This window comes from Xenopus tropicalis, chromosome 8 (assembly GCF_000004195.4).
Source record: "Xenopus tropicalis strain Nigerian chromosome 8, UCB_Xtro_10.0, whole genome shotgun sequence".
NCBI lineage: Eukaryota > Metazoa > Chordata > Amphibia > Anura > Pipidae > Xenopus > Xenopus tropicalis.
The window spans coordinates 107,997,712-108,119,607 of record NC_030684.2 but is presented as its reverse complement, the minus strand read 5'-3'; the positions used below and the strand labels follow the sequence as shown (position 1 = coordinate 108,119,607).

The following is a 121,896-nucleotide window of genomic DNA, read 5'->3' as shown; positions in this document are numbered from 1 at the left end:
AACAGACAGCTGATAGACACACTCTATGTACAACTTATTTGAGCAACAAATAAGGCCTGTTACAAAGTCTAGTTAATAGGTTTTGTTCATGACAAAAGTTTGTACACAATATTGCACAAGTCAGCACTTGGTGTTGGGGGTTTGCTAAGAACTCTAGTATAAAAGGGAGACTCCACCATGTGTCAGTAGCTTCGCCTAGGACTCCTGAACGAGTGCCGGGACATTTGGATCATCGCTTGAAGGTCTTGCACCAAAGGTTGTGGGGCTCCCCGATTGTGCTGAATTGTGCAGAACTGGCTATGCTTGTAACTATAATCACACAAAGATAAGTAAATCTATTTAATTCTATTATTACTTGTGTGTGTGTAAGTTATTGCTCACTAACAGTCTATCAGGTTTAATCATTGATCCTGCATATGTATTAATATTTGTTATTAATGTCAATTAATACAAATTATTAATATTAATAAAGGTTCACCCCCTTTATTACAGGCGGATATCGGCTACATGTGCCTGCACCCAAGCGTATTCCATTCATTTGGCTGCAGGCACAGGTAGGAGGCGTATAGAGCTATTTTTGGATTGCCGAAAATATACGCCAGTCACTACGTCTGACATTAGCCTTAGTGTGATTTTGCAATTTTGATGCTGCTCATAAAATGAGTTTGATTGTTATATATTATATGCTCAGTCTAATGTGAACCATCTCTGTAAATCACCAAGTGTGGTGGCACGGTATAGCTACTGCATAATAAATAAACCTGTAATCCAGTTGTGCCCAGTTGAGGGCCTAAAGACTGGATGTGGCCTTTTGGCGTATGTTGGGCTTTTTTGTTGCATGCTTATGGACACCAACAACTGAAATGTGGTTATCTTTATACAGCCTGGCTTACAACCACGTCAACTAAATCTGCTCTATATCAGAATACTACTTTTTGCAAGTATTATGAATATCACTGCTTTTTTTATTTAGGACAAATGATAATATACTAATAGTTGGTGTATAATAGCAGTTCCTTTTCAGTGTGCTGACCTACTGACAGTGTTATGTTTGGAAGGTGTTTCATAATAGTTAAATGTTTTAATATTTGGTGATTACTATCTCTAATAAGTCAGATATTAGAATAATTGTATTTAATTCATTATCATGACATCATTATCAATTTAACACTGGTAACTTTTGAAAATTCCTAACTTTTGACATTACTTAGTTCATGCCCTCAACTACCCTTCAGCATTACTAAATGCTTATATTGTTTTTATATTCTTTTTAATTCTGTCCTTTCAGCAGGTGGAATAACCCATGAGTGAATGCTGCCATTGAATTTTCCCTTATCTATGGTCTCCATTTCTTTTGCTGTCTTATAAGTGGTTTACCTAATACATTCCTATCAATGGCTGCACACTCCTTTCTTTGCTAAAAGTCTTACTAGAACTCTCTGTCATAGTTCACAGGCCCCTCCCATGTCCTCCTGTCTAGGCTGTAGGCATCTCTTACATCCTCCTTCTTAAGCCATAGGCTCTGCCCATACCCCCAATCCTTCCAAGCTACAGGGCCATTGCCGATTTGTACATTTTGCTTAGACCCACTAATGTGTTACCAAAACCTGGAAAGGGCAACTCACTTCTCTAGAGTACAAGGTACCTACCTGGGTATTTGTAACTTATCAGCCAGTCAGGTTTTCTTGCTCCATCTGTAGCCGCTCCCCCCCATCCTTGTGTATATTGCTTTCCCCCAGAGCTGGTTATATTAGCAACAGAAATAAAATTATGAATCTCTACCCTACTGTATATTTAGTTCTAAGTAGAAATAGAATAATACCCACAAAATGATCTCACATGCCACAAACTTCTGCCAGTTCACTGACACAGAGCTTGAGCAGCTAAAGATGATCCTGTGATGGTGAACTGACAAAACAGGATCCAAAGAGACAGTGTCTGTGGAGAGGTTTGAGTTCTCCTTTTTTGGACTTTTTGAATTTTCATACATTTTAGTTTAATAGAAACCATTAAGTTAAAAAAAGCTTTGATGGTTGGTAATTAAGAGTAAAAAGATTGATTTACCTATTTTGGATTGTCAGAATGTGTTTCCAGGCTTTTTTGGCTTTGGAATCTAAAGTGTGTTGTGCTGTAGTGCTTTGAAAATTCCATAATGTGCTGCAGGGAGTTTTTGGCATGTTTGAGAGACATGAGGCTTTCCAAATCAGATGGATTTTTGTGCATTAAATATTTTTCTGGTATAAATCTCTATATCATGGAAAATAGCAATTTTTCTAAATCTTGTTCCAGAAGTGGAAATACACAAAATCTCAGATTTTGAAAGCTCTGGTTTGCCTGAAAAAAATTATAGATTTCCTAGATAAACCAAGTCCCTCCCATGAGAGGCCCCTAAAGTAAGGAAGCGCAGAAAAAAAAAGGTGCATGAAGCATAACACAAGCAACACCATTAGGTACCAGTAAAATATGTTTTTATTCTTTGTTATTTTTGTTCAACTCTTGCACTTTAAGTTTTATAACTTGCATTATATTGCAAGCATTTTGATATAAACATGAGTAACAGAGCAAATACACAGAGCACTGATGTGCCAAAACACAGACCATTGGGATTGGAGACAGAATTTTTTAAACATGTCAGTAAAAGACCCCAAACACAGAGGCAAAAACCAATGTATTATTGCCATGAAGAAGAAAAAAACAGGAAGAAATTACTCAACTAAATGACCTGGTTATTTCTTGAAACTATCATGAAATGTTCTGAACATTCTTCCACTGTTTTATTACAACACTAATAGAAATGTTGTCATGGGTATTATAACTGACCAATGGTGGAGGCACCACACAGTTTACTGATGTCCATGTCTATTAAAGTTTAAGAAGAGACAAGTAAGTTCAACAGATGCTGTACTGAAACATAGTAAAACAACAAACCGCACAATGCAGTAGGATAGACAAGCAATGTGACTGAATGTAAGTACAGAGGTAACAGAACCGAAAGGCTAAAATGAAACAGTGTGGAAGCTGAACAAGAGGAGTGTACAGAGTTGCTGCAGCTTTTGTGGAATTATAAAAAAGTACAGTGGAAACTGAATTTGTGCTATGGTTCAATCATTTTAACAGATGCCTCGCACACTGGATAAAAACATAAAACAAAAAACCTTGTAATAAGTCAGATTCTCGCATTTACCAAACACACGCATGTTAGATTCTCAGGCACACACACACATACACTGCTTCAACTGCAGAGAAACTGGCGCTCAAACAGAAGCTGATTTAGTACTTCATGTTCAAACATAGGCAACTCCAACATTTTCTTCCTCATTATTAAAGGGTTTGTTTACCAGATGCAGACAGTGGAATTCTAAGAAAATTTGCAATTGGTCTACATTGTTTGACTTTTTTTGTCCTGCAGCTCCCAGGGTTGGAACTTAAACAGTAATCTGGATATAAGGGCTTAATTTCAATAGCAACCAGACACCACTGAAATCAGAACAGAAGATGAATAGGAGAGGGCTTGAAAAAAAAAAAAAAAAAAAAAGGTAAGCAATTAATCATACAAATGACGCCTAACAGTAAATGTTATTGTTTTTGTGGTCTCTAGCATTTTAAGTTGTAGTCTGTGAAATGGCAGAATAGAAAATAATACATTTAAAACTTTATTAAATAAATAATGAAGACCAGCTGAAAAGTAGCTTAGAACTAAAAGTGAATGTAAAAGGTCATTTTCCCTGTTAGGTTTATTCCTGCTGGGTTATTCCTGTTGTGTTATAAGGCCCTGATAATAAATGCACACTTGCATATATAGGCAGTGAACCAATATAATGACATAAAAAAGCAATATGGTTTCAAAATGAAAAGAAACTGCAGGCAGCTTTCACAATACTGCTTTTCAGATGAATAATAAAGCAAGAATGCCCATCTGATCTGTGCGCCTGAAGACATCTAGCTCTGCTAACACCCGACAGGGCAGAAAGCACACACCGCCTAGAGAAGTGGCAGATCTGTGGCATGCTTAAAGGGCCAGTATGGGAAACAGCTGATCCTTGCAAGGACAGTAACTATTAGGTTAGTGGTTACTTTTTTCATTCGTATTCCCAGTGGCACTGTGTAGAAGTTGTTAAAAAATGCGTAATTGCTCTGAATACATTTCCTGCACACCTGAACAGTTAACACAAATACTCAGCCGTGAATAAATTTCTCTTATTCACTAGAAAAAAAAACACTCTCACGGACCTTTAATGATGAACAATTCTTAAGTGTCACTAAATCGTATTCTCCCTGATAAATGCAATTCCATTTAGATTCATATGCTGCTTGTTCACTTTAACAAACTGAAAGCCCCACCATCACATTTCTTATAGACTGCCTATGATGACTAACAAATACAAAAAGAGGGCAAAAAGACCCGAAGTACTATTCCCTTCAATATCCTTTTGACTGGCAGGAAATCATGTTAAACTACACCGATAACTTGGGTGTGGACTGCCACGTTCCCAAGCAAGGATCACATGTGCATATGGGTGGGAAAATATATATTTCCTGAAAATAGAACACTTCATTAACGCAAATACACAAATTGTGAAATCTGAAATCAAACAAAAAATAAAAATATAAGATGCTCAGTGACAGAGAAACCCATAAAATAATATCAGCACTGAATTTTCCAATAAAAGGACTTTGGATTGTGCTGCTAAAAGATATTTGTGTGGCTCACACCGGCAAAGATTCTCATCTCATTTGGGCCAGGCAGGAAGTACTGCAAATGTAACAGCACAGGGTACTTCCTGTGAGAGCTGAACATTTCCCTGCAATATGGGGTGCTGCTATTTTATTGGTGTCAGTATCACATCCAATTATAGTCATTCATTCCTACATCACATGCTTGGAAAATAAAATGTGTTTTACACACTGAAGCTCAGTGCCAAATGACAACTTGAGCCTAAAAGTTCACACCAGTCATAAGAGAAATCCACTTCAAATCACAAACACAACATAACATGACAAAATGTTTTCTAAATGTTCATGTAACAGCTTTATGTAACTTGCTCACCTTGTGAATACCCAAACACACAATATACTGCAACACTGTAGACTATTGGTAATGCAGCTGGTACAAGACTGTTTATAATGATCTATTTTATTTTCCTGGTAAATTAACAGGTGACCCATTAGACAATATTTATAATAATAAGGAAAGGCTTGCAGGTCCTACTGACAGCTGCCCTCTTAAGAGACACAAGATACCGGTGAGATATTGAGAATAAAAAGGCCACATAGCTATTCTTATATGTACTTGGTGTCAAATTACTTGACTCTGAGGATTTAGAATCCATTTATTATTATAAATTCCAGCAGCATTAATGGGGAGATTTATCAACGTTTAGGTTTTGGGGTTTTTTTTCACTATTTTGAGTTTTTTGCACTAAAAAAATTGAATTTGAATTATGTTTCAAAAAACTTGAATGTCTGGCATTTATTAAGTGCAAAAAACCCTGAAAACTTGAATGTATAAATTTGCCATCTAATGGGAGTTGTGCTAGGCAAAGTCAAGCCATATTTGCAAATTCTAATTTTTAGAGTTTTTCAAGTTTGTAAAATCTGAGGTATTAGAGTTTTTTACTCAAACGTGTTTTCCTTATTAAAGGACAAGGAAAGGCTAAGTCACTTGGAGGTGCCAAAATGTTAGGCACCCCCAAGTGACTTTAATCGCTTACCTTGTACCCCGGGCTGGTGCCCCTGTTAGGAGAAAACAGCACCAGCCCGGGGTACCTGTAGCGAGCGCTTCCTGCTTCATTTTGCCAGCAAATTCCTGGGACTGGCGCATGCGCATTAGAGTGAAAAGCTGACTTCTCTGTTAAAGCTCGGCTTTTTCACTCTACTGCGCATGCGAGCAAAGCAGGAGAGAGGAATCGCTGAAGCTACCCCAGGCTGGTGTTGTTCTCTCCGAACAGGGGCACCAGCCCGGGGTACAAGGTAGGTGATTTAAGTCACCTGGGGGTGCCTAACATTTTGGCACCTCCAAGTGACTTTGCCTTTCCTTCTCCTTTAATAAATGAGCATTCGATATGCGAGTTTATTCAGTTCAGACAAACTCAAAAATTGATAAAGAAGGCCATTAAGGTACATTTTTCCTTGCTATATGACAATAATTATTGGGGTAGATGATGAAATATTACAAGATACTAGAAAAGCTGCTTTAATAAGTTAACTCTTTAGCCCATAACTTTTCTGCAGTGATACTCATTAACTACAGTGTGTCTGAGCTGCACTGAAAAACCCCATGTCCAGTTGGGCCCCATTCAGCAAAACAAAAGCTGCAGTAATTAAATTTTAATTCCCCATGCAAAATTTGAGGGGTATGATAACAGAACAAGTTCAAGAAACTGGACGTGATTCTGGGCGGAAGTAAGTAGGGGGCACCAAGTCAAATTCTTGCAACAAGCCTACGGGTTTGTAGTTATACTACTGAAAAATGCAATTTTCCCAGGTACTGTAGCGAAACCACTGACAGTATGGTCACTAGGTAACTGCACAATTAAAAGGATGCTTAATGCAGACAATTGTTTTCAGCTTTATCTAAATATGAATGTTTGTCTCACAAAATAAGAAAACACAGTATATAGATTAAACACACAAACACATTCCCACACACACACATGAAATGAAACTATTTCAGAACTAGTTGTAACTGACATCAATAGAAGTGCACATCAGTGTCTTTACGTCTCTGCTGAACATGAAGTACCTTCAGCTTCTGAGTGATATCCATCAACAGACTTACATGTTCTAAAAACGATGGCATTCACAGAAAACCTGCCTCAGAGCTAATAAACTGCTCCAAGACAAAGAATGAATAGGTTGGTACTCACCTAAATCTTTTCTCACAAAGTTAGATAGGTACAGTGAATATACTGAGCCCACTGAACTTCTGCTGCTCCCCCCACCCCCCACAAACTGCAGTGGCTAGCACAAACTTCCCAAATAATATTATAAACCTTGTACTTATTCTGTGCACCCAGTGAACTGAAAATAATGCAGAAAAGTAGGGAAGGAAGTGATAAATGAATGTCAATACTGATAATAAAATTAATCCAGTGTCCACTTTAAATTGGCATCTTCGCCTATATAACAATAGATATATTGATTGGCTTACAGTATTAAGGTAACTTAAACTGGCTTACAGTAGCTGTCTAAATGCCAAGCACAGTTTATATTCTAATACCAGAGATGGAATTTAAATACAATGAAAGCTGTGCCATCTGAAGAATCTATGGCCTAACTTACCACACTGAGATCCTGCTAGAGTGCCACACAAAGAGTTAATTTTAAGTTATATCAAACAAAGTTTATATCTTGAATGTGATTCATTACAGATCACATTCATGCAGGTCATTTAAATGAAAAACAATGGCATATGGTCGTAAATGCATAGTGAATTCCTCCTTTACACACTGCTGTTAAAATACAGCATTTTTCTTAAATAACTTGATCCACCCCACCTCCTTGTTTTAATTTTAAAAACAAATAAAAAATGCAGTCTGTATTTTCATCTTCTACTAAATAAATTGACCTATAAATTTTGTGTTGTATAAATTATTAGTTTAATAGTTTTTTTTTTCTGGTAACAAGGACATAAAAGGTTAAAAAAAAAACTCACTGCCAAATGAGAATTCTAAAAAAATATTTTCAATCTTCTCACTGGAAAGAGAAGCATGACCAGTAAACAGATATGTTTCTTTCATGCTGTGCCCATGAAAAAAAAAAAACTTAAAAAAAGATGTTAGCTAGAATTATGGCACAATTCTTCAGAAAACAATCAAGAGAGTAGACACTGGATTACTTAGCGATTAATAAAAAAAACAAGCCTTTATGACTACTGTCTTGTGCTGCAACTTGCATTTAGGGAAGCAGATAGTTCATGAGGCTTCAGAACAGTCTTGTTATGCAGATGTTCTTTATGCTGCTGCTTGTCAAAGACTTCCCAATGTGGGAGGTAATGTGCTTGTTTATGTGTTTATTTGGTTGCATTCCTCTGCATGCTGTTCAATGTGTCCTACAGTGTCCTGAAAAGAGATGAAACACATTCAAATTCAGTAAAGAAGGTGAAAAAAGAAATGCCTTCATTAACAAAAGCAGTTTTAGAACAGCAATGTTCAGCAACTGAATGGGGGGCTTTATTAGGAGCAAACAACTGATGGCTATGGACTATAATGTAAAGATTATGAAGAGATGTGTCTGAAATTTAAACTTTCAGTGGAGTGAAAGTGGACGCTGTCACAAAAATAAAGAAAAAAAGCATTGATATTCTATATAATACAGCAGATTTGAAAGCAGTGCTTCCAGTGATCTGAACTGTCTCAGCATAATGCAAAGAACGCAAAACATGGAGTAGGATGTATTTCTGCAGCACTAAGACACTAAATCAGGTATAGAGTCTGTTATCCAGAAACCCATTAACTAGAAAGTTCAGAATTACAGAAAGGCCATATCCCATAGACTCCATTATAAGCAAATAATCTATTCTATTTTTGTAAAAATCATGTCCTTTTTCTCTCTTAAATTAAAACAGTACCTTGTACTTGATTCTTACTGGCTTTATTTAATGTTTTAAATTAGTTTTGATTAAATTATAAAAGGATTCCTTTTCCAGAAAACCCCATGCCCCAGGACTTCTGTATAACAGGTCCCATATCTGTACTACTTTTTTTTTTTTTGCCTTATTTTAAGGGCAGTCAAGTGCTTGCTTGAGTGCACATTTGATTTAATTTTCACTCCTTGACTAAAATTGGGTTACACACCAAAATCTTATTAAAATGTCCTTTTTTATACTGCATTATTTTCTGGGTTCACCCCAAAAGCTAACATCATACAGCAAGTTATAATGTTTGTTACCTGCTTGGAGCCTCTCCTGGCTATGAAGTCACAGTTTTTCCATCTGCATTTTAGTGTCTGGAAGTTTGGGTTGGTATGGTCAGTAAACAGATGTTGCTTTAGATGGTCCACAACACCAAATGTCAGAGAGCATCCATGCCACTAATCACAAAGGGAAAAAAATAAAGAAAAAGTAGTTTTTCAATGATTTAAAACCGGATACTGCAAAACTATCTTCATCTTAATATAATATTTGTTCATGACTATTTTGTAGGGTAAAAAGCAGAGGAGCTGAAGTAGGAAAGGGGATTTTGGAGGTGAAATCTGGGGTTCTGTTTTAAAGCATCTGAACAGGTACAGATGTTTATATAAGTGCTTCGAACTCCCCTTGCTGGTCTGCCTCATCGTTTTTCTTCAGTTTCAAGTTTATTGTCATATACAAATAACAATGAAGCATCATTACTGTAATGAAATTTTTTTGACCCGTGTTCCTCCCAACTTTACATAGACAAACAAAACAAAAAAATACAAATATTAAATATAATAAAAGTGTGCAATAAAGGTACAAGTATTTACAATAATAAAATGCAATGCAATATTTGAAATTGTGCAGTGAGGATTTAAAGTGGCTTTGCTTAAAGTGACACTGTGAAGAGTCCAGTAGTTATGGGGAGTGTGTGTTGGTTTGGGTAGAATGTCAGCTTTTCTTGTTCCAATTAGTGAAAAAGAAATATTGCACCCCTGGTGAATTAAGGTTTACTTGTCCAATAAATCATGGTAATAAATCACATTCACAAAACACATTCATATTTTTTGTTTTGAATCCTTACCCAGCAGCGAAAACTCTGCAGCAGGTTCAGATGCACAGCTTGGACACTACCATCATAACAACCAGTGTAGATCTGCAGAAAGCCACAAAAAACCTGAAGTTGTGGAAAACCAATATTTATACTAAAATACTCTTTTTAATTGTTTGCAGAAAGATCCTACCATGTTCTTATGAATTGTCATGCACATGATCATGTCTGAGTGTCCTCCGTATACTTGCAAACGATCGTGTGACTTTTGGAGAAAACATCAAAAGTAGACAATGTTATACTTTTTACGTACATTTCTACATCTTTAGCAGGAGAGGTCTATGAAATTCATAAGATTAAACGAAGGTAGCCCAGAAAAAACACTTTCAAGCTATCTTTCTTTGTATCCAAAAACAATCAAAAGGCAGTGCAAATACAGTTATGGGATTTAGTGCGAAAAGACCATGTTCACTTGCTGGTCAGTAGAACATCTGGAAAAATGGTATAGTATACATAAGTCACCTTTGTTAAAAGAATGACCTACAATGAGAAACTATAGCTTGCCACCTTGCAGTGAAGTGGCTGTGTTATGCAACTAAGATAATTTAAAATACTGCAAAAACAATCCTTTTTTTCCAGTGTTTATTTCATGGATGGATGTATAGAATGGCAACCACTTGCCCCCAAATCTAAGGTTTCTAAAAGGGATTACTTACCTGAAGATCATAAACACGGACAAATTTATCTAAGCAGGCTGTTACCATGACTTTTCCCAAGATGTAAACCACTGTCACTGCATGGTTATGTCCTTTGTAAATGCGCACAAGCTCTCCTGTCTATAAAGCAAGATAATAGTTAGATCTGGTAACAATGTACTCTGTGTTCTAAAGTGATTACAGTTTTAAAAGTAATTAACCACAGTGCAGTTGTTAGCTGCCAGTTCCATATTACAATTTTAAACAAATGTCTGAAGTTTCAAGTAATTTAAACTGAGAATAAAAAATCTGTATCAGAGCTAGAGTAGAATGTCTGCTGCAACATGGTGCTTTTTGCCAACTGCTATGCCATTAGTGCAGCTGCCATAGTTTTAGCAGTTATTAAGGAAAGCACATGTGGTCACAACAAGTTTTTTCTAGATGTGTATTTCTAAGTCTAGGGTGATCTGGTTGCTAGGGTCCAATTTACTCTAGTAACTGAGCGCGAATGAGACACAGGCAGATGTTGGGTGCTGTGCTGCACTAACACTTGTACATTAGCTTACTAACAGCAAACCAAGAACAGCAGGCAAGTAATTTATACATACTTATGTACAGGAAGGTAATTGTTTCCTTAAATGAAGAATTATTATTTTCATTAAAAAACGAAAACCCTACCCCATTCCCAGCACCCCCCCCCCCCCAAGCTCCCTCCCCGCAAGAAGCTCCATCTTCTGTCTTCTGGTTCTTTTTTCTCAATTGTCAGTACGGCTTTTGTGAGAGCATGAGCAGTTGAAGTTGATTCAACTTCGCATGTTCCTCCAAAATCCATGTCAGTGCTCTAACAGAAGAGAATTAGAAGACAGGGAAAGATGGCCCCTTTGAGATCAGCTGCGCAGTTCTGCAAATTTATGGCAGGTCAGGACACAGGTAGATTTCTGAAAAGAATTGATGCTGTGAGGAAGGAGCTTGGAGGGAGGGACAAGGGTTTCATCCTCCTTTAAAGATAGCTTTTCATCTTACTAAAATTAGCCAAAACTTACGTGAATATTGTGAGCATGTACAGACTGATCACTGGATCCACTGAAGACGAGATCATTGACAACCTGTTAAAAGTAATCCAAATTTGCAAAAATGAAATTCTAAGGATATAAATAGATCTTAGATAAATAGAACTCTAATGATTTTTACAAATTGTCATTAAACTAAATTCTCTCAAAAGTTAATGAATATTTAGGTGGCTCCACTTCTCTGCATATCGCTCCCTCTTTCCCTAGGGATTTTAGAATTGACAGTCAGAAATTCAATTTGTCAGAAAAAAACTCTACATACCAAACAGACTGTATTATTATTTATGTTGTTTACAATGGCACAAAATGCTTTGTTTCTGATATCCTGCATAAAAGGTCAGTCTTTTTTTCTGAAATCAACTTTGCTGCAGGATTCTCCCTTCTGATTAGAGGGTCCGCCATGATTGAAATAGGGCAACATGCAATAATTGGCACAAGTAAGTCACACGTCAGACCCATAACAAGTGATCTTTGCTTTTTAAGTAATGCTAGTATAATGCTGAAAGATGCGGGGCAAGAAGTAGAAACCACGGTCTAGACATAAATTTACAACTCTCTGTGTTCTAGGCTAAACTCCACCATCCTCCAACACCATTCCTGTGCTGAAAGGCAGTGGAAGTCAGAATGCATGGGCTTGCTTTCACTGCTTCTTGTGTGAGGCAAGCATGAGATAGTAACAGCTGATCTTTCTTTATAAAAATGTTTTATTTAAGTGGAAATTAATATTCAGATGTACTAAAATATGCAATGATGAAATAAAATCCCTTTTAAAGAATAAGGGAAAGGATTTCATATGAATAATTTCAGTGGAGAACAGTCTCCAAAGTACTTGCAATACGCATTTTCTGTTAGTGATAACAGCATAATATAATTATAGCATACTACTGTTTGTTTTATATTTTAGAATCTTAGAACTCACTTTCATGCAAAGGACAGTTTTCGAGTGGCCTTCTAAGGTGCGAAGTAGCAATCCATTACAGGCATCTCTAACACTTATGGTACAGTCATAGGATCCCACAAGAAGTAATTTTCGAGATCCCTCTTGTGCTGTTGCCATGCAGCTCACTGCCCGGGGACCATGGCATTCAAAAACATCAGTCTGCTTCTTACTCTGGAAAATGTAAAAAAAAAAAAAAAAAAAGGTTTTAGAAAAATGTGAATACTAGCAGTACAGAGATGGTAATATACTACATCAACTTTATGCAGATTTCTACCATGTCCATCCTGGTACTGTTCTCTTTTAACATTTTACTATTAGAAAAACAGTAAAATTGTCTCTATGTATTTCATATGAAAGAAAGGCACTAGTAAAAATTACTTGACTCTCACAACTTCTTGTGCTCTTCCATTTAACCTTTAAATGGGACATAACAGAGTTACTAAAACTTAGCACAAACCTTTAGAGAAAATGTGACTACGTTGCCATTTGCAAGACCAGCAAAAAGAATTTTCCATCGTACATGAAAGCATAGGACTCTTTCACCAAGGTTCCACGCTGTCTGAAATTCCCGAGTCTAAAAGAGATGGAAAAAACAAAAAACACATGTAAATAAAGATATGAAGAGCATATTTACCAAAATAGGGGCAAAAGTGCTGTACTTCATCCTGTATGCAGCAGTGCATACAGAAGGGACAAAAAAGGGGGCAGCATATGGGCATTTACTGAAATATACCTAGCTTCCGTGTCATTCACAAGATGTGGCAAACTAGGAAAAACAGGAAATCGGAGAGCTCTATACACAACTTTTCAACAGATTTTTAAAGGGGCTGTCCCACCTTCGCTAACCTCAACTCAAAGTGCTATAAAGTATGCATAGTGCTACATTATTTTGCAGTGCAAAATCATAGCTAATATGTTTAACACACAACTTTAAACCATGTAAGTTGGGACAGGGGCATCTTTACCATTGTGTTGAATCACATCTTCTTTTAACAACACTACGGACCTGTATTATGATTCCCCAAGCCTAAAGGTTCAGGTAATAGCTGTAGTTTTTAAAGTGGACTGTTGTCCCATTCTTGCCTGATACAGGATTACATCTGTTTAACACTGGGTCTCCTTTGTGTTATTTTTTGTTTCTGAATGTGTCAAATGTGTTCCAGTAGGTGACAGGTCTGGACTGCAGGCAGGCCAGTTTAGCACCTTGATCCTTAGACTGCAGAGTCATTCTGCAACAATCAATGTTTTCTCTGTACTATTGCAAATAATATAGGGTTTATTTGATTTGCAAATCACCCCATTCAATTTTTATTAAAATTTTACACAGTGTCTCAATGGGCTTGTAAATCCTAAGCCCACAAAATAATTTAGCACAAATTCTGTTTGTAAAAAGGGAGTACAATATAGGTTACTCAAGTCAAACACAATTTAATAGGTAATTATGTAAGTTCCTGCAAAAGAAACACAGTTTTGTTTTTTAAATGGTCTTTCAAGATATGGACATTATTTTAACCTCAGCCCTTCTGGTGTACCTAAATTACTGTATGAACTGCAGATCATAAAACAATACCTTGACAGAATAGCATCGGATGGTGTGGTCACTGGAACCTGTAAATACTGCTAAACTCTTCTTATATGTACATGTGACAACAAGGCAGTTCACCTTCGATGTGTGTCCTTCAAAGACTGCCACACACTGTCGAGTCTGATAGAAAACCACATAAATGTAAATTTCAGTTATATTTTATAAATATTTGAAGCAGAAATGAAAAATGGTAAACTGTAGCTCACTTTCTAAGCTGAAGAGTAGTGGGGAACATATTTAAAAGAATACTGTAATGGGAAAACATTTTTTTTCAAAACGCATCATCCTGCATTGAAATATGTTTTTCAGATTATTTAAATTTAATTTTAACATTTCACATAGGGCTTGCCATATTCTTCATTTTACATGGTGTCATGTAACTTGTGCCCTGATAAACTTCAGTAACTCTTTACTGGTGTGCTGCAAGTTCCTATGTAAACAGTGTAATTTAGAAATACAAATTACACCATAAAATCTTGACAGAATCCCTTTAAGATTATTACATGGCAGCTTATAGACCAGTGCAATTTGCTTAAGAATTTAATCAAGCAAACCTCTTTTTCTGCTTTCTGCACACTTTATTTGTTGAGTATAAGTCTGCTTTACAGAACTGCTATGTCAAAAACATAAATTTTTTTTGAATAGTTCTATATCTACTTTTTCTAAATTATGGAGTGCTAAAAATGCTTGCTATTTACAAGCAAGCTACTATTTTAGATATGTAGGACACCCTGTGACACTGAATCACACACTCCATGTCATTCAGAATGTTTTTTTCTCTGACAATTAGAGGTAAGCTTTCTATCACATCTAAGGTGGCTGGTGGTTCCATAGGAAAACATAATGTCAAAAAAAAATTATTTTATCAACAAGTACATTAGCCGTTTACAGATGGAAAAGACCCTAAAGAACACCTGAACACTATTCATACAGGAAAAGGTATGTACTTGTTGCGCCACATGCTTCACAGAGGCATATTTTATTTCAAAAACAGAAATACAGTTACTAAATGGAGAATGCAAAATTATAAAAAATTAAAAAGCATGTAGTCTACTACACTCAGACTCCCAAAAATACATTTTATAATTTCACAGAGGCATCCAAGTCCCTTTCATATTAAACTGCCATAAGAAGACCCTTGCTTGCTAATGCAAATTGAGTTTTACAATGCAAGGCAACTTACCGTGAGATTATAAACCCGAACAGTTTTGTCAGCAGAGCAGGTGTAGAGCAGTCCCTGATGTATTTGGACAGTATTTACAGAGGCTGTGTGTCCTTCAAACTTGCCTTCTGTCGGTTCTTCATCTTCCCCAGGTTCAGATGATACCTCTGCTAGAAAATGTGCTTTCATTATTTTATCTGCCAGACTGAATGGTTCATAACAGTCTCTTTGTTTAAAATAATTTAGGAAACAAGAATAATTAGACCAAAATATGAATTAAATACAGACCTGAGGAATTTTTTGATCCTTGGCAGGATAGTCTTCGATATTTAGTTGAGCTAAAATGATAACAAAAGAGTAAGTCGCTATGAAATGCTTGTAGTACAAAGAGTTCACTTTATAATCCAAGTATATACCAAAGTATATACCAAATATTACAACACACTGACAAACCTTGTCAAAGACTCCTCCATGAAGTTGGTCCCAATTTCACTTGTGGAAGTCACTTCATTTGCATCTGAATTGGCTTGTCTTGAGATTACCATGTCCATTTTAGAAGGACTGTCTGGCTTTTCGTCGTCCGAATCGATTGGCACTACCTCAAACTGCCGAAGTGGAATTTCCACCAGCTCAACATTGGAATCACTATCATTGTTGTCTTTTGTTTGCTCAGTTTCCTGAGACGTAGCATCAGGTTCTTGTTCTACAGAAGTAGAGGTGCTGACTACTGTTTCCTTTGAACATCTTCTGCTCCTAACTTTTCGCACTGGCTTGCCAGTGTAGATGTCCTGTTCTGTGTCACTATTATCAGGAACATGTGCAGCACGTAAGGTTTTCTTTTTTCGTAGTTTTTTCTTTTTCTTCCCTGCCCTGGTCTCCATCACAGAAAGGGTTGATTCAACCAGAAGACCTGTTGCTGGACCAGCTGAATTATTGTTTGTTTTTTGAGGACATGCTGGCATAGAAAGTGCTTGAAGCTGACTAGGATTCTCTGTTGTATGGTCTGAACTCTCTCTTTCTTGTTTGCAATTAACTTGTGAGAATTCAAATGATGGAGATGGTGTCTCAGAAATTCTGGGCTTTTGAAAGAATTCATTTTTGACCATGGGTAAATTATTTGCTTGTTCAGAAAGTGATATTGTAGCTGTAATGACAGGATACACAGATGCATTCTGCAGAACATCACCTATAAATAATATAAAAAATAAAAGGAACCCGTCAGTAATCATTTTTTTAGTTAGTATTTGTGATATAAATATGACCAATATGTTTAATAGTGTTTCCTTAGCATAAAACCAACATAAACATAAAAGCATCTATCACCCGTTTCCTTCATTTAGAAGGGTTGTTTACCTATAAATTAACTTTTAGTATGATGTAGAGAGTAATATTTGGAGACACTTTGCAATTGGTCAGTTTTTTATTATGTATGATTTTTTAATTATTTCGCTTTTGTTCAGCAGCTCTTCAGTTTACAATTTTAGCAGCTATCTGGTTGCTAGGGTCCAAACTGCCCTAGCAACCAAGTAGTGGCGTGAGTGAGAAATTGGAATATAAATAGGAGAGGCCTGAATAGAAAATTTTGGCTTTCTGGGGTCATTCCATTTAAAAACTGAAAAGAGTTGAAAGAAGGCAGCAAATAATTTAAAAATGATGACCAGTTGAAAAGTTGCTAAGAATTGCTCATTCAATAATATAGTAGAGGTTAATTTGAAGGTGAACTACCCCTTTAAAGGAGAAGGAAAGGCTAATAAAGAGTTAATCTCAAGCTGCAGGCATACCTTCAGTTGTCTCAATAGTGCCCTTAAGTCTCCCTATATTTCACCTGTTCAGATGGTCAGAAGCCAAACAGGAAGAAAAAATGCTGAGCTGTGTAAAGAATGTTCCCATAATGCCTCACTCCTGCACTGAGACCGAGACCAAGTGAACATGCTCAGTTTGTAAGACTATGAGTCAGCTTCCTGCTTTTGACAGAGAAGTCAGTGCAGCATTTCTGTGAGTGCTTATGGCTGTATTTACATAGACCTTTCTGATAAAGCTTACTTAGATTTTACCATTAAACAGATAATCATCTAATAATAGATATTACAACTGGTAACAATAGATATTATACAACTATATAAGCTACTTATGTTCACTTTTGGTTGCCTCCATATTTATTATAACAATACTTACCACTGGACAAAGGGGATGTCACAGGACAGTCTGCTACTGCGCTTGTGCTTTTTATTTCTCTTTCAGGTGACATTGGCTCCTGTTTAATTACAACCGATGAATCAGGTGTAGCAAAAGAAGGCGGTGTGATGGACTGAACTGGAGAAGGTACTAATGTGCTACTTTCCACACAAGGAGCAACATAAGGAGGAGTCTGCACGACATAATTAAACACACTTCCAGGGGACACAACTGGTGTCTGTGGCCTTGGGCTGGATTCTTTGGCAGTGTCATTTGCTGGTTCATATGACCCTATTGACATAGAAGAAGCACACACAAAAATTTTTTTTATATTTTATATATACAGTGGAGGAAATAATTATTTGACCCCTCACTGATTTTGTAAGTTTGTCCAATGACAAAGAAATGAAAAGTCTCAGAACAGTATCATTTCAATGGTAGGTTTATTTTAACAGTGGCAGATAGCACATCAAAAGGAAAATCGAAAAAATAACTTTAAATAAAAGATAGCAACTGATTTGCATTTCATTGAGTGAAATAAGTTTTTGAACCCCTACCAACCATTAAGAGTTCTGGCTCCCACAGAGTGGTTAGACACTTCTACTCAATTAGTCAACCTCATTAAGGACACCTGTCTTAACTAGTCACCTGTATAAAAGACACCTGTCCACAGAATCAATCAATCAAGCAGACTCCAAACTCTCCAACATGGGAAAGACCAAAGAGCTGTCCAAGGATGTCAGAGACAAAATTGTAGACCTGCACAAGGCTGGAATGGGCTACAAAACCATTAGCAAGAAGCTGGGAGAGAAGGTGACAACTGTTGGTGCGATTGTTCGAAAATGGAAGGAGCACAAAATGACCATCAATCGACCTCGCTCTGGGGCTCCACGCAAGATCTCACCTCGTGGGGTGTCAATGATTCTGAGAAAGGTGAAAAAGCATTCTAGAACTACACGGGAGGAGTTAGTTAATGACCTCAAATTAGCAGGGACCACAGTCACCAAGAAAACCATTGGAAACACATTACACCGCAATGGATTAAAATCCTGCAGGGCTCGCAAGGTCCCCCTGCTCAAGAAGGCACATGTGCAGGCCCGTCTGAAGTTTGCCAATGAACACCTGAATGATTCTGTGAGTGACTGGGAGAAGGTGCTGTGGTCTGATGAGACCAAAATAGAGCTCTTTGGCATTAACTCAACTCGCTGTATTTGGAGGAAGAAAAATGCTGCCTATGACCCCCAAAACACCGTCCCCACCGTCAAGCATGGAAACATTTTGCTTTGGGGGTGTTTTTCTGCTAAGGGCACAGGACAACTTATTTGCATTAACGGGAAAATGGACGGAGCCATGTATCGTGAAATCCTGAACGACAAGAGAAATTGATGTACTAGGGACACACCTATTGTCATGATTGTACTGATAATGCATATATACGGTAACTAATTGTCTGATTACCCCTCCCTTCTTCCCTTCTGTACCCCCATTATTTGTTACAAAATAAAGAATATTTAAAAAAAAAAGAAATCCTGAACGACAACCTCCTTCCCTCTGCCAGGAAACTGAAAATGGGTCGTGGATGGGTGTTCCAGCACGACAATGACCCAAAACATACAGCAAAGGCAACAAAGGAGTGGCTCAAGAAGAAGCACATTAAGGTCATGGAGTGGCCTAGTCAGTCTCCGGACCTTAATCCAATAGAAAACCTATGGAGGGAGCTCAAGCTCAGAGTTGCACAGAGACAGCCTCGAAACCTTAGGGATTTAGAGATGATCTGCAAAGAGGAGTGGACCAACATTCCTCCTAAAATGTGCGCAAACTTGGTCATCAATTACAAGAAACGTTTGACCTCTGTGCTTGCAAACAAGGGTTTTTCCACTAAGTATTAAGTCTTTTTTTGTTAGAGGGTTCAAAAACTTATTTCACTCAATGAAATGCAAATCAGTTGCTATCTTTTATTTAAAGTTATTTTTTCGATTTTCCTTTTGATGTGCTATCTGCCACTGTTAAAATAAACCTACCATTGAAATGATACTGTTCTGAGACTTTTCATTTCTTTGTCATTGGACAAACTTACAAAATCAGTGAGGGGTCAAATAATTATTTCCTCCACTGTACAAAGATATTCAGTATTTTAGACAGTAAAAAATGTTTCTAAATTCCAATTAGCTAGTTTTTGTGAGAACAAAATTCCCCAGCCGTTACAAAAGTGCTTTATTTGTTGGTTCTGTTGCTGGAGAGCCAAATTAGCCCAAACAAATAGCACTCCCTTATCAGTAGGGATAAGCCTCCCTTCAAGTGCAAAAGATGATTAATGAGAACAGTATTTAAAGAGGTAGTGTTAACACAGACCCCACTCCTATCATTTGATTAAAAGGTTACCATAATATTACTGGTAGGTCAGAGATACATTCATATGTACTAATTTGGTAATGCAGTTACCCTGTAGTCCTTGCAGAATGTGAATCCGCTGTGTTCTCATTTTACTCATTTCTAATGTGATCTGTAAAGAAAAAAATAAAGTCATAGTGTTAAATACACCAGAAAACTATGCCACAAACTTGGGCCTATGAGGCTCCAGCTAGGTAGCCCTAGGCTATATCTACAAGAAAAGCAGGATGTGGGAATTGTGTTCTATAATTAGAAGCAATAATAAAAGGCTATTTTTATATATTAGCAGAATTTTAAATGAATGTTTTTGAAATTCTCATCTAAAAAGTTAAATTACATTTATCTGTATGTGCTATGCTACAGATACCCAGAAAAATAAACCTGATATAAACCTGCTGTTTTAGCACCAGTAGACGTTGAACTTCCAAATAAGCAGCCTGAAGTGCAGCTCGTGCTTGATGAAGGTCAGTATCCACATTCAGCAGCGAGTTATTAAGCTCTTCTTCTCTTAAAGAGATGCTTAGAAGTTGATCCACCTGTGAGCGTTCTATCAAAAATAAACAGTGGCTTAGGACTGCTTCACACCATGAGGCCTACAGCACATATAGCACTTTTATATGTTACAAACATCTAAAAACATGGTTTCCATTTTGCAAACACAGCATTTAACACCCCAAAACCTTGAAAGGTATTACAGCAAAAAATGGTAAATTGAAGACACACAAGTAAAACGTCCAAGCCACGAGCCTTACAGTCCAGCCAGCCTCTCATAAAATGCATGCCCAAGAGCTTAAAAACCCATATGATTTAATGATGAAATATTCATTTCTGTACAGAAGAGTTCACATGTTGATAATAATCACTTCAAACTTACCTTTTCTTCCTCTGATTTTTCTTCTTTTAGTTTTTCTTTCTAAACTTGGAATCTCGGGACAGCAAGCATCCTATAAGAAAAGCAAACAAATAAGGAAGGATTTTACTTTTGGGGGTTTAACTACCAATACATCAAAAATGAGGCTGGAATAATCAAAGCGGATCAAGACAGTATAACTGTAGCAGCTGCTATTTAATGTTAAGGTTCAGTTTTGGCCCTCCACAGCACCAACTGGCACAGGCGAGCAAACTTTTAATGACTGAAAAAAAAAAAATACTCTGGTCCTACAGATGAGTATTAATTAAAGAACAGAACTGTGGAGAGAGTCAAATTTTGAAAAAAATATGGCATTGCTAAAAAGCATACCCAAGCCCAAGTTGTGCCATAAGAGAGACCAGAGATTCAATAAAAGACAATTGGTAAACCTTATACATTATCAAAGGGTGAAGTGAAAAGATTGTGTGTTGCCTTTACTAAAGCAAAAATAAAATCTTTCTTTTAAAGATTCAACTCAAGGTTTTAAGTAAACTGTAGACAAAGTAGCATGCTCTGGCTTCAATTTAAAAACATGCACATATTTCATATGATGGAAACAGTACTTTTTGTATGTAAAGTAAAACAAAAATATAACATTCTAAAGAATCTCATTCCTATTTCCATATTGAACCAACACAGAAACATACCCCGGTTGCTCTTCTTTTCTTTCCAGTTCCTTGACCGTCATTCAGTTCTGTGCCAGAAGTACAGCTATCAGTACCAGCATCCATATTTGGGCTGACAGCAGAAGCATCTGCAGCACTTTGATGAACATCCTCATTCGCGCTCTGTAACGTGCATGGACTGTCTGTTATTGCAACATTTTGACTTTGAGATGTTTCAGCTAATAAGAGGTCGGACAGAGCATTAGAATTAGCTGCATATGATATAGGAATATCATCTTCTTCTTCTATCTTAGGTTGAAACATGAATGCAGAACTTGCATTTGGTCCCGATTGTTCCAATGTGCCTTGGATTGAGGGAATGCTTCGTTCTCTACACAATTCAGATTCATGGCCATTAAAGACATCATAAACAGAGGCTTTGTCTACAGCTACACTGCTTTCTGAGAGGCTCCGCTTCCTTGCACAGATGCCCTCCCAAGGGAAGTTTTCAATACTCAGCTCTGTATCCTCATCAAAGTCAAGACCTTCTTGTTCACTTTGAACATGTGCCACCATTTCGATTCCAAACCTTAAAAAGAACATGACAAGATTTTTTTTTTTTTAGAAAAGCAAGTATATTTTTAAATAAATTATTTACATGTCAGTGTATTAAGTATTTTTATTCTTATTTCAGATATAGTCAATCTGATTTATATCTATAGCTTGATTAGAAGTCTGCTGTAAGATGTACAGTAGGAGGTAATCTCATTTTCATCTTCATGCTTTCCAAATCCTACACTTAGAAGCCTGACAGTAGTTTTTAACTTAAAGGAATACTGTCATGGGAAAACACATTTTTTTTTTTTTTTTTAAAACACGTCACTTAATAGAGCTTCTCCATCAGAATCCTGCATTGTAATCTGTTTTTCAAAAACGCAAACAAATTTTTTATATTTAATTTAATATTGAGAATAGCACTCAATAGTAGGAAACCCAAGTCTGGCTTGGGACTCCCCCAGTTACATGGGAGTAGGAGAAACAATAGGTTATCTGAAAACAGTTCCAATGTGTAGCGCTGGCTCCTTCTGAAAGCTCAGAAGGAGCTCAGGCATAATGCCATGAGATGGCTTCCTCCACACCAATATTACAACTAAAAAATAAATTTGTTAATTCAAGAATACACTTTTAAATGGCAGTGAATTATTTTCTAAGTAAACAGTGTAATTTAGAAACAAAGTACACCACAAAAATCACGACAGTATCCCTTTAAAAAGCACTGTCACACTGAAAAGGATACAATACTGTATTCCCAGTGATGTAAGCAAAACAAAAATATAACCTGAAAGTAATATACTAAAGAAGATAAATTAATTAAACCTGCTATTACACTGAATTTCTAGGGGGAAAAAAACTTTCGATTGTGGGCACAAAAAGCTTGCATGCACTTTAAACTTGCATTCATAAATGAGCCCTTAAAACAAATTATTTCATGACCCTACAGATAAATAGTTACAGGACAGAAGAATGGATTGGCTTGCTTGTCAGGCAAAAATGCACTCCTTGCTATATTGGGTGTAGTGTCATAAAAAAAATACTAAAAGAGAAGGAGCCTTGTTCTCGTAAATACCAAGGAAAACAAATTATTTTATTCCATCTCACCTTCTGGTTTAAGGTAAAACGTTTTTCCTCAAGAACCATGGAAGATTATCAATTTTAGTCCATATAAAATCATTATATGAGATTTCATATAAAACACAATAAACAGGCTCTGTATTCAGAGATATTATGCAAACTTTTAAAGAGGGCAAGTACAAACCTTGGCAGACCTTTGCCTAGTTCCTGCCTTTTCTTTGTTATATGTTGCATTATCTGTTCCCAATTTATATTCCTCCTTGATGCATTCAGAATTTGTCTTAGAGTTGGTTTAAGTCCCGAATCTTTGTCTGTCTCATTTTTTCGGTGACCACTCACATTTCTGATCCGACGAGCATTATTAAGATTGGGCTCAGGAAGATGGGATCCTGTTTTGTTTCGGGAACCAATATGTCTAGTAAGATCTCTCTGGAATGAAGCAGGAAGTCCAAGCTTGCTTAACTCAGGTAATCGTGGACCTGATGAATTGCTAGCACCTTTCTGTAGTTCAAGGTCAGAAATAGTTTCAAAAGTTTCAGCATCATTAATATCTTGACATTGATGATTAACGTCGGTGTCTTGGTTTTCTTCCTCAGTGCATAGCTCAGTTTTGAAATGTGGCCTAAAGCTATCAATATTTGGTTCAACAGAAGACGTATCAGGATCTGAATTGGTGCACAAGTCCAAGGATTTTGCTAATTTTTCTAAAGCGTCTTCAGTTTTTTCACTTTTGGCATCATAATCCAGAACACAATCACGTGGATATTCATCGTCTAATATTTTACCTTTATCTGAGGAATTCTGGGTATGACCAACATTTCCAAATGTATCCTTAGAAACATTGATGGTTTTCTGGGGATTATTTAATACATTAGCGGTTATGCTTTGATTTATTAAACCATCCCTGGGAGCAGGACAGTAATGACTACTTTGAACTGCCTGACTATTTTGCAGTATTTCTTTAGCTTTCTGCAAAACTTCAGCAAGTGTTTCAACTGGCTCTTTTTGGCTGCAGTCTTGAGTCTGTTTATGTTTTTTTATGTCCTTAGAACTGCTATGCAGTTTGAAAGTGGGTCTGGTTTCTAAATTTAGTGCGCTCAGCCTGCTCTGTCGCTCTTCAAAAGTCATAGGAAAAAGATGTTTTGCAACTTTCAAAGGATTTTTTCCATCTTTCTTAAAACTAAATTTAAAATCAGGAACAGAGCGTGGTGATTTTAGAGAAAGCATTCTAACACGTTTTAGATCAGCCTGGTCAGCCTTCTTGCTATCACATCCATCAAAATAAGTATCTGGCTCATTTTGATCTTCCTCTGTTTGAGGGTTTGAAAAGTTCTCTGCTTTGTCTGTATCTGCATCTGTGTTACTCATCTCTGAAAACTGAAATGGCAAATTAGTGTCTAAACCTTTTGGTAATGGCTGAAAAGTCTCTGTGCCCTTTTGTGATGGATATGGAGTCCATCTTAATGGTTTGTCTTTACAAACACTATTATTCCTCAAAGAACTAAGTAAGGGCTTTGATTTAGAAGATTTATCAGATACTGTAAACCCAAAAAGATTGTTATCAGGAACTGTATCGCTGGTGAAATCACTGCCATCTTCTGAAGACACTTTATTTGCATTGTGAGGAGGTTGAAAAGCTGGATTAGGAGCTCCATTTTTGTTATCTTTTTGTTTCCAGAGGAATCTTCCTAATTTAAACATGTTGGATGTGCAGTTATTATTCCACCCTAAATCTTTATCTTTAGTGGAATCACAGTTTTCTAAAGGCCTATTCCTCCCATGTGAAAATGGTTCGGTAGCACTCCCAAAGTTCCAGTTCTTGCTACTATAGTGATTATTTGGCCAGTTTCCACCACAGTTTCTAGGATGCTGGTTAGGAAATTTCCCATTCCCTTCTGGGTACCAGTGAAAGTTTCCTCCTGTCCCTCGATGGTGCCATTTAGCTGCTCTCCCTGAATTTGAGTGCCAAGAGCTACCATTCTGACTATGTATCATATGGCGATTCAATGGGCCCTTCATATTCCAACCTGCTTGTCCTCTAGGACCACCAAGATGCATATTAGGATTAACACTCAAGGCAGGATGCAAGAAATTGCCTTGCCTATTATTGGCAAAGCATTCATTTTGCCACTGCCAGCCTCTCCCTGACTGCTCACAGTGATGCCATGCTTGGGCACCCAGATCATTAAATGAGACTCGGTTATCTTGTCTTTGTTGTTTGCCATCAGGTTTCTGTCCTTTAGATAAGCAGGAAACTTCTTCTTGTCTACGAAAAAAGGAATACATATTAGAATATAGATTTTTTTTTTACGTGCATATTAAACCAAAACACCATAGTGTTGAAAGGCATTTATCAACACTCCAGTGTAACTAAAAATTACTTCAGCAGCACTCCTGATGGGACACAAGATCTGTAAAGGTGAAGGTCAATTAACCTGGGCAACCTTTATGGAAAATCAAAGCTACTAACAGAAAAGCTTCTGGAAGGGGTAATAAGGGATAGGATAGTTGAATACATTGCAGTTCACAATACTATTAGTTTGTGCCAGCATGGTTTTATGCGTAACAGATCTTGCCAGACTAATTTAGTTGCCTTTTATGAGGAGGTGAGCAGGAACCTTGATGCTGGAATGGCAGTTGATGTCATCTACTTAGATTTTGCTAAAGCGTTTGATACAGTACCTCACAGAAGGTTAATGATCAAATTGAGGAATATTGGCCTAGAACATAATATTTGTAATTGGATAGAGAACTGGCTGAAGGATAGAGTACAAAGAGTGGTGGTAAATGGAACATTTTCTAATTGGACCAGTGTGGTTAGTGGAGTACCGCAGGGGTCAGTCCTTGGTCCTTTGCTTTTTAACTTGTTTATTAATGACCTGGAGGTGGGCATAGAGAGTACTGTTTCTATTTTTGCTGATGACACTAAATTGTGCAAAACTATAAGTTCCATGCAGGATGCTGCCGCTTTGCAGAGCGATTTGACAAAATTGGAAAACTGGGCAGCAAACTGGAAAATGAGGTTCAATGTTGACAAGTGCAAAGTTATGCACTTTGGTAGAAATAATATAAACGCAAACTATCTACTGAATGGTAGTGTGTTGGGGGTATCCTTAATGGAGAAGGATCTAGGGGTTTTTGTAGATCACAAGTTGTCCAATTCCAGGCAGTGTCATTCTGTGGCTACTACAGCAAATAAAGTGCTGTCTTGTATAAAAAAGGGCATTGACTCAAGGGATGAGAACATATTTTTGCCTCTTTATAGGTCCCTGGTAAGGCCTCACCTTGAGTATGCAGTGCAGTTTTGGGCTCCAGTCCTTAAGAAGGATATTAATGAGCTGGAGAGAGTGCAGAGACATGCAACTAAACTGGTAAAGGGGATGGAAGATTTAAGCTATGAGGTTAGACTGTCGAGGTTGGGGTTGTTTTCTCTGGAAAAGAGGCGCTTGCAAGGGGACATGATTACTCTGTACAAGTACATTAGAGGGGATTATAGGCAGTTGGGGGATGTTCTTTTTTCCCATAAAAACAATCAGCGCACCAGAGGTCACCCCTATAGATTAGAGGAACAGAGCTTCCATTTGAAGCAGCGTAGGTGGTTTTTCACGGTGAGGGCAGTGAGGCTGTGGAATGCCCTTCCTAGTGATGTGGTAATGGCAGACTCTGTTAATGCCTTTAAGAGGGGCCTGGATGAGTTTTTGAACAAGCAGAATATCCAAGGCTATTGTGATACTAATATCTACAGTTAGGGGCTGATTTACTAACCCACGAATCCGACCCGAATTGGAAAAGTTCCGACTTGAAAACGAACATTTTGCGACTTTTTCGTATGTTTTGCGATTTTTTCGGATTCTGTACGAATTTTTCGTTACCAATACGATTTTTGCGTAAAAACGCGAGTTTTTCGTATCCATTACGAAAGTTGCGTAAAAAGTTGCGCATCTTTTGTAGCGTTAAAACTTACGCGAAAAATGCGCAACTTTTCGCGTAAGTTTTAACGCTACGAAAAATGCGCAACTTTTTACGCAACTTTCGTAATGGATAGGAAAACTCGCGTTTTTACGCAAAAATCGTATTGGTAACGAAAAATTCGTAAAGAATCCGAAAAAATCGCAAAACATACGAAAAAATCGCAAAATACCGATCATTACGAAAAAAACGCAATCGGACTCCATTCGACCCGTTCGTGGGTAAGTAAATCAGCCCCTTAGTATTACTGGTTGTATATATATAGTTTATGTATGTGAGTGTATAGATTGGTTAGTATAGGTTGTGTGCTGGGTTTACTCGGATGGGTTGAACTTGATGGACAATGGTCTTTTTTCAACCCTATGTAACTATGTAACTATGGTGCCAAATGCTCAAAAGCCCTCATACTAAGTGTCTTGCCTTTACAGGAAACAAATTAAATTAAAATAACTAAACAGGGACTAAGTTGCAAGTTGTATATGCCTTGGCCCAAATGGTTGTGCCTCTACAGGAAATGGTTTTATTATAGAGTTCTAAGGTAAATTTCATTCAATAAAACATGCACATTAAGAATATCATTATTTGAAATACTGACTCTACCTGCCTTCATAGTTAGGCCTTAATGTAGTGAGATGACTTAAGGACCAAGCATGTTATCTTATCAGCATTTTTGTGTGCCACCCAGAGAAGAAACTCTGGTCAGGGGGAAGTATCACTTTCATTTGGCAGCTATCTCAATCTCTATTCCATCCCCAAATATACCCCTACTGTACCTGACAGCTGTTCTCCAGGCACACAATCTACAAAACCTCAAGAATTAACAGCCACACATACTCAATGCTCAGAATAAAAGAATTTGAAGAAGTGTAGTTCTATAGAAAAAATGCAGTTGTCTTTTGTGGTTATAATATATTTGATTTTTCCACATTGTGCCATTGTAACTATTGATGAAGTAACTTTTTATTAAGCCTTAAACCATCCACTGGCCAGATCAGAGACTATCCAAGATTAAACAATACAATACTGTGTGTACTTAACCTTACAAGGAATCTTTCAGACTACTGGGTTTGAGGTGAATTTGACTCTAGAGAATATAACCTGCTACCATTAACTTCTAATGAACTCTACTGAAATTCCCGAGTATAGCTAGTCATACACATGCTATTAATATCATACACTGTCAGTCAATATATTGTAGCTTGTAGCTCCTTATCACTTCCTGCTGTTTCTATTGTTTGCCCAAACATTCGAAGCAGTAGAAACGAAGATATACTGTGTGTGCTACTTGGCACATTGTCCACATAGCCAGTCAGAGAGCATATCCTATGGGCCTGTGTATGGCTGCCTTATTATTATTGCATTTAAAACAGGCTGCAAATTTAATTTATAGTCCAGGCATAAAATAATTCTCTGATCTTAGACAAGACGTGCTGTATATTAAAAAGTTGGTTGGGCTGAGATTTAGGAAGTTTTCTATCATGGTTTAGCAGAAGCATTATAACAAGGTAACTCAATGTGCACAGATTCTCACCAGTCATAGACCACCAGTCATATACATTTGTTCGGTAGAACAATCACACCTCATATTTGAAGGAACAGTATTCAGAAACACAAAAATATAAAATCAAACAAATACACTTAAGTAAACAACCCATTTTCAATTTAAGGTTATCTGTATTATATTGCCATATGTTGTAACAACATGCCAAATCTGTACCTTTAAACATAGTAGGTTACATAGCAAAATACCAGTGACCACCTGTAACTACCTGGAGAAATATGAAGCAATTCTTAAATCCTACAGATTAACCAGGAAATAGACAGGAGGTATCGGGATGATGAAATGTAAGAATCTTATGGAAAGTCTTATAAAGGGGACAGGCTTTAAAAGAGCACTGTTAACACTGGGCTGTATATTGAAATACAAGCCTATCTGTCTGACACATAAATACACATAAGTGTGTCTGCAGACTTCTGAGCAATTAAGTTTTTACAATGTTTTACCTAACGATTAGGTTCCAGTTTCTTACCACCAAATGTCCTTTATTTAAAACACAGAGTACATCAGGCATTTAAAATAGAAGGCCCTTAATATTAGCTCCAGGAGACCATCACAGCCAAAGATATAAAACTGCTGTAAGCTGATGTTCATGAAAAGCAGGAGTATATCTTGGTATTCTTGAGTATAAAATGTACCACAAATTCTTCCAGTGGCTAAGGTGAGACACACTGCCATACTATTCCCAGAACGATGACCTAACCTTTCATACACATCAAGTATTTACATCCTGAGGACACACTGTTGCCATATTACAGCTCCCGGTCAGTCCCAAAGATCTATGGGTGTCAAACAATTCTAGGAGATGCCAGTCAGAAAAAGCAGGAGAGCATTAGAGACCTGCACGTTTCTATAGAACTACATTAACATACTATGTGAAGCAGCAAAACGTATCCAAAGGTAAATGTATCTACTTTAGTCATTTCCCTACCTAAAATGGGGTCCCTTTATAGACCCAAGTACATTCAGAGCTTATATACTTCAATATCATTTAAGCAGCCATTCTGCTTCTTTCTAAAGAGACCTCCTAGGAACAGATGAGCCAACACCTCCAACAGCATTGTCACGAGAATTCTAACCAGAAGATCACAAAACCAAAATAGTCATAACTTACTTGCATTGCTCTTTCCTTTGGTTTATTAACTGGATAAGTTCCTTGTCAAAATATTCTTCTTCAGCCTCCTCCTTTTCTTCCTCCTTGTCTTGGGCATCAACATTATCCTTGTGTAGCTGGCTAGATATGTGCTTGGCATATGTTGAAAGGCCCACCACTGTTACCTGGCAGACACGGCACTCATGGTTGCAGTCTCTGGGAAAAGAGGCAGAAGGAGGGCACTCAATTCTTCCAACTGGCATTGCTGGCAAAGGCAGACTATGCTGTGTTTCCTCTAAGGGAAGGTCTCCTTAGAAAATATATGTAGTACTGAGAAACTCACGGCACAGAGAGAATTTAGTCAGTAGTCACTTATTAACAAATGTTAAATTCTGAACATGAAGTTCATATATGAATAAATAAAATTTTTAAAAATAAGGATAGATTTTTCTCCAACAATCAAGAGGCAAATAGCTTAAAAAAAAAAACAAAATAACAAAGAAATCTTCTTTAATTGTTGTACTAAAAATCTGTCCCTTAGAGGATATACAGCATAGTGGAGGGGAGGCTGAGGGCTTACAGAGCTAGCTACAGCTCTGAAGCCCATGCATGGTGCCAGTTGCTGTGAGCAGCCTTAGTAACAGTTTCTACTTTTATTCCCTCCATCCAAACACTCCCTACAAGCTCAGAATAAGGCATATGGGGGATGGGACCGCAGCCAATTGTAGGAGAGTAACATGACTCTGGCTGGACAGCTGAGACACGGGTCGAGAATGTAAAAACTGCAGCTTCGCAGGGTATGATGAGAGGAGGGTGCCTACAGCCCTACAAGATATGCATTATACTACAGAAGATCTATTCAGTGGGTGGACATGAGCAGCTGAGCAGAATCACAAATGGTTGCATCTGTGCATAAAATCACAAGTGCTGAAGATTCTGGAATATTACACATCTCTGTGTTGTAAATATGTTGCATGGAATATCTTATGATGACAGACAGTTTGATAAAGTGCACTGGTGCACATTATTATTATAATCCTTCATATGGGGCAGGTCTATTCTGCAGAGCTTTACAGAGGTCATGCATAAACTGACATGATGGAAAAACATAAAAAAACATAAAATGCTGGTTATGATCTTGAATCTTTTGCAAATTACATTAAAGGACAACTATTCTCATTTTCTCATATTTCACCAAGGTGCAAATTAATATTAATGGTAGACCGACATATGGCTGCCACCTAACCAGTATCAGTGATGCTTGATGATGTTATTAATAGAAGATAAAGATAAATATATAGGAAGGCCTGTATTTTTTTCCAGAAAAGGTGGCAACCCCAGACCCACACTGAGCCATAGTAGTTTGTCACATTCAAAATGGTAATTGTCTAATGGGGTTATGTAATAAAAGGCACTATGTTTGCCCACTAGCAGTAACCCATAGCAACCAATCAGGTAGCATTTACTGATCACCTATTTAAAAGCAAATGTACTATTGGTTGGTATGAGTTACTGCTCCTGGGCAAACTTATTGCTTTTTATTACATATGAGGTTGAGACACTTGAGTTTTCATTGGCTTCTATGCAGTAATGTTGATGTGTAGGTTTAGCACTACAACACATAACCAGGAGCCATTCTGAGACATTAACTGAATATGGCTTGCAGCCTATGGGTATGTAAACCATATATCTATTTGTGTGCTATGGAAATACCCAGTCTATAACTAATCAGCATGAGCTGACAAATAAGCCTTATGGAAAAACCTAAAATGCCTTTTCAAAGAGTCTGTACATTCACCAAAGCAGGAGGACCCAGAATCCATCACTTGGAACAAGGTGAAGAAGTAGCTGAATGAAATGGTCCTCAGAGACAAGCATGGGCAAAAAAAGGAAGGTATTTTTCCCTTTATAAGCGGTTTATTTGTGCATTAAATTTGGTCTTGATTATATATATATATATTTTTTTTAAATAACTTGACATCACACACACATCTCATTAGAGGTCCAGAGGTCAAGAGAAATGGAGAATGTAAAGCAATTTAATATCAAGGATTAAAATGAAGTTTTTTTTTTTGTTTTTTTTTTTACTATATGAAGTATCTAAAGAAACAGAGAAACACGATCAGTTGCTCAGGATATGCAGCTGTTGTATAACTGTAGCCAGTTGCTCTGTACATGCTAAAACATATAGACAGCCCACCACTCTGTCCCGCTTTGTACAAGTCTGCACAAAGCTTTGAAACCGACCTACGTGAAACAGGAGTGCTCCAGTAAATATTCTCCCCAAAGCAGCATGTATGTGCATACTAAATTTAACTTACCTGCCCCTTATGTTCTCCAGCTCCCGGTGATGCAACATGCTCCGCATGTGCTCGTCCATTTCCTAAAATAACATAAGTCTGATAAAGTGGCTTCCCTTATATTCAAATATACTGACTTACACCTAGATCATGCCTTTGTCAAGATAAACCAGTACTGACTTTACCTACAAACTACAGTAAGCACCTAGGTTTTCTTTTTTAAATCACTTTGGATCCATGGAAGGCCTGTAACTTACTTTGTTTTGTGCATAAGTGAACTTAGCTGGCTTGTTGGGTTAACTTTCTCAAAAAATGAATTATTTTTTGCTTTCACATTTTGTCTCTGGAAGAGATTTCTAGAAATGAATGGAACTGGCTATCACATACTATAGAATTTACTGTAAGGTGCTTGTACATACCCCAGCAAATATATAATTGAAGGGCAAGAAAAAGGGGGCACACAAAGCTAACCTGACTTCCTGAATATACATTACCTTTTTGGAACTGTAAACTATGTGGCACAAGATGCATTTTCGTTCCCGCACCATTGTGTCTACTCAGAAGAAACTCAAGCCATAACTGTGAATAGAAAAAAATACATTGCTTTATAAATAGCAGCTACCAAGGACGGATGCTGAAGGTTGTACTTGAACAGCATTTCTCGGGCCCACCCCTGTCATTTATGAAAAAGTCCAGCATTTTTTTTTTTTTTTTACATCTGATCATGATTTGCACACTCTAAATGCACTTTTCAATGGTGCAGTATGATGGGAATTTAAATCTTATTTATGAAAAGAACATACTGCACACAAACATGTCCCTGTTTGCAAGGGCAGCTGCTGTATGGGTGAGCTAGCTCTCATTTATATATAGTTTTTATATAGCAAGAAGGTCAAATTCAGTACAAGTTGAATTAGGCTGCAAAAGCCCTGACTATAAGAAGAAACTATAATATTAAATACATACACAATCGTTCATCTTTATGTACCGGAACATTCCTGAAACATTTAGAATAACTTTTGCCACTAGTATGTAAAACTATATTTTTATAGTGCCAATGATACACAATATTCAGGAAGAGCGGGACACTTAAACAGCTCAGTAAACACAGAGCTGCTTGGGAACAAGCACTAAAAATACACAGGAAGCCACCCTTCGTATCAAAGGGAGCATTAAGGACAAGAGCTTTAGCCAATTATGTAAATCCTACTGAAAAGCATGCACCAATATTTTATATATGGAGTCAACTAATAAAAATACCAATATGCAAACTAAGGAACATAATTTAGCTGGTAGCATATCCTTTGCCAGGGGGCCAGGCAAGATTTAAATAAGCTCTTACTGAAACAGTTAGAGATTAACAATCTTAAAAGCAAAATAAAACACAGGTATAGGATCTATTATTCAGAATGCTTGCAACCTGGGTTTTTCTGGGTAATGGATCTTTTTGTAATTTGGACAAAGTACTGTTTTATCATTACAGGTATGGGATCCGTTATCCGGAAACCCATTATCCAGAGAGCTCCGAATTATGCAAAGGCTTTCTCACATAGACTCCATTATATGCAAATAATTCTAATATTTAAAATTGATTTCCTTTTTCTCTGTAATAATAAAACAGTACTTTGCACTTGATCCCAACTAAAATATAATTAATCCTTATTGGAGGCAAAACAATCCTATTGGGTCTATTCAATATTTAAATTATTTTTATCAGACTTAAGTTATGGAGATCCAAATTACGGAGAGATCCCTTATACAGAAAACCCCAGGTCCCGAGAATTCTGGATAACAGGTCCCATACCTGTACAGAGAAAAGAGAAATCATTTGTAACATGTGAATTATTTGATTAAAATGGAGTCTATGGGACATCACCTTCCGTAATTTATGTTTTCTGGGTAATGGGTTTATGCAAAACAGATCCCATACTTTTCCAATCAGTCAATAGTGCAATGTTGCTTGCAAAGAAATATATGTTGCAACTTAACAAAACAACCTTTTATATTATGCAAACATTTGATCTCAATGTGATTGTATTAAATCAAATATATCTGAAACAGTGGTCAAGAATATGAAGGAGAATGTGTTATTTGTCAAGGCCTGCTTTATCCCACAACTTTCAAGAAGTAATGTCAATTTTATTGACATGCCCATATTGGAGAGGTCACAGATAGAGAAGAAAGCATACGTCAGTCCAGCTATTTCACAGGCAGATCATTGACTGACACATTCCTACTATATAAAGCAGCAGCTGAAGGGAACAAAGTTGTGGGCTAGGCATAACATACACGTTGCTTCTCAAAATCTCACTCATTTGCGTGGTCAGAGAATTCCCTGGCATGAAAACTTGATAATGAACTTTCAAGACAGAACTGTGGGAAAACATAACGGACTTTCTAGGAATTTATAAGAGTGTGGGGTATCTGCAACTACATGCAGAGATGTAAGTAAATGTCTGCCACTGGTCCAAAATTGTAAAAAGTCACACGTACAATCTGTTGATATTGGCAAGAAAACAAGTTTCCAAACAACAGCAATGAGAAATTGAGTTGGATTCTATATTGGCATTATTTTCAGAATTAGCCTGGTATAAACAAACATAACATATTTTTAGATCTTAAGCTTTTTTGGGCAGGGCCCTCTTAACCTCTACTATCAGTTATTGGTTGTTTCTGTATGTAAATATGTTATATTCAATGTATACACCCATTCATTGTAGAGTGCTGTGGATTACCATGACGCTTTATAAATACGTGCTGTCATTATTCATGATAATAAAACTATTATTAAGGATCATGTCCATGATGGCAATGTATGGTATTAGTTCATGTCTATTATCTACAGCAGAGCTTTATAAGTATTCATACAATATGGAAAGACAGCCCTCCCTATTTCATTCTCAGTTCTTTGGTCGCCTGTTTGCCAGTGTTCTCATGCATCAAGATCCATATAACAGCACTCCAGTAAATAAAATGCCTTTCTTTAGCAGTTTAGGGTACACCGTAGCAACATTTCTAGCCATTAAAGTGCATATATATGGATTAGCATTTGAAAGTATAACATGTATTTTACACGATTTTGACATAAAATATGCCTCAGAATCTGCCTTATTCTAATTTTAGGCTAGGGCCACACAGGGATCATTCTTGACCCTCACATAATGCAGGATAAGAACTCGCCCCTACTCTCCTAACAGCCTTTTTATGTGCCTGCACCTTTAGCTACTGCACTAGGCCAGCTGCAGGCACACGGAGCAAATTTTGTCAGAAATGCTTAGATTATTTTTTTTTCAATAAATATAACAAGTTTTATTTGTTGAACTAGGTTTTCTTCATCTACTTTTAGCACTTGTTTGAAAATCAGATGATGTTTTAGGTCACATTCATATAAAAATAAAGAAAATGTTAAAGGGTTCACAAACTTCTAAGCAACACTGTGTATAAAATTGCTTTTTTCAACAACTCTACTAAAACCATGCAATTACCAGATATTCTTTGCTGTCAGGGGTTTATTTTTCACTTGTAACAGCACCATGCACTCCTCTCTCAGCTGCATCACTGCTACATGATGGAAATACAAACAGAAGCCACCATACGTTTTGCCTTTTTGCCTCTGCAAAGAGAAAGGCAGAGAAGAACAGAAAATATGATTAATGCTTACAAAAGCAATCATTATTTTAGGCTAAGCTTCCTCTCTTATTTGCTTCGGAGTTCTTGGCCATTTTTTCATCAGCTAGAAATGCTGCACTTTGCATGTATGTTGGAGGCTGCAGGTTTGGTAAGGACAAAGGAGCAACCAGGCAGACTAACTGCTATAAACTATTCCCAGCATACTAGATTTATAACATTTTTTATTTTGAACATTATTATTTATATAGATAAAGCAAATGATAATAAAAACCAAATATGTCCTAAAGCTACATATGCCAGTGTTTTCTATCATTTGGCTACAATTGATAAGTATTAAATGCACACGGTATTACAATTCAGAAGATATTTTAATCCTACAGCTTTCAATGTAAGAACTGTTCGCTACATCTTGCAAACTATAAGGAACTATGTCCCACTAATGACCAAACTATTGTCAGATGTGTTATATTTTCCAGCTACTTATTGTTAAGTGTTAAGTTCTTCCAAGATTCTCTGTTCAACAAACTCCAATTAGAGGAACAGTAACACAAAAGTGAAATGAAAGTGTATAAAGTAATGACAATACAATGTTACCCTGCACTGGTGCAACTGGTGTATTTGCCTCAGAAAGACTACTGTAGTTTATAAAAACAGAGCTGCTGTGTAGCCATGGGGGCAGTCATTCAAAGGAGATAAGGCACAGGTTACTCAGCTGATAACAGATAAAGCTGCATTATATTCTACAGAGCGCATTGGTTATCGGCTATGTAACCTGTGCCTTTTCTCATTTTTGCCAGCTTGAAAGGCTGCCCCATGGCAGATAATGATAATGACAGCAGCTTATTTATATAACTATAGTAGCGTTCTTGCAGCAAAAACAGCAGCTTCACCTGTGCAGGGCAATAGTACATTATATTTTAATTACTTTAAAACACTTTCATTTTTTGGTCTTACTGTTCCTTTAAGGATAACAGCACATGGGGCTGTTGTGGTGCACAAAATGCAGTTGGAGAAAAGTATATCCCCAGCACTGTGTTCCCTTAAGGTCCCCATACACGGGCCGAGTCTAGCTGCCGATATTGGTCCCTTAGACCGTTTCGGCAGCTAATCGGTCTGTGTATGGGCACTACCAACGGGCTTGCCCGACCAATATCTGGCCTGAAATCGGCCAGATATCGATTGGGCAGGTTAGAAAATCTAGTCGGATCAACTTTGCCTATACCTGTCGTTATAATTCAGGGGCCAAGGCCAAACGATCGAATTAGCCTGGATTCTCCCGATATTGCCCACCCGCAGGTGGGGGATATCGGGAGAAGATCCACTCGCTTGGCAACATCGCCAAGTGAGCGGATCTGAAGGTGTACACCTTTAGTCCTAACTGCAGAATTGATAAATAGACTGGCTCTCAGTCACATCGTCCTGATAATGCATTGTTAGCTGTACAATTTAACCATGCATATTAATTAGATCTTTGTATTCAAGGACAAATGCTGTGCATAAACAACCAAAAGTGAGTGTTTGTAGTATCTAATTTGTTTAAAATGCAAATTGAATTTAAAAGTTGCTGTGTACATTTAAACAAACAATCCTGTTTTTCCCCCTTTGCACAAACAGGTAAGAAGTTAAGGTCCCCATACACGGGCCGACTATAGCTGCCGATATCGGTCCCTTGGACCGATTCGGCAGCTAATCGGCCCGTGTATGGGGAGAGCAGAGCGGCCTGGCCGACCGATATCTGGCCTGAAATTGGCCAGATCTCGATCGGCCAGGTTAGAAAATCCGGTCGGATCGGGGACCGCATCGGCTCGTTGATGCGGTCCCCGATCCGACTGCCCCATTGCCGCCCCCTGAGGCCAAACGATCGGATTATTTTTTTTTTTACCTAAATGCTCCCCGATATCGCCCACCTGTAGGTGGGGATATCAGGGGAAGATCCGCTCGCTTGGCGACATCGCCAAGCGAGCGGATCTGCTCGTGTATGGCCACCTTTAGTGTGAATACACTGTTTATGTATATACAACATTCTAAGGCCTACAGGACACACTGCATTCTCTCTAAAGGCATAAATGCTGATGGAAAAGATGGCAGTTCTCTCTCAGTGCTGGCATGACCTTGGCATTAAGCTTAAAGGAACAGTAACAACAAAAAATTCAAGTGTATAAAAGAAATTCCAATATAATGTACTGCTGCCCTGCACTGGTACAAATGGTGTGTTTGCCTCAGAAACACTACTATGGTTTATATAACAAATGCAGCTGTGTAGCCATGGGGGCAGCCATTCAAAGGAGAAAAGGCACAGGCACTTAGCAGATAACAGATAAAACTCTATTGTATTCTACAGAGCTTATCCATTATCTGCTATGTAACCTGTGCCCTTTCTCCTCTTTTCCAGCTTGAATGGCTGCCCCCGGGGCTACACAGCAGCTTATTTATATAAACTATAGTAGAGTTAAGGTGGCCATACACGCACCGATATTATCGTACGAAACCTCGTTTCGTACGATAATCGGTGCGTGTATGGCATGTCAGCGAGCCGACCGATATCGCAGGAAGCTGCTGAAATCGGTCGGCTCGCCGATCGGCCAAGTTAGAAAATTTTGATCGGGCGCCATAGAAGGCGCCTGACCAAAATTCTCCCTTCAGAGCTGAATCGGCAGAAGGAGGTAGAAATCCTATTGTTTCTACCTCCTTACCTGCCGATTCAGCCCTGAATGGTGTGTGGCGGATCTGATGATGTTTCGTGCGACCGACGGTCGTACGAAACATCGTGAGATCGCCACGTGTATGGCCAGCTTTACTGTAGCAAACACACAACTTTTACCAGTGCAGGGCAATAGTACATTATATTTAATTTCCTTTAAAACCGTTTAATTTTTTGGTGTTACTGTTCCTTTAATGTTAAAAGCGTGTTTTTACCAACATTGCTACAGGGCAGAAAGCAAAATAGATAAAAGCGCCTCTCTTTCTCTCTCACTGCTTACGTAGCAGTCTATGGAAAACGAGGTACTTCAGGCCAACATAATGGAGCCAGGCAGACCTCTGCTAATAAATGGCACATGGGGCAATCTGCTTGAGTGTGTGTGCCAGCTCACTGGATTCTGGGCAGTCAAAATGAGATGCTTGTATCACTGTAACACAGACTGTCCTTCTTAAAGGAACAGTAACATAAAAATCTTTTAGCACCTAATCCACCTTTAAGCTGCTGTATGAATATTTACCTCTTACTCGCCCTTTTCTTTTTCAAATGTTTCACTCATAATTACACCTACTAAAAGCATTCTCTAGGTCTAGGCCTACCTTATGCATGTAAATAGGGTGACTGGGCACTATTTATCCTGAACCAGAAGTCAGCAACTAGACAGCTTTATAGTGAGACATTTCTGGTAAGTCAGCATCTGGAAAGTACATTTATATTTGATCTCTGCCCTGAAATTTAAAAAGCCAGACAGAGGAGCAGAAATTTCACTTAACAATGCTGCTTCCCAAGCTGCTACCCTGCTTCGGGTTTAGAGCAGGAACCAGCCCACAAGGATAATCAGGCTGCATGGTACATGCCTAATTTGTAAATGTAATTTTGGGAAAGCAAATGAAAAAAAACAAAGGGCTGTATGACAAACCTATTACAACAGTTTAGCGATGGATTATGTAATTAATAAAAAATTAATTGTGTTATTGTACCTTTAAGATTGGCTGAATTTTTTTTCCACACATACCAAAAATATGATGGTTGGTTACCTCATTATTGGCACATATGCATGCAAAAAATGGCAGTAGGGTTATCAACAAATCAAGTATTCTATGTTATTTAATATAATCTGGCATGAACATATAAAGGCAATATCATTAAAAGCACATGTTCTAGGGTCCCTTGAACACCCAATATGCATAAAAACTGCAGTTCTAAGCATCTTTCCCATATACATATACAATTTTTAGTGATGTGAATGGTGTTTGTAAATTAAAAGCAGTATCTATCTTGCCATTTATGATTCCTGCACTATTGGTTCTGGTTCCTACTGTAGCAATGTAGCAGAAACCACCTGAATTATATAAAGCTGTCTTCTACAACACTCTTCCAGTAGTCAGATCCAGAAAATATAAACACTGCATTCAACAATTAGATTTACAAATAACTTTAAAACCACAGTAAATAAGTACATCTAGTATAAATAAATCTAAAGCAATTGGACATGTTAAGTAATCATTGAAATGATTCAATGATTACTTAGAAAGTCCATGACCTGGATGAATGAAAATATTCATAGTCATAAATAAGTACACATAACTGTATATTGGAAAGTTATTTAGAACAAACACTATAAGAAATCACATTTATGCCTAGAATAACATTTGTATATGGTTGTGAGAAATGTTTGCAAACAGCCATTATAGTAAATAAATAAATGAAAAAATATAACTGTCAATATTATGTTCACATTAACATTTAAAGAGATGGTTCATCTTTACATCAAATTTTGGTATGCTATAGAATCCACTACTCCTACAAACTTTGCAATTGGTCTTTATGATTTATTTTTCATAGTATTTGGATTATTTGCCTTCCTCTTCTGAATCTTTCCAGTTTTCACTGACCCCAGCAGCCAAAAAAACTATCGCTCTGCAAGATTACTTTTAACTGTTTTATTGTTAACTTTTATTTCTTATCTATCTATTCACTCACTTTGCAATTCATACTCTAGTCTTTTATTTAAACCACTGCCTGGTTGCTAAGGTAAACAATGTCCTAACAACGAGATAGCTGCTGAAGTTTCAAACTAGAGAGCTGGTAAACAAAATGATAAATAACTGAAAACCACAAAAACTGGAAAGTGAATACCAATTGTAAATTGTCTCAGAATACCAAATGTCTACTTCATACTAGAAGTAAATTTTAAGGTGAACAACCCCCTTTTAAACATGGTTTGCCAGAACAGAGACCAATAATCACAAATTATTCTTCATTTACATTAACAAAAAGCTTCAACCATCACTCAAAAGGCCATTAGCCTTCTACATAAATCATATGATGCTCCAAGGGACCCAAAGTCAGTTAAAATTATATTTCATATTTTTCAAAATTCAAAAATTGCCTAATTAAAAAAAAATGAAATTCTAAGCAAGTTATGCCATTCGCTGTCCTGGTGTCTCCCACTCCTGAAATGAATACAAGATGTAGCAAGTGCAGCAGCAGCAGGAGACTGAATGAGCCGGGGAGAACTGGCTTCTCCTACAAAGTCCCAAGTGTCACACACACACACACGCACACACACACACAGAGAGAGAACAGCAATAAGTTACAAACCAATGAACATGTATAAAAGCGGTATATCGGAAGCTGCATAGAATGACATTTTCTTATATACCAAGCGGTTTCTGGCGATCATTGCTTGTATATGATGTTGCTGACCATAGCCTCTCTATGGCTTTTAACCTGCCTCCCTGAGAAACAAAGGGGAGCTCAATCGCAACTACATTCCCACCGCCCCCACCTTCTGAGGAGACCCTTGTTACTTGGCACAGGACAAGGGACACTGCAGCAGGACTAGGCGAAGCTTTTGGCGGCCATGCTCTCCTCACAAGCAGCTAATATGTAGCGCACATACATTCCCATTCACATGCTAGCAAATTACCTTGTCCGTTGAATCTTTGCGCGCAATACTTCTCTTTACGTAAGTATCTTCCGGGTACATAAGCGACTGTCTGTACACAAACCCCATCCAGTCGCTAGCAAATGACGTCACGTTTGGGGCCGCGCACAAAGAACGAACGCGCCCGTGCGTATTGACGTCACACATACACGCAAGGGCGCAACCTTCTTAAAGCCAAGATGCAACGGGGAGCTGCGGGACATTGCTAAGGAGACCACCGAAGCCAGGGGATGCAGGGGATGCAGGGGATGCAGGGGATGCAGGGGATGCAGGGGATGCAGGGGATGCAGGGGATGCAGGGGATGCAGGGGATGCAGGGGATGCAGGGGATGCAGGAGGAGAATGCTGGGGCGGGCCTGGGGGAAGCAGGAGAATGAATGCTGGGGCGGGCCTGGGGGAAGCAGGAGAATGAATGCTGGGGCGGGCCTGGGGGAAGCAGGAGCATGCTGGGGCGGGCCTGGGGGAAGCAGGAGAATGCTGGGGCGGGCCTGGGGGAAGCAGGCGAATGAATGCTGGGGTGGGCCTGGGGGAAGCAGGAGAATGAATGCTGGGGCGGGCCTGGGGGAAGCAGGAGCATGCTGGGGCGGGCCTGGGGGAAGCAGGAGAATGCTGGGGCGGGCCTGGGGGAAGCAGGAGAATGAATGCTGGGGCGGGCCTGGGGGAAGCAGGAGAATGAATGCTGGGGCGGGCCTGGGGGAAGCAGGAGAATGAATGCTGGGGCGGGCCTGGGGGAAGCAGGAGCATGCTGGGGCGGGCCTGGGGGAAGCAGGAGAATGCTGGGGCGGGCCTGGGGGAAGCAGGAGAATGAATGCTGGGGCGGGCCTGGGGGAAGCAGGAGAATGAATGCTGGGGCGGGCCTGGGGGAAGCAGGAGAATGAATGCTGGGGCGGGCCTGGGGGAAGCAGGAGCATGCTGGGGCGGGCCTGGGGGAAGCAGGAGAATGCTGGGGCGGGCCTGGGGGAAGCAGGAGAATGAATGCTGGGGCGGGCCTGGGGGAAGCAGGAGAATGAATGCTGGGGCGGGCCTGGGGGAAGCAGGAGAATGAATGCTGGGGCGGGCCTGGGGGAAGCAGGAGCATGCTGGGGCGGGCCTGGGGGAAGCAGGAGAATGCTGGGGCGGGCCTGGGGGAAGCAGGAGAATGAATGCTGGGGCGGGCCTGGGGGAAGCAGGAGAATGAATGCTGGGGCGGGCCTGGGGGAAGCAGGAGGATGCTGGGGCGGGCCTGGGGGAAGCAGGAGAATGAATGCTGGGGCGGGCCTGGGGGAAGCAGGAGAATGAATGCTGGGGCGGGCCTGGGGGAAGCAGGAGAATGAATGCTGGGGCGGGCCTGGGGGAAGCAGGAGAATGAATGCTGGGGCGGGCCTGGGGGAAGCAGGAGAATGAATGCTTGGGCGGGCCTGGGGGAAGCAGGAGAATGAATGCTGGGGCGGGCCTGGGGGAAGCAGGAGAATGAATGCTGGGGCGGGCCTGGGGGAAGCAGGAGCATGCTGGGGCGGGCCTGGGGGAAGCAGGAGAATGCTGGGGCGGGCCTGGGGGAAGCAGGAGAATGAATGCTGGGGCGGGCCTGGGGGAAGCAGGAGGATGCTGGGGCGAGCCTGGGGGAAGCAGGAGAATGAATGCTGGGGCGGGCCTGGGGGAAGCAGGAGAATGAATGCTGGGGCGGGCCTGGGGGAAGCAGGAGAATGAATGCTGGGGCGGGCCTGGGGGAAGCAGGAGAATGAATGCTGGGGCGGGCCTGGGGGAAGCAGGAGAATGAATGCTGGGGCGGGCCTGGGGGAAGCAGGAGAATGAATGCTGGGGCGGGCCTGGGGGAAGCAGGAGGATGCTGGGGCGGGCCTGGGGGAAGCAGGAGAATGCTGGGGCGGGCCTGGGGGAAGCAGGAGAATGAATGCTGGGGCGGGCCTGGGGGAAGCAGGAGGATGCTGGGGCGGGCCTGGGGGAAGCAGGAGAATGAATGCTGGGGCGGGCCTGGGGGAAGCAGGAGAATGAATGCTGGGGCGGGCCTGGGGGAAGCAGGAGGATGCTGGGGCGGGCCTGGGGGAAGCAGGAGGATGCTGGGGCGGGCCTGGGGGAAGCAGGAGGATGCTGGGGCGGGCCTGGGGGAAGCAGGAGGATGCTGGGGCGGGCCTGGGGGGAACAGGAGGATGCTGGGGTGGAGCTGGAGGCTGCTTGGGGGGCCCAGGAGGATGCTGGGGGGAGGGGGCAGGAGGATGCTCTGTGGAGCCAGAGGACAGGGCAAAGGATATGGGAGGATGCTGGGGGAGTGGGAGAAAGCAGTGGGGAGCGGACCATAGTATGAGGACATTGGGGGAGGACCACCAATGTTTTAGGGGGTACCTGCCCTGGCACGAATGCAAAATGTAGCGTTTTAGAGGGGCCCTGGTTACCAATGGTTTAGGGGGCCCTGGCTACCAATGTCTGTGTGTCCTTTGTATTGATGGGAGGGGTCACTGTGGGAGGGGCCATTGGGGGCGTGGGAGGAGGGCCATACTCTGCCTACCCTATGCTGCCTATACACAGGCAGCATAGGCCAGGCAGTACATACAATGTCTGAGGTGTGAAGAAGTGAACAATGGGAGTGATTACAGCCTGAGCCTGAGGTGTGAACACTGCAGGGGGTGAACAATGCAGAGATTAAAAGGTGTGAACAACACAGGGGGGGCCAGTTAATCTCAGTACTGATACAATTTAAAGCTAACAAAGTTAAACCATCAAAGCAGCCAGACAGGTGGGAGGGGCCACACAGAGGTGGGTCGAGGGCCGCCAGCTGGACAGCGCTGCTTTAGACTGATTCAGCATCTTATCTGCCCTGGTATGGGGCACCACTGACGGCCATAGGGCCAAATGATTAAATTAGCCCAATATCGGACACCTGTAGGTGGGCATATCAGGAGAAGATTTTACGGTGTATGGCTACTTAAAAGACAAAAAGCTTACTGGTTGCTATGGCTTCACACCTTTTGCTTGTACTTGTTCCCACTTCTGTGTTCTTACCCAGCTTGCTGCATCTTGGATAGAATGATCCAGTCTTGGTGAAAAAGGGTTTTAAATGTGTCAGGAGTGGGTCATTATCTTACCCTGAGAGTTTCTCATAGCTCCGCTGTAGCTATTGCACACAAGGCTCATGACTGATGCTTCAATAGCCACTAGAGAGCAGTGTTTCCCAGCATTTCAGAATCTTTCTTTCTTGTAGCCAGGAGCAATGATACATTTATTTTATATAAATTAATAAATGATTTTCAGGTCCTAATCATGTTTCTACATTTTGTGCCTTTATTGTATGTCTTTATTGCTAAAAACATGTCAGTACCGGACAATTAGCCAGTTAGTATAAACTAATAAGCTACTAAACAGAAGGATCAGAATGTAAAAAATAGGGCTTTTATTTCTTTACATATTTTATACCGAGTAAATGCATTCTGGCATGTTCTGCAATTGTGTGGAACTTTGCTAGAGGCATCTGATTATTTCTCATTTTTAATTAATTGTGGTGGAAAAAGCTGTCGGTAGCCAATTGGATCCGAACAGTTTAATGGAATCTGCGTGGCTATTAGATTGCATTGTTTCACTCACCACTAGTGCCTTATGTATAGGCTGCCAAAAGATATTTCATTATGAAGCATCACTTACTTCTATTAATTATCATTTGCCTTGACCTTTAATAGGAAAATGACCCTCCACAATGGCATGTAAATGCATAATACAGCTGCCAGAACATGTTGCCATGGGAAATGAGCAGCTGAGCCAGAAAACTTCTTTTGCAATGTTCGTTGCTTATTAAATGCAAGAAAAATACTCTTCGATTATCAGGTTGCTTTTTAAATTCAAATAATGAAATTCTTCAGGTCAATGCAGATCTTGCCCAGTTGGCCCTGAACAGCTCTCCTTTAAATTCAAACCTCTTCCTCTTCAAGTTTAGTTTGGCCTGCCGGTGCCCCAAAGAGTCTCTCTGTGAATCCCAGCCAAGGTTACTTGTACATCTACAAAAGCAGTGGTATTTCAATGTCTTTTTCAATTACAGTCTATGCTAGTACTTATTACTAAATCCGATAGCTGATGATTATACCAACTGTCTACCACTTATTGAACCACTGAAGGCACCCCCATAGAAGGGCCTACAGTATATAACAATGGGACACATAAATATTGCATTGTTTTGATTAACAACATGAATGCCATTACTTAATAAAATACATTTTGGAAACTTGATTTGTGCCCTATAGAATGTTCCCAATATTCATTTTAACCATCTGCCTCCAGTGGAAAACCACCCTGCCATTTTTTTATCTTCACAGAACCCCACCCAGAACTTTGCCCTTGTGAGCTGACTTTTCTCAGATAACTGGACTCTTAGGAAGATAATCACAGATATCAATCAAATGCTTAGCAAGCAGTTTTATTTTATAGCATCTGAAAGTTTTAACAGTAATGATAAATCTGTACAATAAAAACATACACTGAACAATATACAGGATATTTTCTGGAGTGATTAAAAGTAATACAGTCATTTTTAGTTTAGTGTTTAGGACTCATACAAGAAATATGAACTAAGGAATAAATCCATAAAAATCTTGATAAGAGGAGTTGTAAGTTTCAAGGAAAAAATTAGGATTATGAATAGTGCTTCACAGCTACAAGGGAAATTCACTTCCAGAGTGACAGTATGTGAAGAATTGGTGATAAACCACAGCTCCCCTCGCTCTGTCTATATACAAATAAAATCCTGCTGTTTTGATCACTCAAGCTGTAGGCCTAGACATTTATGGCCACTAATATGGAATAATATTGGCAAGTGTGTGGCTACCTTAACTGGCGAGGTTCCATGTAAATAAGTGTTTATGCCAATTTTACCCTAACTTTTAAGCAGAGCCATTAGGAATATGTAGAAGAGGAAATAACACTTTTTCACCATTGAGCACCCAAGCCACAGGCTTGGGCCAAGGGGTGCCAGCCACACAGCATTGGATCCTTTGGTTTACATGAAACAAGGTAAACTTACATTTTTCAGGCTACTGATTATCTGTGCCACTAACATGTTGAAACAAGTGAAGAAGAATAAGCAAGTACAACGCCTGTAAAAATGTTTGTGGCATTTTTGGCACCAAAGCACTAGAGGCACGTTTAAACTTGGTAATTTTGCAGGGCTTCGCAAGGATGTAATAGGTTTTGCCCAATTACTGTTTTCGCCTTAAAATATAGATCAACCCAGAACAGGGAAGCCCCTGCAGCTGCTGCTTAGCTAAAGCTTACCATCCCCTCACAGAACCAGAGACTGGGGGTCACAGTCTACCTGGCGGGTTCATCTGTGGCCATCCCTTAATAAGATAAATGGAAACCTTGAACGGCTGTGGCACATGGGGAGATTAGTCACCCGCGACAAATCTCCCTTGTCGTGGGTGACTAATCACCCTGCGGTGCTGTGATTTCCCGAAATCGTGAAAGTTTCCTATGCCATCCTGCCGGCGATTTACATTTTCGTCAGTGGGATGGCATTTCGGGGAGATTAGTCGCCCACGACAATGGAGATTTGTCGCGGGTGACTAATCTCCCCGTGTGCCACAGCCCTAATGCTGATGGCCCATGCAGAGATTTCTTGGTCACTGTTAAATCTTGCCTACCACGAGCAATTCTTTTTGTTGCAGGTGGAAAGGCTTTTAGGAGAGATTACACCACAGTAGCAGAGATTTGTTGTGGGAGACTAATCTCTGCGTGGGACAGAGGCTAAGGACCCATGGAGCAAGTCAGTTGCCCGTGATAAATCTCTGCTATCTCAGAGACTAACCACTCCAAAATGCCTTTCCACCGGCAACAATAGGAGTCACCGGTGGAAAGGCCTTTGCATCGCTTTGATTTTCCAAAGTCATGTGAAGTTGCCTGCAGGAGAGACTCTTCTTGTTGCCAGTGGAAAGGCATTTTGGAGTGGTTAGTCGCCTGAGGTAGCAGAGATCTATCAGTGGCAACTAACTCGCTCCGTGGGTCCTTAGCCTTACGGTACCATTCCCTTTCAACTTCACACTACAAACATTTCTATGTTTTAAAACCAAACAGAGCTAATGAGAGCCAATCACTTATGCTTGGAATATTTAGGTAAATTAAGATGGAACAAAAAAGTAACAGCAAGTATATTTTCTACTAATCGTTTATGGGTTGACGGACAGATGTAAATCCCAGCAAACTGGGTCTTCTTGCCACTTCCACCCAGCCCCCCCCCCCCCAAGACTGATGTCACAGTGCTGGGAGAATAAGGGGCAAAAATATTAACTTTGGAGATAAATATCACTGGTATCTTTGCTTTTGTTTTCTAACTTGTAAAAAAAAAGTTTCTAATGTAAAAAAACCACAACTTTTTCATGATTATTATGCAACAAAATTGCAACAATTCTGAATGCTAAAATATGCCAGCTAAAACCTGTTGAGATCATGTATAAGTCAATTGCTTCATGGTTTTAAAAGGTTTTCGGGTTTGTTTGATGCTGGCTATTGTGCGACAATACGAAAAAGTCACGGTTTTCATGATTTTTCTGCAGCTTTTTTTTCATTTGTGCTTTTGGAATGTTTGGATCTTTTGGGAAATGACTGCCATTCCTGGAAATGAGGGTTTTTTTTTGTGGTTTCAAATAAATATTAATCCCCCTAAATATCCCCTAAATTTGCAGTAACCCATAGCAACCAATAAGATGCTTGCTTTTAAACAGGTAACCAGTAAATTCTACCTGCTGATTGGTTGCTATGGGTTACTGCTCCTGGCCAGATTAAGGGGCAGATTTACTAATCCACGAACGGAACGAAAACGTCCGAACGCGTTTTTTCATAATGATCGGTATTTTTGCGACTTTTTTGACGCTGTCGCGACTTTTTCGTATGTCCCGCGATTTTTTCGTCGCCGTTACGACTTTATCGTATATTTTCCACGATGAAAAAGTTGTGCAAAATACCATAAAGTCGTGACGGCGATGAAAAAATTGCGCAAAAAACACGATGGCGCCGAAAAAGTTGCAAAATTTTCGTTTCCAATCCGATTTTTTCCCATTTGGGATTCGGATTCGTGGATTAGTAAATGTGCCCCTTAGTGTTTTATTACATTACCCCCATTGCGTCGATTAAGACATATAAGTTCAGAAGGTGTATCACTCCCATTTTCAGCGTCTGTGATTAGAGTTATGTTCAGAATAGCATATTACTGAACAGATCCCATTGCAAGAGTTTGTCAGGCTGGGCACCATTATCCTGGCACAGTGGCATAGGTCCATATCTCACATACCCGGCTATCCTTCACCCATTACTAACACTAATACATACAGGATTTCCTTTGGTGTTTTCTCTTAATAAAGCGAAAACATGCAATTTCTTTAATTACAAAAACATTTATCAAAATATTTGTAGAAATTATATCTCAGATTATATCTCAGAAATTATATCTCAGATAATTTTAGGGCTTTATCTCAGGATATGTTTCCAGTTACTGCTGAAACAACAAGTGTTTTATCAGAATTGCCTTTAAAATCTATTTAAAAAAAAACAAAATAAGTATCTTGCGGGTGCTGTTAAGCATGTGATAAATTATGTTATTAAATCGAAGTCCATTTTTGCTATAAATGGATTTTGTACAGTACAAGTATGGGGCCTGTTATTCAGACTGTTTGGGATCTGGGGTTTTTTGGATCAGGAATCTATTGGTAATTTGGATCTCCGATCTCCATACCTAATTAATTCAAATGTTAATTAAACCCAATAGGATTATTTGCCTATAAGAGAAAGCCTTTATGTAATTTGGAGCTTTCTAAATAATGGGTTTCCAGTAATAGATCCCATACCTGTAAATACCAAATGTCCCATTCATCACAGACTCCAGACTTCTGTTCAAGGCAACTTGGGGCCACTTCGGCAAATCGTAGCAACGCTTATGCCATCCCACTGGCGATTTATATTCTTGCAGGTGGGATGGCACTGCGACTAATCTCCCCATCTGTCACTGCCCTATAGCTTGTCTGCATTTATCTTGGTGCAAACAAATAAAATTGTGGTTTTAAAAGTCACTTTCCAGACATACAGAGATATCCAGTGGATTGAATAAGGCCTCTTAGTACTACATAAGCACACCTACACATATTTGGTTATGTTCACCCCTTTTTTGTGCGTCACTTCCTGTACAAGAATTCACTCCTGGGATAGAGGTGTATTACAAGAATTGGCTTAGTAGTTGGTCACAGTCTATATCATTACAAGGTTCACCTTCCATTTATTTTTCATGAGAGGTCAAGGAAAGCCCAAGAACAACACAACGAGGAGGCAATTTCATGCCATTGCTCAAATAAGCAAGTGGCAATTCCTACTGATTTCAATATGAAGGTATCTTCAGACACCTGTGCTGTAGACAATTTTGGGTGACAAAACCTCTTATGTGCGATTACCCTTAATGTCTGTGGAGTAATCAATTTGGCAGTTCTAGCTCATGAATAAATAGTTGTCACTCAGATATAACTTATTACAATACTTTAGGCTTGGACATCAAGTTAGAAAAGTACATAAATATATTACACATTCTGAGAATTTCTATCTAAAATCATGGCAGCAGTAGTAATATTAACTATGTGTTCTTTAAAGGATTCAAATATTATACATTTTTTTCCTCAAGTGATCCCCAAACATAGCAATGTTTACAGACAGGATTGCATGTAAACCATGCAGTTATGTAGTTATGTAAGGACTCTTTATCGTTCTTCAAACCTTTACAACCATAGCTATAGTGAAGCTGCTATCCTTCTCTAGCATGCTGAGAATTAAGGTTGTAGTTAAGTGACAGCCACTTGCTGCCCTTAGATTTTATAGAAGACTAAGGACATTACCAATAATTGTCATTCTGCACAAACATGGCACATAGGTATTACATGTGATATCGAGCTGAATATAGCGATATCATACCTATGATTACATGTTGAAAGACACAAAACGCTTCAGGGATGATGTGAAATAAAGCTTCTGTTTCTTAACCACATATTGGTGTTTGGAGTGAGCACCCGGACCACTGGATCAGTGCAGTGAGTGGCCATGAAGAAGCTATGGTATAAGTGATTTTAAACAGCCACATAAAAGTGAAATCCCCCCTGAGTGAAGGGTCCGGGGCAGGGCACTGGGACAAATTATATTAAGTGGTGAGCAAAGCTCGTAAAGAATTGTTGTTCTGAATTTGTTTAAATTGATAAAGCGGTTTAGAGCAAACTTTTAATATATAGGTGGTTATTGTATCTGACATATCTAGGTATAGTATCTATGATAATAAACCCTTAGCCCAGTTTTCACCTGTGATTAACATATTTTGCTCAGTATATTTTATAACAACATTACTGAAGTGTTTGCCAAACCTTCCTGAGGATGCTCCTACTTGCATAGTATAATTTAGCTTTAGAAAAGTATTTCATAATGTCATAATGTTAAAGTAACTCAGCAAACTCTACATTTGTTACAGTAGAAAGGAAGTCAAACTGTCAATGTGATCTAAAATCCCCTCCTGCGAGACCTGTAAAATCTCATGTTTACAGGTCAGTCTTCGGTGACCCAACTTAAATATATATATTCCCTTAGATTGTAAATGAAAAAGATATTAAAAAACATACAGATCAGCTTTCCCTGGCAACTAACCCCTGCATGAAAATGTAAATAACTCTGGCGCTATGCTTGCTATCCATTTTCTCTTCCATTTCGGCTGCATTTGCTCATCATTCTCTCACTTGGAACCTAGAATCCCAGCAGCATTTGCATAATTACCAGTGCACCCAGTAGCAATTCTGATTTTTTGATCATTTTGGAAATTTCACGTTCGTACAATCGCTGTCTGCAATATTCACCAGCTGGGCACACTGTTTTCTGAATTCAGGATTATGATTCATTTTCTTTTGGAAACTCCATGACAAACAGTTTGTCATCCCAACAAAAAACACAGTTTGGATTGGTTGATAATACATTACATGCTATCACTTAGGACGTAACTCCTAATGTTTTTAATTTAAATCTTAATCCAACTGTTTACTGTTGATAGAAGTGTAGGAAATGTTGAATCCATGGGCAGAAAAAAGTTTTCTATGAAAGCAAGATGCTTTGGTTTCGCAGTTGCTGGTATGTGGCATTACATTACCCAGTGGCGAAGTCTTATTGAACAAATCCAGCTTTCCATTGTATCTTCATATTTGAAAGATTCATGTACTAAAAGAACTTGAGTGACTGAATGTTTCAGATTGTTTGAGATGCGAACATAGCACTTATTATGGTGAAATGTATGCTTCAACTGGAAACATACTTCGTTAGACATCATAGAAAAGCTGTAGATTATAGGCAAATCTGATTTAGATAAAAACATCTTCAGTTTCCATCACCATAATGTCAAATCCATTGCTAAATACCAATCAGTAACTGGCAGCAAAATGCTTTAAGATAAAAAAAAAGTATCCTAGTGTAGTGGTCAGTAGGTTTAGGCTGGAATCTCCATCAGCAAGCAATACTGGACAATATATCAATAAGATTATCAAATCCATAAAGGTAACCATCCTCCCTATTCCCTTCTTGCCAAGGAATACGGTGATCCAGAACCTGTCCTTCAGGCAACTGTGTCGTCTTGCCAAAATCTATTAGCCACACGTTAGCCTTGCCTTTCTTGTCATGTACAAACAACAAGGAGCTTCCGATCACCTAGCAGAAAAGAAAGATACATTTCTTAAGATCAGTCTAGCAAATGCCCTCATTAAGTTGCCTTTTGTCATATGAGAAGCAGATATTTAACTATTGTTCTATATATGTTATTCTACAGATAACTATATCAGGGATCTATATATTTAAAGGTGTCAAGGGGTAGGACACAAGGTACTGCTACCTACAGGCATTATGTTTCACCATTGCTTTAAAGGAACAGTAACACCAAAAAATGAAAGAGCTTTCAAGTAATAAAAATATAATGCGCTGTTGCCCTGCACTGGTAAAACTGGTGTGTTTGCTACAGTAACACTACTATAATTTATATAATAAGCTGCTGTGTAGCCACGGGGGCAGCCATTCAAGCTGGAAAAAAGGAGAAAAGGCACAGGTTACATAGCAGATAACAGATAAGTTCTGTAGAATACAATAGTGTTTTATCTGTTATCTGCTATGTGCCTGTGCCTTTTCTCATTTGAATGGCTGCCTCCATGGCTACATAGCAGCTTATTTATATAAATTATAGCAGACTTTCTGAAGTAAACACACAACTTTTACCAGTGCAGGGCAGCAGCACATTATATTTTAGTTACTTTTATACACTTTCATTTTTTGGTGTTACTGTTCCTTTAAAGGGGTTGAAAAGCCAACCACAACACCGTCCCACTTCGCCTCCTAGTTTTCTATAGAAGTTGCTGAAAAATGGAATTATACATGCAATGGCATTTGCAAATGAGAATCTTACTGACCAAAAACTTCATTATAAATGCAAAATAGTTCACTAATAAGAATGCTAACTCCATCTTGCTGTTATGGTACATGTAGAGATAATTATGTAATTTTTTTCTTTATTATATTGCACTGTATTTAAACATGGGAATAAAGCACAGGCTTGTTAATGCTGGGAAGCGCTGCTTATCGTTTCCAACTACAATTGCAGGAACAAAGAACAGGGAGCCAGATTTACACAGATCAGCTGAGATTTTTATTGGAGGATTTTTTTTAATTTTAAAGCAGTCGTTGGCTATGGACAGTTGGGGAAAAGTTTTCAAAAGGTTTTATTGTACAATATTGCTTTAAGAATGCAACCCTTATGTTCCTGGACTACAGCAACCAGCATGCATCAACCTTTATCATATATTAAATTATTTTGGGATATGTAGTACAGCAACAACTACATAAAGTTTGGTTGAGCAGTGCAGTGCAGCAGGGTTTACAACTCCTTTGATAAAATTGTTGTAGTTTTGCAATATTTAAAAAGCCACATGTTGACTGCCCGTCTATATAAAAGATGATTGTTTAACATTCACTATATTCTCATAGCCATAAGGGAGCTACAGGGAAAAGATCCCTTTATTCTTGAAAAATAACTTTCCTTTCCTTATTGAGATATATGCACACAAATGAAACTAATTGTGATTTCCACTGTAAACATATGTAAGCTGCATATTTTAAGCAAACAAAATGTTATGGTTAATTTGCAATTCCATTTCCCACCTCATGCTTCTTAAAGAATTCCGAAGACTCAACGATGGTTCTGATTTCTTGCAGTCTGCATATATATTTATTCTGCATACATAAAGGGAAAAATTAGCAGGGAAACTGTGTAGAGATCCTTCTGACACTGTTATATTATATTTAGTTATGAAAATTCATGCAAAACCAGTTTAAGTATTGTGTTTTGGTTAGTATGATTATTGTAACTAAAGGTGAGGGCAACTATTTACTGTAATGTATATAACCTCTATATTGTTTTCACATTATGGGCAAAACAGTACATTTTGTAGTGTGTATATACTATTTAGGTGTATAGTACTGTGTGATGTGTAGCTGAACCTGATAGGTGAGTAGAAAATTGGCTGCCTTATTGACCCCTCAACTTTAAAATATTGACATTTTGTTGATCTCATTTTAAGCATAATGTATATCAATATACATACCAAAATGTCTTTGTCGCCATCAATAAACTGAAGAAATGCTTGGTCAATCTGGTCCCTGGTTTTGGTTGTTTTAAAGTTTGTGTTGCACGTGCCATCTCCTTTCTACAGAAAGATTTACAAAAAGTGTTTATACACAATTCAAACTAAAGGGATAGTGACAGCTTCCATATTTTAACAGGAAAGTGTCACTGTGCCTATATTAAGGTGGCTAGCACCACTTCTGTATGTTACATTTGCCTCCTGCCTGCCCTGACACAGCTTGAAGCACAGGAAAGTTGTAACTGATGTTAAACTTGTTGGAGGGCAAAGTATCAATAGTCTGAAGGACAAATTTAAATAGTGCCCCAGCCTAATTACAAAAAAATATCTGTTACATAATGTTACACATGTAACATTTCATTGTAAATAATAATTCAACAAGGTCCCACAATTAGTAGAAACATGGGAATAGGTCACATTTTCAACCTATGTAGTACCCTGGCTTCTAAGTGCACAAAGTAGTAGCATGGCTGTCCATTTGTGCCCTGGTGTTTGTATGTGGCAAACCATGAACTATGAAATTGGCCAGCAAAAGCCACATTTCTCTTGGAAGTGACACTTTCAGATTCCTAATTGCACCTTCAGCAGCAGAATTTTTTTTAACAATCGGCACATTGGAAATCTGAAGCCTCTACAGTCTACACATTATGTACAAATCCCAGAGATAACTCAAATCTTACCACAGCAAATAAATGTAACTTATCAACTGGTCTAGGTTTGCAAAAAATAAGTAATACTGAGTTTTATACTGGACTATCACCAAATTCATAAGCACAAATCCCCACCATTGATGTAAAGTTTTAGGGGGGCATTCTAGCCCTTCCAGAGCATAATGATGCCTAATGTAGGGAAGAGACAGAAATACTGCCAAAAAAAGCATGTCTGAACTGACCCCTAGGAAACATATTCTTTTGTTGTTTCTTTGTTAAGGAGATAATTATGGCAGTAAATCCTAAAAGCTGCCCATAGCTTCGAGGGAAGCAGTCCCCCCCACTATTAAAAAAATCCTTGTCATCTCTGCACAGAATTGTAGGTGACCATGACAGGAGCAAAATTGCAGGTGACTAAAGAGGAAGCAGAACCCTGCTCTACCCCATGGCCCTCAGTATCCATGCAAAATGATACATACCACACAAGAGGGCTCATTTTTTATGCATTGCACAAATAGCTGCAGGCCTTAGCACTCTCATTTCAGAGCACAGAGACTTACGAACTGCACTTTGAATCAAGTGCGGCCTACATTAGGCTGCGTTCGATTCCAAGGGGCAGGCAGGGGGAACCACGTAGGTGATGCAAAATATTACTCATTTACCTGTATAACCAAAATAACCAGACTGTGTGAAACATTATGTTTAGATTTCATCAATTTTAAGCTTAAATCTAATTGGGTGATGACTGCACAGGTTGATCACTCTGCCCAGACACACAGTGATCTGTTTATTTGTCCAGTTGCCAAAAATTATATCTGTGCGCCATTCTGGTTTATAATCACCCAACTGAAAACTAATCTCACCAAAAGTAATTGTAGCTATCATCACTTTTTTTAGAATTTCATTTAATTATACTGTTCACTCTTCATATATTTATAGTTTCCTGTTCAATGGTGTTGTTTTTTCCACAGCAGGTATCTCACTTAGCTATATTAGATAAAGACCTATTCTGACAGCAGCGTATTATATATTCATGAGCCTTTATATAAGGCAGTTGATCCTGCTCTGTGTCCTGTGAGACAAGTGCTCTGATCTTGCCATTAAGCAACACAAGACTTTACTAAAAAACACATTTTCAGAATTTGTATTCTTTTTCAAAGACACCTCTACTATACACAATGCTACGTAATGTTTTTACATGTACGTAAACATTTTATTCAGAGGCCAGGCTCTCTTTAATTTCAAGTAGTAATTTTTCCATTAACAGTGGCTCTGACGTCAGTGCTAACTACAAAATATAAAAGCCAGGTACCTTTATTCCTTCAATTCTAAAGCCCAAGGTTGAGGTTGAACTGATTGTCTCTCTCCATTGCATGTACCGAGGCTTTGTCACTGCTTGTTGAGCATTCTCTTCTTCTGTGGGGGCTAGTGGATTCACTTCAATCATTTTCTTATACATGTCCTTCCTTAACTTCGGTTTCCCTCTGGCTTTTGTCAGCTCTTCCTCCAAATATGTCCTGTGTGAGTAATAGAACTATTACATTAGTATATAATTGTGTACAATGTTTTTTTTTTTTTTAGAAATAAATACAGAAATGCAGTAATAACAGTGGTTATTACACAGTAATATAAATGTTGTGGATTTTGTGGGTGGAAAGACAAGGGTTAGTTTATTATCATTATTATTATAGAGTACAAAGTTAAAAAAAAACAGGCAAGTGTGCTCTTTTATGCTTTGCACCTATTTGCTTTTGCAACAGAATCTGCAACTTTTGGATGTGCAAGGTAAGGAGCACCAATAGGTTCAAGGCACAAGACAGCTTTGTACTTACAGTGTCTGTGGCTGAACCTTTAAGGACCCCCTTGCAATCTCAAGGGCCCCCTTCCCAGCATATGCAACCCGCCCTGCACACCATGCACAGCATACCTTTTATCTTCATTTAAACTTGCGGCTGTGAACCGGTGGGAGAGCAGGTGCATAACTGCAGAGCAAGCATACTCTGCGGTTACAGGGGAGCCCCGGAGTGTAGGAGGGCCAGTAAGGCCCTAATTAATAAGAGTTTCAATATATCTTGGGGCCCTAGGTTGAATTTGCTGTGGGGCCCAATAGCATCTAATTACACCACTGCGTGGGAGCATCCTCAGCTCACACAGGGAGCGGGTCAGGGTCAGCGGGGCCCATGAAGGCTTATGACCCTCCGACCCAGTGTACAAACTGCCAGTCTGTGGTAGCACTGTGTCCAACACCACTGTGATCTGCACCTTGCAGACACCTTGTGTCTGTAGCCCCAAAAATCTTACTTCAGAAAGAAAGTTCTATGCCAAGGGCATAAGATCCCGGGACAGGCACAGGTTTCTGTATACTTTTAGAGGACATGTAAACCCTACATTCTCTTATTATGTATATAAGTTGGCAACATCTCCCTCACTGGAACCACATAATTTCTACTCCATATATGCCCTTTGTTCGGCAGCACCATCCCTTTCCCAAAACAAATAGCAGCTTTCACCCAGCAGCCATTTTCCCTCTTACATCATCAGTGCTGTAAAGTTCATGCAGTTAAGAATGCAGCCTTACAAAGGCAGAACATACTTTGGTCCTGCTTGGATTGAGCACTGTAATGGTTAATCTGAGCTCAGGAGAGGAGGTTAGAAGAAAAATTGCTGAGAAGAACTAAGCAGTCTCAGTAGCCAACAGCCAAAGCAAATTTCTGAGAGAGGGGACTGAATGGGTTAGCAGAGAAGGAATTCTAAGTGATTAAAGGGATGTTGCAGCCTGTTGCAGGTATTTAAAGATTTCAAAGAGTTCTTACATGTTCTTTAAGCAACGTCTACACTAAAAATATTAACCAGTAGGAAGAATTCAATCTTTTTCACCAGCCAGTACTTTAATTATGCACTTTCAAACCATACCACAATTGAATGTTCAAAAAGGTAAATTTCCCCTTGTCCAGAGGTATCATTTCCCTTTAAGAATAGCTGTCAGTAAATTCCAGTCACAGATAATAATGTATTATTGTTCCTGTTTTATCTGACCGTTTCTTGCACGTAGTGAAAAGTCCTAATGTTTATGGCAAGGGATTCCCCAAGCAGAAGTTGTTATACATGGCCCTGACCAATGTACTTGTGACTTCTCTTTCCTTATTATAGTAGAACTATGATCTTGCATGTGTTAGTGCTCCCTATTATCGCTTAGTGTGTTTGTTTGGTGGAGGAGATATAAAAGGGAAATACATTCTATTTCTTAGAAATTACTTGATATTTCTTTTAATGCTCAGCATTTATTGCTATCTATTAAAATATACTGATACATTGCATAAAATGACATTTCATCCCTCTGCTGGCCAGATTATCCTGACACTTGCAGAATGCTTTGTATGCTTGACCAAAGTTCTCAACAAGCTATTTCTCATAGGACATGGGATTACCCTTGTTTTATTCAGCTGCAAACAAGCACATATGCTTTATTGTAACATGACCTTTTAAAATGTTTAATAACCAAATAAAGGTATCAGCCCGGTCCAGAGTGCAGTTAAACAAATGCACTGTAGCAAACAGGAATGACAGAAATCAGTTTGATATCACTACATGTGTAGTCCTGAACGTTTTCCTTTGGCCTTTGCTGCTGTTTATATTGAGGGTGAGGTACGGGAACTCCCAGTGGAACACCAGATAATTATAAAATGTAATAATTTCAAACAGCACCATGTTAATGGTACAGTTCCTGCAAAGATTACTTTAGGGTGTGTCACAGTGTCATATAAATACTCTATATGGGTTTGGCTACACAAAGGGCATTTGGCTGCCCAGTAAATGTTTAGTTGTGTTCATCAACTGATCAGAAAGAAAGTAAACAAGCAAATTCTCAGTTGTTCCAATTGTTCTGTAGTATTTTGATTACTCTTATATTAAACATGATGCTCATTTCTGCTTATAACACCAACATACTAATAAAATACTAGTATTTTATCTCTTTGCTTTCTGATCAATGGCATGAAAGTGATCCAGCTTAAAGCTGTCGTGATTTTTATGATAATGGTTTTATTTCTTTATTACACTGTTTACATAGAAAATAATTCAATCTACCATTAAAAATGTTATTCTTGAACCAACAAATGTATTTTAGTTGTAATATTGGTGTGTAGGCGCCATCTCAGTGAATTGTGCCTGAGTCTGAGCTTTCAGAAGGAGCCAGCACTACACATTAGAACTGCTTTCAGGTAACCTATTGTTCCTCCTACTCCCATGTAACTGGAGGAGTCCCAAGCCGGACTTGGATTTCTTACTATTGAGTGGTATTCTGATATCTACTGGGAGCTGCTATCTTGCTGCCTTCCCATTGTTCTGCTGATCGGCTGCTGGGGGGAAAGGGAGGGGTGATATCACTCCAACTTGCAGCGCAGCAGTAAAGTGTGACTGAATTTTATCAGAGCACAGGTCACATGGCTGTGGCACCATGGTAAATGAAGAATATGGCTAGCCCCATGTGAAATTTCAAAATTAAATATAAAAAAATCTTTTTGTGTTTTTGAAAAACAGATTTCAAAGCAGGATTCTGCTGGAGAAGCTCTATTAACAAATGTGTTTTGAGAAAAACTGTCCCATGGCAGTATTCCTTAAAGGAGAAGGAAAGGGTTAGTCACTTGGGGGTGCTAAAATGTTAAGCACCCCCAAGTGACTTTAATCACTTACCTCGTACCCTGGGCTGGTGCCCCTGTTAGGAGAAAACAGCACCAGCCCGGGGTACCTGGAGCGATGCGATTCCTCCTTCTGCTTGCGTTTAGCTAAGACTAACACGATAGGCGCATGCGCAGTAGAGCCGACTTCTCTGTTAAAGTTCCGCTTTTCACTCTACTGCGCATGCGCGCGCGAGCAATACAGGAAGGAGGAATCGCTGCAGGTACCCCGGGGCTGGTGCTGTTCTCTCTGAACAGGGGCACCAGCCCGGGGTAAAAGGTAAGCGATTCAAGTCACTTGGGGGTGCCTAACATTTTGGCAGCCCCAAGTGACTTTGCCTTTCCTTCTCCTTTAAAGAAACCTGAGTGCATAACTTACATGCCATGTATTTGATAAATGGGAGATGCTCAAATCCGCTTGTTGTAGGTATCAAGAGAAGACTACTGAAGGGACACAACAAACACAGAGCAAGCAAATAGTTCATTTTAAGGTAAAGCTAAGAGACTCCCAAAATGCAACGAACAAAGATATGGACTACCATTGCAATTGCATATTGTTAACTTACCTGTCAAGATTTAGTTGTATAAAGTAAATTAATACTAAAAGCCTAAGACATACTATATTATATATAAATTACATTAAACATTTTGGACATGTTCACATTCATTAAACACTGCATGGTATTATTTAGAATTTTTTGAGGGTGTGTAGGGTTCAGAGACAGAGAAGAGGACAAACTGATGGATGATACAGTTGAAAATATATTGCCCACCTGATCCCCATCTTACAGTCCATAACACAAGGCTCATCAAAGGTATTCAGCAGATCATCCAGCTGTATATAACTTTCTCCATCTCGCTCCACCACACCATGGTATGCAGGGACACAGTGAACCAAGGAGTCCTTCATCACCAGTTCAAAAGCATTCTTCTCATTTTCTGAGTAGCGTTTTAGAATTGTACCATTTGCTGCTGCTTTAAAACTCCCTATGGAATAGAACAATAAAGGGGAATGTAAATGAACTGTTATCTTTATTAAATCTCATACCACTGCCACTATAATACATTACAGGAGAGAGTTACAAATCATTTTAAGCAGTGGCCCTTTTTTCTTGGATTATATACTGATGATCCAAGATACAGAGTCTAACCTACATGTCACTTTCCAGATTATTCTATATAATAACATCTCATGCTTTTTTAAAACCTGTAACAGATTACCTTGGTAACAAAACTACGAGTGCTGGGTTTTGCCCACATCGGTGACACTAAACACAATACTTGCTGATATGCTCTGAACAAAACAGCACATTTAGATATTACAAGCATGTCAAGGACAACTAAAGCTGCAGATATAAAGAAACAGCAAATGTTTATTCAATATCACAGCAGCGTTAAAAAAAGACTGAGCTGCATTTAATTTCATACATAAATATGGTTTCTTTTAATCATGGTTTAAACAGTAGCAAACACATTTTCAAAAACTATACTACATTCCGAGCTACCCTGGGGGTTTCCCTAAAATGCAATGACATGTTACAATTGCTTAGACTGACCATATACCCAACGATTGCTTGTTTGGCAAAAGAGTGTGTCTTCACCTGATATGCCCACCTTGTGCTGGGTAATATCAGGTTGATCTGATCATTTGGCCCATGGGCCAACTAGCAAATCACAAAAACCGCCAATGCAGGCTGTCGGGAGAGGAGTGCATCAATGTGGCAAAGCAGTCCTCGCTAGTGATGTGTGGGCCGGCCCAATACTCGCAGGACTCACGGGTTTACCTGCGGGTCGGGGGGTTCAGGCCGACCTCGGGACATCACTTGTTTAGTTAATGAAAATAAAACTTGGAAAGACAAGGATGTAAGAATGTGTGGGGAGTTTCATGAAGATTCAAGGGCAGAAAAGAGAAATCTGAAATGCATGTTCTCTTTTATCTTTCTTGTAAAAGAACATTCAGCACATTAAAGGAGAACTAAACCCTAAAAATGAATATGGCAAAAATGACATATTTTACATACTGTATTTACTTTTTGCATCTTAAGAGCAACAATGATCCAGGACTTTAAACTTGTGTCAGGAACTCCTCGTGTTGAAAGTGTCTGGGACACATGCTCAGTGGGCTCCGAGCAGCTTCTGAGAAGCTTAGGGGCAGTCATAAATTATTAAGCAGAAAATGAGGCTGGCCTGTCATAAGTTGATGCTACAGGGCTGATTATTACATTCTAATTCTAATTGCACTAGATTCAGCCATGTAGTAATTATCTGTATTAAGTACTAATCAGCATTTATATTCTATATATATGGTATATTGTGAGCGGGTCCCTAAGCTCAGGTAAATGACAGCAGCACAGAGCACGTGCAGTGAATCAGCAGAAAAGAAGATGGGGAGCTACTGGGACATTTTGGGGGCACTGATCTTTCCTGCCTTGGGCTGGTACAGAAGCCCAAAACATAATGTACAACATTTCTGCCTTACTTCTTTAGTTAGACTTTAGTTCTCCTTTAAAACAAATGGAAAGAAAAGGTTATGTGGCTAATAGGCCTCTAACAAGAAGTTATCCAAAATGAGCAACCTTTTTAGAGAAATTAAACAAGAAAAAATAGAAATATACTGCACTGAACACAGAGGAAGGAAGAATCATTGTACGTAGTACTTGGGTAAAGATTATGTGGTTCTTTCAAACACATACATGCACCATACTGTATCTGCAAGAGGCAAGAGGGCTCATTTATGTTCGCAAGTGCTGTTATGGTCCCCACATATTTCCCCACAGTCAGTTGCACATAAAACCACTTTCATTGAAGTTATTTGCATCAAATGCACTTCCACAGAGTTGCATCCCGTTCTGTCACTTCTCAGTCCATCCTGACTTCTACTGCAAATCGAGCCACATCCTGACCAGGCGGTAGCTACAAGGTTCTCTTTGTGGCCAGTGTCTAAAAGGCACAGCAAACATTCGTGGCTAAAGAATTGGGCCTTCCTTGCAATTGCAGTTAATTTGCAATTAAATGTTTGCACAGTTGCGCTAATTTTGGTGCAGCGCAATTGTGCCAAGTGCAACACCCTCTTCGCTCTTCAATGTCCCGCAGTCGCCCGAAGTTTCCTCTCAAGGCAACTTCGGCGGCTGTGGGACATCGCAGCAACACGTATGCCATCCCACCGGCGATTTACATTCTAGCTGGTGGGATGGCAGTGCGGGGAGATTAGTCGCCTGCGACCACTAAGATTTGTCGCTGGGTGACTAATCTCCCTATGTACCCCTGCCCATATTCACTTAGATTTCCTTCTCTTCCTGTAACTCAGCTCCCTCCCTCAGGAATTTGCTTTGACTTCTAGCTTGTAGGCATGCTCAGTTGTTCTAAGCTCAGATTGCTAAACCCACCCTCCAGTCTAGCAGCATATATATATATATATATATATATATATATACTCATTTTTGGGCTTTTAAATACAATTTTTTTGCAATACTTTTTATATATAAAAATCAAATAAATCAAATGCAAGAAAAATGAGTGAACAGGTTATATAGCAAGAGGTCTTTTTTGAAAACATTTTATTGATTTTTTTTTCAATAAACAGATTACATTATGTCTCGGTATACAAATGCAGGTCAAAGAATTCTCCATCTTTTTAATACAGAGGCCTCACATGTTTATCACAGTCAACAACCAGGTATTGTAGTGCATAAATCTGTAATCCAGAAGTATGTTTATGTCATGTTTTGTTTCCTTGTTGCAATTATTGCTTTTGGGATTGGCGTTGACCACTCAATGTAAGCGAGAAATACTTAATGGGGAACTATTAAATATGGCAAACTGATTAATGTGATGCTCTAAACACAGAAGGTAGTCTCTCTCTGCTCCTTCAAGCTCCAAATGCAAAATGAAACACTCCCCTCCACTTCCTTCACATCAACATGGCTATGAGTCTATAGACCTACAGTCATACAGCACATGATCCAATATTTGCTCATTATGCAGTTAAGCACTACAGATTTGTTAAGGCGTCACTGGGGATGTTCCAGGAGTTCCTCTTGTTTGCCTTCTAAACAAGCAACACCTGTCACTTCTCACAGGAGCTTAGCCTAAGGCCTATTGATGCTACAGGGCGCAAAATTAAAGTCACGTAAAAGTCTTTTAGAGTTAGATGGTTCCTTTGGAGTCTGGCCAAACAGGTTAAATACAATAAAGTCTTGGGTCTATATCATATGTGTTGTACTGCACGTAGTGGAGGACCCTTAAGCTGGCAAACATGTCCACTAAGCCATTAAAAGTTGAAATCAGCCATGCATGGCTAGCTTTAGTATACTGTGCTGGCTTGAAGGAAGGCAGCAGCTTCCACCTGGCACTACAGCTGTAAATTTCCCAGGAACTATATACATTCAACTAACCCTCGGACCACCATCCCAGCAGCGTTTTAGCGCTACTGAGCTGTAAGTATAAAACTACCAATATCATCCAAGCAGTTCAGCATTAAAAAATACACTACAAAAGTGCTCGTAAGAGCATTCTTAGGGACTTAAAGAGTTTACAACTCCTTTAAATGGCAATGTTTCACCTTAAAACATTAGAGTGCAACTCCAAAACAACCTAAAGAATTTCAAGTATAAATAAAAGCTTCTAATTAGGTAGCAATGTTACCTTTATTTCTTTTTGTTTCCTCCTTTCCATACATATTCTTTTTTAAGAAGTGTATTGCCTTAGTTCCCTTATTATGTCTATCAAAGTGTGTAAATCATTTACAGTAATCCAAGGTTAGGAGCTTTGCAGCCCAAGTTATCTAGGTGCTCCTCAAGGCTGCTAATCGGTGAAACACAAGCCTTTTGCAAACCAAGGAAAAAATCCTGTAAAACGGTGCTCAGACTTCTTTTTGTTTGGTGCACACTGTGTGTAGATTATATACCTCCAAACATGAAAGGTTAGCATGAAGGAGAATCTGTACATTATAAGGCAAATGTTATCAACAGGATAATTCTCATTATGTTCCACTCTCCCTATCACAAAGAAGCAGTGAGCTCATTGCTCCTTTGATTGCCTGCCTGCATCACTTTGGTTTTCCATCCAACCTTTCCAACCTTTTCTGTTGCATATGCTGTTACACACTTTTGCAAAGAAATACAAATTTAGCAGAAAATGTTCTGCCTGTCAGACCTTGCTTGTCTTAGGCAACCTTGCCTTTACACAGCTACAGATCATTATGATAAATAGCATATACTATATATTGCAATAAAAGGCGTTCACCCCATGTGCTAATGCAGCCAAAGAATAAAGATATGCACACCATCTGCTGTTACTGCTGTTTGCTTATGTATAGTTGGAGACACATCAGCTTAGAATAGATGACTGGCTGCTGCAAGTTAAATCAGTGAAATTGATGCATTAATAAGTGCAAATCCAAGTAAGTAAAAGGCCTTATGCCAATATGTATTTATGCCAGGGATACACATTCCAGTTTATTCTGTAAAGCAGATCTCAAAACAAAGGATGTTGGGAACCACAGTTTACCAAGTGGAGATTAATCGCCATTGGCTTTAAAGGACTCCACTAGTCCATGTCAGCCTTATACAACTTTGTACATCCCCATGGTATAATAATAGTTTTCCAATCCGTTGTGACAGTGTTCAAAAACAAAATTATCCAGTAGGTATAGTAATAAATTGATTGAGTGGATTGGACACAATTCAAGTTATAGATACTTAATGACACAAGAATCATCGTGAAGTTTTTTTTATGAAAAAAGATTTAGTTTTAAAGAATCAAATAATTGCCTTTTTCTGTGATTGTATATTAGAAATGACCAAAAGACAAAATTTGGTGACGATATTAGAATACATAAAGAATTGTTCTCAGGAATAGAAGATACCTAAGCTGACATAGTGGTACAACATCATCAAGTAACAGGCAAACCTAGAGAGCTGTTACCGGTAAACCTAACCATGGATAATTACACATTTTGCTCGTTTTGAGTGACCACACACCACACTTGCTTGTCCACTAGGCCAAACCTACTGCTGCTTTAAATGGAATTTTAAAAGGAGTTATAAGTGGTCATAAGGAAGCTGTAGCATTCCAACCTGAGTCAGATGCAGCTTGTAGCATTCCAACCTGAGTCAGAGGCAGCTTGTATTCCTAAAATTAGTAGTTAATCTGCACATTTTGCCCCCATGCTTAATCTCCTTTATCTTTGACAACAAAATGTCTGAAATTTGTACCTACCAGCATTAATGCAAATTGCCAGTGGTCACACATATGCATCGCATATGTATCCAGGCATCTTTGGGCTACTACGCAATACATATGTTTTACTACTTTACTTTAATACCAGTAGGAATACAAATCTGGACATTTTGTCACCCATGCTTCAGGAGATTAAGCGGGGGCAATAAAGCATCACAATGTATTAATTTCCTCATTTCCACTAAACAAAGAAAAAAACTTAGACTTTTTTACCCTTCTGAAGCAATGGGAACCAAAGAAAATTCTAGAGTTATGCTCTTCACTGCCCATGTTGTGAATAGGTATCCCAATTTTCCATTTCATAGCACTTGGAAACAAAAAATAGGGATACCTGCACCAATTAATGGCAACAGTTAAACCTTTCTCACATAGAGCAGCACAGCAGGCTAACTGGCTCCTAATAATATTGACCGAAGACTGTACTTTTCATAGGGGCAGGGACTGAAAAACAATGAATACCAAACAATCTCTGTCAAAAGCTTCAAAACGTTAGTGATATATTACTAAGGAATAATAATCTAACAATGACTATAGTCATGACTAAAGAAATACCAGAGTGTATCCAGGGGAGATTCTAGCCCAGGGGAGATTCTTGTGATGCTGCCACACCTCACCTCCGGCGCTTACCTTTCCTGCACCAGAGGGGGTCTGGGAGGGCTGCATCGCTAGTGCCGAGAGAGCAATTGCAGATTAATAACTAGAAATTTGTCTTTTAAAGTTACCAGGAGTGGATTTTTGCCGTCCCTGGTAACTTAAGGTGTGCTGCCACCTGAGACAACATTCTCACTTTGCCTCATGGAGTACCCCTGACTATACCATATAGGAAATTTAAGGTGCTTAGAAAAATGGAAAGAAAAAAAATGAAAGGAACATTGATAAATCTGCTCTCAAGACAAAGTGTGAAATCGGAGCTCACCACAGTAAAATTCCATAGCTCAAAAGGTGAAAGTTTGAGTTCACAATTTAATAAATACACCTCTAAAAATGCCATATAAATGGAGAGAAAGCAGTGGAATTTTACTGTGGTGAGCTCTGATTTTACACTGTGATAATTCTGCCCCTAAAATAAACATGAGTGTAAAATTCGCACATACTTAGACATGTCTCTGCATTGACAAAGCCTGTGATCTTGGCATGGACTCTATTATTTTTGGGCATGATGAGGCAAATAACATTACCACTGTTTTCTTTGAGTTGCCAGTGTATGTTTGCTAAATATTTTTCATATAACAAGATAAAGCAGTCTTATTAGAAATGCCACTGGCGAAAATAAATGAGTCAGAAATAAATGTTTCACTTGATAAGCCGGTAAGTACGCCATGTTCTCAGCAAGACAGTGGCTCACATATCCTGTTAATCAACACTTAAGGGAAAATATACCTCATTTATATGTAGTTTAGTATGAGGATATAGTTTTGAGAGGTTTTGAGAGGTTTGCAGGGCGTAGAATGGAATAATTTACTAATTTAAACAGGCCCCGTATCCTGGAAAGTGGTTGTATTTTTACCTGTGTGCCCAGCAAGCTGTACCCAACGCCTTTTGAAGGGGCTGAAGACAGGAATATTCACCATCGTTCTGATCTTCTGCCATGGTTTCTGTAGCCATGTAAAAAAAGATAAAAGAATATATATGTTAAAAGAGACATATTGAATAAATGAAAAAACACTAATTATGTAGGCAGACCTATAGATTCTATCAGGTCTCTGTCCTGTTTCAAATGAGTGGTGAGCGTGTCCTAACAGTCCCTGCCAGAAGCACAGTGGCATGGAAGTAGCCAATCACAATTTTGCAGTCACACAACCAAAGACAGTCTACAGTTCCCTATCAGGTCAGCCTAGGTGCTGATTGGTTCCTATACTACAGTGCAGTGTATTGACTGCTCCAGCTCCCCTGCATCCAGAGAATTCAGCCAGCAGGAAGTATAACAGATTGGTGGGATTAGTAGGGTTTTGGGGGAATTTCTCAAAAAATCAGTCCGAAACACAACTTTTTTAAACACGATCCTTCTATATTTAGAGGAGTATAATGCACTGGTACATTCTTAATTTAAACATGATGTGTCTCCTTTAACAAATGCATATAATTTTAAACTCACTATTTAAAACATATGATTTCCATGGTGCTTATAGCTTTTAGGCTTGGATGGGTTTTCCTTATTAATAAATAAGAGAGCATTCAATATATGAGTTTATTCGATAAGAAAAACAAACTCGAATTTACAAATTCAGAAATTGATAAATAAGCCCATTCATGTCAGGGCATATAGTAGATTGTGATAATTTGTAATGGACCAGCATAAAAACCATATGTCAAAAACTCTCATAGCTTAGTGCTACATATAAAAACAAAAACCATGACCACTTCCCCAACCATTTTTCTTACATCACTAATAAATATTGAACATTACCAATACAGATATAGGCCAACTGCAGTCAGAGTGTAAAGCTAGCAATACCTGGGACAATAATCAATAGTGTCCAATTTTAGGTGAACTGGACCCCATCCAGCCCTTCCTATTTAGAAAAGCCACACTGGAAGATATTTTGTTTATTAGATCACCTTATCACTTATTATGTGGTTTGACTACACAGGTTTATGGCCAGATTAATTTGATCCCAGAACTCAAGTGACACTGGGAGTCAGGATTAGCCCCCTGTCAATTCTGCTGTATGCAGTGTACGCCCACAGTGATGGGGAGCAAAAGTGACCTGATGTGGTCAAAGAACAGTCTGTTAAACCTTCCTGTTGTGCAAAAGCACAAATAAATGGTCAGCAGTTTGATCAAAACTACCCAAAATCCTGGATCATATCACACTCTGAGTCAAGATTTCATGTATATTATCACAATCACCTGCAACTGAATTCAAAGCATTATGGGCCATACCAGTAATACTGCTTTACTAATTTCGATACTACTTACTACATGCAGTATTGAACTGAGATGCCAGGGGCCCACCAGAAACCCTTGGACCATAGGCTCACTTTCTAAACTATTATTCCTCCTCTCTTCACTCAACCTCTCCTCCCTCAATTTCTTTATTATCCAAGTCTCTTTTTTCTATCCTTTCATCTCTTTTTCCCATACAGAAATAGGGAATGACCATGCAATTGGCCAAATAGTCACAAGCAAGAGGGCCCACTGACACCTGGGCCCCGCCGGGAGTTTTCCTGGTATCCAGTCCGACACTGACTACATGCTCCATAATACATTTGTAAAACCTTCAGCAGAGTAGAGCGCAAAGTCTTACAGCACTGTCAACATGGTTACCATACCATGTAAATCAATCAATACCTGGGTGGGATATTTGTTAACAGTTACTGAATACAGCAAATTCAATTTCTTGTTAGAGGTAACAGTGTTTGCTTCAGTTCCACACATGGCTCTGTACAGCCTCTGTTTTTAGAGAAGTTGAGGTGCGCATAATTCTTGCTTTTGTTTTGGCTAATCATGTACAGTAATATGTCTCGTTCCTTATTGTTTTGTGCTGTACTTCTCTCTTTTTAAAATGGTTTGTTAACATGCAAAAGGATCATTTACAGTAAAAAGAAAAATAGAACTAATATAGATGTCAGTTCATACTTGTCCACTCTTTTGTTGATGGCATACAATGCAATAGTTAAGTTGGTCATACACAGGCCATTAACATCTGCTTACTCCAGAGAGAGATGGCAGCTTACTGGCAATGTGCTCATCCAATGGGCCTCCAAAGGCCTCTCTAGAACTAAAACAAAGATGTGCCATTTCTTCTTTTCTACCCGTTACTTCTGATGAAGTCACAGGGCCACCCCCAAATATGGCCTTTACTTGCTCCTACAGACCAAAAAGTTCCATAAGACTAATCAGATAGTCTTATGGAACAATAAAATTGCAGTTTCATTGCTTTCTTTTCAAGCACAAGGAAGCTAAAAGGAGAACTATCGGAAAAACAAACTTTTAATGTAAGCTTTATCTCATGTCATAGGAAACATTCTACATATAATTGAAATAATTGAGCAAAGCTAGCCATATGGGGGGGGGCAATAAAAGCTGCCAACTCTGCCCCTCCAGACCGACCATCAGCTCATCATCCAATGTAGGGGGCCCTAAGGAGGTCCTGCCCAATGCATATCTGGGCCCAGGGTCACAGGATCAGGTTGTCTTTATTTGGCCCAGCTTTCCCTTCACTATCTCCTGCTCAGCAAACTGTTTCTATTATATGCAGTTAGTTCTAACACATTACTGGCCTGTGATTACTTTGCCTAGATGATGTATTTAAGATGCCTTTCAAAAGAACTGGCTCTGACACAAAGCTACATGAAAAACAGATTGCAAAAGTATAACTAAATACTTACAAACAAAATGTTATTATATTTAAAATGTTTTCATTCATTTCTTATTGCTTCTCAATGAATACTCCTTATAGAATCCATTTAGCTAAAGACTCTTGGAGGGAGATAAACTGGCTCCTGCGCTGCATCTATAGCTTTGTCTATGCACTGCATATTATGGGAGTTATGCAATAAAAGTCACAACGTTTCCACCAGAACTAGTAAGCCATGCATTTACTGATTGGATAGTATGGGTTACTTTCACAACATCTTCATCATGTTTCATAACAGGCTGGCAGACAGATACTGTCCTTTTTTCTCCTGCTTTTTCCTCTGGAAGTACTCCTATTCTTCTTTCATTTGCAAGTGTAATGCTGGCTCTCTGGTTTTCCTCTCAATGTATAGTGTGGGGAAACAGTGCACACATAGGGGCACATTCATCAAAGTAAGATTGAGTCCGAATACAAAAAAATCATATTTTTTCAAAGTTTTATAACTGTGTGTTTATTTTTTGTGATCTTTTCGTTAATTTGCTCAACTTTTTTGTACTGTGCGACAATTTGCGTGACAAAATCGTATTTGTCGCAACGAGTATAAAAGTTCCGGATTCATTCAAGCTTCGGTATCGTGACTTTCCTTTGGCCAGGTTGGAGCTGCAGAGTGCCATTGAGTCCTATGGGAGACTTTCCTTGGGCCGGGTTGGAGCTGCAGAGTGCCATTGAGCCCTATGGGAGACTTTCCTTGGGCCAGGTTGGAGCTGCAGAGTGCCATTGAGTCCTATGGGAGGCTTCCAAAATCATGCACTGAAGATTTTTGCACCTTTTACGATAGTTCGGATACAAAAATTTTGTGACTATAGCAAATGATCGTTTCAGTATTTTTCAGTACAAAATTTTCGTATTCACACGGAAAGAATTTTCGTGACATTTGCAATCATCAGAAATGAAGTACAAATAAGGTATGAATCGTGATTCGGATTCGTACCTTAGTGAAACTGGCGCACATATCAAGAAGCATTCTTTCTGGTAGCAAACAAAAGTTTTACTACACTGTGATGTAGCCCAGCAGAGAATTAAAGGGAAAATATACCACTTTTTCGACAGGAGCTCATTCAGTTGGGCTTAAGTAGACAAGGTGCATAAACACTATCAGAACTACCAAAAAATAAATCAAAATATATATATTTTTAGAGGACATACCTAATTCCACAGTTTAAAAGGAAAGCATGATAGTTTATCCTCATCAGAACCATTTCACAACCCCTATAAAAGCTGACAGAGAATTGCAACCTCTCCCTCACCTTGTTCCATTTTGACTTGATGGTTTCCCATTCCCATTTGTGGCAACTAATACATCTCTTTTAAATAACAGCACTTATAAAATCTATCACATTATAAATGGCAAGTTTAAAACACAAAGGGAATATTTTACCTTAGTTTCCGGGATTTTAGTTTCATTCGGTACCCCAGACTGTAGAGTTTCAACTTTGTAGTTGTGTTCCATATTTAACACACATCCAAAATCAACAGTTTCAGTGCTGTTCCATCCATTATAAGCTTGTCTTTCCATTCCAAATTCATATCACAGTCACCTCTTCCTGCCTACAGAAACTATCATTCTTTTGAATATATAACTTCTCTGTGGCCTACATGAGCTGCTGTCAAACAATTATCATTTGCTCCCATGATAATCAAGCATCCTAAATATATAACTGCAATAATTAAATATATAAACTGCAATAATTTAACAGTAGTGAGAATAGCTAAATCATTATAGCCTAGTTCCCAAAGGAGGAAATGTTAAGCTAACATTTGTTGCATGGAAATAAATATAACAAGCTCTTCTCACACATTAAAAATGTTGTAAATATTGTAAAATGACAAGGGTTTACTGAAAAATGTAACACCCAGTATGCATGGAATTACACATTTATATGTTATGTGCTGACATTATGCTCTGGGATTCTGTTATCATTTTTATCATGTACTCAGTGGCGATTCTGGGGCTGCTGCCACCCCCTCTCTCCCACTCCGCACTTACAACTTTAGCACTGGAGCGGGTCCACAGGGGGCCGCATCGCTAATGCGAAAGCACTAATGCACTCTCTGCACTATCAGGCCCGAATTTTTGTGTTTTGAAACAAAAATTTTCTCAGAGTTACCAGAGGTAGCTTTTTACAGCCCCTGGTAACTGGTTGCTCACTGCCACCTAAGGTAAGGTTCTCACCTTGCTTCATGGCAGGAGCAGCCCTCGGTGTACTATTTATTTCCAAATTACACTGTTTACATAACACCATTAAAAATGTTATTCTTGAACCGACAAATGTATTTTCTAGTTGTAACATTGGTGTGTAGGTGCCATCTCAGTGCATTGTGCCTGAGTCTAAGCTTTCAGAAGGAGCCAGCGCTACACATTAGAACTGCTTTCAGGTAACCTATTGTTTTTCCTACTCCCATGTAACTGGAGGAGTCCCATTCTTACTACTGAGTGCTATTCTAATACCTTCTGGGAGCTGCTATCTTGCTCCCTTCCCATTGTTCTGATGATCGGCTGCTGGGAGGGGGATGAATTCACTCCAACTTTCAACTCAGCAAGTTTATTAGAGCACAGGTGACATGGCTGTGGCACCATGGGAAATGAAGAATATAGCTAGCCCCATGGGAAATTTTTAAATTAAATATAAAAAAATCTGTTTGTGTTTTTGAAAAACAAATTTCAATGCAGGATTCTGCTGGAGAAGCTCTATTAACTAACTATGTTTTCCCATGACAGTATTTAAGTTTATTATATGCATCCAGGGGCGGGCCAAGCTGACTGGGCTCCCCCCAGTTGGTTGCTGCACCTCTTGCTGATACCTCCCCGCTCACGTGTACACATGAGCACAATAACTTTGTGGGGGGGGGGGGTGGAGATATAGGTGTGAGACGCCTACCCCTAGTTCCGGCCATGTATGCATCCACAAATGTATTTGGCCACATATAAAAACTGAATATTCTACAAGGGATAATATTTTAAAAATAAAAAAAAGTTTTCACCTGACATTATTGCTTTACTTATAGATAGATTTGCCAGGTCTAACCATAAGGCTACTAAATCAATTTTTCTCTCATAACCAGGCAGCAGTGCTCTTTCTAACAGTACAATGTAAATCTACCCCTTATTGCCAGTGTGTTCCCTGTTTATCTACCGACCAGCAATGCAATAGAAATAAATCTTGCAGTGCTTCAAAAGAAAGGCTGCAAAATGGCAAAGTAAACCCATGGAGTTTTCATTATTTTAACAGAAGTATTTGTGTTAAGACCTTTTCTTGTTCTTTAAATATGTTGCTGTAGTTTTCCTTATTGTCGTTAAAAGAAATTTCCTGTTATTCTCAGGAAGTAGATATTTCCCTACGGTCTAGGGCAGCAGTTCTCAACCTGTGTCGCCTAAGACCATCGGAAAACACGTATTTCTGATGGTCTTAGGAATAATTTTATGGTTGGGGGTCACCACAACATGAGGAACTGTATTAAAGGGCCGCGGCATTAGGAAGGTTGAGAACCACTGGTCAAGGGGAAGCACCAGATAATTCTACTTTGAAAATCTTCTATCGACTTATGGATCCTGTCTTCTATAAATCAATCAATCAAACCGAATCACGAGGTAGGCAGCACAGGAGGTTCCTTGTTCGCGCACGCGCAGACTGAGGGAGAGGGTGTGGGGGCAAGCTGGTTGGCTGGATTGCCTTTGGCAACCAGCCGGCTTGGCCCAACTCTGTTTTTGGAAAATGTGCCCCTTTTTATGATACATAAGGATATTAGATGTCACTGATGAGTTCCATGACTCTTTTATACAGGTCATGTCGTGACTTCCAATATCTTTATAATATATGGTACACAATACTTTATAGTACACAAGTTTTAACAATATGTGATATCACTAAGCACTGTTTATTACTGATGGCATTACTGAGCGCTGTTTAGAAAGATACTGTATACATTACACATATTTTTGGTTCTTGTGCCTTATGAATGGAATAATGTACATTCTAATGCAGAATAAATAAGAGTATTAGCAGTCACCAAGAAGTTCAAAGACTATTTAAAACAATTTAGGGGTTATGTAATAAGAGGCACTAAATTTGCCCAGGAGCAGTAATCCATAGCAACCAATCAGTAAAAGGTAATTACTGGTCACCTATTTAAAAGCAAACATTGTATTTGTTGGTATGGGTTACTGCTCCTAGGCAAACATAGTAACATAGTAACATAGTAAGTTGGGTTGAAAAAAGACATACGTCCATCAAGTTCAACCATAATGCCCATATATAACCTGCCTAACTACTAGTTGATCCAGAGGAAGGCAAAAAACCCCATCTGAAGCCTCTCTAATTTGCCACAGAGGGGAAAAAATTCCTTCCTGACTCCAAGATGGCAATCGGACCAGTCCCTGGATCAACTAGTACTAAGAGCTATCTCCCATAACCCTGTATTCCCTCACTTGCTAAGAATCCATCCAGCCCCTTCTTAAAGTTATATAATGTATCAGCCAGCACGACTGATTCGGGGAGGGAATTCCAGAACCTCACAGCTCTCACTGTAAAAAATCCTTTCCGAATGTTTAAATGGAACCTCCCTTCTTCTAAACGGAGTGGGTGCCCTCGTGTCCGTTGGAAGGACCTACTGGTAAATAAAACATTAAAAAGGTTATTATATGATCCCTTTATATATTTATACATAGTTATCATGTCACCTCTTAAGCGCCTCTTCTCCAGTGTAAACAGACCCAACTTGGCCAGTCTTTCTTCATAACTGAAACTTTCCATACCCTTTACCAGCTTAGTTGCCCTTCTATTACATATGGGGGTTTGTGTTTCATAAAAGCCCAAATGTAAGCTGTGTGAGTGCAGATCCTGGCCTATATATTAAGTGCCAGCAAATTCTTGCAGCTGATGAAATGTAAGAGCCGTTTTGTTGTGACATTGTGATTAGTTGACTAACATGTAAATTTCATTTTGCTCAATTTCTGCAAGAAGATTTGCTCCAGATTGTTCAAGGTAGTTGGGTGTTCCTGGTGTACCTCACTTTTTAATCAGTTGGGTTGAAATCAGGGCTTTGACTGGATGATTGTGGGACAGTCACCTTTATGTTATCGAGCCACTATAACATTACTTTGGCCTTGTGTTTAGGATCATTATCCTGCTGAAAGCTGAACTTTTGGCCAAGTTGCCTATAAGATGCAAAGCTCCAACTGAAGAGAGCACTCCCACAGCATAATGTTACCATTACCTTACCTTTCTGTCAGTATTACATTGTTTTTTTGTTCTAATAATATCTTCAGCAAATTTGATTTACTGTAACTGCAGAGCTTACTAATGTGCCATTAAGATACCAGGGAAGCTTCAGCAAGCATAATGTGCCTTCCTCTCTATGTGCAGCAAGTTTTGTATTAGTGCTGCACCATGGCAAGAACATTGTGCTCTTAATAAGCTCTAGCCGAAGGAGTCTCTTACTAAGCTACTTTTTATGAAAAATATGTATATAGCGTACAGGTGTATCCTTCCTTTACATCCTGTTTGTACCACAGCTGCAGCTGGCTGAAGCTCTAAAGTATCAAGTGGCTGTGACTATAGAAGGGGTGACATTTGCAACAGGACTTTCAGAACCCGCACAGCTCTCAGAAGCAACAGGATTACAGAATCCTCATTTTAAGTTTCTATTATTTACAGGAGAGGTTCACCTTTAGATTTACTGTAAGCAAGATGCAGACAGTGTACAAGTTGTCTTTTTTTCCCTTCTGCTCTGCAACATTTTTTAGCTTGGGATTTGACTTATCTGGTCCCACTTGCACTGGCAGCCAGGCAGTGATTTCAATGGCAGTGTGGAAGATGTTTAGCAAAAGGGTCTAGATAGAAAGCTAGATAGTAACACAGATAATAACAGTGATTTCAATAAAAACCTAGCCTCAGAATGAATCATCCGCTTTCTTGTTTTAGCAAAATGACAGCATTTTAAATTGCAGGCTACAGAAGTAGAAGAGAAAAGCAAATAAGCCAAAAACATACCTCCAGCCACAAGGGACGAATTCTCGGCCTGCATTTATCGAGAATCTGCCCCTATGCTTCAAAAAGCTTAATGATGTGCCTGCACCCGGAACCATTGTGTCAGCCTGGGTGCAGGGAGACTGGGTACTTGAGCAGTTACGTGATGAAATATGCTCTGTGAACATATTTCTAAAGGGAAAAGAGAAATCTCCCCACCATATTTTCCAAAAAAAGATGTATGAAAAACTTAAAGTTCTATATGAACATGCACAGCTTTATGTTTTGTTTTTAACACCCCAAAAATCAAAGGTTATTATATACAGACAGGTTTATAATACGTTCTCAAAACCTATTATTCGGAGACAATTTGCAATTGGTCTTTATGTTTTATTATTGGTAGTTGTTTTAATCATTTTACTTTTTGGGAGTGGTTTGAGAAAGTGACTGATATATGAATAGTAGAGGGGCTGAATAGAAAGATAACTAATAAAAGGTAACAATAACAATAACATTTTAGCCTCACAGAGAATTAGTTTGGTTACTGGGGTCAGTGACCCCCATTTGAAAGCTGGAAAAGAGGCAGAATAAGAAGGAAAATAATTAAAAAACTATAAAAGATACATGAAGATCAATTGAAAAGTTGCTTAGAATTAGTCATTCTATAACATTTCAAAAGTTAACTTAAAGGTGAACTACCCCTTTAATAAAGAACATCCTCCAGGAGCCAAAGTGTAGAAGGATGGGGAGTACTGTACTTTACTGTAAAATATGTAATCATTTTTGTTCTCTAACCCTTGTTTGTTAATTATAGTAAGACCCCTGTTTGTTATCAATTAATGTAAATGCATTACTTACTAGCACGATATAAAATATGTTGGTGATGATGAAGAAGTTTAGAAACTATTTCACAATATGAAAATGACTGAATGTCACATTTGAAGAATTTTTTTCTTCTGCAGTTACCCATATATCATCTTCTGCCAGTAGAATTTTGTGCTTCTAAGGCATTTGCCCTTTTAGGCTTAATTACGCATATAGTTGGAACACTGTCACACTCCCTAAAATCTATTACATTTAGCATTAGTAGGTGGCATTTAAACACGTTATTACACAATGGCCCTTTCTGTCTGAACTAGGTCAAAACCAGATAGGCCATGTTTAGGGTCTGAATATATTCCACATCAAACCTGTTAATTCCTGTTAATTAAAACAAAACTGAGCTGTTATGTTGCTCTGGCATTGCTCCACATGTCTCTTGACAATGATGAGAAGGAAGTGAATAACATTCCCCATCTCTGCCTGACAATTGTAATGTTTGTTTCTAAACAAGTAGCATCAGTCATACATTGTAAAAATTTGGAAAAAGCTTGAGATGCTCATTTTAACCTTCCACTACATCAGCTAGAAACAAAGTAGAATTTTTTGAATACCATGTATTTAGCTACTACTAAACATGTCCTATTATTAGATTAAAGGGGAAGTATAAGATGCCATGCTGACATTGCAGAGTTATAGTTAGATTTAAACATGCATGGGAGGCCTGAAGCAGTCAGCCTAAAGACCAGTTACAGTAAAATGGGAATGCCTATTGGCTCTGAGATCTAGAAACCCAGTGTGTTAGTCAGAGTTCAATTTAGGTTAAATGCTTGATATTCCTGGAACTATGGCTGAATGGCTTATAATGTTTTCATATATCTGATGCCCTTAAGGGGTCGTATCCAAATGCTGGACCTTAAAGATGGGGCCAAAACCAAAAAAATCTGAATCCACCAGTCTATGGCACACACAAGTATTCTCAAGTGTGTAAAAAAAAGTGTTTCTTAATATTTCATTTTACAGAAATCTATGGACATGAATGTCACAGAATGCGTATCTATCATGTCTGACACAATCAAACATGATAATTTTTACCTGCATTTCAGTTATCTGCAGGGAAACTACCTACATGCATACATAATATTGCTATATGGGTGCCAAATGCATTCTAAACCCAGTAAAAACTAACTTATGGGAAAGCAAGTTGTAGTATTGGACAGACTAATAACTGCCATGTACAAAAAAAGCATTAGCATTACTTCACTGTCCATTGATCCCCAGACTTGCTTAAGCCCTGCACAGCTGAGCAGTGAGACAAAACTAGAGTGCCTGAAAGTGGAAAAGGCTGTTTAGTGTAAAAAACTGCTGCAACTGGAACAAGGATTGGAGTGGATCGAAAATATAAACGGGATGGTTGGGGACGTATCTGGGCAACTACACTGACAGTAAATTTGTAATACTGGCCCCAGCCAGTACAACCTTACTCCTAATGCGGAGTGTATGGAAATCCCCCATATTCCTTCATTTCCCCACATTGTTAAACTGTGCATGCACAATGAGCATTCTGCACCTAGGTAGACCCTGCATGCATCTATAACTCTGTCCTTTCCCAACAGCTATTTTTAACCTTCCCTACTAATTCTATTTCCAGTTTCCTATTCTTACTTCACTGTTGTGAACAATTGTGGCGTTACTGGGCACCCACAGTAGGCCATGCCCACAAATTTCAGTACTGTACAATGTATCCCCTGGGCTGCAGCAAGTTGCCAAGTGTGGTGACAAGTTCCCAGTTTTTAGATAAATTTTAAATAGATACCTGTTAGTCATAATGCTTGGGAACCTGTGGTTTTCTGGATAAGAGGTCTTTTCGTAATCTGACTCTCCATACCTTAAATCTACATAAATTAAAGAACATTATTTTTAAAAATTAGAATTACTTTATTAAAATGAAGTCTATGGGAGATGGCCTTCCTTTAATTCGAAGTTTTTTGGATTTAAAAACCTGACAAAGGCTGCATGTAGAAAGACAGATTGCTGATCTGATAGTGAAGGGTAATGTAATACATGCAAAAAACATACAGAATTTTAAACTGATTATATTTTGAAAGTTTCACAGTGAGATGTTTGTGCCAGTTTTCTTGTGCCTAGTGCCAATGTGCCTGTTGTGTCTGTTATTGTAAATTAGGTGCTATGTGCAGCGCACAGAGGCGCAAAAGAGCCTTGTATCAAAGTGGAGGGTTTGCTATGTGAAATAGGCTCATGAAGTCATGAGGGGTGTGAATATATACACTCATGTCACGACCACAACATGCCTATTTTATAAAATGTACGGTTAGGGGCCAGATTCATTTCCATGAGAAAACATTATTTTACAGTTTGTCACATAAAAACGTATAGATGAGATTCAATTTGATGTAAAAAAAAACTTTTCTCCTAATTCAGGTCCAGTTTATCCCACAGACTTAAATAGAGTTTTCATGAGATAAACAGTGAGATAAGTTGAATTAAATTGCATCTGGTTTTATGAAAAAATATCATTGAATCTAGTCCTCTGTGTTATTTACTAACTGCCAGGTTTGTCCCTATAACCTGTCAGGCCTTACTTGATAATGAACCACTCTACATGGTATACCATTTTATGCCTAAATTGCCTGGGTTTCAGCAGGTGCAATTGCACTAGAAGTCTGGGGGTGGGAAAGCTTTGCATTATGGAGGGGGTAGTATTTTACTCCTAATAAGTGAGGCCTGATCAGTGCCTAGCCACAAAGATGGAAACATAGTCGAGGAAAGCTGCTATCCTGGAGGCAAGCTGCATCCTCCAGGACCCTGGCAAGGGGCAGGCAGACAGAAGAGGTGCCAGCGTTGTGCCCTAGCCAGGTGCCTCTTCTGTCTACCCCAAGTTCCGGCACTAGGCCTGACATCTACTTTTTCAATCTGAGCTCTTGACAAAAAGTCCTCTTTGTTGCTGCTCATCCCAGACTCCCAGTGTGCCCACAGACTGAAAACTAAAGTGATATTAGCACTATTGTCACTTTGGGCTTTTCTGCTGGTGTTTTCAGTAGCAAGCCCATCTGTCCAGTTAATAAGCAAAGCAACACTAGCCAATTTATAGGGACTTTAAATGCCATGTTAAAAAAAGCCATGCATCATGTGTCTGCTTCCTCTAACACAGCACAGCTTGGCAAAGGCCTCAAGTAGTTACAGTTTTACTTGCAAAAGCTCTGTGTAATCAGACCTAGCCTCTCGGGAGGTATGCAATGTCAACACAGCAAATAACATTGTTATCTACTGGGGCGTTATGTTTGCCTTTGGAAAAAGCCACATCCTTCAGTAATCACCCTCTCCAGTAAATAATCCACTTTAATGATCTGATTACATTTTGCATTACACGTGTATGAAAACTCCTTTCCCAGTTTATATTTCTGAGAAGTTGTTTGGGGTGAATAAAGCAGAAACTGAAGCCAGTCCACACCTAAATAAAGCGCAGTGCTACGTCAGTAGGGATTTTGATTTCTCATAAAGGAAATTACACTCATTTATGTTTTGTTTATCCCACTTATTTTCTTAAATAACTCGTAATGCAACAAAGGAAAATTTGAATTGCCACAAGCAGAACAGTTGTTGCCTTTTTTGAGAGCAAGCTCTCTGATGGGAATTCTAATGTCGGCCATTAGATATTGGCAAATCAGAGAGCTGCATTAGTGGCTGGCAGATGGGTTGATTGAGGTTACAGGAGGGAGACTGGATACATTTTAGCTATGTCTGTATGGTAAATGGAGAGATGTAGCATGAGAGTTAGGCTAATGCCACACAAGACGGATTCTTGCAGGCCGAGAATCCCCCCTACACTCAATGAACTCGGTGCCATTGCATTGACCTGGGTGCAGGCACACACACAGCAGAATTCAATAAAAAACTGCTCACATGTGCAGATTCATGCCAAATTCTGTTCAGTGTGCCTGCATCCAGTCCAATGCAATGACTCCAGGTACAGGCACAACAATAAGATTTTTTTAAAGGTCTGAGTTTATCTGCAGTCCAAGAATCTGCCCTGTGTGGCCCTGGCCTTAGGTTACACAGCTGCTACTGGAACACAGGGTAGAGTAGGGAAGGAGGTGGATACTGAACCAGATTGTGATAGGGCCTTGCATTGTATATAGGTGAGAATATTCTTATAGTATTTGATTTTTACCTGCTGGGTAGCTGGGTGAATAAGTTAAATTAGTGACATATTATCCACAGCGAGAGGAGGGGTCAGAATGTTCAGGAACACTTTTTTAAAAATATTTTTATAAAATATATAATATGCCCAGTGGTGTAACTATAAAGGAAGTGGGTGGCCCAGGGGACTGTGGGCCCAGACTAAGGGGTCTCCTTTCTCTGTTATATAGAAATTCCCCCTCCCCAGCGGCTTTCCTACCCAAGAGTGAGTGGAGAGCATGGGTAGGCAAACGGGGGGGGGGGGGTAGTGAGTTGCGCGGGGTTGGCTGTGCATTCCACGCCCCTTTAAAGATTTTCCTGCTAGGGGGCCCTGTGCCACATAGTTACACTGCTGAATATACCCAGTTTGCCCTGAGAAAATTGATGTTACATATGTAAAATAACAGAATGTTAGAAAAAATGAAAAGTTGTTGACCTCCTCCTAGATGATGTCCTTGAAAAGTTTTGTAGCATTTATTGTTTAAATGAATGATACATAGAAACAGCACTGTAAGCATGATCCGGAGAGATATGCAGGGTCATTGCACATGGGGGGTCTGGTCTTTGTCTTAACAAATTTGTTCAGTTGTCACTTTGGATTTGTTTTTCATCCAAACAGTATGAATCAAATTAATCAAAACTTCTCATCTTCCTTTCTTCTCAATTTTCTTTTCAGGAGGTCAACTGCTTCTTGCAGAGAACGACTCAATTCTATACAATACAACATTAAAATTTCCTAGGGGGTGAATACAGGCACTGCAGAACATTACACCATTCCTTAGTACAGAACCTCATGTTATTAAAGTAACAGTTTTGATAGACTGTGTCAGAAGAGTAGATGTATTCATACTGCAGATGTCCACAATTGCTACAGTTATCATTATAATTTCCAAGTACCTTTGCAGTGTTTAAAGGGATATTGTCATGATTGTTATGGTGTACTTTTTATTACTAAATTACACTGTTTACATAGCAAATAATTCACTCTACAATTTAAAATTTAATTCTTGAACCAACAAATGTATTTTTTTTAGTTGTATATTTTAATATTGGTGTGTAGGCAGCCATCTCAGTGCATTGTGCCTGAGTCTGAGCTTTCAGAAGGAGCCAGTGCTACACATTAGAACTGCTTTCAGGTAACCTATTGTTTCTCCTACTCCCATGTAACTGTGGGAGTCCCAAGCTGCTGGAGAAGCTCTATTAACTGATGTGTGTCGAAAAAAAACATGTTTTCCAATGACATTATTCCTTGCCGGCATTATCTTAGAGATTCATGTTATGCCAATAGTCAGCTTTACATGCAAAATAATTTATATATCTTAGCCTCTGATTTGAAAATGTTGTTTGTCATCTTCCATCCATCACCATTTTTACAGCTGGATCTGACCCAATTATTTCACTGAAGGTGAAGGCTCCAGTTAAAAGAGAACCCAGAGAATAAGGGCTAGCTGTCCTTTTGTGTGTACTATAACACTTCAAATTGGTTCTGGCGCTGTAGTGGAGTCTGGAGTGATAAACCAAGGAACAGTGGTGTGGTAGTGAATCAGGGCTCTGGTGATACACAAGCCAGAAGGAAATAAGGGCAGAACAAGAGATCCAACTAAAGAATCCAAGACATAAGAATATTTAAGGACTCACCAAAAAGAGTGCCTGAAACAGGAGTGGTATCAGTGCTGTGATGTGGATTTAACCATGTAACTATAGTGAGGAACAAAGGAGCATTTGGGGTAAAAAAAAAATGTTACCAAAACCATGGTTTTGCAAAGAGGAATGGGAAAAATAGCAGTGTACAGTGTGGTGACATGAAGGGGTGTGTATTTATGCCGTTAGTTATTTGAGAACTAGTGATGAGCGAATCTGTCCTGTTTGCTTCCCCCCAAAAAAATCACACAACTGTTGAAAAATTCATAAAACAGAAAAAAATTAGCAAAATGTGGCTTGCATGACTTTCTGGATGCAACTGCAACTTGTTCCTTGTTTTTTGTTGCAGCAAATTTTTGCAGCACTTTTGCAAAAATTCACCAATGGTGGAATGCGGAATTTCACAGCGAACCGATTCCTTTTGCAAAAAATTTGCTCATCACTATTCAGAACCCAAACCTGAACTTTATAGAAACCCCCCTTCTTTAAATAACTATACTAGAAGGGTACTGCAAAAACAAGCAAATCCCAAAACCTGCATTTCCACAAGAAAGAGCATTCTAAAACGAAAAATCAACATTAACTGATGTTCACTACATACATTTATATATATCTCCAAATCCTAAGACTGACAAAACTTCTCTTCATGAGTGGCTTTATAACTCTTTGGGCTACCCCACTGTACTAAGCACATGGTTCTGAGAAATCTGGGTTTGGTTCTTAATTCAGCTCTCTTTACCTGCCTCTTTAGAAAAAAGAAATGTACACATAGCCCCAGTTATGTGATATCTTCTGTTATATACACACCTGGTATCGCAATAACAATACATGGAGCAACAACCATCCTCCATTGATACATTCTTTTTAACCAATAATTTAAAAAGAATGTTTGGCATCAGGTCCTTACAACAAACAAAGCAGAAAATATGTGATGATGTCTGACAAAGCTGCCACTATTTACTAGTCAGTCAGGCTCTTCCAGCTTATCAGAGAGAAATATGTATAAAAGCACAGAGAAAACATATATAAATAAAGCTAAAGAACCACACAGTGCTTAATCAGCACAGACACACAAGGTGAGTAGTCATCCATTTATGCTACAGAAAAAAAAACATGGTTGGATTATTACAATTCACTTTCCATTTTGAACAATGAGGATATGCAAGCATGGCACACCTTTGCTATTGTCAGGAACCCTGCTTGGAGCTGCTGGTAGTTACAGGAATCCCGGCAGTTCTCTTAGGGCAAATGACTAAACTGTTACTCATAGGATAACTTGGCCGCAATGGTTAAAAGGTGCAGCCAGTATGTGGACTTTGTACAATGCACCCTCTTTTGTAAATGAGCCCAAATTAGTAAAGAGAGAATTGCTTACATGTCACTGTGTAATAAAAGTAAATTCAATGTGCAATATGGACTTAGCATTATTCCTTTTTTTGGAAAATTACTATGTTCTCCATTGTTTGATTTGGAACTGCTAAAGTGTGCATTTCTGTGCCAAAAGCATTGGATTAGCTTGTCCCTGCCTATAATTCTGAGCTTTCTAGATATGGGGTTTCTGGATAGGAGATTCCATACCAGTAGTAAGCCCATTAGTAAGCCTATAGTAAAGCTGAAGAAAGATTTTGCCATGTGTAGATGGCATAGTACCCCAAGCAAAACAGGCCAGATGGGTAGTTTTCCAAAGCATTAGTATTAGGAGGGTAATGGAGAAGCGTTAAGCCCCATTATCCATGGCACTATGTGCTATATCCTGAGAGCAATGAGACAACTCTTTAAGATGCAATGGCGTAGTTTGGTGCAGTTCTGGAGAGAATCAGAAGGCCTGACATCAGCACCATAGAGCACTGTCACCAGGCTTGGACCAATCTTTTCGTTCTGGCAAATGCCAGAGGGGCTGCTGTTAAATGCCAATGGCAGTCACTATTTATTGGACTGGCAGGGGGCATTTTGAGCCTCTGTATTTTTTAAATGCCAGAGCCTATTTTGAAGCCCAGTTCAAGCCTGTCTGGCACTCCTGGAAGTTCTTCTGCAATGATTACCAAGAGATGCATGCTGGTAGGGAGCACTACAGTGGTACTACAATGAAACTGTTATTATTGCAATGCTACAACTGCTACTACTGAACTGTGAAAGACTGAGCAATCCGAGAGCTATTTATTTGCATAGAGCTGGAATTTAATGAATTGTCTGTCACTGCATGCATGAAAGCTTACATTGTTGCCTAACTTAACCTTTTATCCTTATGTATATACATCTACATGGTATAGTTTTCCCTTGCATTGTCAACTCCACATCACCTTTGCATTGGTGAGGAACTTTCCGCCTTCACCCCCAAACACCATAAAGAAAACCAGTCTGTTAGTGCCAATCACATGGGAGCCAGGAAGAATATGCCAGATGTGTTCACTGGTGCATAGCACTAGCTCAGACATTAAAGGAGACAACATTTTCAATGACACACAATGAAGAAACAAAACCCTGAAACGGGTGGACACAATCACAAAACCCACTCATGTTTTATGCAGCCGTTTTGACTTTACGTACAATAGTGAAATCTTTTGTTTTAATGATTTTTAATATTGTACACTGTACCATGATGCAAAACATAAGTATTTCCAATACAGGTATGGGAGTTCTTATCCAGAATGCTCGGGACATGGGGTTTTCCAGATAAGGGGTCTTTTCATAATTTAGATCTTCATACCTTAAGTCTGCTAAAAAACATTTAAAGGGGTGGTTTACCTTTAAGTTAACTTTTACTATGTTACAGAATGGCCAATTCTAAGAAATTTTTCTATTGGTCTTCATTTTTTACTTTTATAAATACTAGTTTTTGAACTTTGCCTTCTTCTTCTAATTCTTTGCAGCTTTCAAATTGGGCTCACTGACCCCAGCAGCAAAAAACGTTTGCTCTGTGAGGCTATAGATTTATTGTTATTGCTACTTTCTATAACTCATTTTTTATTATTCAGATCCTCCCCTATTGATATACCAGTCTCCCATTTAAACTGTTCCCTGGTTGCTAAGGTAATTTGGAACCTATCAACCAGATAGCTGCTGAAACACTAAACTGGAGAGCTGCTAAATAAAAAGTGAAATAACTAAAATAATAAATAAATAATAAACATTAAAAAAATCCAATAGGATTGTTTTTCTACCAATATGGATTTATGCAGTTTAGTTACAAGCTACTGTTTTATTAACATAGAGAAAAACAAAATAATTTTTAACAATTTGAATTATTTGAAATGGAGTCTATGGGAGTCTATGGGAGATGGCCTCATATCCTCATATTTTTTCCAGTGGGATTGCACAAAGTTGGTCGCCCAAAGTTGCCTCACAAGGAAACTTTGGGCAACTTTGGAAAACCGAAGTGACACGTATGCCATCCCACCAGCGATTTACATTTTTGCCGGTGGGATGGTAAGTCGGGGAAATTAGTCATCCGCAATAGTAAAGATTTATCGAGGGTGACTAATCTCTCCGTGTGCCACTGCCTTTAACCAGCATTAAAATCCACATAAACATACCGAGTAATCATCATCTGGATACTCAATTAACCCCTGTTGGTCTGTACTGCAGCCCCTAAAAAGATCTTCTGTGCCAATTGCTCCATTTAGCTATGGTTAAGGTGAAATGGTTAAAAGGAAGAAAATTATTGCAAATCGAAAAAGTGCTCAGACATATTTTCTTGTTGGATTTATGTCCCCATTGAACAATCAATGAATCTCAATTTAAACTGCAATCAGAGTGCAATCTCATAAAAGCCACTCAGACACATGCAGAACATGTATATATTGTACATTAATGATTTTATACTTGGTCAGCATCATTTGTATCTAACCATAGCCCATGCAAGTGTTTATATTTGGAACTGCTGAATCTGTAAGAGACCAAATATTACAGCAGGTCCAGTATGTAAACGTTCACCACTGCCTAATACCAAGGTTAACTGAATGTTCTCATCAGAGATTCAAAAAAACTCTTTCATTGCTGATACATTGCTAAAAACACAAATTCAAGGGAATTGAAACTAACTAGACATTCAGGCTCGTACGCCAATATTTTATATGCCAGAGAGTGTTATGGGTGTGATAATTACTGAGGTGCTCGGCAGTCATCAAAGAAATACAAGGCATAAAACAGTATGGGATGCCTCTTAGTAAAAGGAAACCTCAAATGTTTTACATGTACAGAGCCACAGAGTGTCAGATGGGTTTCTAATAGAGAACTTGAGAATTCTGTTGGTGCAGCTCAAACAATGAGCCACACTTGTCATTGTCTTTTAAAAATTATCTGTGTGGTTATTGTTTCTAAATAGTGTGGCTTGGTGAGCCATCAGGGAAAGCATGAGTCACAGAGGGGTTAAAGGACAACTAAGGCTCACACTCATTTTCACTCTGTGCATTGTTCTCTGTATACACACACACATAGCACCTACAATGTCCAACACTGCAGGTGATTTACCACGGAATCAAGAAAAAATACCGTCCTTCCCAGATAATGTATTATGTTGTAGGGTTCTAGCTGCCCTTTACTATAAGGATAATACTTTAACGGAGCAATATTTAAGAGAGGGTGTACAATATTTACCGAAAAATTGCCAAATCCTGCACCTAATTTAGGGCCAGATTTATTAAAGTGTGGGATTTGAGCTCCCCAAAGTAAAATGCACCCACATTCTATTGCTTCCTATGGGTTGGATTTTTAGAAGTGTATTTATCAAACTCTAACATTCGCCTTTTGAATTTTTCTGTGATAAACTCTAATCTCACATTTTGCTAAATCTGCCCCTTAGTAATGGAAACTGCAATCACGTCTACTAAAATCTTCTGGTGTTGCTTTAACGTAACAGTTAACATTGTAGCAAGTGTTTATTTATAGATTGTTTTTAGACTTGGGATTCTCATTTTCCTACGTTTAGATAATTCCTAAAAGAACTGGCACAGATATCAAGGTAACAGATTGTAAAGTAAAAGCCTTGTGCGCACTCTTTATGCAATCCACGCATACCCTGCAAACCTAATGAAAGCTGCTGAACATCAAAGTAATCATAGCCATCATGTTATTTAAACATTATCCTTTTATTTTTATATATCAGTAAAGTGTTTTCAGATGTATACCCTGGCATTCCAAAATGATCTGAGAAATGTATATGACTCACCATCTCTGAAACAGTAATAATACAGTATGTACAGTAATCACTGACATATATATGTCATATAAATATATAAATATGTGAGTTTGGCTAAAGATTTAACAGCTTATTACTTGTTGTTCTTAGCTTGCCTGTAAAAAAGGTCTTGCTTCAATATTCACAGTTCAGCCGGTATTTTCATCTGTTCTACAGCTGATGCACCCTGAACAAATTATGGCAGTCTTAGAGAGGTATTTGAGAATAAAAATAAGGATTCTGGCTCAAGACTGTTATATTTTATCATTAATTGCCTCCCAACATTCCCAACATACAGCTTTGGTTAAATTTTAATTAAAGTGTAACTCTATTGCTGAAGGCGGGGCATTTCTGGGGATGCTACTTCTTTGGCATAGGGCAGTGATCCCTAACCAGTGGTTCGTGAGCAACATGTTGCTCTCCAACCCCTTGGATGTTGCTCCCAGGGGCCTCAAAGTAGATGCCCATTTTTGAATTTCTGGCTTGGGAGCAAGTTTTTGTTGCATAAAACCCAGTGTAAAGCCAAACAGAGCCTTTATAGGCTTTCAGTCCACACAGGGGCTACCAAATAGCCAATTATATATAGCTATATTTGCACCCCCAGGAACTTTTTTCATGCTTGTGTTGCTCCCCAACACATTTTCCATTTGAATGTGGCTCCCGGGTATAAAAGGTTGGGGATCCCTGGCGTAGGGGGTCAAGAAGACTATAGCACTTTCTACACTAGAAGAGCCAAATTTCTGTTTTTATAAAAACAGGAATTCAGCTTTAAAGTTAGCAGAGGTGGCTTTTTGCCGCACCTGGTAACTGGTCGCTTACTGCCATCTGAGGCAAGGTTCTTAAGGTTCTGATGCAGGAGGGGCCCTGGTTGAATGACAATAGCAGTTCAATATCATTAGGTGATCATTAGGATCTGTGGTGAGACCACAAAGGCCCGCCTAGGGCGGCACAAATTTAGGGGCAGCATGCCGCCTTAGCCGCACTGAAAATTTGCTTGCAAATGGAGCAATGGGGACTGGACACGCAGACATTGACATTGACTCATTGATGCAGTTATCTGGTATGAACTGATAATTTGGCTTCCACCAAGTATGATTAGCCTGATTTGGCTCAAAATGTAGGTGACCTAGAACCCTCATTAATCCAAGACGCTGGAAATACACTTAACCACCCACGTATCTAGAATGGGTACACCTGGTTGATGAAGTTAGAAAGTTAGAAGAAATAACCTCCATGGCACATAACGATAGCTCTAGCTATTGGAGAATCTGGGAGCCTTGGCTCACTTTTATCAACAAGGTATAACCTCCATATCTGTTGACATAATGCTCAGAATTAATGGAGAATATAATGAAGTTAAGAAATGTAAAATAGTTATATGATTTTACTGTAACAGAAGTTACTTTCTGCCAGTACTTGCTCTTCACTTGTATACTCATATATGCAGTATTGTAAGTAAGTTGTAAGTATCCTACCCTTCTCCTTTTTCCTTTCTGTACCTCATTTTTGCTTGAAATAAATAAAGAATATATATAAAAAAAAATGTAGGTGACCAAATTAAAGATCCACTCATTTACCAAGGTCTAAACAAGTATGTCTAGCTTAAAAGTCAGCAATGAATGTTACTGGACAGATTTTGTGTTTGCGGTCTATAAAAATAAGCTTTTGGACCCAAAATTGGTTTATGTACCTTGACTTATTTATTTACACTTTCACTGTATTTAGAGGAGACATGGTGACCACCATAACCAGCATGGGGTTAAGAATCCCTGTTTTAAAGCATTAATGTAATGATCATTAGAATTAGGACAAAACAAAAGAATAACTAGTCCCATATACCTCCAATCCTAAAGAACAAATAGCAAGGACTAAAGAGGACTAGAAAGAATGAACACTGGGTCAAATGCAATAACTGCTGCAAGCAGAATAGTTGGCGTCAATGTTGGAACTATGTGCAAACATTTTGAGGACTCCCACACCCTTTGTTCAATAAACTGCCCTAGGGCAGTGGTACTGAAAAAGAAAAAAAAACAGAAGCTGTACATATTTAGCCACAAGGAGAATATATAATGTAGACTACTGCCTTGCTGGATAAGCCATCCTACACTCCTGATAAGTATAAGTTTCTCTATCTGGCACTATGCAAGGCAACATAGAAGACACCCTGTAGTGCATTTCTGACACTGCAGTGGTCTCAGATGTGTGTTCCTTTCCCCATGAAGTACATTATGTTGTATGTATAACTAGCATGCAGGTGTCAGGTGCACTCTTTGATAATGACAAAAACTGTTAGGATATAGTGCACTTCTGTGTCAAACTATTTCTCACACATAATAAGCCAAGAAAAGATGGCTTCATCAGTAAGCTGAAATAATGCTTGCACATATATGGGACATTAGGATGCAATGCTTTCCAACTCTTTGATGTTTAACATATAGCAACTACAACCTTAGCAGATTTAATCTTTTTTTAATTTAATTAATAAAGATACAATCCTTTAACAGATTGGCACTGTGTGTAATAAAGCAGCTTCCTAAAGCTGGACTTTGCCTAAAGACTTGTTCCAATACAGTTACCTTAAATTCACCCTGTGATACAGTAGGCTGGAATTAGCATTATTAGCAGGAAAACAATCCATGGGATTCATATAAATCTTTAACGAGATGTGTGGGACAGATAATGAAGATGACAGTTGTTAATACACATAAGGATATCCAGAGAATTGTAGTTATTTACTTAGAGAATGTATCTACCCTTATATGGCGAGGCAGAGAGCAGTAAGGCTGATTCAACTATTACTCGAACAACAAACATTTCATGACTCTCAGTTTGCTAAGGGAAGGCACTTTGACTTCACTTTCCACATGCTTCTTCAAAATGACACATTAAAACTACATGCCCGCGGAGAGCTTTATTTATTCCAGTCATACTCCATCTGCATTGAACTCTTTCTCTTACAGCAGCAATAGCCCATGCTGAAGAGTTGTTCCAGCAGCTTATGAAAAGGAGCCTGACATGTATGGGTGACTGAAGAAGTGTGTCTAGTTTAGAAGGTTTCTTACTTGCAGTACCAATTACTGCCTGTTTTACTAAAAGCCATAAGCAGTAACAGAACAGTGCCACCAGTTGGGTTATGCAGCACAAGTCTGGACTGGGATTCAAAATAGGCCCTGGCATTTCAAGTACACAGAGGCCTAAACTGCCCCCCACCGGCCCAATAAATAGTGACTGTCTATAGCATCTTACAGCAGCCTCTCTGGCATTTGCCAGAATCCACAGATTGCCAGTCTGGGCCTTGCAGGTCATTTCTGTTAAACCAGACATATTATTTTACCTGAACAAGGTGGTATAACCCCTTTAAAGCCAGTTTGACATGTCTTTTAAACAATCAATTTCTACAGAGAGTCAAAACAGTTTGATCTAATTATATCTATTACACAGGTTTACACAGATTTCCCAAGACATCAGAACAGAGAGAGACACTCTGGTGTCACTTGGTGTGTGAGAATGCAGACAATGACAAACTATGACTTCGGGATTTAGTTGCCCTTTCCAGTGATCCATTTCCTTTTAATCTAAACCCTCACCCAAGAACATATGGAGACAGAGAAGTGATGTAGTGAGATACAGAGGAATGAAGGGCTTTCAAGGTTAGGAGAAGGAGTTTGTTATTCTTGTTTTTATGGGAAGTCATGATAAGGACTTTAGCAGTGAAAGGGCCTGGACTCCCCTTGATGCGAGGAGGAGAATTTGAGTGGGTCCAACAGATTATGGTTGTTAAACTAGTGATACGGGAAAACACAATACATTCTTGGATCTTAGAGGCAAGCGGTAAAAGTGAGACAGGACAGTATTTGATTAAAATGGAAGATGGCCTTCCTGTAATTTGGATCTGAATAATGGAGTTCCGGATAATGGATCCCATACCTGTATCCCAAAGTAATAAAGTCAAACACAAATTTTACATTTCTGCATATATATTGCAGTTAACTACTATTCTAATGCATTTCAATGGGTGCATTTGTCAGATTTTGCCTCACTTTATGCCATCATGTTGTCCCACTTTCCTTAAAAATATTTGCTTGTCCCCATGCATGTTACTTATCATGAAAATGTATGATTTTCTGCATTTTAAAAGGGAAGTTAACCCTGCTGCACTGCACTGTTCAACCAAACTCAATTGTTGCTGGACTACAAATCCCAGAATAATGTAATATATAATGAAGGTTGAGGCATTCTGGGAACTGTAGTCCAGCAACATCAGGGTTGTATTCTTAAACCAATATTGCACAATAAAACTTTTTCTTAACTTTTTCCCAAATCTTCATAGCCAGCAGCTGCTTTAAAATGCGAAAAATCATCCAATGAGAATCCCAGCTGATCTGTATAAATCTGGCTCCATGTTTTTTGTTCCTGCAATTGGAGCTGGAAATATTAAATACAGTTTCCCAGCACTGAACAAGTCTGTCCTTATCCCCATGTCTGATTCCAGTGTCATATAATGAAGGAAAAAAATTGACAAAACATCTCTATATGTAAGATAACAGCAAGATGTCTGACATAGGGATGGGAATCTGCATTCTCATTGGTCAATTCTTTTGCATTTATAATTGAGCTTTTTATCTGTACTATTCTCATTGGTAAATTTTCTTGCATCTATAATTATGTTTTTGGCAACTTCTAAAGCAAAACTAGGCAGCACAGTTGGACAGCATTATGGCTGGATTTACAACCCCTTTAAGTGTGTGTGTATGGGAGAATAATTTATGTACTTAAACTAATTATCTTTAGCACAATAATTTAAATTCCTATTCTACAGCTTATGTTTGCACCCAAGATGATATTTTTTAAAAGGTATTTTTATCTCTGCCTTTAAAAAATAAATACATCATAAATACATGTCAGCAATAACTATTCATTTACTTTTAGGAAACAATTGTTCTTTTGTGTAGAAGTATGCAGTGACATTCTCATAGATGCTAGGTAAAACCTTAGGTATGTTTTTCTGCACATTTGTTGGCTAGCTAGGCAGTGCAGAATGCAACACTGGGAAGTGTAAATATTACCCTTCCCCTGGAAATTTGTAGTCTTACAATGTTACATTTAGGACCCAGGCCAAACTGTGGATCATAATAGGGGCCTATAAAGACCTATGCAGAGTGGACTGAACCAACATTGTGGCCCCATTGTGGTCCTAACCAGTATCAATCTAGATCAGTGCTGTCCAACTTCTGTTGTACCGAGGGCCGGAATTTTTCCGACCTACGTGGTGGAGGGCCGATAATGGAAGCCAGTTTTGACCACTCCCCTTTTTGAAACCACACCCACTTGAAACCACACCCATGTTATCACATGATCATACCCATATTAATGGTTGTAGTACAGCAAAAACCGGCCATACTCTGCCTGCCCTACCCTGCCTGTGTGCCATACTCTGCCTGCCCTACCCTGCCTTTGTGTGTGCCATACTCTGCCTTCCCTACCCTGCCTGTGTGTGCCATACTCTGCCTTCCCTACCCTGCCTGTGTGTGCCATACTCTTCCTTCCCTACCCTGCCTGTGTGTGCCATACTCTGCCTTCCCTACCCTGCCTGCGTGCCATACTTTCACTGTGTGTGCCATTCTTGGCTGGTTTGTGCCATACTTGGCCTGTGTGTGCCATACTCTGCCTGCCCTACCCTGCCTGTGTGTGCCATACTCTGCCTTCCCTACCCTGCCTTTGTGTGCCATACTCTGCCTTCCCTACCCTGCCTGCGTGTGCCATACTTTCACTGTGTGTGCCATTCTTGGCTGGTTTGTGCCAAACTTGGCCTGTGTGTGCCATACTCTGCCTTCCCTACCCTGCCTGTGTGTGCCATACTCTGCTTGCCCTAGGCTGCCTGTGTGTATGGCACACACAGGCAGCCTACAATGACACAATGCTGGCACTGCTCCTACAGTCTGCACAATAACTATATATTAAAAAAACTTTTTAATTGCAGTACCACCTCAGTATATGTTCTTTTTGTAGTATGCAGGGATTATTTGTGGGTTTCTACTGCTCCTGAGGTGTGAACAGGGGAACAATGGGAGTGATTACAGCCTGAGCCTGAGGTGTGAACACTGCAGGGGGTGAACAATGCAGAGATTAAAAGGTGTGAACAACACAGGGGATTACATATTTAAACAATACAACCTGATTACAGCCTGAATCTGAGGTGAGAACCATGCAGGGGGGGGGCAGTTAATCACAGTACTGATACCATTTAAAGCTTACACAAGAGTAAGCCATCAAAGCAGCCAGACAGGTGGGGGGCCACACAGAGGGGGGTCGCCAGTTGGACAGCACTGATCTAGATCATAGATTTGACACCATATGTGGGCCAATCAGCTCTGTCCAAATATCTGTCCAAATACTCATCAATCCTCGTTATGCTTCTCTAATGAATTTCTCTTCAACTCCTCTCTCATTACCTCCTCACACACTCGCATTCAAAACTTTACTTTACATTCTGTCTGACTTCCCCAAATAAATAACTTTCACAGGAGCACTTACCGGTCAGCTCTGTATGTGCTCAACGTATTCCTGATACCCAGACAGCATAACATCCATCAGAAAAAGCAAAATATACGGAGCAGCCACAACATCGCTGAATAAAATCCACGTTTATTGTATCTATTAAAAACACATTGTGCGAGTGTTATGCAAGGGCCATACGCTTGACGCGTTTCGTGGCGTCACGCCACTTTCTCAAAAGCTGACTTCTTCCTCATCTCTCTGATTCCAAAGGGCCTTGTAAAGTACATTTCTTTTCTTAGAGTGATTCTAATTAAGCATAGCTGCAGTGTGCACTATATGCTGCTCAATGCAATGATTAGTTCAATGCTCAGGCCTTAGCTGATATTGGCCCATGTATGGCCAGCTTAACAGAATGTAGGCAACTCAAGAAGTGCAGAGGCTGCATCTCCTATCCTGTTATGATTTCTGCTTATTCAAATGGGCAAATTATCAATCCAATTAGTCCATGCATGTGTCATATTATAAACAATCTGCTGGTTTGAATCACATCACAATGAAAATCAACCACTTTGTCACAAGCTTTACGCCAATCGATATAACACATGTCATCCTGCCAAAAGGTTCCTCTTAGGACAATGGCACACTGAGCAGTTTCGGGAATTTTCCCTGTGTTACTCTTTCCTCACTAAGACACAGCATCAAAGCTGTGGAAATTACCACTCCTTTCCTCATTGCTCCCTATGGAAATCAGGTAATCATTGTTTGTGCTGTCATTTTCACAGGATTCCCATAAAAATCTAATAGAAAGTGAGTGATGGGCGTAGATTTTGAGTGTTCTGAGGCCATATTTATAAAAAGCTACATTGCCATTGCCATAAAGTAACAGATCCGCAGGGCAAACAGGGAAACTGAGGCTACTCCATGTTTGGTCCAGGTAGATAATCAGAAAATTATGCAATTATAAAAGGTCTTATTAATAATAATAATAATAATCTGTGCACTGGGAATCTACCTTGCAAGGACCAAACATGGGGTAGTTTCAATATCCCTGTTTGGTATGTTTAGCTTAAGAAATAGCAAAAACCATAGATTTTTTGAGTTTAAAACAACAGACAAACAGTATGTTCAGCACCAGTGCACATACTGCCCCTTTAAAACAAAATTTCAGTTACATCTGTGGCTAAACTAAATGAAAATATCTTAAATGGTGTATGAGAATGTTATTATTTATGAATGAATACTTTCCTTATAGTTGAAAGTTAAAGAACAGTCTAACAAGTGAGTGAGACAGGTAAGCAACAGTTTTACATGTCAGCAAGTTTCTATAAGATCTGTACCAGAATTAATTGATTCTTCACACTACAGCACACTAATCACTAGAGGCAGGAACGCCTGTGTACTTTGTGTAGCAGACAGTCCCCACTGTACAACCAATATGCCACTGTTCCCCCTCCCATGCAGCAGTGGGTGTATAATACATGTGCTTCTGCATGATACAAAGTTTATATAGAAAAAGACACCAATGTTTTCCCTTTTTTGGCACATAACCTGACATGTGTCATATATTGAACAAGATACCAATCATATATCAGTAACATATTTGAGGAAATACCAATACAGCATACCAGCCCCATCTATAAACAGCACTGACATTGTGTGAGTGTCCATTATACAACAACAGAGAGTAGCCAACCGGCGCCCTTCAAAAGATGGTATCAGTCACACTGTAATCACTGCCCTTTTAAGGAACATGCCAGTCTTTCCTCAACCAGTGCTGTTTTTATAGATGGCACTATTCTGTCTCGAATCAGTGTCCCCTTACAATAGGTACCAGTCAATCAACACTCAGTGCTCCTTTACAGCAGGTCCTGGTTACTCACCAACCAGTGCCCCTTCTTAGCCAGTTCCAGACATTTTCCAATTAGTCAATTTACATCAGTGACCCTTTTCAACAGAAACCACTTCATTGCTCCTTAACAGCAGAAATCAACCGCTTACCACTCAGTGCCACTTTAAAGCAGGTGCCAGTCACCAATTAGCTCCCCATTAAAGAAGGTGCCACTCATCAAACAGTTACACTTTAACTGGGTGCCACGCACCAATCAGTGCCTCTTTAAAAGCAAGTACCAGTCGCGTACCAGTCAATGCCTCTTTAGAGCTGGAAACAGTTACTCATCAATCGGTGCCATTTTAAACCAGGTTACTGATCACCAATCAAGTAAATCTCAGATACCATTTGTTGTCATGTGTGCCACTCTAAAGCAGGCACCAATTGCCCACCAAGCAGTGCCCCTTTAAATCGAATTCCCGTTATTCACCACCCAGACTCCTTGTACAGATAGTACCAACCATGCTCCAATAAGTATCCCTTTACAGCAGGTGTCATTCAGTCCCCCATGAGTTCCCCTTTAAATCAGGTTCCAGTTTCACCACCCAGGTGTCATTCAGTCCCCCATGAGTCCCCCTTTAAATCAGGTACCAGTTTCACCACCCAGGTGTCATTCAGTCCCCCATGAGTCCCCCTTTAAATCAGGTACCAGTTACTCACCACCCAGGTGTCATTCAGTCCCCCATGAGTCCCCCTTTAAATCAGGTACCAGTTATTCACCACCCAGATGTCATTCAGTCCCCCATGAGTCCCCCTTTAAATCAGGTACCAGTTACTCACCACCCAGGTGTCATTAAGTCCCCCATGAGTCCCCCTTTAAATCAGGTACCAGTTTCACCACCCAGGTGTCATTAAGTCCCCCATGAGTCCCCCTTTAAATCAGGTACCAGTTATTCACCACCCAGATGTCATTCAGTCCCCCATGAGTCCCCCTTTCCAGCAAGTCCCAGTAAGACCCCTTACAGTAGAGTAAGTGGCCAGTAGCAAGCAGTAGCCCAGGATGGCACACTCACCAGGCTGTTCTCCTCACTATGCTCTAGATCCACATGTCCCTGGCTTTTGCTCTCAGAGTCGCTCAGCAGATCGTCTTCCGAGTCCTCCACAGCAGAAGAAGAGCCGGTGGAGGAGAGCGAAGTGTTGGACACAGAGAGCCTGCGGCTGGCCAGCTTGAGCAAGCCTTCTCCCTTCAGTCCATTCCAGCCGGGCAATTCCAGCAGCACAGCGCTTGGGCTGGGAGGAGGTGGTGGCGGCTCCTCGGAGCTGGTAACCATTAAATGTGGGATAGCTTGGGGATCCCAGCTCCCCATCCGTGGCTCCTCCACAACCTCCCCATTGCTCCTATGCCAACTCCCGCTACCCATCCTCCTCTTCCTCGGCTCCCTCTCCCCGTTCCACTCCGCCGTGCACCGAGTCTCAAAGAACAACCGCAACTCCCCAACACTGAGGCGCTTCCTCACGCTGCTAGCATTTGGAGAAGGAGGGGGCTCCCCTGAACCCCCCGCATGGTTCATTCCGCTTTCGCTTGAAACTTCCGTAGGAATCATCCAAAACACAAAGCTGTGGGGGGTACGTGATGCTAGGTAAAGAGATGCAGCAGCAGGGAGTGCTTGTGCCTTGCAGGCTGACAGAGAAGTGCCGAGAAGTCTGTTGTAAACTCTGCCACTCACTTCCTCCTTTCTCAACCTGTCCTGGGACGTGTGTGTGGGAGGGTTGGCTTTGTTTTCTTTGCTTTTTTTCAGATTCTCTTTTTGTAGTGAAAAGAAAGTTGACTTTATCACCAGAATGGGAAACTTTTATTTTTGCAACTCTGTGAACACGTTTTGCAACTCTGTCAAGGACAGTCAGACCAGTGGCATGTATGACATTGGAAGAAATTTAGTAACAAAAATAATACACAGTTTATTTATAACATCATAAACTTTTTACCCACTGGAACATAATATTAAAAGGGCTGTTATGAATTTTATGGTACACTTTTTATTTCTGAATTACCCTGTTTACATAGCAAATAATAATAATAATAATTTAGTTGTAATATTGGTGGATAGGCAGCCATCTCATGTAATATTGGTTTATATGCAGTGCATTGTGCCTGAGTCTGAGCTTTCAGAAGCCAGCACTACACATTAGAACAGCTTTCGGGTAACCTATTGTTTCTCCTACTCCCAGGTAACTGGAGGAGTCCCAAGCTGGACTTGGATTTCTTACTATTGAGTGCTATTCTGATATCTACTGGGAGCCAGGGGAACTGCTGTTATGAGGTGAGTTGAGAAACTTGCCTCAGGCGGCAGCACCACATAATTTACCAGGGGTGAAAAAAAGTCGCTCCTGGCAACTTTAAGAGACAATATTCCATTTACCGGTTATTTGGCTCTTCTGCACTAGCAATGCTGCCCCCCCCCCAGATTGCCTCTGGTAGCTGCTATCTTGCTACCTTTCCATTTCTCAGCTCAGCAGTAAAGTGTGACTGAAGTTTATCAGAGCACAGGTCACATGGCTGTAGTACCCTGGGAAATGAAAAATATGGCTAGCCCCATGTGAAATTTCAAAAATATAAAAAAAAATCTGTGTTTTTGAAAAACAAATTTTAATGCAGGATTCTGCTGGAGAAGCTCTATTAACTGATGCATTTAAAAAAAACACATGTTTTGCCATAACAGTATTACTTTAATAACGTATAACAAAATAATAGTACTATTGCAGGGCTGTGCTGCTAAAGGTCCCAGGGCCAGATAATTATGGGATATAGTTATGGCTTCCAGCCTGCTCAAGGGGTTTATAATAACCCAGCCCCTGAATATGTTGCATAGTGGTGAATGGGTTGCCAGGTCACATGTTCAATCCCACAATACAAGTAAAAAGTAATTATTTTTGGAAAGTTTCTCAACCAGTGATTTTTTTTCCTTTTGCTTTTATGCAATCATTTACTAGATTCTGGGTCCCTCAGCATTCTATTTTGGGCGGTGCACACATTCTCTGTGTCAAGGTGAGAAAGGGGTTGCTTGGCATGGCAGGGGCACTGCTGCCATTAGGCAAGTCAAGAAACTCGCCTCAGGTGACAGCACCTGACATGTTACCAGGGGCAGCAAAAAGCCCTGGTAACTAAAAAGAGCTGAAATTCCAATTTTTAAATCAGAATTTTGGCTCTTCTGCACTTGTGAAGTGCCCACCCCTCACTGCCCTATGACGAGAAAAAAATAAACTTTTAACAAAATAAAATGTTTATTTCTGGCAGTTGATGAAGTGTCTATACAACTTTCTACATAAGCCCAACTGAATGAGCTCATGTCAACAATGTGTGAATGTAAATGTGTCTCTCATTTTAACTCATGGCATTGTCATTTGAGGGTAGGGAGTGACCAATATGTAGAACACATTTGAAATGAGCAGATCCTCTCCTTATTTGTATGCAAAACAGCAGGAAACCAAGTTTTATTTCCATTTTCATAGAATACCATGTAGATTGAAACTTACCCACAGACATTTAATGCATAGTCAGGGTAACTGCTGTTTAGATCCCAGTTTCATCCTTTTTGCTGCTTATTGATGTTGTGCTGGATTTTCAGATCAGTATATGTGGAGCCAGGAAATTGGTCCAAAATGAACAATACGTTAAGACAGTGCTCCCCAACCAGTGTCTCAGGAGCAACATGTTGCTCACCAACCCCTTGGATGTTGCTCCCAGTGGCCTTAAAGCAGATGCTTATTTTTGAAGTATTTGCTTGGAGGCAAGTTTTTGAGGCATAAAGACCATGTGCATGACAAATATAGGGGCTACCAAATAGCAAATCACAGCCCTTTCTTGGCACCCCAGAACTTATTTTTCACTTGTGTTGTTTCCCAACTATTTTTACATTTGAATGTGGCTCTCGGGTAAAAAAGGTTGGGGACCCCTGCATTCAGGTTGAATACATCCATATAGGGGCCTACAATTCCTGACAGTAGTCAGTAATTTATTACCTGCTAACTTCAAATTTGTTTTGTCAAAAATCTTCCCAGGCTGTTGTTTTATAGAGACATTTAAGCCAAAGATCATCTTTTACATTTCTAGCTGCATTTAGACATAGCCCAAGTCCTCTCAAGCCACATTCCACATCTAGGGGTTGATTTACTTACATAAGTACTAAATTACACCAGTGCTTAAACATAGAATTAAACATATCAACCAATTAGAATTTCTGTTTGCTTTAGATGTTCCATTATTTTCTGGTTTTTACTCTTTTCTAGAATTCAAGTCTTTGAAATGTGTTTTCCATTTTTGTTTCTGGTAGTTCAGTAAGCTGAATGCAAACTGTTCAATTATTGTACATTACTATATATATTTTACTTAGTGCAGCTTTAGCCCCAATTATCATGATCATGTTGCTAAGCAGTGGTGTAAATAATGGGTTTGAGATAAAATAAGTGACTGGTCAGAGTCGTAACTTGAAATATCTGCCCCCTGGCAAAACAATCCTTGGGGGGGGGCAGCACACGCCCTCCTCATTCCCTACATGGTTGCCTGCCCGTTTACAAGTGGCAAATTTAAACCGACAGAGAGCCTTGGGGGGGGGGGGGGGCACTACCATATGCAGACCCACAGTCCAGGCCCCTTCCTCTGCCCCCCCCCCCATGGGGTCTGCTATATGGTAATTCTGACACTCTGTTATTATCTGAATATTCAGTTATACATATCCTGTAGCGAGAATGTCAGCAATAAAGTGACAGAGCTGTTGCTTTGGGAGGAATGGGAGGACATGTGAGTGTTTGTTTATACTTACCTATGCAAGCACAAACATGACTCACACATTTTTAAATGTAAGTAAATAACTGTTTTCTATTTAACTTACTTAGAACACTATAAATATTTAATATATACATGGGCTGAATTGGAATTTCACAGAAAAAAAGGCAATAAATTGACAGATATTTGCCCAATGTCTTTACCCTTACATTGATGTACAATGTTTTACTAATGGTCTCCTCTGTAGGAGATATTACACTGTTGCTAGGCAATAATATAGGCAATAATACTTAGACCAAACTGATTTATTGGGTATGGTTTAATTTAATAAAGCTTACTTGCTTTTTCTATAAATGACCTATAATTTTTATATACTGTATATATATATATATATAGCAAGACAATGAGCCGCACACACAGGGACTTTCTAACAAAGTCCCTGTGTGTGCGGCTCATTGTCTTGCTATACACATGGGGGCCCATTTACTTACTCACGAACGGGCCGAATGCGTCCGATTGCGTTTTTTTCGTAATGATCGGTATTTTGCGATTTTTTCGGAAAATTATCGCGACTTTTTCGTTACCTATACGATTTTTGCGGAAAAACGCGAGTTTTTCGTAGCCATTCCGAAAGTTGCGATTTTTTCGTAGCGTTAAAACTTGCGATTTTTTCGTAGTGTTAAAACTTGCGCAAAACGTCGCGCCTTTTAAGTTTTAACGCTACGAAAAAAGCGCAACTTTTCGCGCAAGTTTTAACGCTACGAAAAAATCGCAACTTTCGGAATGGCTACGAAAAACTCGCGTTTTTTCGCGCAAATCGTATTGGTAACGAAAAAGGCGCCGAAAAAATCGCAAAAAATACGAAAAAGTCGCAAAACGTTCGTTTCCAATCCGAATTTTTTCCATTCGGACTCGGATTCGACCCATAGTAAATGTGCCCCATGGTTTTTGCAAGCACCCGGGGCATTTGATTATTATTAGGGTGTGCTCTATTCTTTTCTGTATATATATATATATATATATATATATATATATATATATATACATACATATATTTATTTAGCAACAAGAGGTCCTCTGCACTTACACATTATCAATATATATAGGACATTAAGACATTCTGTACATTAAGCTACCAAGAAATTCCTTCATCTTTAAGCAAAACAGGGATTGTTTGTCCATATATTGCAATATACTTCAAGCTGGCCAACTTCGTCAAAGTTATCAACGATGGGGCCAGTTGTACACTCCCTTTTGTCTGATTCATTAAGAATTCTTCTTTTTCAATATGCATTTAATAAATGGACTGCAAACTGCTTGCTTTCAAGGTTAAAAACACTGAATGGTTGCCCTTTTATTGGCTCCACTGGTATCACCTGACTGTTACTGGGAGGGTGGGTGCTACAACTGCTACACCATGGAGCTGGTCAATGCTCATGTATAAACTATAGCAAACAAGGGACAGTTGTGCTCACCACTACATTTTAAATCATTAGGTGGGGGTGCTATGAGGCCATAAACACAAAATTCATACAGACAGCAACAAGATAACTTTTTCTCATTGAATTGCATATGGCTCTATAGGAAAATTAAATTAGGGGATAAGTCTTTCTCATCAAATTGAATCTTCCCGTTTGCATACCAAGCTACTAAAACATGCCCTCTCCTTTAAAGAACAGAGATTGTTTGTCCATGTATTGCAATACATTTATACTGGACAAAAATGGCATGACTAAAAAATGTACACAATGTACAGAATCGTATGTTGTCACCAACAGATGTCTCACAGCATGAGTAATGTATGCAGCATTTTTTTGCCACCTAGAAACTGTGGAAAGCCTTTCTACACCTAAGATCCAGCTGAGTATTCTTAAGTCTCTTCTTCTTTGTCCTTGACAATTCACTTAATATATATTACTAAGTATTTGTGTGGGATGATTCACTATCACATGAAGGCCAGAAATGTTATTACTGTTATTACTACTGTATCTGTACTTATATGTAGGTGTCTAGGGCATTTCTTTCTAGGCTTCTTATAACGCATTATATCAATATACCATTAATTAACTATGAACATGGTTGGTATTTATTGATGATGCAATTCAAAGAGCAGAAGCCTGTGGAGTATATTATGTTGCAGACTTTTTGAGCTCATTTCGCATTTCAGCAGTTGGTTAGCAGTGTCCTTTACTGGTGACATTACATGCATTACATCACATGGAGGATGGAATTCAATTTGTTTGCAATTAAGTTTTGAAGTTGTTGGTGGTACTAATTTTGTTGAAATTTATGCTGAATTTTGTTTAATGTATGTTGAAATAATCTGAGTGCTTGTTTGTCCTCATTAACTTAATTCAATTGTATACAACAATAAATTATATATAAATGTGTATACTGTAAATTATATTTGTATAAATGATTCTTATTGATGTAATCAGTTATATACTGATTATACTTTACTGTACGTACAATCACCCACTTTTTAAGAATGAATCTCTCCTCCTGAATTTCATTTTCATTACACATGGGCTTTAAACAACAGCAAACAGGTACGCTGTATATGTAACGTGGCTCTAGTTTGTTCACTTAGAGATCAGTACAGAGCCCCCAATCAGTGTTCAAACAAAAGAAACAAAACAGGAAAAGCAACACCTGCAATACACATATGAACTTTCTGTTGCAGGCCTTGAGCCTGTGCATTTTCCAGTTAAACCAATTTGTTTAGGGCATTGCTGAAGTAATCACATTGCTCCTTGGCCCTCTGTTTGCTGACAGATAGCCCTCTGGCTCTCAAACACAGCTTCCCTAAAAGTGCCTCGTATACGAACTTCAGAAAAACAGGGTTGGCTTTAGTGCAAAGGAATTTTTTGTGCTGCCCATCCCTTTCAAATATGCTAGTTCCAGGCCCAATGCTGGTTTAAATAGTCAGGGGAAACATTCCTTTGGCTTGTCTTATATGCCTTGTGTCCTTACTGGGGAAACATCTCTCTTCAAACCCCATCTGCCATCACTTTACGGCCTCCTCTAAGTCCAGTCCTTGTAGCGGTACACCCTTTGCGAATAAACCCTTGCAAGTAAGAAGTACAGGGCCCCGGTTCCTTGATGTAAAGTACAAAGGATACCCTTGGGTTCATTTTGACACAAGATAATAGTCAAGTAATTTTTCTTGTCTTACTGGTTGTAAAGAACAAGTAATTAACATTGTTTCAGAAACAGTTGGAAATGCCAGCCGATAACAAGTGGTTTGACAGAAGATAAGAACCTGAGAGAAACAGCATACATCAGATATACTGGTTTTTAGACACTGCGGATAATGTTGTCAAAATGCAGTTCAGCTTATAAAAGGTTAGAATTGTTTTCTCAAAAAGGTGGCTACACTTGATGTTTTAGAAGGGAAGTCAAATATATTCAAAGATCTGAAAGATAAAAGGAATTGTTTTCTCTTTATTTCCTATTCCCTTAGGGCAGTGGCAGACGGTGAGATTAGTCGTCGCACAACAAATCTTCGTTGTCGCGGGTGACTAATCTCCCCTCATTGCCATCCCACCGGCAAGAATGTAAATCGCCGGTGGGATGGCATATGTGGCGCCGCGATTTGCCGAAGTCACCGAAGTTGTGGGGCAACTAATCTCCCCGTCTGCTACTGCCCTTAGGGCCATGGCCCATGGGTAGATTAGTTGCCTGTGGAAGCTGAGATTTAACCGCGGGTGACTAATCCCCCTATGAGTATAAGGGAATAGTCTCCCCAAAATGCCTCCCACCGGCATTAAAGTAATTTGCCAGTGGGAAGGCATACGCATCACTTTGTTTTCCAAGATGTACAGTGGCCAACTAATCTCCTTGTGGGCCATGGCCTTAAAGTATTAAGAAGTAAAGATGCTTAATTTATCTTTAGAAAGGAGCCCAGTAGTTAAAAAGTAATCATAGTAGTGTAAGACTATTACTAACAGTAAACTGTGAATGCTGTTCGATATTCCTTAAACAGTTGGAATCACATTACTCGATTTTTTTAGCATCTACGTAGCTACAGTGGAGGAAATAATTATTTGACCCCTCACTGATTTTGTAAGTTTGTCCAATGACAAAGAAATGAAAAGTCTCAGAACAGTATCATTTCAATGGTAGGTTTATTTTAACAGTGGCAGATAGCACATCAAAAGGAAAATTTAAAAAATAACTTTAAATAAAAGATAGCAACTGATTTGCATTTCATTGAGTGAAATAAGTTTTTGAACCCCTACCAACCATTAAGAGTTCTGGCTCCCACAGAGTGGTTAGACACTTCTACTCAATTAGTCAACCTCATTAAGGACACCTGTCTTAACTAGTCACCTGTATAAAAGACACCTGTCCACAGAATCAATCAATCAAGCAGACTCCAAACTCTCCAACATGGGAAAGACCAAAGAGCTGTCCAAGGATGTCAGAGACAAAATTGTAGAACTGCACAAGGCTGGAATGGGCTACAAAACCATTAGCAAGAAGCTGGGAGAGAAGGTGACAACTGTTGGTGCGATTGTTCGAAAATGGAAGGAGCACAAAATGACCATCAATCGACCTCGCTCTGGGGCTCCACGCAAGATCTCACCTCGTGGGGTGTCAATGATTCTGAGAAAGGTGAAAAAGCATCCTAGAACTACATGGGAGGAGTTAGTTAATGACCTCAAATTAGCAGGGACCACAGTCACCAAGAAAACCATTGGAAACACATTACACCGCAATGGATTAAAATCCTGCAGGGCTCGCAAGGTCCCCCTGCTCAAGAAGGCACATGTGCAGGCCCGTCTGAAGTTTGCCAATGAACACCTGAATGATTCTGTGAGTGACTGGGAGAAGGTGCTGTGGTCTGATGAGACCAAAATAGAGCTCTTTGGCATTAACTCAACTCGCTGTGTTTGGAGGAAGAAAAATGCTGCCTATGACCCCCAAAACACCGTCCCCATCGTCAAGCATGGGGGTGGAAACATTTTGCTTTGGGGGTGTTTTTCTGCTAGGGGCACAGGACAACTTATTCGCATTAACGGGAAAATGGACGGAGCCATGTATCGTGAAATCCTTAACGACAACCTCCTTCCCTCTGCCAGGAAACTGAAAATGGGTCGTGGATGGGTGTTCCAGCACGACAATGACCCAAAACATACAGCAAAGGCAACAAAGGAGTGGCTCAAGAAGAAGCACATTCAAGCTCAGAGTTGCACAGAGACAGCCTCGAAACCTTAGGGATTTAGAGATGATCTGCAAAGAGGAGTGGACCAACATTCCTCCTAAAATGTGCGCAAACTTGGTCATCAATTACAAGAAACGTTTGACCTCTGTGCTTGCAAACAAGGGTTTTTCCACTAAGTATTAAGTCTTTTTTTGTTAGAGGGTTCAAAAACTTATTTCACTCAATGAAATGCAAATCATTTGCTATCTTTTATTTAAAGTTTTTTTTCGATTTTCCTTTTGATGTGCTATCTGCCACTGTTAAAATAAACCTACCATTGAAATGATACTGTTCTGAGACTTTTCATTTCTTTAAGCACAACAGAGGCTTATTCCGCACACCCTAGCTCTCCAAATCAGAACGCCCGGTGCACATTGCCAGAGGGATCGGCACCCTCCCAGCATCCAGTAGAACCGCAAAAAGCAAATGGCACTCAGGGCTTAGAGGAAAAATTCCTTTTTAAAAAAGATTTTATTTGCGAAACAATGTTTCGCAAATAAAATCTTTTTTAAAAAGGAATTTTTCCTCTAAGCCCTGAGTGCCATTTGCTTTTTGCGGTTCTACTTTTCATTTCTTTGTCATTGGACAAACTTACAAAATCAGTGAGGGGTCAAATAATTATTTCCTCCACTGTATGTGCTCAGGTTCCGGCTAAAAAGTCATCTCCAAAATAGGATCCACTCAAGGTTATGGATGGCATTATTTGGCTATTGCACTGGGTATATGCCAAATGGAACATTTATTTGGGATTAGGCCTTAGTACTGAAAAAACTCTTAATCATCTCCACTCCATATCCCACACCTTCTGCTCCTCTACTGAGCACAGTACACTTTTTACCTCCAGTATTAATTTGTTTTAATATGTTATTTGTATGTTTTGTGTATAAACCCTTGTATTGCACAGTGATGCAGAATGTGCTGACACTTTATACAGTAAATACATGCAAGGTCAGACTGGGCTGGCGGGGCACCAGAAAAAGACCTGGTGGGACCCCCCAACCCAGACCCACAGCTCAGCCGGACTTTGGGTTCTCCACTCCTGATTGTGGGCAAAAGTAAATGAAATGTAACATGATGCTGTGTGCACGTGGAGGGTTTGGGGGGTGGGTGATCATCCAAATGGGAATAAATTATAATAAGTTGACCCAAGTTTCTAAGCAAATAAAGTGATCCTTGATATGCAGTTAGATAGATGATGAATAGATAACTGACAGTCAGCTAGACAGACAGCTAGACAGTATCTATGGCTATGGTACCCAAGATAAGCTTTTGCTGACAATTTACCTTTAAAGTGATAACTTTTGCACTGTATTAAACAGGTGCCATTCTCTCACACACAACTCTGTAAAGGTTATACAAGTCTGTGACTAAGTGCGTAATAATATGTGCTTCTTGTCCACTTATCTCTTGGCATTCAAAAGGTGGCCATACACGGGCAGATATAAGCTGCCAATTTAGTTGTCCTGGGCAAGTCTGACTCAAGCTATTGCCAGTGTGAACAACAGAATTCTGTCTGGTTATGCAATGTTGTGAAATGATTTTGCTGGCACACTAATGTCATGTTTTTCATTATGGCTTTTTTTCCCCAGGACAAATACAGACAAGTTACAGCAATTAAAAAAACATTAGGTGTGGCTTTAATGGTGATGATGAGGTTTGGAATACTTGTGGAAAACAGCAATCGCTATAATAATGAAAAATTAGTTAAAAAATTAAGTCAGGGTTTTGCATACATAAAAGTGCAGATAAAAATAATAGAAAATGTGAGAAGTTTGCTTTATTGAGCACTTTTACATTTTTAGCAATTTTTACAATTAATTAAACTTCAGTTTTGGAAGGGCACAGTAGATGTAGCTTTCAGAACTGTTGTTTTAACGTCTGACATTTTTATCTGGCATAGTGAAGTTTATATGTAGGTTTTGTACACAATTCCCCATTTGGAAAAAAAAAGGCCCCCTAATGCTGTTGTAGTATCGGTCCATATAGGTCCGTACCTGGTCTATTATCCAGAATGCCTGGGACCAGGGTTTTTCTGGATATAGGGGTTTTCCATATATCACCATGCCTTAACGCTTAAACAAAAAAACATCAAAAAAATTAATACATATGGATTTGTGACAGTTCGATTAGCATCAAGTAGAGGATACTGTCTAATTCTTATAATTGCTTGTTTTTAATGGGCTTTATGGAATACCATGCCTGCAATAATAAATGCAATACTATACCTGCAGCTTCCTTTTGTAAAGGATTGCTTATGACAGTTTGTGTTAGTTTAGATCCATGCAGATCTTCCACTCTCCACTTTTTGACTTTTTAACTTTATATGCTGTTCCTTTACTAAGAATATTGGCCACTCAATTTTTGCATCAGTATATCCACTGGGGTAACAAACAGAGTGTTCCTCAATTGAATAAATGAGGCTATTCATAGGGTGATAACTTGTGGGGGAAAACTGTATAGAAAAATATTGAAACATTTTTTTTTTGTAATGCCCTCATGCCATCACTTTACTTTCACTAGAATATGCTGTGGTTAGTATACTCCACAATGTTATATATGTACCGTAACGTTATGTAACTATTCTTTTGCAAGAATTCCTCAAGAAAGATGTGTCAATGCTTGAAATACAAAGTATTGGCTAAATGCAAAAAAACTTCTGGTAGAACCTGCTAAAGGCACGTACTGATGAGACACTATGCACGTACTGTGAATTGTTCATGGAGTTTGTATAAAACATATGAGGGCTGATTCACTAAAGTGCGTTAATTTTTATCGCACGCTTTTTTGCGGTAAAATAGACACGAAAATTAACGCGCGATTCACTACAGTATTACTGCGTGCATTAAGTCACACATCGCATGCGTTAAATTGTGCGCAAACGCATGCGTTAATTTTTACGCATGCGTTAATTTGCGTGCCGAAATAACACTAACACATGATTCACAAACACTTAGACGCGCTAAATATCGCATTAGTCTATGCGAAAATTAACACCTACTTGGGGCAGGCGGTAATTATAGAAAAGTACAGTTAATGAGCTTTTGGCAACACAATATGGAGTTTGCATTGGGATTTATTCAAATCTGTGTTGGCCCTAGAGTGATGCAGCCTCCAGTTTGCAGGGAATTGGTCATTTTCAGTACAGTAATTTCCCGCAAGTATTGGCATGTATGGCTAACATGGCGTGCGTTTATTCGCACGACTATTTATATGCAGCTACTATTTACATGCGGCTACTATTTACATGCGCCGACTATTTATATGCGGCTACTATTTATATGCGGCGACTATTTATATGCGGCTACTATTTATATGCGGGGACTATTTATATGCGGCGACTATTTATATGCGGCGACTACATGCGGCTACTATTTATATGCGGCAACTATTTATACGCGGCAACTATTTATACGCGGCATCTATTTATACGCGGGGTGTTGATTAGCGCATGTGTACCATCAAATACCGCACGAAAATTAGTTTTTAGTGAATCGTGCATTAAGTCGCGAAAAATTAGACGCGCTAAAAATTTTACTGCATGCTATAAATAGCACACGTTTTAACACACTTTAGTGAATCGGCCCTATGGTGTAAACTGGAGAAGAGGTTGAAGGCAGATATATTTTCTCTAGGTTCATCTCCCCCGGGTATGTTGGTCCTGATTGGGTTCATTCCCATAGGAAGTCTCACATGAGAGAGTAAGGTCCCAAGAAGCAGATTGTCAGCCTGCCTATAATTGTGCCTGTATCCAGAAGCATTGAATCTGCCCAAGTGCAGGCACACACAGCTGATATTGAACCACACAGGGGCCACAGGTCCCACAGCAGCGCTGCAACGTGTGTGGCTATTCAGTGCACATTTCACACAACCCATAATGATAACAACAATGACTAAACAATAAATACAAGGATTTTTTCTCTCCATCAGCTTCACTGCATTGAAACATTTTTCTTGGACTGTAATAGTATGGAGTTGAAATATCATGCATCTCAGTGAATCATTCCACCTCCACACTGCCATTCTACCTTGGGAGTAATAATGTCAGCAATGTGGGAGGCAAACATGGTGCTACCAAGTGATTTTTTTTTTTAAACTTTCAGCCAACCTTGGTAAAAAAAATAATTGTTGTATCCTTTTTATATTTAATTGTTTAATCCTTTTTTTACAAATAAATGGAATTTTTAAATGGTTCTGTATATGGCAGAAAAGGCACAAGGATTAATCTTAATAAAGGGTATATGAAAAAAGTGACATTTTCATGGCTCTTTATTGACAAATGCATACAGCAGCTAGCAGGTACAAATTAGGAATGAGAACAAACTAAACTTAAAAAACATGGAAACATTTTTAGAGCCAAAAAATATTGCAGCAATTAAAGGAGAACTAAACCCCAAAACTGAATACGGCCAGAAATGTTATATTATATACATGTATACTGAACTAACTGTACCAGCCTAAAAGTTCAGCATCTTTATAATAGTAATGATCCAGGTCTTCAAACTTCTCACAGGATCTCCCCATCTTAGATCTTTAGATTCTATCAGATCTTAGATTCTATCAGTGGCGCTTTAGAGGTGACGTGATAACTATGTATAAATATATAAGGGGATCATATAATAATCTCTCTAATGCTCTATTTACCAGTAGGTCCTTCCAACGGACACGAGGGCACCCACTCCGTTTAGAAGAAGGGAGGTTCCATTTAAACATTCGGAAAGGATTTTTTACAGTGAGAGCTGTGAAGTTGTGGAATTTCCTCCCTGAACCAGTCATACTGGCTGATACATTATATAGCTTTAAGAAGCGGCTGGATGGCTTCTTAGCAAGTGAGGGAATACAGGGTTATGGGAGATAGCTCTTAGTACTAGTTGATCTGACTGGTCCGATTGCCATCTTGGAGTCAGGAAGGAATTTTTCCACCTCTGTGGCAAATTAGAGAGGCTTCAGATGGGGTTTTTTGCCTTCCTCTGGATCAACTAGTAGTTAGGCAGGTTATATATAGGCATTATGGTTGAACTTGATGCACGTATGTCTTTTTTCAACCTAACTTACTATGTTACACTCATATACTCAGTGAGCTCTGGGCAGATGTTGAGAAGCTAAGCTTAGGGGTTGTAGCAAATTATCAAGTAGAAGAAAATGAGCCTGTCATATAAGCTGATGCTACAGGGCTGATCATTAAATTCTGATGCTAGTTGCACTGGTTTCAGAGCTGCCATGTAGTAATTATTTGTATTAATTACTTAGCCTTATATTGTGACATTTAGGGCAAGGGCGCACAGGACAAATTGTCAGCTACAGGACAAATTGACAGCTTCTAGTTGTGGCTCCATCCAGATGCACTGATTCAGCCCCGGTGCAGGCACACATAACCTGTATCTACCAACAAACAACAAGGTAGGAATTCACAAAAGTGGTGATATTGGACAACATAAAATGGAAATAGATTTGTCAGATTTTTCACCTTATTTACAAACCTCCACTTTTTATGAATATGTCTTTAGCTCTTATTAAATCTGTTGCTGTGTCCAGAAGTACAGAGCTGTTCAGCAGTATTGACCACCACCTTTAGCTGTGTCACTTCTGTTCCCTGCAGCCATCTTGCTGCTCAGCAAACAACACATGCACATTGGAGGCCAAACTGTGGAACTGGGCTACTGCACATGCTCCTAAGTGAAATCCATGTGGGAATTGAAGCTGGGGAGGGAGGATGGAGGATCTGTGCACTGGCACAAAAAGTACTGCACATCTTTTTCAGGAGGTTTTACTTCCCCTGACAGGAGACAACACCTACTGAATATAACTCATGTGGTGCTTCATTTGTCAACTGAGAGATGAGAAAGTAGCAGAAATTTTAGTCGATAAAGAATGTGTTTTTTTTCCATATTAGCCCCTAAAAGAGGCAGGTAATCTCTTCTCTAAATGGCAAACGCAATAGTGTAAAGCAGTGCTGTCCAACTGGCGAACTGTACTTTGAATCAAGTGCGGCCTACATTAGGCTGCGTTCGATTCCAAGGGGCAGGCAGGGGGAACCACGTAGGTCAGTGCTGTCCAACTGGCGGCCCTCGACCCCCCTCTGTGTGGCCCCCCACCTGTCTGGCTGCTTTGATGGCTTACTCTTGTGTAAGCTTTAAATGGTATCAGTACTGTGATTAACTGCCCCCCCTGCATGGTTCTCACCTCAGATTCAGGCTGTAATCAGGCTGTATTGTTTAAATATGTAATCCCCTGTGTTGTTCACACCTTTTAGTTTCTGCATTGTTCACCCCCTGCAGTGTTCACACCTCAGGCTCAGGCTGTAATCACCCCCATTGTTCCCCTGTTCACACCTCAGGAGGAGTAGAAACCCACAAATAATCCCTGCATACTACAAAAAGAACATATACTGAGGTGGTACTGCAATTAAAAAGTTTTTTAATATATAGTTATTGTGCAGACTGTAGGAGCAGTGCCAGCATTGTGTCACTGTATGCTGCCTGTGTGTGCCAGGCAGGGCAGGGTAGGGAAGGCAGAGTATGGCACACACAGGTAGGGTAGGGAAGGCAGAGTATGGCACACACAGGCAGAGTAGGGAAGGCAGAGTATGGCACACACAGGCAAGGTAGGGAAGGCAGAGTATGGCACACACAGGTAGGGTAGGGAAGGCAGAGTATGGCACACACAGGTAGGGTAGGGAAGGCAGAGTATGGCACACACAGGCAAGGTAGGGAAGGCAGAGTATGGCACACACAGGCAGGGTAGGGAAGGCAGAGTATGGCACAGGCAGGGTAGGGCAGGCAGAGTATGGCACACACAGGCCAAGTATGGCACAAACCAGCGAAGAATTGCACACACAGTGAAAGTATGGCGCGCAGGCAGGGTAGGGCAGGCAGAGTATGGCACACACAGGCAGGGTAGGGAAGGCAGAGTATGGCACACACAAAGGCAGGGTAGGGCAGGCAGAGTATGGCAGGTTTTTGCTGTACTACAACCATTAATATGGGTATGGTCATGTGATAACATGGGTGTGGTTTCAAGTGGGTGCGGTTTCAAAAAGGGGAGTGGTCAAAACTGGCTTCCATTATCAGCCCTCCACCACGTAGGTCGGAAAAATTCCGGCCCTCGGTACAACAGAAGTTGGACAGCACTGGTGTAAAGCACGTGTACAGCTGGGAGTCACACAACAACAGACTGACAGGATTAGGAAAAGCTAAAGACAAATTCACAAAAAAATGTGTGTAAAAGCATCTGTTTAAAAGACAAATTCACAGTGGAGATAGAGGTTTGTGAATAAGGTGGTAAATTCGACAAACGTAGTAAGCGTGACCTTCACAGAAGGTATCTTATAGTTTTATGGATTTGTCATAATGCTGCCAAATTTTAAAAAGTGTTGTATACACGGTAAACTGTCGTTATTACACTGTGAAAATGTTGTTTGTGCACCAAAATTTTTTCTTTATACAGACTTAAGCAAAGTTAACCTGTTGACATTTTTTCCTTGACATTTTTGTTATGTTGGAGACATTTTGGTGTAAAAAATGTCTGTAAAAATGTTGTGGGTATGACTAATTCTCAAAAAGGTTATACCATTAGCTACACCTACTTTTTAACAATTTTTTTTAGAAAATTGTCAGTAGCTCCATTGAAAATGGAAAACTGGTGGAAAATTGGTCTGTGAATAAGCCGGCACACAAACATTCTTATATACCATTTTTACAACATTTTCCTTTACCAACGTTTTGTGAATTGCCCCCAATGACTCAACTATACAGAAGTGCAAGGAGCACGTAACCCTAATACACGTAGTATATGCACAACATTTGTATCCATTTCAGGCAAAATTACACTTGCAGTCATAAAGCCCCTTTTTGCACAAAATTTCGGAGATGTCACTCAAATGCAACTCACTCAATATGCAAAGCACAATTTTGCCTTGGTTTTGTATTTAAACAATATGTTTTGGTGAATTAAATATCTGGACACATCCAAAAATGCAGGATAAGATGCATTATTTTAATTTGTCATAACTGTGAAAGATTACATTATAATACAGTAGGGTCGAGTTATAAACCAGTGATAATTTTAAGTGGTAATGATAATAAAGCATTACAGTGGGTTTCAGATTTAACTATTTGTTTCCGACATCAGGTAGCCAGGATTTGGACAGGTGATACTGAGCAGTCCTTAGCACTATTTGGTATAGATCAGAATCCTGCCATTCTGACTAAAACTGATATGGGTATCAAGTATTTTAATGCAGCTAACTTGATACTTCAAATAAGTTTTATTGTAGATAAATGGCACCCTCTAGTGGATAAACATTTTGCTGTACTAATAGGACACACTGTTGGAGCATTACCGATTATTTTTTAATGTAGCAGTTCATTTCATGGTCACATAACCCCTTTTTCACCAAGGAATTATTCTGGGGTGTGATCAATAAAATCTAATTCACCTTTTTGCAACATTAGTATAGTGCCAAAGTGCTAGTTTAGCATGCTTCAATGAACTGAATGCTATTGCATGCAAGATGTAAAATATGGGCTGTACAGACACAGGGGAGAGGCAGGGTCATCGGCACACCAAGGGGCACATTCATTAAAGTACGATTGAATTCAAATATTAAAAAATCATATTTTTTCTAAGTTTTTGTTCTGTGCATATTTTAGTGCGGCTTTTTCGTTAATTTGCTCGACTATTTAGTACCTCGCGACAATTTGCACAACAATTTGTGTGACAAAATTGTATTTGTTGCGCCAAGTACAAAAGCTTCAGATTCATTAAAGCTTCGGTATTGTGACTTTCCTTGGGCCAGGCTGGAGCTGCCGAGTGCCATTGAGCCCTATGGGAGACTTTCCTTGGGCCAGGCTGGAGCTGCCGAGTGCCATTGAGTCCTATGTGAAGCTTCCAAAATCATGCACAGATGGATCAAAGTCAGAAATATTTTCCCGCCGTTTACAATTGTTTGGATACAAAAATGTTGTGGATTTTGGATCGCCAATACGATATTATCGTGACTATTCCGATTTTTTCGTAAGCTTTTTTGTGACATTTCCGATCATCAGAAATTATCGTATCTAATCCGAATTTTACCCATTTCGGGATTCGAACTCGTGCTTTGATGAATCTGCCCCCAAGTGCACCTTGATTTTTAATTTGTTTTTAATATTAAATTTGATCTCTGGTAAAAACTTTGCCTGTTTCTGAGCCTGTCTGTATGCTACCTGCCTGGACTTTAGACATTTCCCTGCCTGATATGTGTTATGTGCCAGTACCTTCACCCTGCCATGCCTTATTACCCTGCAAATACGGCAATGTGGTGTGTACTTTGTTTTGCCTGTGAGTTAACCCTACCTGTACAGCCATTTGTGTATGTCTGTGTGTTTGTAAAAATGTCCCTGTTAGCCAAGCCCCTGTCTTGCCTGTTTCCTAGTCAGTTTCATCCATGGTCTTCATGTATAACCCTAGGTGCCCTCTGGTGGCCTCTAATGTTAGCAAGAGTACATAGGGGATGTTCTTCCTATCTGAACTATTTATTTAGTTACAGCACATAATTGGTTAGCTGTATTGTTTTATGTTTCATAAGATGTAGTATAAATTGAAGGGGATATATATTTAAGATAAGGTTTCTATGTCAATTATGTTTCATTATTTTTATTGTCCTTTATGTCATAAACACTGTATTACTTTCCAGGAAAGCTAATAATTATTGGGTGAATTACCTTGTGTTGTGTAATGATATTTTCCTCTAATCAAATGTAAATGATTATAAAATTTAGCTGGATTATCATTAACAAATATTAGCATTTTGCAATCAGCAATATTATAAAATCAGTAGAATAATACTCCATTGTCATTCATACCCAAACCTTTGAATTAACTGTAAATCAGCTCAAAACATTAACCCATTGTGTATGCCCTATTGGTGCAAAGCCAGAAATCCTACTCCTACAACTCCTATATACTGACTCCTGTATACTGACTACCAATGCTGGTGCAGAGAACTGTGACTAACAACTATACTGTTGAAGGAAATTTCCACAGCTTAATCCTGTTCCATACCTACTGCTATTACACATCATTAGTATATACTAACAAGCTGCATCTTGGAAACTTGGTTATATTTACCATACAATATTAGATCAATAAAACAAATATTCTTATAAAGTTGCGCAGGAGACTTTACCTTCCCTGGCACAGACAAAGCAAAATAGGCATTTGGTTTTAATAGCTTGCAATGTCTATCTGTAGGAATAAGTTAAATAAGCTGGACTTGCTTTGATATTTTGCTATTCATCCAACTGGCTTTCTCAGGTTAGTGAGATGACTTGTGATACAGAGTCTACATCAAACTGAGTTGAGGGAGAAAGGTATGTTATTCTGGGGGCAGTAGATAATCTTTTTAGGGTTTTTTATGGTAAAAGCCTTACTTTTAGGACTGTTAAGGTGGCCATACACTGTAAGATATGCTCGGCTAATTCGATTGTTTGGCCCTAGGGCCAAGGCGGGCATAGGCACTGTCGGGTCAGGGATCGCATCAACGAGCTGATGCCCCATCGAAATCTGGCCAATATCGGGGAGTCCTGTCGTTGGTGCCCATACACAGGCAGATAAGCTGCTGAATCAGTCTAAAAGGACCAATATCAATAATATTTACTTATTCTTACCTTTATTAATTTACATTAAACATCCCTTTCAACAAAGACAAGAGGGCTGATTCACTAAAGTGCGTTAATTTTTATCGCACGCTTTTTTGCGTTAAAATTGATGCGAAAATTAACGTTCGATTCGCTACACTAACGCATGATTCACAAACACTTAGACGCGCTAAATATCGCATTTGTCTGTGCGAAAGATAACACCTACTTGGGACAGGCGGTAATTATAGAAAAGTACAGTTAATGAGCTTTAGACAACACAATATGGACTTTGCAGTGGGATTTATTCAAGTCTGTGTTGGCCCCAGAGTGATGCAGCCGCCAGTTTGCAGGGAAATGGGCATTTTCAGTACAGTAATTTTCCTAAAGTAATGGCATGTATGGCTAATATGGCGTGCATTTTTTCACACGCAGCAAATATTTGTACGCGGTGCGTTGATTAGCGCTCGTTCCGTCAAATACCGCACGAAAATAGTCTTCGCGACTAAAATAACGCAAGCAGCATCGCACGTAAATTAACGCAAGTATGCTTTTAGTGAATCGTGCATTAAGGCGTGAAAAATTCGGCGCAATAAAAATTTTAACGCTTGCTATAAATAACGCACGTTTTATCGACCTTTAGTGAATCAACCCTAAGTTATTCCCAGTTTAAGTTTGATAAAGAATGTACAGCCCAAATGTTATATTCTCTTTTTAAATACTCTATTTAGTCTTTCCCATCATGCATTGTTCCTAAAAGCCACCCAGACATTATGCAGTCATTGTTACTGTTGCCTAGATTCCCACTCACTTTATGGTTATTACATCGCCTGCATGAGTTATAATTAGGACAAGCAAGATGTTATACTTAGTTGATTTCTTTAATACTTGGAACATGAAGTAATCCTCCAGTATGTTTTGCAGCGTATTTCCCTGCATATTTTTCTTGTAACTCAGTTAATTACAATAAGGTTTAAACCAACCACTTTTATATCCATGTATAGTTTAGCAAGCCTTTCTCTTGCCTCTAACAGTGTTCCTTACACTGCACGGGAAACTTCACTTGTGAGGCATGATTTGAATTGTAGGCAGGCAACAGTGATTCAGTGCTTCGATATATGGCTCCTAATTTAAAGGGGAACTATAGCAAAATTGATAAAACTATTAACAAAAAAATGAAAATACTATTAACAAAAGAAAAAACTCTACAGTAGTCCGATGTTTGGGCTGAGAAGGCACATAACGTAATATACCACAGTGCTCTAATATACTTTTGTAGTAATGACCACATGAAACCTTTGGTGTTCATTGTTGTTACAGACAAACAGGAGACCTGCAGTTAAACATTGCAAATGTAATAAACAGGAGATCCATATGAACTTAGTAACAGCTTTATTCACATTTACTAGCACAAATCCTTCTGTCCCCACAGAATTGTACACACCACCCAAAAAAGTGCCCAATGACAAAGTACAAAGATCACAGGTATATTTTTGTATTCTTACACATATTTCCGATGGTCTTAGGAATAATGTTATGGTTGGGGGACACCACAACATGAGGAACTGTATTAAAGGGGACCTGTTACGCAGACATAAAAAGCTGTATAATAAAAGTACTTTTCAAGAAACCCCAATTCATTTCTATATTAACACATCCAAACCCTTATAAAGGCATTTAAAAATCCCAGCTGTCAATAATATATTGCCTGCCCCGCCTCTATGCCTTCAGCTCTTACTTTCCCCCTCCCTCCTAACCATCTAATTGTGTAGCCAGGGCATGGGCATCTGGTCCCCCATTCTGGCACAGAAACAAGATTTTGGGGTGATACAAAGCTTGCCTTAATAACTGTGTCCACAAAATGGCACCTGCCTATTTGCTTTGTGTAATTCCAGGACTGAAGGAAACAAGATTTATATTATTAATATAGTGTAAGTGAAGTTTATTTTGCTCAACAAACACAATAGAAAAGAATTTCGAATTATTTCTTAGGGTGACAGGTCCCCTTTAAAGGGTTGGGGCATTAGGAAGGTTGAGAACCACTGCTCTAGGGCAACCCCCTTCCCTCCTAACAGTGAGAGGAAACTACTACCAGAACATTTTGCCTTACACTGCCATCTAGTGACTTTAAGTAACAATAGCACCCTTGTATCAATACCTTCTTTTTTAGATTGTAAGCACTTTTGGCCAGGACCCTCTTTGCCTCCAGCTGCTTTGTATGTAAATTGTATGATCAATGTACATACCCATTTATGGTACAGCTATGTAGAATATGTTGGTGCTTTATAAATGCATGATAAACAATAACTATATAATGGATTTACCCCTTTACAGGCACTTGTTCCTATTGGGTGTCTGCTGCTATCATATATTGGCTTTATATATATGGCATTTTTTTGCATCAGACAGATTTACCTGATTCTTGTTTGAGAGGAAACCATGAGAGTCTGCCTTCAACTTACAGGGACCATTAATCCCCCCCTTAGGAGTAACACTCTCTCACCTTGCTCCATGGTGATGGATTCTGGGATCTGTAGTGCCTCAGCTTTCCTCAGAATCCAGCCACCATAAAAAGCAGAAGGACTTTAAATTCGATATCCTTCGAGTGAAGGATATGCATTATTCTATGTTCCACTGAACTGTATTTGTATTGACAACAGATGATGGATGATGGAACACAGCACAACTGATAACAAATACTCTGCAATAAGAACAGAACTTTTAGTTCAATAGATAATAGTTTTCTGTACAAGACAGAAACCAATACAAATGTAATATTTATTTCACTGACCCCATAAAGCATACATACAAAATGGCGCATTCAGTAGGGATACAAAATATTTGCCCCTGAACACATGCATTTTACAAGATCAGATTTACTCATCATATTACAGACTGACCCTGTAGCCAGTAAAGCCTTGCAATATGGAATATTTGGTGAGGGACACTGCAAACATGAGGCAAGGTGGGCGACAGTGACCAGCACATTATCAGGGGCACAGTGACTGTGTTGTTGCTGGTTTTTATAATTACTAACCAATATTTTTCTTAAGTATTGCACAGATTTTGTATCTCAGTGTTATAGTGCAGGAGAAAATAAAGAATTGATATGTTCCCAGAAGATACCCATCAGCACTGAGTGCTACAAAGGCAACAGAGATGCCCCTAAATAGATAAGGTGTGTAGATTCACAAAGATACTCAATTGAGTTAGTTTGGGGGGAAATTACATCAGTCCTTTGATTTTATGTAGAGAGAATTCAGAATTGTGTGTGTGTAGGAAACCAAGGAAGGCGCAACTAACTGGCTGAAGGTGTTCTTTTTTTATATTAAACTCTTTGTGCTTTTGCACTTGCCTGTGGTGAAATAGTAATACAGGTATAGGACCCGTTATCCGGAATGCTCGGGACCAAGGGTATTCCGGATAAGGGGTCCATGATGAGGGATCCTGCCACTGAACCTTTTCGTTCTGCCTCAAATACATACAATGCAGCTCGACCCCTAACTTCAGGGAATGGACCAGACACCGGCCCATATCACACAAACCTCTTGGATTATATTGTACAAAGACAATTATTGCAAAAATGTGCCCTCACTTCTGTTTGGAAACTGATTTTAAATAAATGATAAAATGCTTCTGTGTCTTTGCTTTTTGTTTTCTAACTTGCAGAATGTTATTTGCTGGATAATTCAATTTTGCCTAATACATTGGTACAATTTAGCGCCTCTGTTCATATGAACTCTTCAGTGTTTTCTCAATGCTATAACCACAGCTGCTGCCAGGTCTTAACTGTCCTCCAAAACACAGGCCAGGAAAAACTAAAGTTAATAATTTCAACCATTCTAGTTTGGGTGATCACTGATATGGTTACAGGAGTAGATGGCTCTGATAGCATTGTAACAAATGTAATCCTGACCTAGTGCCAGGAGAGGGTTAGTTAAGATACTATTCCGTTAAAATGGCATGATGTACACAAATGAATCTTCTCATGGTTATGAAGGTTTACAGTCCTTTGGCCCTTTACATTATATCAGTGCTAACTTACTTATTATATGTAGTAATGTAGTATCACTGAGTCATACAAAGTAATACTGAGTGGTTGAGGGCCAGATTATTTTCAAATTATACCATACAATGAAGCTTATGGAGCCCTGGAGCAGACTAGGAGCCACAATGATACTACAGTGGCCACATCCAGTCCTGCCAGAAAGTTGCCTATTCCTGCCCCCAATACCATTATTCCATGTCCAAACAAACACCATTCCTGCTATTTGGTTAAGGTAAAGTAAAAAATAATTTCAAATATTGCCCAAAACAGCCCAAATTGCACAGTGAAAATAAATAAAAAAAAATATAATAGAATCACTAGTCACACCCAGCACCCAACCTCCAGTGTCCAGTGCATGCAGGTTGTATTATTCTTATCATTAACACATATACAGAATTATACAGTAACCCACCAACCCTGGACAGAACCATGTGCTCTCTCCCTCCCTTTTTTAAAATGTTTTTATTTGCACCAGTAAAATACACATACATAGAATATAACATGTCATTGTATTTATACACAGGGTTACACATAGAAACTGAGTTGGATCTACACATTCTTTCTTTGACCTTCCTCAATGATCCAACACATGTTACACTTCAAATTACCCTGAAAATAGACAATTTATTTTTCTTTCCTAGAGCCCCTCTTATTCCAACTGCTCTTATATCAGAGCTTTAGTCAATATCCCCATATGTTTAAGTTGTATTTATTATTAGATTTCTCCCTGCTAACTCCTCCGACATGTGGTAAGCCTAAATGTATAAGATATTTCTTGTTGTCGTGTGGGAGATAGTGTTTGCACATATTTTACCAAGGTGGCAAAAAAGATTTCAGCTTGGCACTCTCTATTGAGAGTAGCTTCCAACCAATCCATACAATAAGCAGATTTGTTAAGCATCTGATGTAGTGGCATGAAGCCACGAAACACATTAAGCTTGTTATATAGGACTCTGTGAGTCTCGTGTAAGATTGGGGATTTGTTCTAACCACTTACGCACGCCTCTTCCAAAATCCCTTTCAGATAGGGAGATTTTCATAATCTTATAGAGGATGGACGTGGAGGGTTTGATTGTAGCCAACCGAAATAGACAATCTATTGGATTATCAATTTCCTGTGGTGGAATAGCACGAATCACCATTTGTGCATAATGCCTTGCTTGTAAATATGAAAAAAAATCCCAAGTTATTAAGGGGTCATGTTCTTTAAGATTTGCAAATGAATATGGGTTATTGGGAATATGAGAAAGGCGTCTTACTTGTGTGAGCCCATCTTTTGCCCGGGTAAGGAATGGGTTTCCAGTATAATTATTCAAAAAATGTGGGTTGCCTATAAAAAGGGTGACAGTGAAGGTGAGATAGATAATCTATGATGTGCAGCTCGCCAAGCTCTACAGTAATTGTAGTATACAATAATGGATTATCCTTTACTGCTTTTGGAAGTTGTTCAGAATGTAAAAGAAAGGCCTAAAAAAGTAAGTGCTTGATCTATAAGAGG

The 121,896-nt window shown here is 39.3% G+C and overlaps 3 protein-coding genes across 6 annotated transcripts in view; all 3 read right to left on the bottom strand.

The window, feature by feature from the left end:
- Window positions 1–6,568: 6,568 nt before the first annotated feature.
- Window positions 6,569–41,150, bottom strand: znf106 (zinc finger protein 106). 4 transcript variants are annotated; one of them, XM_031890203.1, is made up of 23 exons: window positions 41,011–41,150; window positions 35,236–35,363; window positions 32,245–32,329; window positions 31,772–31,833; window positions 29,472–29,666; window positions 23,015–25,096; window positions 21,241–21,787; window positions 20,558–20,627; window positions 20,076–20,230; window positions 19,735–19,795; window positions 17,293–17,583; window positions 15,571–16,303; window positions 15,406–15,455; window positions 15,139–15,287; window positions 13,941–14,075; window positions 12,828–12,944; window positions 12,350–12,541; window positions 11,404–11,466; window positions 10,382–10,501; window positions 9,859–9,930; window positions 9,699–9,770; window positions 8,890–9,030; window positions 6,569–8,060 (listed from the first exon to the last, which is right to left on the bottom strand). In XM_031890203.1, exons 3-23 carry the CDS (start codon window positions 32,296–32,298, stop codon window positions 8,004–8,006), a joined length of 5,418 nt encoding a protein of 1,805 aa, XP_031746063.1. In that variant the 5' UTR covers window positions 32,299–32,329; window positions 35,236–35,363; window positions 41,011–41,150; the 3' UTR covers window positions 6,569–8,003.
- A 6,913-nt stretch (window positions 41,151–48,063) lies between these two features.
- Window positions 48,064–97,587, bottom strand: itpka (inositol-trisphosphate 3-kinase A). Its single transcript, XM_002935350.5, has 7 exons — window positions 96,819–97,587; window positions 66,764–66,851; window positions 59,790–60,003; window positions 55,653–55,857; window positions 53,652–53,753; window positions 53,209–53,280; window positions 48,064–51,711 (listed from the first exon to the last, which is right to left on the bottom strand). Exons 1-7 carry the CDS (start codon window positions 97,347–97,349, stop codon window positions 51,511–51,513), a joined length of 1,413 nt encoding a protein of 470 aa, XP_002935396.3. The 5' UTR covers window positions 97,350–97,587; the 3' UTR covers window positions 48,064–51,510.
- A 22,709-nt stretch (window positions 97,588–120,296) lies between these two features.
- The window catches only part of chst9l.4 (carbohydrate sulfotransferase 9-like gene 4), an 11,258-nt gene continuing 9,658 nt past the window's right edge, over window positions 120,297–121,896 (bottom strand). The window contains exon 4 of the mRNA XM_012969697.3: window positions 120,297–121,896. This exon is cut by the window's right edge and continues 2,521 nt beyond it. The gene's annotated coding sequence lies outside the window, so the exon portion shown is untranslated.

Bases quoted from the DNA above. Each gene is read 5' to 3' on its own strand.
- itpka (XM_002935350.5), bottom strand. From the start codon at position 97,349: ATGATTCCTACGGAAGTTTCAAGCGAAAGCGGAATGAACCATGCGGGG. The intron at 60,004-66,763 runs GTAAAAATACAA...TCTATTCCATAG, and splicing joins ACAGCTTGCTGGGCACACAG to GGAGTTTTAAAGCAGCAGCA. The intron at 53,281-53,651 runs GTATGTATATTG...TTATGTATGCAG, and splicing joins ATGGCGACAAAGACATTTTG to AATAAATATATATGCAGACT.
- znf106 (XM_031890203.1), bottom strand. From the start codon at position 32,298: ATGGTGCGGGAACGAAAATGCATCTTGTGCCACATAGTTTACAGTTCC. The intron at 10,502-11,403 runs GTAAGTTTTGGC...CTTGCTTTATAG, and splicing joins TACATGCTCACAATATTCAC to ACAGGAGAGCTTGTGCGCAT. The intron at 9,931-10,381 runs GTAAGTAATCCC...TTTCTCCAAAAG, and splicing joins TCCGTGTTTATGATCTTCAG to TCACACGATCGTTTGCAAGT.